At 51.9% G+C, this 107,665-nt stretch overlaps 8 protein-coding genes and 2 non-coding genes across 19 annotated transcripts; 5 read left to right on the forward strand and 5 right to left on the reverse strand.

Moving 5' to 3' along the window:
- Positions 1 to 12,059: 12,059 nt before the first annotated feature.
- On the forward strand, positions 12,060 to 18,424 carry LOC100081208 (C-type lectin domain family 4 member G-like). 4 transcript variants are annotated; one of them, XM_001511987.5, is made up of 8 exons: positions 12,060 to 12,158; positions 12,606 to 12,692; positions 12,955 to 13,017; positions 14,882 to 14,944; positions 15,164 to 15,253; positions 16,550 to 16,698; positions 17,548 to 17,666; positions 18,005 to 18,424. In XM_001511987.5, exons 1-8 carry the CDS (start codon positions 12,092 to 12,094, stop codon positions 18,141 to 18,143), a joined length of 777 nt encoding a protein of 258 aa, XP_001512037.2. In that variant the 5' UTR covers positions 12,060 to 12,091; the 3' UTR covers positions 18,144 to 18,424. The 4 variants fall into 4 exon arrangements, with proteins under 4 accessions (XP_001512037.2, XP_028905697.1, XP_007662371.1 ...); XM_029049864.2 differs by lacking the exon at positions 15,164 to 15,253; XM_007664181.3 differs by lacking the exon at positions 12,955 to 13,017.
- A 2,948-nt stretch (positions 18,425 to 21,372) lies between these two features.
- On the forward strand, positions 21,373 to 27,931 carry LOC100081235 (C-type lectin domain family 4 member G-like). The gene is made up of 8 exons (XM_039910287.1): positions 21,373 to 21,451; positions 22,215 to 22,322; positions 22,979 to 23,041; positions 23,293 to 23,355; positions 24,263 to 24,352; positions 25,067 to 25,218; positions 25,396 to 25,502; positions 27,480 to 27,931. The coding sequence occupies exons 1-8, from the start codon at positions 21,373 to 21,375 to the stop codon at positions 27,619 to 27,621; spliced, it is 804 nt and encodes a 267-aa protein (XP_039766221.1). The 3' UTR covers positions 27,622 to 27,931.
- Positions 27,932 to 42,912: 14,981 nt separating this feature from the next.
- Positions 42,913 to 43,050, forward strand: LOC114807074. The gene has a single exon (XR_003755127.1). It is a non-coding gene; the product is annotated as a small nucleolar RNA SNORA7 (small nucleolar RNA).
- Positions 43,051 to 62,178: 19,128 nt separating this feature from the next.
- Positions 62,179 to 69,717, forward strand: FCER2 (Fc fragment of IgE receptor II). 5 transcript variants are annotated; one of them, XM_029049860.2, is made up of 10 exons: positions 62,180 to 62,325; positions 63,519 to 63,641; positions 64,236 to 64,295; positions 64,768 to 64,830; positions 66,085 to 66,147; positions 66,646 to 66,708; positions 67,164 to 67,253; positions 67,636 to 67,853; positions 68,107 to 68,213; positions 68,829 to 69,717. In XM_029049860.2, the coding sequence occupies exons 1-10, from the start codon at positions 62,256 to 62,258 to the stop codon at positions 68,965 to 68,967; spliced, it is 996 nt and encodes a 331-aa protein (XP_028905693.1). In that variant the 5' UTR covers positions 62,180 to 62,255; the 3' UTR covers positions 68,968 to 69,717. The 5 variants fall into 5 exon arrangements, with proteins under 5 accessions (XP_039766325.1, XP_028905693.1, XP_028905694.1 ...); XM_029049861.2 differs by having other exon boundaries at positions 67,639 to 67,853; XM_029049862.2 differs by having other exon boundaries at positions 62,183 to 62,325; positions 67,702 to 67,853.
- A 5,523-nt stretch (positions 69,718 to 75,240) lies between these two features.
- On the reverse strand, positions 75,241 to 76,829 carry TRAPPC5 (trafficking protein particle complex subunit 5). Of its 2 annotated transcripts, none has more exons than XM_029049705.2 (2): positions 76,777 to 76,829; positions 75,241 to 76,014 (listed from the first exon to the last, which is right to left on the reverse strand). In XM_029049705.2, the coding sequence occupies exon 2, from the start codon at positions 76,000 to 76,002 to the stop codon at positions 75,436 to 75,438; it is 567 nt and encodes a 188-aa protein (XP_028905538.1). In that variant the 5' UTR covers positions 76,003 to 76,014; positions 76,777 to 76,829; the 3' UTR covers positions 75,241 to 75,435. The 2 variants fall into 2 exon arrangements, with proteins under 2 accessions (XP_028905538.1, XP_001516995.2); XM_001516945.5 differs by lacking the exon at positions 76,777 to 76,829 and adding an exon at positions 76,658 to 76,753.
- A 2,003-nt stretch (positions 76,830 to 78,832) lies between these two features.
- Positions 78,833 to 78,960, forward strand: LOC114806799. Its single transcript, XR_003754861.1, has one exon. It is a non-coding gene; the product is annotated as a U6atac minor spliceosomal RNA (small nuclear RNA).
- A 482-nt stretch (positions 78,961 to 79,442) lies between these two features.
- On the reverse strand, positions 79,443 to 89,970 carry MCEMP1 (mast cell expressed membrane protein 1). Of its 2 annotated transcripts, XM_029052242.2 has the most exons (7): positions 89,866 to 89,970; positions 88,850 to 88,954; positions 88,456 to 88,587; positions 87,695 to 87,757; positions 87,387 to 87,458; positions 87,221 to 87,292; positions 79,443 to 80,076 (listed from the first exon to the last, which is right to left on the reverse strand). In XM_029052242.2, exons 1-7 carry the CDS (start codon positions 89,945 to 89,947, stop codon positions 80,054 to 80,056), a joined length of 549 nt encoding a protein of 182 aa, XP_028908075.1. In that variant the 5' UTR covers positions 89,948 to 89,970; the 3' UTR covers positions 79,443 to 80,053. The 2 variants fall into 2 exon arrangements, with proteins under 2 accessions (XP_028908075.1, XP_028908077.1); XM_029052244.2 differs by lacking the exon at positions 88,456 to 88,587.
- A 1,315-nt stretch (positions 89,971 to 91,285) lies between these two features.
- Positions 91,286 to 94,679, reverse strand: LOC100084853 (G-protein coupled receptor 54-like). The gene is made up of 5 exons (XM_029051505.2): positions 94,357 to 94,679; positions 93,952 to 94,076; positions 93,726 to 93,861; positions 92,743 to 92,981; positions 91,286 to 92,488 (listed from the first exon to the last, which is right to left on the reverse strand). The coding sequence occupies exons 1-5, from the start codon at positions 94,601 to 94,603 to the stop codon at positions 92,162 to 92,164; spliced, it is 1,074 nt and encodes a 357-aa protein (XP_028907338.1). The 5' UTR covers positions 94,604 to 94,679; the 3' UTR covers positions 91,286 to 92,161.
- Positions 94,680 to 95,645: 966 nt separating this feature from the next.
- Positions 95,646 to 97,415, reverse strand: LOC103165823 (resistin). The gene is made up of 4 exons (XM_007657896.3): positions 97,299 to 97,415; positions 96,782 to 96,924; positions 96,089 to 96,166; positions 95,646 to 95,836 (listed from the first exon to the last, which is right to left on the reverse strand). The coding sequence occupies exons 2-4, from the start codon at positions 96,903 to 96,905 to the stop codon at positions 95,703 to 95,705; spliced, it is 336 nt and encodes a 111-aa protein (XP_007656086.1). The 5' UTR covers positions 96,906 to 96,924; positions 97,299 to 97,415; the 3' UTR covers positions 95,646 to 95,702.
- Positions 97,416 to 103,671: 6,256 nt separating this feature from the next.
- Positions 103,672 to 104,684, reverse strand: LOC114806546 (resistin-like). The gene is made up of 3 exons (XM_029051576.2): positions 104,509 to 104,684; positions 104,261 to 104,338; positions 103,672 to 103,917 (listed from the first exon to the last, which is right to left on the reverse strand). Exons 1-3 carry the CDS (start codon positions 104,642 to 104,644, stop codon positions 103,787 to 103,789), a joined length of 345 nt encoding a protein of 114 aa, XP_028907409.1. The 5' UTR covers positions 104,645 to 104,684; the 3' UTR covers positions 103,672 to 103,786.
- Between the last annotated feature and the right edge of the window lie 2,981 nt (positions 104,685 to 107,665).

Genomic DNA, 107,665 nt, shown 5'->3' on the forward strand with positions numbered 1-107,665 from the left:
GACAATTCTTCTGCTGCTGGGAGCCCCGGTCGGAAGTCATCTCCTCCTCCTTCTCTAAACAAGAAAACACCTTGCTCAAATCCCTTATTAATTCCCAAGGTGGGAACCCAGAGCCAGAGCCGACAAGGCCCAGGCCAAGGGGACACAACAGACAGCGGGGAGGGAACCCCGCTATCTGGCCCCTAGTCCCCAGCTTTCTTTCCCTCACGGCCCCGGAGCCAGGACTCAGGATTCCCATCCCTGGAGCTGGGGGCAAGAATCCGGGCTCTCCCCACCCCACAACCCCAACCTGCCCCCTCCCTACCCATTTCTGCTTCCAGAACTCTGGATTCTGCTGCCAACTCCTGGCTCTACCTGGAGAGCCCTCGGACCGGAGATCAGAACCCAGGCATCCTCCCTCCAGTTTCCCCCTCCCCATCCTGGATCTCCCACCCTCCCCTGGCTTTTAGGATCCCCGTTCCTACCCCTGACTCCCAGTTCTGTGCTCTCAGGTTCTTCTGGATCACACATTTCTGCTCCTTGAGGCTCAGGGATGGCTGCTGTTTCCCCCACACTGACAACTGAATGGTTTCTCTTCCTCTGCTGGAAAACCAGCCCTCGTTTCCCATAATGGGGGAGGGATTTAGACCAAGAGACAGAGCATGGGGCAATGCCCCCAAGAGGAGCGGAGTTGGGAGGCTGAGAGCGGAACGGGGATGGGCGTGCAGTAGGGACAGTGTGGCTCGGGGAGGGATGCAGTGTGGGGGATGGGGCCAGTGTGGCAGACTGTCAGGGGTGGGTTCACGGGGATTGGGGCAGCGTGGAGGGCTAAGGCTAGTGTGGGGTCCAGGGCATAGGCCAACATGAGGGAAAGTACTCGGACAGTACAAGGTGGACCTGGGGACATCTTGAGGAGGGAGATGGGCAACTGTTTTGTGGGAACAAGGATGGTTGGGAAACCCCATCTTTTAAAAATTGCCTGCCGGAGGCTACTTGAAAACCGAACGCCTCGTCTCCCTTCCCACATCCTCTCCTCCCCTTCGCTTTCCCTTCACTGCAGACAATACCACCACCCTCCCTGTCACTCAAGACCCCCAACTATGATATTATCCTTGACTCCTCTCTCTCTCCCCTCTCTCCCCCCCCCCCCCCGCCCCCACACCCCCGTGCTTATTCAGTCAGTTGCCAAATCCTGCCAATTTAATTCTTCCACAACATCTCCATAATACTCCCCTTCCTCTCTATCCAAATGGCCACCGTGCTAGTGCAAACGTTAACCTCCTCACTGGCCTCCCTGCCTTCAGTTTCTCCCCTCTCCTGCCCATACTTCACTCCTCTGCCCGGATCATTTTTTCTAAAGCGTTATTCTGGGCACATCTTCTCATGTCTCAAAAGCCTCCAGTGGCAACCCATTCCTCTCCATATCAAACAGAAACTTCCGACTGTTGGCCTTAAGGCACTCAACCAATTCCCTCCCTCGCCACTCCCTTCTCCCACTTCACTGCAGCTCACACTTCTTTTCCTCTCAAGGTGACCTCAACTGGGCCTCACTCTCACCTCTCCCTTCCCCAACCTCTCATTCACTATGTGCCAAGCACTGTTCTAAGCTCTGGGGTAGATACAAGGTAATCAGGTTGTCCCACGTGGGGCTCACAGTCTTAATCCCCATTTTACAGATGAGGTAACTGAGGCAGAGAGAAGTTATGTGGCTTGCCCAAGGTCACCCAGCAGACAAGTGGTAGAGCTGGGATTAGAACCCACGTCCTCCGACTCCCAAACCCGTGATCTTTCCGCTGTGCCACGCTGCTTCCCCGAGCGTTAACCCATATACCATGGGGATGAGCGTGGCCTAGTGGAAAGAGCCCGAGTCTGGGAGTCAGAAGACCTGAGTTCTAATTCTGCCTCCACCATTTGTCTGCTATGTGACCTTGGGCAAGTCACTTAACTATTCTGTGCCTTAGTTTCCTCATCTGTAAAATGAGGATTAAATCCTACACCCTCCTACTTAATAATAATAATAATAATGTTGGTATTTGTTAAGCGCTTACTATGTGCAGAAAACTGTTCTAAGCATTGGGGTAGATACAAGGTAATGAGGTTGTCTGACGTGTGGCTCACGGTCTTAATTCCCATTTTACAGATGAGGTAACTAAGGCACAGAGAAGTTAAGTGACTCGCCCACAGTCACACAGCTGACAAGTGGCAGAGCCAGGATTCGAACCCATGACCTCTGACTCCCAAGCCCGGGCCCTTTCCACTGAGCCACGCTGCTTCCCGTAACTTAAACTGCGAGCCCCATGTGGGACGGAGACCATGTCCAACCTGATCATCTCGTATCTACTCCAGCACTTAGTACAGTACTTGGCATGTAGTAAGCGCTTAATAAATACTATAATAATACTTAACATTGTCCCTTATTCGGTCTTCCTCCTATCTGTAATTTCTTCTAGTGTCCAACTCCCCTGCTAGATTGTAAGGGTCGTGTCTTTTCAACGCCACTGCACTCTCCCAAGCGGTTAGCACAGTGGTCTACCCACAGTAGGTGATCAATCAATACCACTGGCTGATGGCTAATTGGTTACTCACTGAGTGAACTGCTTCAAGGCCCAAGGAAAGAGATCTATCCTGTAGAAATGTGCAGATTGGGTGAGGGTGACCGGCCGTGAATCCTAAAACCGGGGGCAGTGACTCAACATTTGTGAGCAGTGGAAGAACAGTTCCTAGCGATGGCATCAGGAGACTAGGCCCCTATTGGGAACAAACACAGACCAGCATAGGGAAGTGAAACTCCTGGGTGGGATGGGGTGGAGGGGAAAGAGAGTCAGAAGCCTGCGTTCTAATCCCGGCTCCGCCCCTAGTCTTTTGTGTGACCTTGAGCAAGTCACTTCACTTCTCTGGGCCTCACTTACCTCATCTGTAAAAGGGGGATTGAGACGGTGAGCCCCATTTGGGAGAGGGACTGTGTCCAACCCCATTTGGTTGCATCCACCCCGGCGCTTGGTACAATGCCTGGTCCATGGTAAGCGCTAAACAAATACCATAATTATTATTATTAATTGTTATTGATTGATCGAGGGAGAGAGGGAGGGAGTTCTAGACCAAGGGAACAGGGAGAGTGAAAGGAGGGAGGCAGGAGGATCAAGAGCAAGGTACAGTCAGGAGGTGAGTGTGGAAGTAACAAAGCAAGCAGTCTGGGGAGTAGTGGGTGAAGAGCGCAGATGTGTAGGACGGAGAGAGTTGGTGCAGAGGCTTGAAGCTAATCTTGTTTTTATGGTATTTGTTAAGCACTTACTATGTGCCAGGGACCGAACTAAACGCCGGGATAGATAAAGCGTGGCTTAGTGGAAGGAGCCCGGGCTCGGGAGTCAGAGGTCGAGGGTTCTAATCCCGGCTCCGCCACTTGTCAGCTGTGTGACTTTGGGCAAGTCGCTTCACTTCTCTGGGCCTCAGTTACCTCATCTGTAAAATGAGGATTTAAACTGTGAGCCCCATGTGGGACAAGCTGATAACTTTGTATCTACCCCAGTGCTTAGAACAGTGCTTGGCACACAGTAGGTGCTTAACAAATACCATTATTATTATCATTATTATTATAAAAGGTAATCAGATTGGACACATCCCTGTCCCACATGGGGCTCACGGTCTTAATCCCCATTTTACAGATGAGGTAAATGAGGCACAGAGAAGTTAAGTGACTTACCCAAAGTCACACAGCTGACAAGTGGCGGAGCCGGGATTAGAACCCATGACCTCTGACTCCCAAGCCCGGGCTCTTTCAGTAGAAGTAATAGTAGTATTCCTGGCCTTGACATTTGTGGTCTTGGTTTGTTGGCTCAGTTGTTTGTTGTCAATAATAATAATAATAATCCTGGTATTTGTCAAATGCTTACTGTGTGCCAGGCACTGTACTAAGCGCTGGTGTGGAGACAGGCAAATTGGTTTGGACATAATCCCTGTCCTACCCAGGGGCTCACAGTCTTAGTTTCCATTTTACAGACAAGGTAACTGAGGCACAGACAAGTGAAGTGTCTTGCCTAAGGTCACACAGCAGACAAGCGACGGAGCCAGGATGAGATTCCAGGGCCTTCTGACTTCCAGGCCCATGCTCTATCCACTAGGCCACTGTCGTTTAGACTGTGAGCCCGTTATCGGGCAGGGATTGTCTCTATCTGTTGCCGAATTGTACACTCTGAGCGCTTAGTACAGTGCTCTGCACAAAGGAAGCGCTCAATAAATACTACTGAATGAATGTTGTTGTAATCCATTGTTAGTGTCATCACTAGGCTTGGTGGAAGGAGCGGGGGCCTGGGAGTCAGGAGACCTGGGTTCTAATCCCAGCTCTGCCACCGGCCTGTTCAGTGACCTTGGACAAGTCACTTTATAATAATAATAATCGTGATGGTATTTGTTAAGTGCCCGCTATGTGCCAAGCACTGTTCTAAGCGCTGGAGTAGATACAAGGTAATCAGGTTGGACACGGTCCCTGTCCCACATAGGGCTCACAGTCTTAATCCCCATTTTATAGATGAAGTAACTGAGGCCAGAGAAGCTAAATGACTTGCCTAAGGTCACAAAGCACACAAGTGGCGGAGCTGGGATTAGAACCCACACCTTCTGACTCCCAAGCCTGTGCCCTTGCCACTAGACCCTGCTACTTCCACATAATAATAATAATGTTGGTATTTGTTAAGCACTTACTATGTGCAGAGTACTGTTCTAAGCCCTGGGGGAGATACAGGGTAATCAGGTGGTCCCACGTGAGGCTCACAGTCTTCAGCCCCATTTTACAGACGAGGTAACTGAGGCACAGAGAAGTTAAGTGACCTGCCCACAGCCACACAGCTGACAAGTGGCGGAGCGGAGATTGGAACCCATGACCTCTGACTCCCAAGCCCGGGCTCTTTCCACCGAGCCACGCTGCTTCTCTACCTCTCTCTGGGCTTCGATTTCCTCCCGATGTTGACCGGATTTGTGCCAGTGCAAAGCACGGTCCTCTCCTCATTGCTCCGCCAAGACTGGCCTGCGGGTACCGCTCAGACAGATTCATTCAATCGTATTTATTGCAGAGCACGTAGTAAGCGGCTGGGAGAGCACAATACAACAATAAACAGACAAATTCCCTGCCCACAGTGAGTTTACAGTCTAGAGATGTGTCCTCCAGGTCCCCTGAGGGCGGTGGTGTTCCCCGAGGTCAGAGTGGAGCGGGCAAAATAGAGAAGCAGCGTGGCTCAGTGGAAAGAGCACGGGCTTGGGAGCCAGAGGTCATGGGTTTGACTCCCGGCTCTGCCACCTGGCAGCTGTGTGACTGTGGGCAAGTCACTTTACTTCTCTGTGCCTCAGTTCCCTCATCTGTAAAATGGGGATGAAGACTGTGAGCCTCACGTGGGACAACCTGATTACCTTGTATCTACCCCAGCACTTTGAACAGTGCTCTGCACAGAGTAAGCGCTTAGCAAATACCAACATTATTATTATTATTATTAAAAGGAGATAATGGATTGTTTTGGCTCCTTCTCTGTACCCTGTCCTCCTCTGCACAGGGCAACTGCTCAGCCCCTGCCGCCCCCCCTTCCCCAACCAACACCCCCCCACACACACACCTTGTCACAGGTCACAGGTTTTGAAACGATCCCAGTGCACGAAGGGAGCACCAGTATCAGCGGGCCACAAACACAACAGGCCGGCAAGGAAAACTTCTGCTTGCCCTTGTCTTCCCCCTTGCCAGTACCATCATCTTCCCTTCTAAAGGACAGACATATTCACTCAGTAGTGGAGAAGCTTTTGAAATGTGGTGTTGGAGAAGACTTTCGCGAATACCAAGGCCTACCCGTAAAACAAACGAATGGGTTTTGGAGCAAATTAAACCAAAGTGGTCTTTGGTTTAAGCCAAATGACTCGACTGAGACTAGCATATTTTGGACACAATCAGGAGGACTAATTCTCTGGAGAAGACACTGATGCTAGGAAAAGTCCAGGGAAAACGTGGAAGAGGCAGACCGGCCGCTAGATGGATAGAGACCACAACAGCGATAACGGAAGAACCATTAGAAAGGATGCGGAAAATGGCAGAGGACAGAACGTTCTGGAGAAAGTATATCCGTGAAGTTGCGATGAATCAGAAACGATTCAATGGCACATAATAATAATAATAATCAGTGGAGAAGCAATGTGGCCTAGTGGATAGAGCACGGGCCTGGGAGTCAGAAGGACGTGGGTTCTTATCCCAGCTCCGCCACTTGTCTGCTGTAAGTGCTGTGAGAACAGTGCTCTGCACATAGTAAGCGCTTAACAAATACCAGCATTATTATTAATACATAGTAAGGACTTAAATACCATTAAAAATAATCAGTATGCAAATGAAACTCTTCATACCGTAAAGGGCCAAAAGAGGAGTGGTATAGGATTCTAGATAAAATAGCCCATTTTACTTGGAAAGAGCATAAGATATTTTACTAATTTTTCAATCAATATTCTAAGTTAGAAATAGATGTCAGCTAACCCCAAGTCATTGATATTGCAACAGTAGCTAATAGCTACAGAAACTGTGCCTTTTAATCTTCAGCATCCTTAGTGTTGCATTCAAAAAATTAACTTTTAAAGCACATGTCCAAAAACAAAAGCAAGATAAGAACCGTTATCAGAAAATGAAAATAAAGAGCAAGAAGAGTCATCCTAAATAGATTTCCATTCGGCTCACGTATTTGCAAAAGAGGGAGAAACAGAACAAATTTGATTTGCTTCTTGGTCGAACACACACACCCTCCCCACGTACACTTCAGTTTGTTAGCCTTTTAAGTGAAAAAAGATAAAACTGGAACAAAGATCAAAAATACAGTAAAATACTGTGAAGTTCGGATCAGATGACCCTCAATTAACATGTGACAATAGCTGATGGAGGAAGCGAGAGCGGGATGGAGGAATCCAGAGTTAATCCCCAAATTTTATTTCAGCCAATAATTTTGACATCCTATCCACCAAACCCTAAACAGAATTAGGTCACTTGCGTTGACCTTGGGCAAGTCACTTCAGGCTTAGCACGGGCTTGGGAGTCAGAGGATGTGGGTTCTAATCCCAGCTCCACCACTTGTCTGCTGTGGGACCTTGGGCAAGCCACTTAACTTCTCTGTGCCTCAGTTACCGGATCTGTAAAATGGGGATTAAGACTGAGCCCCACGTGGGACGACCTGATTACCTTATATCTACCCCAGGGCTTAGAACAGTGCTTGCTCACATAGTAAGTGCTTAAAAAATACCATCATCATCATCATCGTTATTATTATTACCAGCTTTCCCTCCTACTTAGCCTGTGAGCCCATGTAGGACAGGGACTTTGTCCCACCTGATTAACTTGTATCTACCCCCGTTCAGACCAGTGTTGGACATATAGTAAACGTTTAACAGTAACAATAATAATAATAATTCAAAGGGAGGAGCCCTTTAGCACTTCTGCTCCACCAAAGCGCTTAAGGTCTCACCCCCACTGCCCCATAGCCTTTATGCACATATCTCAAACACTAACTTATAAACACTCCCCTTTTCCTTTCTTCTTTCTATCTATAATTTACTTTAATGTCAGCCTCCCCGATAGACTGTAATCGCCTTAGGAATCAAGTCTACTAATTCTATTGGACTCTCCCAAGTGTTGAGTACAGCGCTCTGAACACAGTAGCTTAGGAGTGTGACCTAGTGGAAAGAATGCGAGCCTGGGAGTCAGAAGACCTGGGTTCTAATCCCCCACTCCGCCAGATACCTGCTGTGTGATCATACTTCATCTCCCTCCCACTTAGAGGATGAGCCCTATGTGGGACTTGATTTACTTGTATCTATCCCAGCGCTTAGTAGGTGCTCGGCACATTCATTCATTCGATCATATTTATTGAGTGCTTACTGTACAGCACCTTACTAAACGCTTGGGAGAGTACAATCCGACAATAAGCAGACACATTCCCCGCCCACAGTGAGCTTCCAGTCTTGCTTAACAAATACCACACATTATTATTATCAGTCTCGCCTTGTCTTATGCCGTCGAGTCGTCTCCGACCTATATCGACGCCATGGACACATCTCTCCCAGAACGCCCCATCTCCATCTGCAATCGTTCCGGTAGTGGATCCATAGGGATTTCTTGGTAAAAATACAGAAGTGGTTTACCACTGCCTTCTTCCCTGCAGTCAACTTGAGTCTCCTCCCTCAATTCTCTCCCATGCCGCTGCTGCCCAGCACCGATGAATTTCGACTTGTAGCAGATTGTCTTCCACTCCCCCGTTTCGACTGTGAGTCCGTTATTGGGCAGGGATTGTCTCTATCTGTTGCCGATTTGTACACTCCAATTGCTTAGTACAGTGCTCTGCACAGAGTAAGCGCTCGATAAATACTATTAAATGAATGAATGAATAGCCACTGCCCAAGCTAGGAATGGAATGGATATGCCTCTGCTTGACTCTCTCTTCCGTAGTTGGGACTGGAAACTCTCCAGGTGCGACCCCGAGAGGGGATTATTATCAGTAAATACTGTGGATTGAACGGCTTTAGATGGAGGCTGTGGAAGACAGCCAGGCTGATATTCTGCCTCATATCAGAATATATTTATATATTCTGATGCCATCCCAGATCCCCAAACCCCCATCAAAAAACCCGATCCACTGACTCTCAGAACTCAAGATGCCTTCACTCTGTCCCCAGTCTTCTCAATAATAATAATAATAATGATGATGGCATTTGTGAAGAGCTTACTACGTGTAAAGCACTGTTCTAAGCGCTGGGGGGATACAAGATGATCAGGTTGTCCCACGTAGGGCTCACAGTCTTCATCCCCATTTTACAGCTGAGGTAACTGAGGCACAGAGAAGTTAAGTGACTTGCCCAAAGTCACACAACTGACAAGCGGCGGAGCTGGGATTTGAACCCATGACCTCTGACTCCCCAGCCCGTGCTCTTTTCCACCGTCTTCTGGGAGTACAGTGGACAGTCTTGTTCCCCACTGCTCCATACCCAATCCTGACATGAGGCATAAGCAGATGCTTTTATGTCCCTTTTAAAATAAATTTTGGTGACGAGCCACTTTCCACAGCTCAGATGAGGCAACGGAGTTCACACGAACTAGAAGCAAGCGAATAGTTCAAGAGAAACCTGCTAGGATCGCACAAAATCCTGTGCTTCCCCCAAATGGGGCATGTGACATAATAATGTTGGTATTTGTTAAGCGCTTACTAGATGCCAAACACTGTTCTAAGGGCTGGGGTAGAAACAGGGTAATCAGGTTATCCCACGTGGGGCTCACAGTCTTAATCCCCATTTTACAGATGAGGTCACTGAGGCACAGAGAAGTGAAGTGACTTGCCCACAGTCACACAGCTGACAAGTTGCAGATCCGGGTTTCGAACCAATGACCTCAGATTCCCAAGCCCAGGCTCTTTCCACTGAGCCACGCTGCTTCTCATGATGTTATGCTGCATGCCAGGTGTGCAACGTGTGATGTCGCATGTGTCTCATTTCAAGGGCCATCGGTGGCCACGTTTATGAGACCCTCGAAGTAAGGTGGCTAGAGAAGCAGCGTGGCTCGGTGGAAAGAGCCCGGGCTTGGGAGTCAGAGGTCCGCCGCTTGCCAGCTGTGTGACTTTGGGCAAGTCACTTAACTTCTCTGTGCCTCAGTAACCTCATCTGTAAAATGGGGATTAACACCGTGAGCCCCACGTGGGACAACCTGATCACCTTGTATCCCCCCAGTGCTTAGAACAGTGCTTTGCACATAGTAAGCACTTAACATATACCACCGCCATTATTATTATTATTATCTAGCTGGCTTTAAACCAGGCAATCTCTTTCTCGTCTGTTCCGCCCTCTGACTGTGGAGGTGTGGGGGGTGTCATTTAGTGGATATCCCATATTCTTGAGTGTTGTCAGGGCCATTTCACCCTTAAGACTTCATGGATGGAGGCACAGAGGAAAGGCAGGTAGGAGCAAGCTCAGAGTCCTGAAACTGGTGCCTTTTAACTCTGGGGGTTGGGAAGCCCCAAGGTTGAGGAAAAGCCCATGCATGGCCAAGGACAACAGCCCTTAGATACCCCTTAGTTGGGAAAAATAATAATGATGATAATAATAATAATAATAATGGCCAACAGCTCCCCTAGGCTTCAGGTTGTTTAGTCTCCACTCCAACTCCCAGCAAGCACTAGGACCTCCCAGGTGTTCTTATAATAATAATCGTGGTATTTGTGAAGTGCTTACTCTTTACCAAGCTCTGCATCGTGTGTTGGGCGCAGTGTAAGCAGAGCAAACACGGTCCCTGTCCCACATGAGGCTCACGGTCTAAGGGAGAGGAAGAACAGGTATCGAACCCCCATTTTACAGATGAGGAAAGTGAGGCCCAGAGAAGTGAAGTGACTTGCCCCAGGTCACATAGCAGGCAAGTGGCAGAGCTGGGATCAGAAGTGCTAGCTCTGTGCCATTTTCACCAAGCAGAAATTGGGAGAAGCAGCATGGCCTAGCGATGGAGCACGGGCCTGGGAGTCAGAAGGTCATGGGTTCTAATCCCGGCTCCACCACTTGTCTGCTGTGTGACCTTGGGCAAGTCACTTAACTTCTCTGTGCCTCAGTTCCCTCATCTGTAAAATGGGGATTAAGACTGTGAGCCCCGTGTGGGACAGAGAGTGTGCCCAACCTGGTTATCTTGTATCTACTTCCGTCTTAGAACAGCGCCTAGCACATAGTAAGTGCCTAACAAATACGATAATAATTATTATTGTTACCAAACCACGCTGCTTCTCTCTCCAGCCGAAACCCAGACCGATTCCTTGCGATCCGATCCCTGGTCAGGGCCGAGAACGTGGTTTCCCTTTTCGGTTCAAGTCAGCATCACCCCAAGGGGAAATGGAGCCCAGAGAAATTATGCGTTTGGTCTGATGACACCCAGCTAGGAGTCAGGCCTGGAAGTCAGAGGTCTCGCTGTTGAAGCTCACCTCCTCCTATCTTACCTTGCTGAATTTCTACTACAACCCAGCCCACCCACTCTGCTCCTCTAACACCAACCTACTCACCATACCACAGTCTCAACTGACTCACCACCAACACCCTGCCCACATCCTGCCTCTGGCTTGAAAATCCCTCTTGCTTCATACCCAACAGACCATCACTCTCTCTATCTTCAAAACCCTACCAAAATCCTTTCTCCTCCAATAAGCCTTCTCTGTCTAACCTCTCATTAACCCACCCTACTTTCCTTCCCTTCTACGTTGACTTTGTCCCTGGATCTGTAACCCTTAAGCACTTTGATACTCATCCCATCCAAGCCCCACAGGGCTATGAACATATCTTTATTCCCTGCCATTTCCCCTGTCTGTAATTTATTTTAATGTCTGTCTCCCCCTCTAGTAAGCTCCTTGCGGGCAGGGATTGTACCTATCAACTCTAATGTATCTACCCCAACGCTTAGAACAGTGCTCTGCACATAGTGAGCGCTTAACAAATACCAACATTATTATTATTAATGTATTGTACACTCTCAAGCTCTTAATACAGTGCTCAGGACACAGTAAACCCTCAAAAATAATGACAATAATAATTATGGTATTTGTTAAGCACTTACTATGTGTCAAGCACTGTTCTGGGTGCTGGGGTAGATACAAGTTAGTCATGTTGGACACAGTCCCCATCCCAAACAGGGCTCAAAGTCTAATTAGGAGAGAGAAGTACTGAATGCCCATTTTGCCGATGAGGGAACTGAGGCGCAGAGAAGTGAAGTTACTTGCCCGAGGTCACACCGCAGACAAGTGGCAGAGTGGGGAGGAGAACCCAGGTCCTCTGATTCCCAGGCCCGTACCTTTTCCACAAGGCTATGCTGCTTCTATAAAGAAATACCACTGATTGATTGATTGAATCGAGTATCACCCCAACCAGAAGGCCAATGTCCCTCCTCTCACAGCCCGATCTCTGGGTGATTTTTTGGCCAGCTGATTTGACGCTTTTCAGTATGAGGAATTGCCAAGTGGGCTGAAAAAAAGTGGGCTGTGTGGAGGAAGGGTGGGGCCACAGAATGCATTTCCCCTGCTTAATTCATGCTGCCGCCCCATATATACCCCACAGGGCAGCAGTCATCCTCCGACCTGTGTCTGCCATGGATCAGGGGGTCTACAGCAACTTAAACGAGGTCTCCCTGGCCAAACCCATGCCCTATAGGACTGGTAAGCTGGGCTGCCGGGCCATCCTTCAGGGAAGACAGACTGACACCAGATGGGACTGGGGGTGCTGGGAGGCTGGAGACCTGAGCCCTCTTCCCAGGTTCCCTCCAGCCTGTAGACTGGAAGTTTCCCCTAGACTGTAAGTTCCTTGTGGGCAGGGACTGTGTCTGTTATATCGTTATACCGTGTGCTCTGCACACGGTAAGCGCTCGATAAATACGACTGACTGACTGACTCTTGGCCTCAGCTTCTACCTCCGTGAGGACAGTTCTCTCTGTCTGCCCTCCCCACCACCTCTTCACCTCTCCTCAGGAACCCCTTAGGCTTCCAGCCCCTGGAGGTCCCCCCCGCCCATAATCGGATCCCACTTCTTTTCCAGAAGGGAGTCCGGGGGGATCCCAGCAGCCCCTCCTGTCCCCTTCACCCGCACATTCTACCGTTTCTCCACAGAGGCCCGGGCCAGGCTGTTCCTCTACCTGTTCATGGCTGGGACCCTGGTCCTATGGGCCATCCTTCTCATCGTTGTGCTGGCCAAGGGTAAGTGGAAGCGGGATCCGGGCATCCTTGGAGGGGAAGGGAAGAAGCGGGGTTGTGGGAGAGTCGAGGGGCTGGAAGTGCAAAGGATTATTAGGACTGATGAACGGGGGAGATATTCGTCCAAACTCCTTCCCTTCCCTCTGGCCCCTTTCCCTTGTCTCTCACTGCCCCTGTTTTCATCCACCGTGCTCTTTGTCCCTAACCCCCTCCCTCACCCAAGAGTGGTCGAACTCCGGACTAACCCTTCCCTTCCCTCCCTTAGCCTCTGAGGCCTCGACTGGATTGAAGCGGCTGCAGGAAGCACAGACTAGGCTGAACATGAATGGTGTGTCGGGGGGAACTCGGTCCCCCACCTCTCCAGCCCTCTCGGCACCCACATCCACCTTTTCCCCCCTGCCCTCTGTCCCCACCATCCCCCTTCCCTTCCAGCGCCTTTCTTCCTGTCCAGACTCTGGTCTCAGCCCCGACCTGGGGGTAAAGATACCTGAACTCAGGCCCTTCTCCAAACCAGGGGTGGAGGAGGCTCCCAAAGGGTTTAGGGGAGGGGTCCAATCCCAGCATCTTCTGGGCCACCTCAGTATAGATCGTGGCAGGGGTTGTCTTTCAGCCTCAAAGGTGAGAGAGAACGTAACGGAGCTGAGCACCTCCCTGGAGACCATGAGGATTGACGGAAATGGCGAGGATGGGAGAGCTCTGTGGGGACTGGGGTGTGGGAAGGGGAATGCTAGGAGACAAGCCATTAGAGAAGCAGTGTGGTCTAGTGGAAAGAGCATGGGCCTGGGAGTCAGAGGACCTGGGTTCTAATCCTGGCTCTGCCACGTGTCCACTGAGTGACCTTGGGCAAGTCACTTTTCTCTGTGGTTCACTTCTCTCATCTGTAAAATGGGGATAAAGACTGTGAGCCCCACGTGGGACAGGGCCTGTGTCCAACCTGATCAGCTCATATCATCAGAGCTTAGTACAGTTCCTGGCTCATGTAAGTGTTTAACAAATATCATTTTTTAAAAAGGAGACACAAGAGAATACCTTACATATTCTATTGCTTCCTCCTCTCTGTAATTTCGTTTTGGGTCTGTCTTCCCCACTAAGCCATAAGCTCCTTGGGGGCAGGGCTTGTGTCTACCAATGTTATTGTACTTCTCCATGTGCCTGGTACAGTGCTCTGCACACAGTGGGTGCTCAATTTATTATTATCATTATTGACTGTCCTTCTAGACTGTAAGATCAAGCGCTTAGTACAGTGCTCTGCACACAGTAAGCGCTCAATAAATACGATTGAATGAATGTAAGATCATTGTGGGCGGGGAACACGTTTACCAATTTTGTTGTATTGTACTCTCCCAAGGGCTTAGTGCAGTGCTCTGCACAAAGTAAGCACTCAATAAATGCCACTGATAATTATGACAGTATTTGTTAAGTGCTTATTATGTGTCAAGCACTGATCTAAGCGCTGGGGTAGAGACAAGATAATAATAATAATAATGTTGATATTTGTTAAGCGCTTACTATGTGCAGATCACTGTTCTAAGTGCTGGGGTAGATACAGGGCAATCAGGTTGTCCCACGTGAGGCTCACAGTCTTCATCCCCATTTAACAGATGAGGTAACTGAGGCCCAGAGAAGTGAAGTGACTGGCCCACAGTCACACAGCTGACAAGTGGCAGAGATGGGATTTGAACCCATGACCTCTGACTCCCAAGCCCGGGCTCTTTCCACTGAGCCACGCTGCTTCGTGATCATCAGATCATCAGGTTGGATACAGTCCCTGTCCCACATGGGGCTCACAGTCTAAGTAGGAGGGGGCACCAATAGATACTATCGCGAAGCAGCATGGCGCAGAGGATAGAACCCGGGCCTGGGCGTCAGAAGGTCATGGGTTCTAATGCCGGCTCCGCTACTTGTCTGCTATGTGACCTTGGGCAAGTCAATTCACTTCTCTGGGCCTCAGTGACCTCATCTGTAAAATGGGGATTGAAACTGTGAGCCTCATGTGGGACAGGGACTGTGTCCAACCCAATTTGCTTATATCCACCGCAGCACTTATTACAGTGCTTGTCACATAGTAAGCGCTTAACAAATACCATAATTATTATTATTATTATTATATTATTGGTGGATTGATTGGCATCAGGATTTGGAAGGAGGCATCAACTGCCCTTGCCCCACTGACTTCCCCTTCTCCTCCACAGACTCATTGGCCAAGAACAAACTCCAGACCCTGGAGGATCAGCTCTCGGACCTGAAATCTCAGAGTAAAGAGATCCCCACTCCCCACCCAGCACCCGGCCATCCGACATCCCCGGGCTCTCCCCGCCCCAATCCCTACTCCCCCGTCTCGGAATCCACAATCTGTTTTGAGAAGCCAGGTCTCTTGGTCCTCGGCCCCACCGTCCTCTCCCTGACCCCTCCCCCAACTCGGTCCCCATCCTCCCCGCCTCGAGCCCTGATCCCAGTTCCCTGTGCTCTCCCAGTGACAATGAAATTGGCCCAGGCTGGGAAGGACAGAGAGGATATCCGCAGCGAGATGTTCCGGGCACTGGCGGCTTCCAAGATTGGAAACAGTGAGCTGGGAGGGCGGCTTCCCCTGGGAGACTGGGGGGGATGGAGGGAGAAGGGACTCCAGAACGGACTCTAGAAGTCCTCCTGCCCGTCCTTTCGGCTCTCTCCTCTCCCCTTTCCAACTTCCTCCAGGATGGTCCCTTGTGGATGGGGTGGGCACTGACCTAGCAGAGTTTAGAGTGGGACCCCTGAAAACCCAGGACGCAGCAATCCCTTCCCCGATAATAAACGGCTGCACCCCTTCCGGCTAGAATAATAAGCTCAGTGGGATTGCTGTTTGGACAGAATGGGTATATTTAAGCAAGTTTCTTTGCCTAGCGTATTAGTCTGTCCTTCTGCTTACTGATTTGTCGAAACTGGGCCCGCGACTCTACCCTTCCTTAGGTTAAAAAGGCAATTTACTTTTCGGTTGTCAGTTGGCCATTTCCTTCCTCTGGGTACTGCATCCACAATAGGTTTTCCAGAGAGGGTGCAGAGGCCACAGAAGGCCCTGGTCCAACTGGGAGAGGATCCGGTGGCATCTGCCAATTTCCAACGGGGGAAATGATCCCAGAGTAAACTAAGCAGCTATCCAAGGGCTAGTGTGCACATCTCGGCATCAATCTTGGGAAGCAGTGTGGCCCAGTGGAAAGAGTATGGACCTGGGAGTCGGAGGACCTGGGTTCTAATTCTGACTCAGCCACTTGTCTGCTGTGCGATCTTGGCCTAGTCACTTAACATCTCTGGGGCTCAATTCGCTCATCTGTAAAATGGGGATAGGATGCCTGGTCTCCCTCCCCCTTGGACTAGGAGACCCACGTGGGATAGGGACCGTGTCCAACTTGATTATCCTGTTTCTACCCCAATGCTTAGAACTGTGCCTAGCACATAGTAAGCACTTTGAAAGTACCATTAAAAAACAAGCAAGCAAAAACAAATAAATAGACATAAGCAGAAGGGCCACCTTATCATAGAGATTAAGTTCTGCTGATTGATTTATGGATTAAGCCCTGTGGACTGTAAACTCCTCTAGACTGTAAGCTCATTGTGAGCAGGGAATATGTCTGTTATGTTGTTATACTGTACTCTCCCAAGCACTTAGTACACTGCTCTGCACACAGTAAACGCTCAGGAAATACGACTGATTGATGCCGATTAGCCATTATGATTATCATCACAGTATCTAAGTGCTTACTATGTGCCAAGCACTGTTCTAAGCGGTGGGGTTAATACAAGTTAATCAGTCCCTGTCCCATTTTAAATGGGTCTTCCCCCCCAGATCCCCTTGGGGAGTCTGAACTTCCCTGCTCTCACCCCAGCTTCCTGCACTCCCTGTTCTCCCTCCTGGAAGGCCTTCGAGGGCTCCTGCTACTATATGTCTCGGACCACAGCTCTCTGGCATGATGCCGTGAAGAAATGCGCTGAGAAGGAGGCTCATCTGGTCATCATCAATTCGCGGGAGGAGCAGGTGAGATAAATGCCTGATGAAACGAGGAGGAAGTGGCCTGGGGCCCTCTGATCGATCAATCGATGGTATTTATTGAGCGCTTACAGTGTACAGAACTCAGGACTAAGCGCTTGGGAGAGGACGATACCGCAGAGTTGGTAGACACGTTCCCTGCCCACAGTGAGCTTACAGTCTAGAACGTACAGTCTCTGATCGTGTCCGGTGCTCCTCCCCACCTCCTTTCAATCAAGGGAGCTAGATCCACGGGGGCGGGAGGGACCTCCTCAGCTTTCGGGGACGCCAGAGGTAGTCAGTCCCTCCTTGCCCCTTGAGGTTGGGAGGGGGCCAGAAGTGGAGTCAAGATGTCAGTTTTTTGAGATCTCTGGCTGAAGTTTGGAATCTCTTGGAGAGCTGGCGTGGCCTAGGACAGCCCAGAAATGCAAAAGGGGGTGTCTAGGTTAGTAGCCGTGGGAGTAGTGGAAATAGTATTTATTAAGCCCTTACTGTATGCAGAGCACTGCATAAGTAAGCGCCCAGTAAATATTACCGATTGAGAAGCAGCGTGGCTCAGTGGAAAGAGCATGGGCTTTGGAGTCAGGGCTCATGAGTTCGAATCCCAGCTCTGCCACTTGTCGGCTGTGTGACTGTGGGCAAGTCACTTAACTTCTCTGTGCCTCAGTTCCCTCATCTGTAAAATGGGGATGAAGACTGTGAGCCCCATGTGGGACAACCTGATTCCCCTATGTCTACCCCAGCGCTTAGAACAGTGCTCGGCACATAGTAAGCGCTTAACAAATACCAACATTATTATTATTATCAAACCTCACCTTCTCCTCTCCCCTCTCTCCTCCCCACGCCCCGGCCCCCAAGAACTTCTTGATCTCGAATTCAGATGACAGAACGTACTGGATTGGACTCTCCTCTGTACGGGATGGTTCGGGAAAGGTTAAGCACCACAGATGGATTGATGAGACAGATCTCACCTTCACGTGAGTCCCGCGTATAAAGTCCTCTAAGATCAGTGCAGAGGATGGTTCCGACTCCAGAGCCCAGTTGGACGGAACTGTTCTGAGTCCAGAACCACAGCGATCAGGATGGAGGTGAGGCTAGACCCTCACTCAGCAGCACGACGGACCACCCCCCGCCTCCCAGGCCAGGCGATGCTGAGCCTAGACTTGTCCTGAGTCGCAAACCCACCGGGCCCTGGAACCTTGGTGGAAGACACGTTTCCCCGAGTCCCCGAACCTCCTGGGCTGTCAGGTGGTTGAGTCGGGAACCTCAGTGTTTGGAGCGGTGGGGTTAACGAGGTCTCTCCATCTCTCCGAAGTTACTGGAGTCCGGGGGAGCCCAATGACGCTGGAGATCAGGAGGACTGTGTCGTGATGCTGTCTAATGGCCGATGGAATGATACCCCCTGCCACACAGATTTGGAGAAATGGGTCTGTGAGAAGAGGCAGAGCTGCTGAGCTGGGCCCCTGTAGAAGCCTCGACCTTGAATCTCTATGCCCAAAAGATCTCAGGGAGCCCCTCTGCCTCCTCTGATCGGTTCCGGTCTGGGCTTCGGGTGACCTGGAACCCCACATCTTGGATCCTTATCAGTAACACTGACGGGTCGATTGATCTATTGATTATCTCCCCAACTAACTCCAGCCCCTCTTTGCTGGGGAGGGAAATATTGTCCTGAGTTATATCCCAGAAGCTCAGGGAGGAGGGCAGGGTAGCGAGGCAATAAATTGGTTTTCCTGAAGCCCTTGTGCCTGAGTTTCATTTCTGGGAACTGCACCCCTGCTCTCCACTCTTCCCAACCAACTGTCTGGTTCCCAGTGGCACCTTTTCACCCCTCTTTCCCCAGAACCCGCACTCAGCATGCTCAGAGGTTCCCACCCCGGCTGGCAACTGCAGCTGCTTCGTGGGAAATTTGTCTTCAGGACCCCTATCCCCCAACCCCTGCAGACTCTCTATCCAGCTGCATCTGTCAGTCAAATGTAGTGGCCCTGGTGTAGGCAAAGCCCTTTGCCAAACACTGGGGGAGTTAAAGAAGCTACATGGCCTAAAGGAAAGAGTCTGGGCCTGGGAATCAGAGGACCTGGGCTCTAAGCTCGGCTCCACCACTTGTCCACTGCATGACCTCGGGGGAGTCACTTAACTTGTCTGGGCCTCAGTTTCCTCATCTGTAAAATGGGAATTCAATGCCTATTCTCCCTCCGACTTAGACTGAGAGCCCCATGTGGGACAGGGACTGTGTTCGACCTGCAACAACCATAAAACAAAATGAGACCCCAGACCCACTCCAGAAGCCTTGCAAAGCCATCCGAATTGCAGTCCAAGGGCTTCTCCATTGCACTGGTAGGAAGGGAGAACTCATGACAGGAGGAAGAAGAGTTTCTATTCTGGTGCCCACTGTCAGCAAGGGCTCCGTGATTTGAGTTGCTTGGCCATCTCAGGTTGGATTCTGGAACCCCAAGAGGTGGGGCCTGCACCCATATTTGATGAGGCAGGACACTCTCCATTGTGGGTATGAGTTCTCGTCATCTCTCTGCAACTTCTGGACCTGGGGGAGGAGGATAATAATAATTACAATTATGACACTTCATTCATTCATTCAATCGTATTTATCGAGCACTTACTGTATGCAAAGCACTTTACTAAGCGTTGGGGAGGATACAAGCAAATTGGGTTGGACATAGTCCCTGTCCCACATAGGGTTCACAGTCTTAATCCCCATTTTACAGACGAGGGAACTGAGGCACCGAGAAGGTGACATAGCAGATGAGTGGCAGAGCTAGGGTTAGAACTCAGGTCCTCTGACTCCCAGGCCTGTGTTCTTTCCACTAGGCCACTCTGAGAAGAGAGACTAGCTGCCCTCTAGGGCCCCTAAACTCTCCACCCTACCCATCCCCTAGCACTTAGACCCAAAGCTGGGCCCAGAATAGTGTGCAAGCCAGGGCTCGTTCACTATTTCCAAACACATCCCCACTAGGCTGTAAGCTCCTTAAGGGCAGGGATCGTGTCTACCAACGCTATGGGACTCTCCCAAGTGCTTATTCATTCATTCAATAGTATTTATTGAGCGCTTACTATGTGCAGAGCACTGTACTAAGCGCTTGGAATGTACAAGTCGGCAACAGATAGAGACAGTCCCTGCCCTTTGACGGGCTTACAGTCTAATCAGGGGAGACGGACAGACAAGAACAATGGCAATAAATAGAATCGAGGGGAAGAACATTTCATTAAAACAGTAGCAAATAAATAGAATCAGGGTGATGTACATCTCATTAACAAAATAAATAGGGTAATGAAGATATATACAGTTGAGCGGACGAGTACAGGGCTGAGGGGATGGGACCGGAGAGGGGGAGGAGCAGAGGGAAAGGGGGGGGAAGGGGGTTTAGCTGCGGAGAGGTGGGGGGGCAGAGGGAGCAGAGGGAAAAGGGGAGCTCAGTCTGGGAAGACCTCCTGGAGGAGGTGAGCTTTAGGTAGGGTTTTGAAGAGGGGAAGAGAATCAGTTTGGCGGAGGTGAGGAGGGAGGGCGTTCCGGGACCACGGGAGGACGTGGCCCAGGGGACGACGGCGGGAGAGGCGAGAACAGGGGACGGTGAGGAGGTGGGCGGCAGAGGAGCGGAGCGTGCGGGTTGGGCAGTAGAAAGAGAGAAGGGAGGAGAGGTAGGAAGGGGCAAGGGGATGGAGAGCCTTGAAGCCTAGAGTGAGAAGTTTTTGTTTTGTGCGGAGGTTGATGGGCAACCACTGGAGGTTTTTAAGAAGGGGAGTGACATGCCCAGAGCGTTTCTGGAAGATGAGCCGGGCAGCGGAGTGAAGAATAGACTGGAGCGGGGAGAGAGAGGAGCAAGGGAGATCGGAGAGAAGGCTGACACAGTAATCTAGCCGGGATATTACTAGAGCCTGTAGCAGTAAGGTAGCCGTTTGGGTGGAGAGAAAAGTGCTTAGTACAGTGCTCTGCACACAGTCAGCACTCAATAAGTGCCATTGATTAATCAATTGATTGACATCTCATTCATATCCCCCAGGATGCCCAGCAACTACACCTCTGCCTCAGAGATCCTGGGGCCCGGGTTGACCTCTTCTTGCTCCCCCAGTGCAACCAAGTCTGGGGAGGAACCCGCTGGCCAAAGCCATGTGGGCTGACCCACTGTGAGCGAGGATGGCCCCTCTCCTCAAGAACCCCCAGAGGATGGGGAGGAAAGGAAGGAATCTTGGAAACTGTGAGTCCCATGAGCAGGAATCTGCAGGTGCAGGGAGACAGTTGGGATGCCTAGATCCTGACCCTCTGGGGATGAGGGAAACCAACAGAGAGAGAAAGCAATGCTCACAGCTGTGGGAGGAGTGGGGGTGAATTCTTCTTCCTCACACCTACAGGGTGTGGCACCTGTGCCCGAAGGGAAACTGAAACACAGCCCGGAGCAGAGGAATCCAGGCTGAGGTCACAGGCATAGTGCTCCCAGACTCCTTGTCTGTCCCCTAGGAGCAGTTCCTGATGGGGCGGATAAGAGTTCCGCTGGGGCCAAGGGTGTTGTGCGAAGTCAGGAAAAAGAGCCACGCTGGCGCCAGAGACGGGAGTGCAGATGGAGGGGCTGGGGGATGGGAAGATCAGATCTGGGGCGGGGGCATTTCCTCCCCAAACCCATACATCTTCTCTATAAATCTGGAGTCTCCCGGAGCAGCTTACCGCCTCCCACCATGCAACAGCAGGATGGCTACCTCCACTGGGATAACTCAGTCCGGCTCTCCTTGGCTGAGATCCAACCCCGCAGGGCTGGTGAGCTGGGAGTCGCGGGGGGACACCGGCCATCCAGAACAAGGGGTCTAGGAGGAAGCACGGGCAGCGGGGGAGCCGGGACACCTAGGTTCCATTGTCAGCTTCAGCTCGCTTCTCTCTGAGTCAGTCCTCCCTGCCTGGGGGACTGGGTGTGGGTCCCCCTCCTGGGTCAGGGCAAGGGAGAGAGGTTGGGAGGAAAGGTTGCAGGGGAGAGAGGGGTGAGGAGGGTAGAAGTGAGCAGGGGGAACCTGCCCATACAAAGTACCACCCCCAGGGCTGGCAGGATTCCCTGACGCCACCAGCGAATTCTGACTGCCCTTCCCGGGCTTCTTCTGCCCGGCTTCCCGTGCCCGGACTCCCACTGCACGAGATCCTCCTGCCCAACCTCCCCTTGCCTGCGACCCTCCTGCCTGGACTCCCTCTGCCCGGTCTCCCCTGCCAGCATCTAGTCGGGGAAGCAGCATGGCGTAGCGGATAGAGTATGGGCCTGGGAGTCCGAAGGTCATGGGTTCTAATCCCGGCTTCGCCACTTGTCTGCTGCGTGACCTCGTCTGCTCTGTGACCTCTGGGCCTCAGTTACTTCATCTATAAAATGAGGATTGAGACTGTGAGCTCCATGTGGGACAGGGACCGTGTCCACCCCAGTGTTTAGTACAGTGCCTGGCACATAGTAACTGCTTAACTAATACCATTATTATTATAATTACTATTATTATTAATAATAATAATGTCACTTGAACCACTGTTTGCTTCTTCTCCAAAGGGTCCAGCCTGCAGCTCCCGAGGGGCTGGGCCACACTGCCCCTCTACCTGGTTCTGGCCGGGACCTTGGTCCTGTGGGGAAGCCTCCTCGGCGTCATGCTAGCCAAGGGTAAGTGGGAAAGAGACGGTGGCCCCCCGGCTCCGGACCCTCTGATCTGAGGGAGGTCCGGAGAGGAGTTAGCTGGGAAAGGGGGAGGTGGGGTCGCAGGGAGGCCATAGGATATGTGCTGGTTGATTAGAGGAGGAGACCAGCAAGGAAGTGGAGAGGGGCTGGGCAGACTGGGCAGGCGCTGGGAGGACTGGGGAGGGACTAGGTAGACTGGGCAGGGGCTGGGAGGACTGGGAAGGAGTGGGGTGGACTGGGAAGAGGTCAGGCAGACTGGGCAGGGACTGAGCGGACTGGGCAGGGGCTGGGAATCAGGAGACCCAGGTTCTCATCCCGGCTCTGCCACTTGCCTGCCGGGGGACCTTGGGCAAATCACTTCACGTTTCTGAGCCTTAGTTTCCTCATCTGTAAAATCTAAATAAAATACCTATCCTACCTTCCCCATAGACCATGAGCCCCAAGGTGGGACAGGGGCTGTGTCCGATCAGATTGAGTCCATCCCACTGCTCAGTGTTGGGCACATAGTAAATGCCACACAAATGGCAGAATGCCTCTGACTCCCCTTCTGTCCTCACCCCCTTACTCCCACTGTCCTGAGCTGGGTCAGATGGTGAGTTGGCTCAAGACGGTGAGTTGGCTCTTACCCTTCTCCACTGCAGCCTCCGAGATGTCCACGAGGCTGAAGCAGCTGCAGGAGGTACAGAACGGGCTGAGCATGAATGGTGAGTGTCTCCCTCATCTTTTCTCCCTGTTCCCCACTCCCTCCTGCCAGAACCTCCCAATCGGTCAATCAATGAATCAGGGGTATTTATTGAACGCTTCCTGCGTGCGGAGAACTGGACTAAGCTTTTGGGGAAGGACATCTTAGGCCTATTCCCTTCACCCAGGGAGAATGGATGAGAATCCCAGGGGCTGAAAAGCATGAAGGGGACCCAAACAAGTGAGAATCTGGACTGGGGGCTCTGTCTTACAGCTTCGATGGTGAGGAGGGACGTGGAAGAGCTGGTAGTAGCTGTGGAGGCTGTGAAGAGCAATGGTAATTGGAAAAGGGGTGACTGGGGAGACTGGGGCAAGGGATGCTGCCCTAGGCTCAGTTCCCCATTCCTGCACCTACAATCCCTGCCCACAGATGAGAGATCCAGGCATTCAACCGATAGACTGAGCAATCAAACGATGGTATTTATTGAGTGTTCACAGTGCACAGAGCACTGAGCCAAGTCCCCCTCTAGGCTGGAAGCTTGTTGTGGGCAGGGAACGTGCCTACTAACTCTGTTATTTTGTACTCTCCCAAGAGCTTAGTATGGTGCTCTGCATACAGTAAGCACTCAGTAAATACAATTGATTGATTGCATGGAGGAGGACAACAGAGTTGGCATGGCTCTTCCTCGGCTCTCCCCGCGACTCTGGAGTTGTGGGTGTCCCTGAAGTGGCGTCCCTAGATCTCCCAGCCCCACCCATCCTCCTTCCCAGCTCTGGAACCCTTCTCCCTCTGAGGTCCCCAGTCCACCTCTGAACCCAGACAACTTTCCCAGGCTCTAGGGCATGGACCCAGCTGAGCATCATGCAGGGAGCCCTAAGGGGCCGGGACACAGAACTGTCGGATGTCCGCATCCAGCTGCTGCTCCTTGAGGGCAAACACTCTCAGCTGAGTGCCCAAGGTCAGAACCAGGGGGTGGATCAGAGGACCTGGGAGGAGGATGGGAAGAGGAGGGGTCTTCAAGACAACTACCCCCAGGTTCCTACATTGTGCAGGTGGCTGGGACTCATTGGGTCACTGAGGCGGGGTGGAAACCAAGGCATGAGATGGGCAGGCTGTCAGGGCCCGGTCCTTGTCCTGTCTCCCTCAGACTCCACCCACCCTGTCAGCCGTCCCTTTCCCCACGTCCCCCATCCCGTCCAGCCTGGCCCCCGACCACAGATCCCAGCACCCCATTCTCTCCCAGTGACCCAGGAGCTGGCTCAGGCTGGGAAGGCCCAAGAGGACCTCCGCAGCGAGATGTTCCGGGCCGTGAGTGCCCTCCAGCGTGGCCACAGTGAGTCTCTGGTGTGGGTTGTGGATGTAGAGTTTCTGTTTCCGGGGGAAGCCGAGATGATGGGGCAAGTCACCTCCACCTCAATCGATCAATCAATGATATTTGTTGAGTACTTACTGAGTGCAGAGCACTGGACTAAGTGCTTGGGAGAGGACAATATGATAGAGGTGGTAGTCAAGATCCCTGCCCTCAAGTATCTTACGGTCTAGATAGTAAATAAATTCCAGCTCGGGGAAGTGGCAGAGTGTAAGGATATAAATGCTGTGGGGCTGAGGTGAGCATCAAAGTACTCAAAGGGCACCTAAGTGCATAGGCGACACAGAAGGAAAGGCGGATAGGATGGGGAAAATGAGGGGCTAGCCAGGGAAGACCTCTTGGAGATGTGATTGTAGGAGGGCTCTGAAGGTGGGGAGAGCAGTGGTCTGTCAGATAGAAAGGGGGAAGGACTTCCAGGACAGAGGGAGGATATGGGCAAGGGGTCGGCGGCGAGACAGATGTGATCGAGATCCCAGGGGAAGGGGGGAGGAGAGATGGGACAGCCAGCCAGAGGTGGTCTCTTCCAGGTGCTTCTGTCAGCCGTGTGGCACCTCTCTGCTCCCAGTACACATGTCCCTGAGATGGGGTGAGGGTGGAAGGTAGCTATAGTATCCTCCCCCAACTGCTGGAGAGATTTCCCCACCCCCTCTCAAGATCTTAACCTTCCTTTCTCCCCAGCCTCCTCCTGCCAGCCCTGCCCCATTGACTGGAAGACTTTTGAAGGCTCCTGCTACTTCTTCTCACCAACCAAATCCTCCTGGCACTCAGCCAAAAGCAAGTGCCTCAGTGAGGGCTCTCACCTGGTCATCATCAACGATCAGCAGGAGCAGGTGAGACTCTTGGTTGGATGAGGAGAGAGCAAAACGGAATGTCTTCCTCAACCAGGAGGAGGAAAATTCTGGCTAAGTCCATATCCAAGGGTTTCCAAAGAAACCTGAAGATGCTGAAATGTGGGAGGGAGAGTGCCGAGGGGTGGATTTCCCAGAGATTATCTTCCTCCCATCAAGAACTTCCTGACCCAGAACACGAACAACTTTGGCTACTGGATCGGGCTCTCGGACACAGAAGTCGAAGGGAAGCACAAGTGGATTGACGGCTCGGATATCACTTTTGTGTAAGGTTCTCTCCCCCGGACCTAGGTGTGTGACTTCCCCTTAAATAATAATAATAATGATGATGGTGGTGGTGTTTGTTAAGCACTTACTATGTGCCAAGCACTGCTCTAACCGCTGGTGTAGATACAAAGTAATCAGGTTGTCCCACATGGGGCTCACAGTCTTAATCCCCACTTTACGGATGAGGGAACTGAGGCACAGAGAAGTGAAGTGACTTGCCCAAAGTCACACAGCTGACAATTAGTGGAGCTGGGATTAGAACCCATGACCTCTGACTCCCAAGTCCATGTTCTTTCTACTAGGCCATTATCGGGAGAGCATCCTATCTGCTGGGCTAGAAAGAGGCTTAGGGAGAAGGTAGGCTGGAGAATCTTAAGTACAAAAACATCACTGGCAACATGGACTAGTGGAAAGAGCCCAGGCCTGGGAGTCAGAGGAACTGGGTTCTCATCTTGGCTCTGCCAATTGCTCTCTGTACGACCTTGGGCAAGCCACTTCACTTCTCAGTACCTCAGTTTGCTCAACTGTAAAATGAAGATTTAATACCTGATCTCCCTCCTACTTAAGAAGAAGAATTGTGGCATTTGTTAAGCGCTTACTATATGGCAAGCACTGTATTAAGTGCTGGGGTAGATACAAACTAATCAGGTCCCACAGGGGGCTCAGAGTCTAAGTAAAACAGGTATTGAATCCCCGTTTTGCAGGTGAGGGGACTGAGGCCCAGAGAAGTGAAGTGACTTGCCCAAGATGACACCACAGATAAGTGGCAGGGCCAGGATGAGAATCCAGATCCTCTGACTCCCAGGCCCGAGCTCTTTCCGCCAGCTCATGCCGTTTCTCTAGACCGTGAGCCCCATGTGGGACGGGGTCTGTGTCCAGCTCGACTCACTTGTATCTTCCCCAGCACTTAGAACAGTGCTCGACGTATAGTAAGCACTTAACAAATACCATAATAATAAATACCGTAATAATATTTCTGACCCTAGACCATCTCAAGGCTCTCTGCGCCTAGACAGTTGTCTGTGTTCTTGAAGCTGGTGATGGTTTTTTCCTGAGTCCAAAGCATAATTTATTGGCATGATCCTGAATCTGGGCTGTCACTAGGATCACCCAATGGAATGTTATTGTCTCCCAACTCTATTGCATTGTCCTCTCCCAAGTGCTTAGCGTGGTGCTCTGTACAGAGTAAGCACTCAATAAACACCATTGATTGATTGTTTAGTCTGGAATCAATCCATCGACGCTATCGGCAGAATGCTTTCTGAACGCAGAGCACTGGGCTAAGTGCTTGGGAAAATCCAATCCTATTGAGTGGATAGACACAATCTCTGTCCTCCAGGGGTTTACAGTCTAGAGGGAATGTCGTGTACCTACCTCAGTGTTTAGTACAATGCTGGGTGCCTAGTATGCACTTCACAAAATCCACAATTGTAATTACTATTATTATTATTACTGTTGTTATTATCATTAACATCCCTGCCAGTGGGTTTGCTGAGTTCAGAACCCAGATCAATCAATCAGTCAATCAACGGTACTGCACGGCTTAGTGAAAAGAGCCCGGGCTTGGGAGTCAGAGAACGTGGGTTCTAAACCCGGCTCTGCTACTTGTCAGCCGTGTTACTTTGGGCAAGTCACTTAACTTCTCTGTGTCTCAGTTACCTCATCTGTAAAATGGGGATTAAGACTGTAAGCCCCACATGGGACAACTGATCACCTTGTATCGCCCCCCCCCAGCGCTTAGAACAGTGCTTGGTACATAGTAAGTGCTTAACAAATACCAACCTCATTATTATTATTATTATTACTGTGTGCAGAACCCTGAACTAAGGGCTTGGGAGAGTCCACTACATCAGCATAGGCAGACGTGTTCCCTGCCCCCAAGAAGTTCACAGGATTATTGGATCAGAATGTGGAACTCTCCACCGTTTCTAGAACTCTCTGCTGATATGTTGGTGGGTTTCTCCTTCTCCCTGCAGCTACTGGAACAGAGGTGAACCCAATGACTCCTACGGGAGGGAGGACTGCGTCATGATGCTGTCCCACGGCCACTGGAATGATGCGCCCTGCAGCTCAGAGCTGGACAACTGGATCTGTGAGAAGAGGCAGCAGAGCTGCTGAAGGGCCCCCAGAGGGACAAGATGAGGAAAGGGGGTCTCTCTGCTTCTAAACCCAGGTCCTTTAAGACCTGGGCTCCAGGGCAGGTGGGGAAGATCCCTCGGGGCAGGAAGCCTGACAGAAGGAACCAGAACAAGGAGGAGAGCGCTATGCTGGGAGTCAGAGGCAAGAGACTGGGCTGCAGGGCGCCTGGGTTTTCTCCACCTGGTTGGGGCAACTGCTGGGTTGACATCCACCCCTTTCCTAGGTTTCAGTTAGACTGTAAGCTCATTATGGGCAAGGAACGTGACTGCTAATTCTGTTGTACGCTCTCAAGCACTTTAGTACAGTGCTCTGCACATAATAAGCTCTCAATAAATACGATTGATTGGAGTGGAGGAGTCCTTTCTCGCAGGGATAGGGCCAAGGATACCCAAATCCACCTAAAATGAGTTGCTGAAGAAGCGATAAATTTGTTTTCCCATCCCCAAGTTGCCAAATTTCCATAGAATCGTCAATCTCCTCCTATTTCCTGTGCCTCTGCTGTCGGAAAGTACCAAAGAAGTGAAAGACCTTGTCCCTGTCCTCCAGGGCCTCTCCCCGATGTCTGACAAACCTGACGGGACCTTAGGGGAAAGAGCTGGGGACTGGAAGTCAGGAGAGTCGAGTTCTAATCCCAGCCTTGCTACTGGCCTATGTGACCTTGGAACAATCACTTAACCCCTCTCCGCCTCAGCTTCCTCATCTGTAAAATATGATATCTGCTCTTCCTATCTCTTAGACCGTGAGCCCCCGTGTTGGGTAGGGACTGTGTCTGATCTGATGATGTCGTAGCTCCCTCAACATTGGGTACAAGGCATGACACGTGACAGGTTAGAAGCGTGGCCTAGTGGAAAGAGCCTGGCCCTGGTAGTCGGAGGACCTGGGTCCTCATCCCATCTCTGCCACTTGTCTGGTGCATCACCTTGGGCAAGTCACTTAACATCTCTGTGCCTCAGTTTCCTCATCTGCGAAATGGAAATTCAATACCCGTTCTCCTTCCTACTTACACTGTGAGCCCCATGTGGGACAAGAGACTGGATCTGACCTAACTTGTATCTACCTTAGCGCTTAGAACACTGCTTGCCACGTGGTCGGTGCTTAGCACCATCATTAAGGGCTTAATGAATATCATTCTTCTTACTGTTAGAATTCTTCCTCCTGCTTGCCTAAGGATTCTCTCCTCTTTCCCTCAGCCACAAGACCCATTTGCCCCTGGAGAACCCCATCTTGCCCTCCCTCCAGCGCCCCTCACCTCCCAGTATGAATCTGAGGAGGAACCTAACAGGACTGAAAGCCCTGCAGCTGTGGGCTTCCTTCATCACTTCATCATTGACTGAGACCTGCAGCCAGCCTAGGGGCTTGAGGGACATTCAGAAACAGAAATCCCATCCCTGCCCTTGAGGAGTTTACCTTCTAAGGGGGAAGACAAACCCACATAAATTGGGGAAATAACCCTTAAAAGAACACGAAAGGAGATATAGATAATAAACAATGGCGGTCAACCACTATGGCGGTCAACCACTATGGTGGTCAACCACTATGCATTCAATACACCCATAAATGCCTAAGAATGCCCAGGTGGCTGTAGGGAGGTCATGACTGGGATGGTGAACGAGAGCTTTTAAGGAGGTGACTTTTTCAGGGCATTTGAGGGAAGGAAGAAGCAGCATGGCCTAGTGGAGAGAGCAGGGGCCTGGGAGTCAGAAGGACCTGCGTTCTAATCCCGCCACTTTTCTGCTGTGTGACCTGGGGCGAGTCACTTAACTTTTCTGGGCCTCAGTTATCTCATCTGAAAACGGAGATTAAATGAGTGAGCCCCATGTGGGACAGAGACTGCGTCCAACCTGATCAGTTTGTATCTATGCCAGCACTTAGTACAGTACCCGGCACAGAGTGAGTGCTTAACAAATACCATTAAAAAAAGCAGGGGATGTGATTCCGAAGGTCCGAGGAGGATTCTGCGCACGGAGAAAGGAGAGAACGCTGGGTCCGAGGCAGGACAGCTGAGCAGAGGGGGAGGAGCAGAGGGCACGAGCTGGATGTTGTGAGAGAAGAAAGTAGATAAGTGAGAGGAAACCAGTTTATGAAGAGCAGGGAAGTGGAGGGTGAGGAGTTTCTGTTGTTGCGTGAGAAGAAACGGCAAGCCACTGGAGACTTTTGAGAAGTGGGGTAGGGAGTGACATGCCGGGATGTGAGGCGGGCAGATCCTGCTCCGTCCTGAACTTGGACCTCCTGCTCTTCCTTTGGACTGCGCCCCACGCTCCCGGGAGTCGAGCGGGGACCCTGAGGTTCGTGGCCGGAAGAGAAACTACCTGCCTTCCTTTCCAACTGCCTTATCTGAGAAGCTGACTTCTCTAACGACGTGACCGAACTGGAGGAATCAGAACCGAGCCCTTCGGCGGGAGGGGAAGAATATGGAAATTCCCCTCTGGTTCTGGATTTTTTTTGGATTCTGGAGTCTGGTCCCGGGGCACTGGAACGGATTTTTCTGACTGCATTCAGAACAGTACTTTGGATCCAGAGGGAGGCTGGGATACAGTTAATAGGGAAGCAGCGTGGCTCAGTGGAAAGAGCCCGGGCTTAGGAGTCAGAGGTCATGGGTTCGAATCCCGCCTCCGCCACTTGTCAGCTGTGTGACTGTGGGCAAGTCACTTCACTTCTCTGTGCCTCAGTGACCTCATCTGTGAAACGGGGATGAAGGCTGTGAGCCCCCCGTGGGACAACCTGATTACCTTGTATCTACCCCAGCGCTTAGAACAGTGCTCTGCACATAGTGAGCGCTTAACAAATACCATTATTATTATTATTATTATTATTATTTAGGGAGGCCTGCCCAGCAGATGGCAGCACCAAGCCGAGCTACAGCCTTACCATGGTCAGAATTCCTGGTCTCCAGGCTTCTTTCTGCCTTTTTTTCCTCCGCCTAATTCTCCTCTTCTACCGCACCTCCCTTCTTCACATAATAATAACTGTGGTATCTGTTAAACTCTGACTCTGCGCCAAACACTGTTCCGAGAAACACTGAGAAGCAGTTTGGCTCAGTGGAAAGAACCCGGGCTGGGGAGTCAGAGGTCATGGGTTCTAATCCTGGCTCTGCCGCTTGTCAGCTGTGTGACCTTGGGCAGGTCACTTCACTTCTCTGGGCCTCAGTGACCTCATCTGGAAAATGGGGATGAAGACTGTGAGCCCTACGTGGGACAACCTGATGACCTTGTATCTCCCCCAGCTCTTAGAACAGTGCTTGGCACATAGTAAGCACTTAAATAGAAACATTATTATTATTCTGAGCGCCGGGGTAGATACAAGGTAATCAGGTCGGGCACGGTCCCCATCCTAATCCCCATTCACAGATGAGGTACGTGGTTCAGTGGAAAGAGCACGGGCTTTGGAGTCAGAGGTCATGGGTTCGAATCCCGTCACGGCCACTTGTCAGCTGTGTGATTTTGGACGAGTCACTTAACTTCTCGGTGCCTCAGTTACCTCATTTGTAAAATGAGGATTAAGACTGTGAGCCCCACATGGGACAACCTGATTCCCCTGCTTCTACCCCAGCGCTTAGAACAGTGCTAGGCACATAGTAGGCGCTTAACAAATACCAACATTATTAGGTAGCTGAGGCACAGAGAAGTTAAGTGACTTGCCCGAGGTCACAAGCAGACATGTGGCAGAGCCAGGATTAGAACCCACGACCTCTAACTTCCAGGCCCGTGCTCTTTCCACTAATAATAATTATGGTATTTGTTAAGCACTTACTATGTGCCAAGCACTGTTCTAAGCGCTGGGGTAGATATAGGGTAATCACTTTGTCCCACGTGAGGCTCACACATTTAATTCCCATTTTACAGATTTTGTAACCAAGGCCCAGAGAAGTTAAGTGACTTGTCCAAGGTCACACAGCAGACAAGCAGCGAAGCGGGGATTAGAACCCACGAGCTTTGACTCCCAAGCCTGTGCTCTTGCCACTGAGCCATTAGGTCACACTGTATCCTGGGTTGCCCTGGTCAGTCCCCAAATGGAAATCAGACTCCTCTGGGGTTTACTGGTCCATCACCCCACCTCCAATTTAGCTGCCCAGTGTCTTGAGGAGGAGGCCAGGGGACTAAGGAGGAGAAGGGGACTTAGAGAAGCAGGAAGCCTGGGCTCTGCAAGAAGTGATCTTTATGTGTGTATGTGTGTGTGTGTGTGTGTGTGTGGTGGGCAGGGGGAAGTGGGGTCTGAGGGTCCAGTTCGCCTGGGCCCTGGGAGGGAAATAGAGGCCGGAAGATCTGGGTGCAGGGGATTCTGTGAAGGGAATGACAAGTGATGACCTGAAAAGCAGGCATCTGGGTTCAAGTTCCCTGGATAAAGAATGGGCTTAGTGGAAAGGGTCCTGGCCTGCCAATCAGGAGACCTGGGTTCTAATCCTGGCTCCGCCACTTCCCTGCTGGGTGACATTGGGCTAGTCACTTACCTGCTCTGGGCCTCGGTGTCCTCATCTGTAAAATGGGGGTTAAGATATCTGTTCTCCCTCTTACTTAAACTGTAAACCCCATAGGAGTCTGTATCTGATCCGATTGTCTTATACTTATCGCGACCCTGAGTCCATTTCTTAGCACATAGTAAGTGCTTAACAAATACCCCGATTATTAATGCCAATTTCCCCATCACTGTAGACAATACCACCATCCTCCTTGTCTTCCAAGTCCATAATCTTGGCATGATCCTCAACTCATCTCTCTTGTTCAACCTACATATTTTGTCTGTCACCAAATCTTACTGGCTCTTCCTTCACAATGTCCCTAGAATCCACCCCTTCATCTCCATCCAAACTTCTATCAGGCTGGTCCAAGCACTTATTCCATCCCACTTCGACAACTGCATCTGCCTCCTCACCGAACTCCCTGCCTCCTGTCTCTCCCCTATTCCAGTCCATACTTCGCTCTCCTGCCCAGATCATTTTTCTAAAAAAAAAAATTCAGTCCAGATCTCCCCATTCCTCAAGAACCTCCTGTGCTTGCCTATTCATTTCTGCATCAAGCAGAAACTCTTTACTACCAGCTTTAAGACACTCCATCGGCTCTTCCCTCCCACATTACTTTGCTAATCTCCCACTGCAACCCAGCCCACACACTTCACTCCACCAACACCAATTTGCTCTCTGTGCCTTGATCTCGCCTGTCTCTCTCTAGCCTGGAACTCTTTCCCCCTTCATAGCCAACAAACCACCACTCTCTCCGTCTTCAAAGCCCCACAAAAAGCATATCTCCCCCACTAGAGGCCTTCCCTGACAAACCATCAATCAATCAATGGCATTTATTGAGTGCTTACTGGGTGCAGAGCACTGTCCTAAGCGCTTAGGAGAGTACAATGCAACAGAGTTGGTAAGCATGTTCCCTGACTCCAAGGAGCTTTCCGTCTAGATGGGGAGACAGATATGAAAATAAACTATGAATCTGTACCCAAGTGCTGCGGGATGAATACCAAGTGCTTAAAGGGTACAGATCAAAGAGCACAGGCAGCACAGAAGGGAGAGGAAGTAGAGAAAAGGAATGACCTTGGGAAAGTCCTCCGTTCTCTGTGTCTCAGTTATCTCATCTGTAAAATGGGGATTAAAACTGTTCATTCATTCATTCATTCATTCAATAGTATTTATTGAGCGCTTACTATGTGCAGAGCACTGTACTAAGCGCTTGGGATGAACAAGTCGGCAACAGATAGAGACAGTCCCTGCCGTTTGACGGGCTTACAGTCTAATCGGGGGAGACGGACAGACAAGAACAATGGCACTAAACAGCGTCAAGGGGAAGAACATCTCGTAAAAACAATGGCAACTAAATAGAATCAAGGCGATGTACAATTCATTAACAAAATAAATAGGGTAACGAAAATATATACAGTTGAGCGGACGGGTACAGTGCTGTGGGGATGGGAAGGGAGAGGTGGAGGAGCAGAGGGAAAAGGGGAAAATGAGGCTTTAGCTGCGGAGAGGTAAAGGGGGGATGGCAGAGGGAGTAGAGGGGGAAGAGGAGCTCAGTCTGGGAAGGCCTCTTGGAGGAGGTGATTTTTAAGTAAGGTTTTGAAGAGGGAAAGAGAATCAGTTTGGCGGAGGTGAGGAGGGAGGGCGTTCCAGGACCGCGGGAGGACGTGACCCAGGGGTCGACGGCGGGATAGGCGAGACCGAGGGACAGCGAGGAGGTGGGCGGCGGAGGAGCGGAGCGTGCGGGGTGGGCGGTAGAAAGAGAGAAGGGAGGAGAGGTAGGAAGGGGCAAGGTGATGGAGAGCCTTGAAGCCTAGAGTGAGGAGTTTTTGTTTGGAGCGGAGGTCGATAGGCAACCACTGGAGTTGTTTAAGAAGGGGAGTGACATGCCCAGATCGTTTCTGCAGGAAGATGAGCCGGGCAGCGGAGTGAAGAATAGACCGGAGCGGGGCGAGAGAGGAGGAAGGGAGGTCAGAGAGAAGGCTGACACTGTAGTCTAGCCGGGATATAACGAGAGCCCGTAATAGTAAGGTAGCCGTTTGGGTGGAGAGGAAAGGGCGGATCTTGGCGATATTGTAGAGGTGAAACCGGCAGGTCTTGGTAACGGATAGGATGTGTGGGGTGAACGAGAGGGACGAGTCAAGGATGACACCGAGATTGCGGGCCTGCGGGACGGGAAGGATGGTCGTGCCATCCACGGTGATGGAGAAGTCTGGGAGCGGACCGGGCTTGGGAGGGAAGATGAGGAGCTCAGTCTTGCTCATGTTGAGTTTTAGGTGGCGGGCCGACATCCAGGTGGAGACGTCCCGGAGGCAGGAGGAGATGCGAGCCTGAAGGGAGGGGGAGAGGACAGGGGCAGAGATGTAGATCTGCGTGTCATCTGCGTAGAGATGGTAGTCAAAGCCGTGAGAGCGGATGAGTTCACCGAGGGAGTGAGTGTAAATGGAGAACAGAAGAGGGCCAAGAACTGACCCTTGAGGAACTCCAACAGTTAAAGGATGGGAGGGGGAGGAGGCTCCAGCGTAGGAGACCGAGAATGATCGGCCAGAGAGGTAAAAGGAGAACCAGGAGAGGACAGAGTCCGTGAAGCCAAGGTGAGATAAGGTATGGAGGAGGAGGGGATGGTCGACAGTGTCAAAGGCAGCAGAGAGGTCAAGGAGGATCAGAATGGAGTAGGAGCCATTGGATTTGGCAAGAAGGAGGTCATGGGAGCCCCATGCGTGACGTGGACTGTGTCTAACCTAATAATAATAATAATGTTGGTATTTGTTAAGCGCTTACTATGTGCCAAGCACTGTTCTAAGCGCTGGGGTAGACACAGGGGAATCAGGATGTCCCACGTGGGGCTCACAGTCTTCATCCCCATTTTACAGATGAGGGAACTGAGGCCCAGAGAAGTGAAGTGACTTGCCCACAGTCACACAGCTGACAAGTGGCAGAGCTGGGATTCGAACTCATGAGCCCTGACTCCAAAGCCCGTGCTCTTTCCACTGAGCCACGCTGCTTCTCCTGATGATCTTGTGTCTACCCCAGTGCTTAGTACAGTGTCTGGCACATAGTAAGCGCTTAACAAATACCATTAAAATAAAAAGAATAAAGGGCTTAGTCGGGGAAGACCTCTTGGAGGAGATGTGATTTTCATAGGATTTTGAAGGTGGGGAGAGAGTGATGGTCTATCGTATCCTGAGGGGGAAGGCGTTCCCGGCCAGAGGCAGGACTTGGGTGAGGGTGGGCCGAGAGGTAGATGAGATCAGGTTTCACCGAGTAGGTTGATGTTAGAGGAGTGAACCCCGCGGGCTGGACTGTAGTAGAAAGTCAGTGAGGTAAAGTAAGAGGGGGCAAAGTGATCGAGGGCTTTAAAGCCGATGGTAAAGAGTTTCTGTTTGATGTGGAGGTGGATGGACATCTATTCTGTGTGGCCTATGCACATGAGTCGGTACCCCTTAGGCACTTTGAAACTCACCCCAACTCAGCCCCGAGGCTCTACTCTCCATATCCTTCCACTTTCATTCATTCATTCAATTTTATTTATTGAGCGCTTACTGTGTGCAGAGCACTGTACTAAGCGCTTGGAAAGTACAATTCAGCAATAAAGAGAGACAATCCCTGCCCACACCGGGCTTACAGTCTAGAAGACTGTACTTTCCGGAGAAGCAGCATGGTGTAGTAGATAGAGCATGGGCCTGGGAGTCAGAAGGTCAGGGGTTCTAATCCCGGCTCCACCACTTGTCTTCTGGGTGACCTTGGGTAAGTTGCTTCCCTTCTCTGGGCCTCAGTTACCTCCTCTGTAAAATGTGGATTGAGACTGTGAGCCCCGAGTGGGTTAGGTACTCTGTCCAACCCAATTTGCTTGTATCTACCCCAGTGCTTAATACAGTGCTTTGCACATAGTAAGCACTTAACAGATACCAGAATTCTTATTATTATCATCCGTCAATCTAATTCTCTTCCCCTCTTCAAATCCCTACTTAAAGCTCACCTCCTCCAAGAGGCCTTCCCAGACTGAGCTCTCCCCTTTTTACCTCTGCTCCCTCTACCCCTCCCCCCCTTCACCGCTCCACAGCTAAACCCTCTTCTCCCCCATTTCCCTCTCCCTTCCCAGCACTGTACTCGTCCACTCAACTGTATATATCTTCATCACCCTATTTATTTTGTTTATTTTGTTTAATGAGATGTACATCACCCTGATTCTATTTAGTTGCCATTGTTTTTATGAGATGTTCTTCCCCTTGACTCTATTTATTGCTATTGTTCTTGTCTGCCTGTCTCCCCCGATTAGACTGTAAGCCCGTCAAAGGGCAGGGACTGTCTCTATCTGTTGCCGACTTGTACATTCCAAGCACTTAGTACAGTGCTCTGCACATAGTAAGCGCTCAATAAATACTACTGAATGAATGAATGAATGAATGATTTATTTTAAGGTCCATTCCCCCCCACTATACTGTGGTGTGGGATCTTGTGTAGGACAGGGATCGTGACTACCAACTCTGACGTCCTCTTCCTCTTCCAAGGCCTTAGGACAGTGCACTGCACACAGTTAGCACTCAGTAAGTACCAGTGATTGATTAATTGATTGAGGTCAAAGATTAAACTGCCCACTGGATTGTTGAAGGAGATCTCTGAGTCTGACCTTCTGGGTAATTTCAGCCTGGTTGGACTGGGGATACCCGGCTCTCCAGATTCATTAGGCCTCTGAGTAATATGAGAGACATAATATGAACATCTCATTATCCTCCTCCCCCTCTGGCACTACCACCCCCATTTATCTCACCCAGGGTCAGCTGGTCTAGTTGCATCTGGTTGCGGGGGAGTGGAGTAGGGGGAACCTCGAGAACTGTTTTCCCCTCCATGTTGCCGGGTCTTCTCTAGTCTTTCCAATCCCCTGGAGTTCTGATGGGCTTCCACATGGGAAGCATCGTGGCCTAGTGGATAGAGCACAGGCCCGGGAGTCAGAGGACGTGGGTTCTAATCCTGGTTCTGTCACATATCTGCTGTGTGACCTTGGGCAAGTCACTTAACTTTTCTGGGCCTCAGTTACCTCACCTGTAAAATGGAGATTAAGACTGTGAGCCCCATGAGGGAAAGAGTCTGTGTCCAACACGATTATCTCGTATCTACCTCAGTGCTTAGAACAGTGCCTGGCACATAATAATAATGATAATAATGTTGGTATTTGTTAAGTGCTTACTATGTGCCAAGCACTGTTCTAAGCGCTGGGGTAGCTACAGGGTAATCAGGTTGTCCGACATGAGGCTCACAGTCTTCATCCCCATTTTACAGATGGGGGAACTGAGGCACAGAGAAGTAAAATGATTTGCCCAAAGTCACACAGCTGACAGGTGGCGGAGCCGGGATTAGAACCCATGACCCTTGACTCCTAAACCCGTGCTCTTTCCACTGAACCAAGTTGCTTCTCTTAAGCACATAGTAAGTGCTTAACAAATACCATTATTACTATGTGAGGAGGAGTAGGGGGTGGGAAAACATCTACTTCTATGGACAATAGATCCCTCCTGGGACATGAGGAAGATGGTTGGCTCCTTGAAGACAGAAGTATGACCAAGTGTAAAGAACCCAGGCCTGGAAGTCAGAGGACTTGACTTCTCAATCTGACTGTCACTAGACTGCTGGGTGACCTTGGGCAAGTCACTTCTCTGTGCCTCAGCCTGTAAAATCTGTAAAATGGGGATTCACTACCTATTTTCCCTCCTCCTCAGACTGTGAGTCCCATGCGGGACAGGGACTGTGTCCGACCTGATTATCTTGTATCTACCCCAGTGGTTGGCACATAGTAAGTGCTTAACAAATATCTCTATTATTATAATTAAGATAGAGAGTCCCCATAGAGTTGTGTGGTTTTTTTAGAAAGGCAGTTGATACCACACTGTAGCAGTTTCAGTTGAGCAAGGAAGTAGTGTGGTCTAGTGGAAAGAGTCTGGGCTTGAGGGTCAGAGGATTTGAAGTATGGATTTGGCTCCATCATATTTATTGAGCACTTACTGTGTTTAGTAATCCCAATTTTGCCATTTGTCCGCTGGGTGACCTTGAGCAGTTCACTTAACTTCTCTATGACTCAGTTACCTCATCTGTAAAATGGGGATTAAGACTTTAAAGCCCCATTTGGGATGGCCCAACCTGATTAACTTGTATCTACCCCAGCACTTAGTACAGTGCCTGGCACATAGTAAGCACTTAACAGATAATAATGTTGGTATTTAATAATGTTGGTATTTGTTAAGCGCTTACTATGTGCAGAGCACTGTTCTAAGCGCTAGGGTAGACACAGGGGAATCAGGTTGTCCCACGTGAGGCTCACAGTCTTCATCCCCATTTTATAGATGAGGGAACTGAGGCACAGAGAAGTGAAGTGACTTGCCCACAGTCACACAGCTGACAAGTGGCAGAGCCGGGATTCGAACTCATGACCTCTGACTCCAAAGCCCGTGCTTTTTCCACTGAGCCACGCTGCTTCTCTAAGATGCCATAACAGATGCCATAATAATAATAAAAAAAGACAAACGACCAAGTCTGGACAGTTTTGCAGTCTGTGGTTGTTGCCGAGTGGTGAGTAGTAGACTATAAGCTCATTGTGGGCAGGAAATTGTGTCTGTTTATTGCTATATTGTACTCCCCCAGGCATTTAGTATTCATTCAATAGTATTTTACAGTGCTCTGCACACAGTGACCGTTCAATAAATACAGCTGACTGACTGACTGACTGGTAGGTGTTTTGCTGGGCTCCAGCAGGAAGGGGGAATCAGAAACAGTTGAACCAAAGACAGAGTTTGCCACTCTAAAAAACCCTGGTTGGGCCACATCTGAAACACCTGATGGGGTTCTGGTGACTGCATCTCAGGATCGGACAGTAGACGTGATTGGCGGGACGGAGCGCAGATTGTATATGAGCATAGCCTGGAAGCATTCTTCGAATCTGGAATGACACCAGCTAAAATGGGGAGATGTGAACAGAGGGTACAGAATCATAAAACGGGTCGGGGGAGGTGTCAGGGGGCCAGGGCAAACGCGGAATTATCCCACAGCACCAAGACGAGGGACCACCTCCCGAAGTTGGAGGGTGGCAGGTTGAGGGCAAAAAAGAGGGAACACTTTAAAACAGTCAATCACTTTGTTCCCTCCTACCTTACATCGCTGCTCTCCTACTCCAACTCAGCTTGCACACTCCTCTCCTCTAACGCCAGCCTATTCTCTGTATCTCAATCTCATCAGTCTCACCGCTGACCCCTCGCCCACATCCTCCCTCTGGCCTGGAACTCCCTCCCCTGTCATAGCCGAAAGACCACCACCCTTCCCACCTTCAAAGCCTTACTCCAAATCACATCTCCTCCAGGAGGCCTTCCCTGACCAAGTCCTAAATTCTTATTTTCACTCTTCCTTCTGTGTCCCCTATGACCTTGGGTCAATATCCCGTAAACACTTTGATACTCACCCCACCCACAGCCCTTAGGTCCATTATCCTTACACTCTGCTGCTTCACCAATCTATAATTTATTTTAATGGCGGTCTCCCCTTCTAGGCTGTAAGCTCCTTGCGGGTAGGGATCTTGTCTTCCAATTCTGTCGTATGGTACTCTCCCAAGGGTTTAGTCCAGTGCTCTGCACACAGTAAGTGCTCAGTAAATTCTGCTGATTGATTGATTGATTGCTCCCCCGCCTATCACTGGCCTAGGAATAAAACCCGGACAACTGTCCACCCTAGGCCCCCAGTCCAAGGTCTCTCCAGGAAGGGGCAGTGGAAAGGAGGGGCTGGCGTGTGATGGGGTTGCTTGAGGGAAGCAGGGGGAACAACTCCAGTACACAGTCCAGATAGCCATACTGAGCAATATGCAAATTGATGCATAATATGTAAATGACCAAGTCTCTTAATTTGCAGGGGGTGGGAATCTGGTCACTTTTAATTCCAGCATCAAGCCCCTGCTGAGCATATCCTGCCTTGTCCCCCACTCCCACACCACCCACCCTCCTCTACTGGTCATGGGACCTCACATCCCAAGGGGAGGGGGGCGAAGGGGGATGAACCGACAACAACAAAACTTCCCTGGAAGGGGCTGGGCCGCGGGGGTGGGGGTGGCGTCCATCCGGCTCCCGTTACACTGGTCATGCTGAATCTGGAGGGAGGGAGAGGGGGATGCGTGGGCGCCAGAGTTGGCGACAATCTTCCCGTCTCTCTGGGCTCAGCAGATTGACAGGAAGCGGGGCGAGAGCCTCAAACCGGGGATCGGCCACAGAACTCGGTTCTGTTCTGCTTTTTGAGTTCTCCGTTTGCTTCCCCCGGATCCTGGGCCTTGGGGAGGTAGAAGGAGGGGGCCGCTGGGAGAGACTCAGAGCGGAGGGAGTAGCCTCCCAAAGCTGCAGGGATCAGGATTTCAAGCCCAGAGATCTCCCTGGGCACAAGACAGGCTCAAAGCTCTGGACAGTGCTCAGCTCAGCATCCTGGGTGATGGGAGTTGTAATAATAATAATGATAAAGTGTTGTATTTGTTAAGTGCTTACTATGTGCCAGGCACTGTACTAAGCACTGGGGTAGATATAAGGTAATTGGGTTGGACACAGTCCCTGTCCCACATTGGGCTCACAGCCTTAATCCCCATTTTACAGATGAGGTAACTGAGGCACAGAGAAGTTAAGTGACTTGCCCAGGGTCCCATAGGGGACAAGTGACAGAGCTGGGATTAGAACCCGTGTCCTTCTGACTCCTAGCCCCGTGCTCTATCCACTAGGCCACTCTACAGTAGTAGTAATTCCATGAAGTGTCTACTGTGTGCAAACCCTGTACTATGCACTGGCAAAGAAGTACACAGATGAGATATACACAGTCTCTGGCCCCCAAGAGGCTGAGTGGAAGAATAAGGGGGTGTGGGGAGGGAGCTATCCAGAAGTCCATAACCTTGGCTTCATCTCCAACTCATCTCTCTCTTCAACCCACAGATTCAATCTGTCACCAAATCCTGTCGGTTCCATCGTCACGACATCCCTAAAATCCACTCTTACCTCTCCATCCAAACAGCTGGCATGGTAATCCAAGCACTTATCCTATAACTAACTTGACTACCGCATCAGCCTCCTTGCTGACCTCCCTGCCTCCTGCCTCTCCTCACTCCAGTCCATACTTCACTCTGCTGCCAGGATGGTTTTTCTTAAAAAAGCTTTCAGTCCATGTCTCCCCACTCCTCCAGAACCTCCAGTGGTTGCCCATCCACCTTAGCGTCAAACAGAAACTCTACCATCAGCTTTAAAGCACTCGGTCGGCTCCCTCCCTCCTACCTTACCTCTCTGATTTCCTACCACAACCCGGCCCACACACTCCACTCCTCTAATATCAGTTTACTGTACCTCAGTCTCATCTATCTCACCACAGATGCTTCTTCTGACCTGGAACTCCCTCCCTCTTGATAGACGACAGACCATCCCTATCCAGTCCTTCAGAGCCTTATTGAAATCGCATGGCGTCCAAGAAGGCTTCCTCTACTAAGCTCTCGTTTCTCCTACTCCCTCTCCCTTCCATGTCCCCTGTGCACTTGAATCTGTACACTTAAAGCGCTTGTTATTCACTCCACCCCTCAGCCCCACAGCAGTTGTGTCCTTACCCACAATCTATTTTCATGTCTGTCTCCCCCTCCGGACTGTAGGCTCCTTGTGGACAGGGAACCTGCCTATACCGACTCTGTTACATTGTATTCTCCCAAGTGTTTAGTATAGTGCTCTGCACACAGTAAGTGCTCACTAAATACCACTGATGTATTGAAAAGATGAAACAGAAATTAAAAAGGACGATGAAAATTGGATAGGAACTGAAGGATGTCATTCGATCAATCAACAGTATTTACTGAATATGTGCTGAGTGCTGTACTGAGTGCTTGGATTGTCTCCCCAACTCCACAGCTCTTCCAAAATCCCATCCCTTCAAATGGCCTTCCCTGAGTAATCTCTCATCTCCCCATCTTCTTTCCCCTCCAACTGCCACTTGAAGTGAACTCTTGAAATTGTTGGTTTGTTTTTAAATGGCATTTGTTAAGCGCTTCCTATATACCAAACGCTCTAATAAACTCTGGAATAGAGAGAAGCTAGTCATGTTAGACACAGTCCATGTCCCACAGGGGGCTCCCAGTCCATTCTACAGATGAGGGAAAGGAGGCACAGAGAAGTTAAAACCCAGTCACGGTCACACAGCAGACGAGGGGTGAAGCCGGAATTAGAACTCAGGTCCTTCTTACTCGCAGGCCCACGCTCTATCCATTAGGCCACACTGTTCCTCTGCGATATCTAAGCCTTTGAGTTGGACCCACTATGCATTTAGAGACACACCCTTCCCTCCACAGGGCTTATATACGTATCTTTAAATTGGGTTGCTTTCCCTATCTGTAACTGATTTTAGTGTCCGTTTTCTTCCCTAGATTGTGAGCTATTTGAAAGCAGGATCATATCTACCAACTCTGTGTAATAAATACCATTGATTGATTGAGTAGAATTAGTAGACATGACAATAATAATGATAATGATAATAATGATAATGGTGGTGTTAAGCACTTACACTGTGCCAAGCACTGTATTAAGGGTTGAGGTAGATAAAGGGTAATCAGGTCGGACAGACTCCCTGTCCCACATGGGACTCACAGTCTATGTAGGAGGGAGAACAGGTATTAAATCCCCAGTTTACAGATGGGGAAACTGAGGCTCAGAGAAGTTGGATGACTGAATACCAGACAAGGCCATGAGGTCTGTCGCTGGCATCACGGTGGGCATCCGGAGAAAAAGGATGATGCCACGTACCTCAATTTTGTGCTCTTCTAGGGCATTTTTCCCCTCTCAGGATCACACCTGGAGAGTTTCCAGTACCCTACCAGTTTTGGCAACAGGAGGGAGAGTCAAGCAGAGGCCTACCCATTCCTTTCCTAGCTTGGGCATTGGCTAGCGAGTGGAAGGTCATCTCCTACAAGTCAAAACTCACCCACGCTGGGCAGCAGCGGCATGGGAGAGAGTTGAGGGCGGAGAGTCGAGTTTACTGCACGGAAGAAGGCAATGGTAAACCACTTCCGTATTTTTACCATGAAAGCTCTATGGGTACACTACCGGAACAATTGCAGATGGAGAGCGAGGCTTTATGGGAGTGATGCGTCTGTGGTGTCGCTATGGGTCGGAAATGGCTCGATGGCATAAGGCAAGACAAGGGCGTTTCTCCTGAGGGACCCCCTGAACCTACCCAGCTTGATCCTCGTGGACTCCGGTGCCGCATCCGACCCGTGGACTTCGGCAGCTGGGGCCGTGGCTGAGGGAGGACTCGCACTGAAAACAAAACAAAAAAAGAGAGGGAGAAAAGCAATCAGCTGGTGCCAGCCAGGGGACACACCAGCTGAAGAGTGAACAACCGATCCCCACCTCCCTTCCTGGGGAGATGACTATTCTTAGCCATGTAACTGGGCCCCTACAGGGCCAGTAGGAGTTTAGTGGGCTGTTGGTGGGGTGGGGTGGGGTGGAGAGAGGAAGGAGTAAGAGAACTAGAAAGAGCCGTGGGAAAGCAAGGCTAGGGGTTTGATATTTTGTGGCCATGCCATTTACGTCAAAGAACTCCCATCCATTCATCCACCCATCCATCCATCCACCCATCCATCCATCTATCCATCCAGTTACCCCAGTGAAAATGGCGAGAGAATTGGGAGGCTGGTCCCATTTGAGAGCTGAAGGGGAGGCTGAATCTCAGACCTGGGGTGGGCAGCGGGATGCTAGCCTTGTAAAGGGAGGGGAGAGAGGCTGCGTCTAGATGCCTGGGTTCTTGCTCTTCACGCTCCTCAGAGGCTCCACTTCAGAGCCCGGCCCAAGAAGGATTGTGCAACTAAAGGACCCGAGGGCCTGGATGTTGACTCAACTCCCAGAACTCCACTTCTCCTCAAGTTTCAGGGAACTCACTGACCCTCCTCAGAGACAGCCAGGATCTCATCTGCCTAGATTCTTCCTTGCACAGTCACTTGGATCCGGTTCCTGGCCAACACTATACTTCCCTACCTGCCCCCTGCTTTCCTCCTCAGAGCCCCTTGCCCCAAGTGGAGCTTCAAGCTGAGTTCTAAGACCCAATCAATCAATCACTGGGTGCTTACTGTGAGCCCAGGGTATCTTCTCACTGAGTGAACCCAAAATGCCAGGGGTTCTCTCCTTTTTTGGGCCTCTGGGAGAAGGGAACAGCCAGCCCTTCCCTCTCCCTCCTGGGGGCAAGAAATAAGGACACTGATGAGCGGAAACAGCTGGAGACTGGTGGAACAGAACACAATGTGTGTGTGTGTGTTTGTGTGTGTGTGCATGTGTTGGGGTCAGAGTAACAGAAGACAATTCAAGTGGAAAAGAGGATTCTTTGTATGTTCGAGTGGAGTGGGGTTGGGGGTGCGTGGGGGGACTTTCCAAGTCCCCAAAGGGCTGTTCTCCATCTCTATGGAGGAGCAGAAGAAGAAATGAGTTTGTCTTGCAGCCAAGCTAAGACTTGGAGAGAATGGGCTCGCCCTGCAGCAGGAGGGATTGAGGTCAGACTTTGGGGAAGAACTTCTGAACCCTAAGGAGGCCCAGGATGAGGAGAGTTCTGGAACAACCTCCCTTGGGGATACTTTTGAACAGGCGAGGCCCCTCCCGATCAGGTTGGCTGAGCTTCCCGGAGGCAGGGGGCAGGCCGAGATGATCATAGGAGAGTTTTTTTCCACCCCTTTCACCCCCACCAGCTCCAGCTTCCGAACCCAAGCTATCCTCCAGATGGACAGAAGGCAAAGATAATGTGACTGGGAGCCTCATGACGGATGGGGACTGTGTCCGACCTGATGATCCTTTATCGACCCCAGGACTTAGGACAGTGCTTGGCACAGAGCAAACCCTTTACAAATACCTTTATAGAGGGAGAGGGGAAAAGCTAGAGAGGGAGAGGTGAAGAGGAAAAGAATTCAGAAGTCCAGAAAGAGACTAGGGAATGAACAGACTGGCTTGGAGGTTGAGGATTTGGGGAGAGGGAGCAAAGAGAGATATGTTGAACTCAGTGCCAGAGAAGAGTGTCGATGTCGTCATTCATTCAATCATATTTATTGAGCGCTTATTATGTGCAGAGCACTGTGCTAAGTACTTGGGAGAGTACAATACAACAAGAAACAGACATATTCCCTGCCCAAAATGAGTCATCATCATCCAATGGTATTTGTTAAGCGCTTACTATGTGCCGAGCACTGCACTAAGCATTGGGGTAGATACAAAATAGTCAGGTCCCGCATGGGGCTCACAGTCTGATAATAATAATAATAATGTTGGTATTTGTTAAGCGCTTACTATGTGCAGAGCACTGTTCTAAGCACTGGGGTAGATACAGGGTAATCAGGTTGTCCCATGTGAGGCTCACAGTTAATCCCATTTTACAGATGAGGTAACTGAGGCACAGAGAAGTTGTGAGTTGCCCACAGTCACACAGCTGACAAGTGGCAGAGCCGGGATTCGAACTCATGACCTCTGACTCCCAAGCCCGGGCTCTTTCCACTGAGCCACGCTGGTCTAGGTAGTCTAGGTAGGAGGGAGTATGACATTCCCCAGTTTGCAGACGAAGACAATGAGGCGCTGAGAAGTGAAGTGAGTGACCCAAGGTCACACAGCAGACAAGTGGCAGAGCGGGATTAGAACCCAGCTCCTCTGACTCCTAGGCCTGGGCTCTTCCCACTAGAGCACGCTGCCTCACTACCATACTAAGCACCGGGGTAGATCCAAGATCATCAGGTCGGATTGGGGATTCCTGTGGTTTAGGAATCCCTCTCAGTGAAGCGAGAGATGGCAGCCAGATATCCCTGGGCGAGAGGTTGGGCCTAGGGGAAGAGGTTGAAGTTGGGGCTGGGGTGGGGTCAAGTGCTCAATAAAGACTATTGATTAAGGAGGCCTGGGATCCGGGAAGGAGGAATGGGGACTGGGAGAGGGGCTGGGGCCATTGAGTAGAGCAAACTGTACATAGGAGGCTTCACGGGGTTGACTTTTGGCTACTCCTGGCAGCCAAAGAGGGGTGGTTTGGCCAAGCAGGGGTGGAGACCGGGCTTCAACAGAGAGTAGAAGAGCCGCATGTTAGCCCTTCTCTTGATGTGCACAACTAAACAATTCTAGATTATTATTTTTTTCTACTCACTCTCCAAGGTTGTTCCCAGTCCCTTCCCACTGACCGATAAGCGTCTCCTCTGCCGGAGGCCAAGTCACAGGGACTGATAAGAAAGGAAACAGCTAGCCTTCTTCGTCAAGTTGACCGGATGGATGTCAAGGCTGAGCTGGGGGCAAGAGATGTTAGATTCTGGTGGGCTTTATGCCATGTTATTTTAGATTCAGCCCTCGGACACGGGCCCAGATGTTATCAACCCAGTTCTTATCTACCGTGGGAAGGATCCAAGACTGGGGAGGAGATGGGGGACAGGAGTTTGAGGTGAGGGGAGCAGAAGCTGGGGGAAGATCCTGGGGGAGGGGAGGGGAAGGAGAGAAGGTCAATGAGGGCTACATCCGTGAATCCTGGGCCTTTGGTGGAACAGGTTGAAGCTTTGAAAAGCAGAACCAAAACAGTATCCCTGCCCAACTTCCTGTTTTTCTGCTGATGACAGAGAGATTGTATTTATGTCTCTAGGACTAGGGGAGACCACCCCCGCCTCCCCTGTCTTCTGAGCTCCCCCCTCCCCCCCACCATGGGTGCCAGCAGCTGGAGCCCAGGAAGCCAGAAACAAAACTAACAAGCAGCATGGCCTAGTGGAAAGAACCCAGGCCTGGGAGTCAGAGGACCTGGGTTCTAATTCCGGCTCCATCACTTGTCTGCTGTGTGACCTTAAGCAAGTCACTTCACTTCTCTGTGCCTCAGTTACCTCATCTGTAAAATGGGGATCGAGACTGGGAGCCCCAAGTGGGACAAGGACCGTGTCCAACCCAATTTGCTTGTCTCCACCCCAGCGCTTAGTACAGTTCCTGGCACATAGTAAGCACTTAACAAATACCATAATTATTATTATTATTATTATTATCTCCCAGGATTTTGGTCCTCATTAGGTACATCTCCATAATTTATTTCCCTGTCTGTCTCCCCCTATAGACTGTAAACTTCTTGCAGGCAGGGAACCTGTCCACCAACTCTGTTGTATTTTTTTTTACGGTACTTGTTAAGCCCTCATGATGTGCTAGGCACTGTACTAAGCGCTGGGGTAGATACGAGCTAGTCACTTTGGACACAGTCCATATCTCCCGGGGGGTTCACAATGTCCTCTCCCAAGCTCTGCCCACAGTAGACTCTCAGTCAATATGATTGACTGATTGCTGGTTAGTCAGGGGTCTGGCCCATGTGGATTATCCTCGGATCCCAAGGATCTGCTGGGGAGCCCCCGGCTGGGGTGTCACGGGTGGATTTGCTTGTATCCACCCAGTGCCACGCTGAATGCCTTTCAACTCCAGGTCAGGAAATGGCATATCCTAGCCTCAGCCCCAGCCTGGCCCAGGCCCTGCAGGAGACCCCGGGACCTTGCAGGGAAAGGAGTCTGGGACTGCAGGAGGTGAAGGGAGGCAGGGAGAAGAGGACATTTGGGTTGGCAGGCGGAACGTCTCTTTCCATCAGGCCACGGCTGCTTCAGTATGGACCGCTTGTCCAAGAATTCATCCAAATCCCTCTAGCAGCTATTGATAGTTTCAGCCTGCCTAATTCATGCTCTAACAAACCCCTATGCTTCCCACCAGCTGGCTTGGGTGAAGAAGCTTGTTTTTGAATCTAAGCTCCAACAAGTGCCTCCTCATCCTGGTGGAGGGAGGGGGGGGGGATGGAATGTGGCGAATGACAACTTCAATCCCATCCCCTCCCAGCTGTCATCTTTCCAGATGGAATAGTTCTGATCTCTTCGGGCTGTCCTCTTGTGGAAATTTCTCCATCTCTGCCCACCCCAAATCTCCCTGGTTATCTTCCCCAGCTGGCTATGTCCCCCCTGAGAGGCAACGAGCCGGATGGCGCACGGCCTTCCAGGTGTGGGTGCCCCAGGGCTTAGATGGAGGCAAAGTCGGCCTTCAGTTGGGTTTCCTTTCTCCCTCTCCTCAATGGTGCCCAGCATTTCCCTGGCCTCTCGGGCTGCCAAGGCAATTACCAATTGATGATTTGATCAATTAGCAATGATGCCTGGATTCTTTCCTTTGCTCTGCAGAGTGACAGTCTGGAGTTTGAGCTGCATCTGAGTCTCTAGGCCTCAATTTCTCCCTCCCTCTAGAAGCCAAAAGTTAGTGTCACACCAGGTTTAGAAATGCTAGGGGGAGGAGCAGATGGAGAGATTGGAAAACATAAATTACTCTTGGTTCCTGCATAAATGCGATGGAGAAGGACAGGAGAGAGAAAGACAGAGAGAGAGCAAGAGAGAGAGAAAGAGTAAAATAAAAGCTGACCAATATATTGTCTTTGCAGGGGGTTCAACGGCTGATGAATTTCTAAGCTCCCAGAGCTGGGAATCCAGAGAATTTCCCACCTAGGTGATTGGAATTCCCACAACAGTCCCTGGAGAAGGAGTAGCTCTAGCCAGAAAAGGAAGGATCTTTGGCTTCCTGATTGGACAGTTGGAAGAGAGTCCTTTCCACCCCTTCCCTCCCCAGGGAACTGAAGCCAGGTGTCCTGACCTGTTTTCCAGTCCATCCCTCTTAGAACCAGCCTGGGGCAAGGGAAGCGGTGTGGCCTAATGGAAAGAGCCCAGGCCTAAGAGTCAGAGGACCTGGGTTCTAATAATAATAATACATAATTATGGTATTTGTTAAGTGCTTACTATGTGCCAGGCACTGTACTAAGGATTCGGGTGGATACAAGCAAATGGGGTTGACACAGTCCCTTGTCCCATGTGAGGCTCACAGTCTCAACCCCCTTTTTACAGATGAGGTAACTGAGGCACAGGGAAGTTAAGCGACTTCCCCAAGGTCACACAGCAGGCAAGTGGCGGAGCCGGGATTAGAACCCATGACCTTCTGACTTCCAGGCCTGTGCGCTATACGCTATGCCATGTGTCTAATCCCACTCTGCCACTTGTCTGCTGTGTGACCTTGGGCAAGTCACTTCGCTTCCCTGTGCTCAGTCCCATCATCTGCATAATGGGGATTCAACACCTGTTCTCCCTTCTACTCGCACTGTGAGCCCCACGTGGGGCCTGATAATCTTGTATTCGTACCCCAGAGTTTAATACAGTGTTTGGAACATAGTATGCACTTAACAAATACCACAAGTATTATTATTATGGGGCTTTTCTGGGCCTGAAATTCCTCTAGCATATACTGTCGATGGGCGGTGGGGCACAGCACTGAACTAGGCCCAACTGAGCCCTTAATCCAAGGAAGCCAGGGAGACTCCAAGCCCTCTGGGGGCCTGGGCCCTTGGACCCCTGGGCTTAAAGTGGATTTGGAACCCTCCTCCTCCGCCATCCTTAGCCCAACTGGGTTTAGAGAGGACTGTAAACTTGAGGGGCTTTTCTGAATTTTAATTCATCTCCCCTCCAAGCCTACCTGGACGAGCGTCCTACCTACCCTTCAAGCAATCGATCAGTGGTATTTACTGAGCACTTATTTTGTGCATAGCACTGGACTAGGCGCTTGGAAGAGTACACTATCACAGAGCTGGTAGACCCATTCCCTGCCCACATCGAGTTTACAGGGACTGTGAACTTCAGATCTTCACCTCTTCCACTCCACCCCACTCCCATCACTCCCCTTCCCCGAAACCTAATCATCACAGCATGCACTTCTGAGTCATCTAGAACTGCCCCCTCTCCACCCCAGCCCTGCTCCCAGGCCTGACGCAGCAGAATAATGGCTGCAAATACACAGTCTCTTCCCTGGACTCACCCCTACTCGCCGGGCCCCCTCCTGCCTTTCATTCCTGGCTTTGAGGTAGACAGAGCTGATGGGGTGAGTAGGCTGTTGGGAAAGCGATTTGGGGAAGCTGGATTGAAAGCTTGAGCTCACCTCGTCAGGAGGGCACCTCCTCCCCACAGCCCCTCAAATGTAAACCTTACCCTCGAGTACCACTGCTTCCCTTTACCCAGTTAGACCTCCAGAACTCCCAGGTCAGGTAGTCACATTTGTTGAACGCTTACTGTGTGCAGAGCACTATTCTGAGCACTTGGAAGAATACAGTATAACAAAGCTCAGCCACTTGTCAGCTGTGTGACTGTGGGCAAGTCACTTAACTTCTCTGTGCCTCAGTTTCCTCATCTGTAAAATGAGGATTAACTGTAAGCCTCACGTGGGACAACCTGATTACCCTGTATCTACCCCAGCGCTTAGAACAGTGCTCTGCACATAGTAAGCGCTTAACAAATACCAACATTATTATTACTATTATCTAAAAGACACATTTCCTGCCCACAGTGAACTTCCAGTCTAGAGGGGGAGACAGATATTAATATAAATACATTAAATTACAGACATGTAAAAAAATGTGCCGTGGGGCTGGGAGGCGGGATGAGCTAAGGGAGCAAGTGGAGAAGAGAGTGGGAGAAGAGAAAGTGCAGACGGGAGTGGGAGAAGAGAAAAGGAGGGCTTAGTCAAGCAAGGCCTTTAAGAGGAGATGTGCCTTCAATAAGGCTTTGAAGTTGGGGAGAGTAATTGTCTGTCAGATATGAAGAGGGGAGGCCTATCCAGGCCAGAAGCAGGACGTGGGAGAGGTGGTCGGCGGCAGCGTGGCTCAGTGGAAAGAACCCGGGCTTGGGAGTTGGAGGTCATGGGTTCTAATCCCGGCTCCGCCGCTTGTCAGCTGTGTGACTTTGGGCAAGTCACTAAACTTCTCTGGGCCTCAATGACCTCATCTGTAAAATGGGGATGAAGACTGCGAGCCCCAAGTGGGACAACCTGATCACCTTCTATCCCCCCCAGCAGCTTAGAACAGTGCTTTGCACATAGTAAGCCTTAACAAATACCAACATTATTGAGAAGCAGCATGGCTCAGTGGAAAGAGCCCGGGCTTGGGAGTCAGAGGTCATGGGTTCGAATCCCGGCTCAGACACTTGTCAGCTGCGTGACTGTAGGCAAGTCACTTGACTTCTCTGTGCCTCAATTACCTCATCTGTATAAATGGGGATTAAGAATGTGAGCCTCATGTGGACAACCTGATTACCCTCGATCTACCCCAGCACTTAGAACAGTGCTCTGCACATAGTAAGCACTTAACAAATATGAACATTATTATTATTATTGTTAAGATAAATGAGATCGAGGTACTGTGAGAAAGTTGGCATTAGAGGAGGGAAGCGGGAGGGCTGGGTTGCAGTAGGAGAGTAGTGAGATGAGGTAAGAGCGGGCAAGGTGATTGCTTTAAATTTGAGGTTAAGGAGATTCTGTTTGATGTGAAGGTGGATGGGCAACCACTGGAGGTTCTTGAGGAGGGGGGAAATGGGGACTGAACATTTCTGTAGAAAAATGATCCAGGCATCAGAGTGAAGCATGGACTGGAGTGGGGAGAGACAGGAGGCAGGGAGCTCAGCAAGGAGGCTGTTACAGAAATCAATGGGGGATAGGATAAGCGCTTGGATTAATGTGGTAGCAGGCCTCAAAGACAGGCATCTCGGAAGTCAAAGGTGTTCCGATCTCTTGGGTCTCCCATAGGTGGCTACTGTCGGCACTCGGGAAGAGCAGAAATTGCGATGCACACGGTATCACGTGCGCTAAGCCGGGCACGCAGCATAACGTGATGCTGTCACACACACCTTTTTGCAGATGTCCTCTAAGCCCTCCCGAACCTAGAGAATTTCTTAGCAGAGAGACCAGTAACCTCTTTCTCACCAAACCCAACTGACTCTACTCTCCATCCTAATCCTCCTCGACCTTTCTTCTGTCTTTGACACTGTGGACCACCCGCTTCTCCCAGAAACGCTATCTGACGTTGGCTTCACCGATACTGTCCTCTCCTGCTTCTCCTCCAAGATCTCTGACCACTCCTTCTCAGTCCCTTTCACGGGCTTCTCCTCGGCCTCCTGTCCTCCAGCCTCAGTGCTGTGTCCCTTTCTCTCATTCATTCATTCATTCAATAGAATTTATTGAGCGCTTACTATGTGCAGAGCACTGCATTAAGCGCTTGGAATGTACAATTTGGCAAGAGAGACAATCCCTGACCATTAACGGGCTCACAGTCTAAATGGGGGAGACAGACGGCAAAGCAAAACAGAACAAAACAAAACAAGCAGTCTTAGCGCAGACATCATCAAGATAAATAGAATCATAGAGATATACACGTCATTAACAAAATAAATAGGGTAATAATATATACAAATATGCACAGTGCTGAGGGGAGGGGGAGGGGGAAGAGCAGAAGGCGGGAGGTGGGTAATGGAGAGGGGAAGAGAAGCAGAGGGAAAGGGGGGCCTCCATCTGGGAAGGCCTCCTGAAGGAGGTGAGCTCTCAGTAGGGCTTTGAAGAGGGAAAGAGAGTTAGTTTGGCATATGTGAGGAGGGAGGGCTCCAGGAGAGTGATAGGACGTGGGCCAGGGGTCGACGGTGGGACAGGTGTGAATGGGGGACCGTGAGGAGGTGAGCGGCAGAGGAGCGGAGTGTACGGGGTGGGCAGTAGAAAGAGAGAAGGGAGGTGAGGTAGGAGGGGCAAGGTGATGGAGAGCTTTGAAGCCAAGAGTGAGGAGTTTTTGTTTCGTGCGGAGTTTGATAGGCAACCACTGGAGGATTTTGAGGAGGGGAGTAACATGCCCAGAGCATTTCTGAAGGAAGATGATTGGGGCAGTGGAATGAAGAATAGACTGGAGTGGGGAGAGACAGGAGGAAGGGAGATCCAAGAGGAGGTTGACACAATAATCCATTCGGGATAATATGAGAGCTTGTACCAGCACGATAGCAGTTTGGATGGAGAGGAAAGGGTGGATCTTGGTGATATTGTGCAAGTGAGACCGGCAGGTATTGGTGACGGCTTCTCTCCTCAATCTACATTCATCCGTTCCCATGGCTTTAACTACCACCTCTATGCAGGTGACTCCCAAATCTGTCCCCCTCGGTAGACTGTAAGTTCCATTTTTATGGTATTTGTTAAGCACTATGTGTCTGCATGGTCAGACTCCGTGGGAAACATTTGAGCTACCACAGTCAAGGCTGACCCCCGTCCAATCCTTCCTCGTAATTGCACAACGCCAGCGTAGCGCCAATCCCGGGTGGGAGGAAGACGGACCTGCCGGAGGAAGGAGGCCCCACAGCAGTAACAAGACCGTACAGCGGACGACCACCAAGGACGTACCGCTTCACAAACCATGGGGCCCCAGGGATATCTGGAAGGGAGGATCGAGCCAGGTGGCCGATGCCCTCCCAAACAGGGCCCCCTTTGTTCTTGGCACACCAGAGAGGATATAAGGCAGTGCATGCGAGGGGAGGGTGCGGCGTGATCTCTCCAAGTCTGCCGGCCACCACGGACTGTTTGTGGGTAAGCCCCCCCCGCGCTCCACTCTAAATAAACTGTCAAACTGGACTCGATATGCAGGGGACCGGTAGTCTACGCAGACTCCGGTCCAGCCCGGTACAATTGGCGTAGTCGACAGGATACCGAAGAAATGGGATCTGGGGCGGGGAGGAACCTTACTGGGGGAAATCCCGGAATGGCCGTCCACATCAATGTGGGGCGGAGTAGCTCGTGTCTTAGTTGTGTGCGGGCCCCCACGGGAGTACGGAGAAGCTCCCAAGACTCCCGCGGGCCTGGAAAGGCCACTGGCAGAGGCTGGGGATGCCCGAGTCGGGAAAGAAGGGAAAGGATGGCTGCCGTGGCCATTGTTAGTAACTTTAAGGATAGCCACGGATTTGGCCCTAGCAGTGGAGAAAATGAGAGTATGGGTGCTGGAAAACGAATTGCAAATGGAAAGGGATATGTGGAAAGCCACCTCGGTGATGGCGGCGGGACTCGCCGATCAGAGGGAGGAGAAAGAAGGGCAGATGGAGAAACTGGCATGTCGATCTGTGAAGCTAGGAGGGGGGAAGTTAACCAAGAAGAGCGTCCCGTGTGGCGGTACGCCACTCGGATTGGGACCCCAAGGCATGGAACCCTTGGGAAGAAGAGTCAGATGATTCTGAGGTCAAAGTGATTGAGATTCTGGTGAGGAGGAGAACTGGGCATGATGCCGTAGAGTGCAGGTCTGTCCTCTACTCCAGCGGAAAGCGCTGGTGGAGCAACTGCTCCCAAATGGGGCCCCCGGGGGAGGGCCCATTACAGAGAAGATGACCATTCGGGAGTACATGGCAGCTGAGTTTACTGAGCTCGCCAAGCCATTTAAACAGCATCTGCGCAAAACAATAGCCGCTTGGTCGGTGCGGCTGAGGGACACGGGAGGAGATAGCATTTCCCTATCGAGGATGGAGGCTGAAGAGGTGAGCAGTATTACCGCCCATCCTGCCATATGGCAACGTCTCCACAATGCCCGATCAGTGCCGGGAAATCACTCCCTCAATGATTGGCTTGTTAGGGCCCTGAGAGAGGCATGGCCAAATGAGAGGCTGTCCGGTATGTGGAGGACGTTGGAGGAGGCCCAGGCTGTCTTGAGGGAATTGGGGATGAGGCAGGCAGTATATGCCACCACTTTCCACAGGCCCGACTGCGCTATCTTTACAGTGGAGATGAAGAATAAGCTTTTGTCAAACGCCCCGCAGGAATGGCACGGGCCCCTCATGTCCTTGCTGAGCCCCATGGTGGGACAAGATGTCTATGAAGTGGGAGAGGCGAGAGCCGACCTAGGGGAGACAGAAAAGGGCCGTGACCTAGAGCAGTTTGTGACACGGGATAAGACGGCAGATAGGGCCCAGTCAGGCGGGACCCGGTCAGGTGTCAAGCGCTCCAGGGGACGGGGTCCTGTCCGCGTGACACGTAAGCAAGTATGGTACGATCTGGTGCAAGCAGGGATAGTAGATAACGAACAGATTGACGGACAACCAAATGTGGTTCTCGTAAAGCTATGGAAGGACTTGAGACCAGAACAGCAGTTCCACAGGATCCCGACTGCCCCTCCCTGGGAGGAAACGAGGGTAGCCACGGATCAAAAAGGGAGATCATAGAGGAATTGGATGATGGTTGGGTGGCACCAGCTCCCCTAGACTAGGGATGGGGCCGAGGTCACCCCAGGGTACGGGCCATTGGGGGTGACCGGAGGCCCCACGTTGCCCTGCCCATCCATTGCGGGCCCCATAACCGGGAGCAGACATGGGCCCTGGTGGATACTGGGTCGGAATGTACCCTCATACACGGAAACCCGGAGCGACACTCGGGATCCTGGGTGACTACTGATGGCTATGGGGGTAAAGGGATCCGAGTAAAACGAACCCCATTGTGGATGAGCGTGGGGCGGACCCCTCCTAAGGAATATGTAGTGCATATATCCCCTGAACCAGAAAACATATTGGAGGTGGATATTCTGGCAGGGCGGACTCTACAGACTGCCGCCAGGGAGTTCCGCTTGCGAGTGTAAGTGATTAAGGCGGTACTGAGAGGGAGTGTGGAATGAGAACCCGTACAGCTCCCAGCGCCCTACTCGGTATCGGCTCTCCGGTGAAAAGGGGGATAACACAGTAAGGGCGTTGGAGGAGGCAGGGATCATATGGCCCGCACAGTCTCCTTTTAATAGCCCTGTGTGCCGGTCCGAAAAATGGACGGGTCATGGAGTATGACAGCAGACTACCGGGAATTGAATAAGGTGATACCGGAGATGCACTCGGCAGTGCCGAGCATCGTGAGCGTACCGGAGGATGTGGTGCTATTCCTGGGAACCACTCACGTGGTGCTGGATCTTGCTAACGCATTTTTTAGTGTACCCATTCAGGCAGCTGCTCAGGATCAATTGGCATTCACCTGGGAAGGACGGCAGTGGACCTTCAACGTGTTACCGCAAGGGTATATCCACAGCCCTACCATCTGCCATGGGCTGATAGAGCGCGATCTGAAGAAGGGGTCCCCTCTCCCAGAGGGAATTACCCGGTTTCATTATATTGACAATGTTATGCTAACTGGTATAGATGTCACTGCCTTATAGGCCTGCCTGAAGCTACTGATAGAGCACCTCCAGGAACCAGGATGGGCGATAAACCCGACAAGGTACAGGAACTGGCGTCGGTGGTCCAATTCTTGGGGGTCACCTGGTCAGGTAAGAGCCGTCTATGCCGGAAGCGGCTCAAGGTAAGATACGTGCACAAGGGCTCGCACGTAGTGTTAAGGAACTGCAGGGATTCCTGGGCCTGGTGGGATACTGGAGATCGTATATTCCTCACCTAGCCCAGTGCCTGTGGCCATTGTACCACTTGGTCCGTAAGGGGGCAGGTTGGAATTGGACGGTAGAGGCTCAGGAGACGTTCGAGAATGCCAAACTGTCGGCCGGACAAGCTCAGGCGCTGCAGGCTCCAGAGCCCCTGACCCCCATGACGCTGGACGTCAGCGTTTACACGGATGGGTTTGGGTGGGGCCTGTGGCAGCAGCAGGCGGGAGCCACCGTCCCGATCGGATTCCGGTCCCAACGGTGGAAGGGGGCAGAAAGCAGGTACTCACCCATTGAACAACAATTCATCATGGAAGAGCCCCTTACGAATACGGTCCCCGTCGTGGTGCGGACCGCGTATCCCATCAAGGGGTGGATCGAGGGACCGTTTGACCGACCGAAGTCGGCCGATGCACAGATGCCTACCCTGTGCAAATGGCATGCTTATCTGCAGCAACGGGCGACCTTCTCAGCCAGTCCCATGAAGGCCGAGTTGTACGCCCTATTAGGGCCAGTGACTTACTTGTCGGGCATGGGTCATATTCCGGACCCACCCCCTCCGGCCAGACAATATTTGAGAAGGGCCAATCCCACAGGAGGCCTGGTACACAGACGGGTTGTCCTCCAGAACCGGATGGCGCTGTATATTTTAACTGTAGCTCAAGAAGGGACCTGTGCCCTGATCAGGACAGAGTGCTGTCATTACATCCTGGATAATATCCAAAACGTCACAGCCGCGTTAGCCCAAGCGAATCAGACAGTGGGGGAAATTGTGGAAATTGGAAAGACTGATTCATTCACCACATGGCTAAAGAATTTGTCTGCTCACTGGCGTACTTTGCTCTTCACAATAATCATTTTAATACCATGCTTGCTACTAGTATGCTGCGGGATATATTGCTGCTGCGGCATCATGCTCCAGGCGACCTCTGCAGGAATGAACAGGGCCGCTGATCGCTTATTTTAGTTAGCATTATTATTTACCCCTGGGCGTGCGATTAGGGATCTTTGCGGAAGAAGGGAATGCGTTAGTATTGTACGGGTGGCGTCCTTGAAGGGGTGGAGCGTATGGTCACACTCCGTGAGAAACAGTTGGGCTAGCACAGTCAAGGCTGACCCCCACCCAATCCTGCTTCGTTAATTGCACAATGCCAGCGTAGCGCCAACCCCGGGTGGGAGGAAGACGGAACTGCCGGAGGAAGGAGGCCCCAGGGCAGTAACAAGACCGTACAGTGGACGACCACCAATGACGTACCATCTCGCTAACCTTGGGGCCCCAGGGATATCTGGAAGGGAGCATCGAGCCAGATGGCCGAAGCCCTCCCAAACAGGGCCCCCTTGTTCTTGGCATATCAGAGGGGATATAAAGGTAATGCATGCGAGGGGAGGGTGCAGTGTGATCTCTCCACGTCCGCCAGCCGCCACGGACTGTTCTGCAGGTAAGCGCCCCCGCTCTCCACTCTAAATAAACCGTCAACCTGGACTTATCCACCTCTTTCTTCGGTATTCCGTTACAATCGCTATACGGGGGACGGGCAGTCTACGCAGACTCCGGTCCCGCCCGGTACAGTGTCAAACATTCTTCTAAACGCTGAGGTAGGTACAAGTTAATTAGATCAGACACAATCCCTATCCCGCATGGGGGTCCCACTTTAAGTAGGAGGGAGAGCAGATATCTCCATTTTACAGTTGAGGAAACTGAGGCACAGAGAAGTAAGGCGAGTTGCCCAAGGTCACACAACAAGCAAATCCCAGAGCCAGGATTAGCACCCAGGTCCTTCTGACTCCCAGGCCCGTGCTCTCTTCACTAGGCTACACTGCTTCCCTTGTGGGTAGGGATCATGTCCACCAGCTCAATTATGCTGTACTTTCCCAATGCTTAGTACAGTTCTCGGCACACAGTAAGCACTCAATAAATCCCATTGACTGATCTACTCCGCTAGCTCTGACCTCTCTCCTCTGCAATCTCACATCTCTTCTCGCCTCCAAGATACCCTACCTGGTTGTCCTGCCGGCATCCCAAACGCTTGGCAATATCCTTTCAGCTCCTACATTCAGTGGGTCACCAAATCACGTGTCTTCTTCCCCCATACCATTTCCAGGATCAGCCCTTTTCTTTCCATCCAAACAGTTACCATGCTGGGCCAGGCCCTTGTCATAGCCCGGCTTAACTTCTATATCAATCTCCCTGCCTTCAATCAATCAATCGTGTTTCTTGAACACTTACTGTGTGCAGAGCACTGTACTAAGCGATTGGGAGAGTTCAATATAACAATAAACGGCCACATTCCCTGCCCATAACGATCTTACAGTCCTCTAGACTCTCTCCTCTCCAGGCAGTATTCTGCAGCTAGGGACATCTTTCTAATGGTTGTTCTGCACACCTTAGAAACTCCAGTGATTAACCATTCCTTGCCTTTCTGAAACTTCTGACCATTGGCTTCAAGGTACTCGGTCAGCTCTCTCTTTCCTACTAATCCACCTTCTTCTCCCATTATAGGCCGGCTCACACTCTTTGTTTCTCTCAAGCTAGTTCTCGTCTCTCCTCCCGTTGACCTCTTGTTCACACCCTCCCCACTGCCTGAAATTCCCTCCCGCTTTGCCTGTGTCTGCTGATTCTGCTGCATTGTACTCTCCCAAGAGCTTAGTACAGTATAGGAACAGCTTGGATGGAGCACCGGCCTGGGAATCAAAAGGTCGTGGGTTCCAATCTCCTCTCCACCACGTGTGCTGTGGGACCTTGGGCAAATCACTTCACCTCATGTGTGAAACGGGTATTGAGGCTGTGAGCCCCATGTGGGATGGGGACTTTGTCAACCCGATTTACTCGTATCCACCCCAGCGCTTAGTACAGTGCCTGGCACTCACTGAGTGCTTAACAATTACCGGTATCATTACAGTGCTCTACACATAGCAAGCGCTCAATAAATTCGACTGATTGCTTGGTCCGGCAGACCACTGCTCTCCCCATCTTCAAGACCTTTCTGAAATCACACATCTTCGAGGAGGTCTCCCCTGATTAATCACATCTCCTTACCTTATATCCCCCAACTCCCACATCACTTGTGCATCGCCTAAGCACTTAAGTACCTACCTTATACATTCTATTACTTCCCCCATCTGTCATTTATTTTCATATCTATCTGTTTCCTCCACTAGATTGAGGGCAGCAATCACAACTCCTTTTTCTACTGTACTCTCTCAAGAGTTTAAAACAGTGCTAAATGCAGAGTAGGCTCAGTTAAAGCTACTGATTGATGAAGATCCTAATCACTCCCCTCCTTGCTCCTTGTTTACATAGCCACCGCTCCTGAGCCATGGAACTTGGTAGCAGGAGCTGCAGGAGGAGGAGACTGGGTGGGTGCTGAAAATAAAAATACTGGACATAATGGTGTCCAGTGCCATCACCGGCCCAGACAGGGGACAGACCAGCTGGAAGTCAGACCGTCCCATAACAAACCAGACAACTTGTCGGTCACCTCACCCTCCCTGTGTCCTCCCCTCACGGGCCAGCAGAAAAGAAGTGACCCTGGGTGGGGGGGAAAGGGCAGCCCAGCACTGCCATCTCAGACCTCTGCCCGCCCAGCCTGAGAGCTGAGATTGAAGTGGCGGGGGCTTGGTGTGTGTGACAGCATCACGTCACGCTGTGTGCCTGGCTTAGCACGTGATATCGTACACATTGCAATTTCCGCTCTTCCCCAGTGACGAAAATAGCCACCTATGGAGGGGCCCAAGAGATTGGAACACCTTTGACTTCCCCGATGTCCTTCTGTGAGGCCTGGGAGTGCTGGAGGCCTGACTGGGGAAAGTGAAGCAGTGGTAAGGGTAAGGTTCATATCTGGGGAGCTGTGGGGCAAGAAGAGATGGGCTCAGATTTTCAATCCAACTTCCCCAAAGCACTTTCCCAATAGCTTACTCACCCCATCAGCTCTGACTACCTCAAAGCCAGGAACGAAAGATGGGGTGGGATGGGCGAGTCCAGGGACGAGATTGGGTCATAAGAAATCAAAAAGGAGATGTTCAGGAGGTGCCAGGAATCAATCAATCAGTCAACGGCATTTACCGAGGACTTATTCTGTGTAGACAGTATAACAGAGTTGATAGGCACTTTCCCTGCCCACAAAGAGCTTACAGTCTAGAAGGGAAGACAGACATGAAAATAAATTATGGATGGTATGTAAGTGCTGCGGGACCGAGGGTGAGTTGAATCAACCAATCGTATTTTTTGAGCGCTTTCTTCGTGGAGAGCACTGTACTAAGCACTGGGGAGAGTACAACAAAATTAACAGACATGTGTCCTGCCCATAATGAGCTTACAGCTAGAGGGGGGTGCTTACTATCAAGTGCTAACCGTGTACAGATCCAAGTGCAAAGTCTACGCAGAAGGGAGAGGGAGTAGGGGAAATGATGGCTTAGAGGGGGAAGGCCTCCTGGAGGAGATGTGATTTTAATACAGCTTTTAAGGTGGGGAGAATGATCATCTGTTGGATGTGAAGAGGGAGTTCCAGGCCAGAGGTAGGACATGGGTGGGGGGTAAGTGGCGAGATAGATGAGATTGAAGTTCGGCGTGTAGGTTGGTGTTGGGGGAACAAAGTGAGCGTACTGGATTGTAGTAGGAAATCAGTGAGGTCAGCTAGGAGAGGGTAAGGGGATTGAGTGCTTTAAAACCAGTGGTGAGGAATTTCTCTTTGATGCAGAAGTGGATGGGCAACCACTGGAGGCTCTTGGGGAAAAGAGAAACATGGACTGAACTTTCTTTAGAAAAATGATCCAGGCAGCAGAATGAAGTAAGGATTGGAGTGGGGAGAGACAGGAGGCAGGGAGGTCAGCGAGGAGGCTGACACAGTAATCGAGGAGGATTAGGAAAAGTGTTTAGATCAGGGTAGTAGCGGTTTGGATGGAGAGGAAAGGGTGGATTCTAGCAATGCTGGGTATGTGGAACCCACAGGATTTGGTGACAGACAGAATATGTGTGTTGATTGAGAGAGATGAGTCAAGGAGAATAATAATACTAATAATGGTATTTGTTGAGTGCCTACTATGTGCCAAGTACTGTTCTAAGCACTGGCAAGGTAATTGGGTTGGACAAATTCCCTGTCCCACACAGGACTCACTTAGTCCCCATTTTACAGATGAGAAAACTGAGGCACAGAGAAGTTAGGTGACTTGCCCAAGATCACACAGCAGACAAGTGGCGAAGCCGGGATTTAAAACCCATGACCTTCGACAATGCCAAGGTTTGTGGGGCTTGTGAGGCAGGGAGGATAGTTGTGTTCTCTAGAATGATGGGAAAGACAGTGGGAGCTGGCAGCGTCTGGGTGCTGGAATAATTGGGTGAGGGGGGGTGGGACAGGGCAGGTCATAGGATTTCTCCCAGGGCGCCATGAAGACTGGTCCCAGCGGGAAGGCAAATTCTCCCATTTCAGTCAGAAGTCCATAACTTCCCCAGAGCCTGATTTCATCCTGGCCCTGGTTTATGTGCATAGCTGGGTTGGGTGGGGGTCAATGGGCAGAGGCTAGTGGGAGAGCCAAGGGTGGTTTGTTTCTGGGCTGCGCATAGATTGGGCACGGTATCTCAGGAACACGGCCACACCCATGCACCCTGTGCTCAGCAGAAGAACCTTCCCCACCGCCCTGTCCAAATTCTGGTAACAAACGGATTGCTTGTCAGCTGAGTCACAGAGCAGTCTGAGGGGCAGGAGGGAGGCGGGGAGCAGGGGGATTCCTAGGAAAAACTGAAGCGGACGTTCACAAGGGCCTATGCTTCCAAGAAGTCACATGATCCCAGTCCTGAGATGGCGATTTTGGGGAGAGGAACAAAGCAGGCCCACAGGCCCCTCCTCTCCCAAGAACTGAGATCCCCACTTCTCCTCCCCTTCCCACGCCCGGCTCTTTCCCTTGACATAAAACCAGTCCAGACAGTGCTGGAGAAGTCTTGATGGAGCAGGAGGTGAAGTGGAATGGTTCAGAGCAGGTAGAAATTAATGACATGTCTCCCAGGAGCGAAGGTAGGAGGGAGTGGGATGGGGTGGGGTGGGGTTGGGTAGGGTGAGGTCAAGTGGGTTCCTCCCGCCCCGTCCCTACCTCTGGTGGACCCACTGATGACCGGGACTCCACCCACAGACTTCCTCTACGAGGGGCTCTTGGTATCTCAGGGGATCTTCAGAAACCGACTCTCCCATCCTCCAGGTGCCGGCTGCAGTGATTTCACTCTGCCGGCTCGGACGCTTCCTCGAGTCCTCTCGCGCTGTTCTGGGTTGAGGCCTGATGCTGGGGAGACCTCTCTCTCTCTGTGTCTCTCTTCCTGTCTCTTTGAGCCCCTGCTCAGCTCCCTCTCTCCCTCCATTCTGCATCTATAGTCGTTCATTCATTCAATAGTATCTATTGCGCGCTATGTGCAGAGCACTGTACTAAGCACTTGGAATGTACAATTCGGCCATAGATAGAGACAATCCCTGCCCAGTGACGGGCTCACAGTCTAAACCTCTCCACTGCCACTTCTGCATGACTCTGCTCTTTGGCCGCCTGCCATCCCTGTCCCTGGAGAAAGGGTGGAGTCAGGACAATGGAATGGGGGAATGGGGACAGATGTTTCAGAGCTGGGGGGGACAAAGGGGTCTACTCCAAGGTGGATGGGAGAGGTTAGGGTTGTTGGGGAGTGGGTGCTGATCAGTGATCTCCATTCCTCTCAACCACTGCCCCCCATCTTCAGTTCTCAACCATTTCTGAATTTGGGTCGTTCCCCACCCCCCACATGCAAAATGAAAGAGCCCCTAGTTTACCTCCCTTTCAGCACTGTAGAGCTTTGAAAGCCTGGGAAGGAAGGCGAGCAGGGGGGAGCCCACAAGGTAGAGTAAACGGCTGCTTCCCCACCCCAGACCATTGACAACTTTAGTTCCTGCTGGACACCCAGCGGGCTGGACAGAGGGATCGATGCAATGGCCTCTGGAAATTTCACTGGCTCTTCTGATCTCCCAGCACCAAATAATCTCTGTTCTCCTGCCCACTCCCCAGCTCTTGGAGGGACCATCCGTCCTCCTCCCCCTTTGGTCCAGGGGAAACTGAGGCCTGGGTGGGGCGGGGGTGTTCGGAGGGGAGGAGCCCAAGACGTGGGGATGGGAACCTCAAAATCTCACTTGCTTGGCCTAAGTCACTACCATTGCTCCCACCTTCCTAAATCTGTCCCCTTTGGCTCGTCCAGGATTCTCCAAGCTGCCCAGCATTGGCCAGCAGACCTGTGGGAAGGCCACAGTGCTGCTCTTTGTGGTTCTGTTGATTTCGGTGGTCTTATGGGCGAGTCTCCTCTTCCTGCTCCTGAGTAGAAGTAAGACTCCTGACCCTTTAGGGTGATGGCTGCCCACCACCCCAGGCACCATGGGGAATACGTTGGGAGAAGGGTAGGGGCCGGGGGAAGCTGGTCCGAGCATGGGACTGATGTGGTTGGAGGAAGTCTGGGAGGGAGGAACAGCTGAGACTGATCTAGCCTGTTGCTGCCTCATGGAACCACCCCCTCCCCCATCCTCAGCCCTAAGCTCATTCACCCCGGCCCCATCTCCCCCATGGTTCTCACCTTCCTGGCCCGCAAAATCCCCCTAGATTCTTGCCTTCCCAATCCCCTCATCCTCTCTGCCCCACTATCCCCAGTGTCAACTCCATGCTCAACTGCACAAATGGTCTGTGGACACCCCCATCTCCAGATCCAAACCCTCGTTCCCAATCTCAGGTCCCTGCCCCTCTTCTTGCCTGTCCTTTCCCTGACCCTTCCCTAGGGCCCACCCTTTGCACAGTTCGATTGAATTTTCCCTCCTCTCCCCATCAACCAGAGGGAGGAAGGGAGGGAGGTGTTCGGGGGAGGGGGGAGGAGTCCTCCTACAGTCCCACTGTGGGGGTGACCTTGGGTTCCTATCCCCTCCCTCAGCTGCAGAGATGTCACAGGACCTGCAGCAGCTGCAGGAGAAGGAAAGTCTGAGAAAGAACGGTATGTTAGGACTCCCGCACCCAGGCCACTCTCTGGCAACCCTCACCCCACCCTGATTTAGGGGCCCAAGGGCCTCACCAAAATCCCCCAACTGGACCCCATGTGGAACAGGACTCAAAGGTCCTAGATCCCTCCCAGATCCAACTTGGGCCCCAAAACGTGGTCTACTAGACCAGGGCTCACGATATCCTTGACTCCCCGGGGTGTGGCGTCCCAGAGGCCTCCTGGCCTGGGTCATCCTGCAAAGCCACACCCTCCTCAACCCCCACCGCCTCCACCACCACCTGGAGGCAGGTCTACTGTCAAAAATGTTGCCCAGGCCAGGAGAGGGAAGAGGTTTTAGGGGAAGACAAACAGACCTTCTCCTCCCCCCGTCATTCCTAAGTTCCAGTTTGGGGTTCCGGCCGGATGCTCTTAACCTAGAGGCTTCTCTCTTTCTCTCCCTCCATCCCCTCACCAACCCTACACCCAGACTCGGGTATCCTGAGCGTGTTGAAACAGCTCCAGGACCATCAGACTATGCTGAAGAATACTGGTAAGCCCCGTAGGAACTTGACTGGCATTTCCTAAGAACCTCCCAGAACCCACCTTGGGGCAGTGTGGCCTAGCGGAAAGACCCAGGCCTGAGAATCAGAGGACCTGAGTTCTCATCCCGGCTCTGCCGCTTGCCTGCCGGGTGACCTCGGGCAAGCCACTTCACTGGGCTTCAGCATCCTCATCTGAAAATAGGATTCGATTCCTGTTCTCCCTCCTCCTTAGACTGTGAGCTCCATGTGGGACAGAAACGGCACCCAACCTGATTAGAGTGTATAATGATAATGCTGGTATCTATTAAGCGCTCACTATGTGCCAAGCACTGTTCTAAGCCCTGGGGTAGATACAAGGTAATTAGGTTGTCCCACATGGGGCTCACAGTCTTCATCCCCATTTTACAGATGAGGGAACTGAGGCACAGAGAAGTTAAGTGATTTGCCCAAGGTCTCACAGCTGACAAGTGGCGGAGTCAGGATTAGAGCCCACGACCTCTGACTACCAAGCACACGCTCTTTCTGATAAGAGCATGTTTTCTTGTTTGACTCAAGAGTAAGGGCTTAACAAATACCACAATTATTTTATTATTTATTCCCTGGCTCTGGGGAAAGAACATGAAGGGTATGGAGCTCAGCGTCCAAGGAGGGGGACGTATGTGTGTGTATGTGTGAGTGTGTTGGGGAGGGGCAAGAGTAGAGATCACAGGATGATCAAGCCGCTCCTAGAGGTGGGGACTGAGCCAAATGTTGAGAGAGGGTCGGTTGAGGTCGGGATACTTCATAGAGGGGCTGAGCTGAAGGCTGGTGGTTAGACTCCCAAAAGCAGGGGCAGAACAAAGAGTCTGGGGTCGGAGCCAGAGCGGAAATGAGGAACCTAGCTGGGACAGTGGGGAAGGCATAAAATGCCATAGGAAGGACCTCCGAGAGGCCTGTTGGAAGGGGCTGAGCAATGAGCGTCCCACATGGATAACTTGGTAACAAACCACCCCCCAACTAAAGGTCTGCTCTTTCACTTGAGTGGATTCACTTTCACTTGAGTGGATTCACCAAAAATAAATATAAACCAGCACTGTCCCTTACTGGACAACTGGGGAATGACCAAGGGCCTGGACCTCCAGGAACAAGAAATAGCTAAGGGGATTGACAACCGGCCCAATCCGGCACCCCCAGGGGTGGAGGCAAGGCAGGTGACTGGCCTCTCCAGCGATCCTGCCCTGGCAGAAATACTGACTCCACGAATGGGACTGTGTCTCTTCCAGAGGAAGCCCTGCAGAAGGACTTGGAGATGGTGAAGTCCGAACAAGCGACTGCCAAATTCACTTGTGCGTATCAGAGCTCCAATAGGCCCTTCCCGGCCCTTCCATGGCAGGGCTCCCCGAGGACCACCCAGAGGGCAAGGGGGCATGGAGGACGGAGGGAGGGATTCTAGGAAGACTGGATCCCTCCAGGGGACAAACCCACTCTCACTGCCCAACCTGGAATCCACCAGCTGCAACCAAAAGGGTTCTTCTGTGCTCTGGCTGCCTCTTAGACAGGGAGCCCCGCATGGGACAGGGCCCGAGTCCCATCTCCCTTTCTTATTTCTACTCAGCACTTAGTACATAGTATGTGCTTAATAAATCCCATCATCATTTTTATTATTACTAATAACAGAGGCCCAGGGCCCCATGTGGATCAAGGGGTGGAACACCCTTGTGTTTAAGAAGCTCTCCCAGCCCCCCTTTGGCTTCCTGTCCACCCAGCCCCACTGACCCCATGGTCTCTAATGGGTCAAGATCACAGAAACAAATCCGTTCTCACTCTCCGCAACCCTCCCATAGCAACTCAGCTCTCCCGCTCATTGGAGAAATTCCGGGATGACCAGACCTCCCTAAAATCCCAGGGTAAGAATCGGAATGGATCTGGGGACGGGGGGAAAGAAGGAGGGTGGTTCCAGGGAGAGTCCCTCTTGGAGAGTGGGATCAACGGTGGGGTGGGAAACCATCAGAGACGTTCCCCCCGAAGGGCAATCCCAGAATCCCCTGGCTTGCTCCTGGGGAAGGGTGGGAAAAGAGGCCATCTTCCACTCCCACTTCACTTCCTCAGGGCCCAAGGTGAGGGGGAGAGAGGGGCGAGTGGGGGGGTGGGGAAGGGAGCGCTCCCTCCACCGAAGGCAGAGCACGGCTGGAGGGCCACTCCCTTTGCCCCTTTGTTCTGAACCTCTTCCTCCACTGCCCCCAAAGCAGCCACCCTTCAGTGACACCCACCCACTCTCCCTCTCTCCCTCAACTGGCTGCGGGATGAAGGTTGGGGCTGACGTGAGGGTGAGACATGAGCCGGACCCTCTCTGCCTTCTCAGTGTTGAATGAGAACAGCGCTGCTCAGCAGGAACGAGGCCAGATCCAAGGCCAGGTGGAGAGGCTGTGGATCGAGCTCCAGAGAATGAATGGTCAGATGGACCCCTTCCCCTTCCAAAGCACCCCATTCCTCAAACTCCTTTACTGGCTCCTTCTTGCTTTCCACAGATCACGCACCTTTCAGTCTAGCTCCCTTCCCAGTTCCCCAGCCCCCCACTGGATCCTGCCCCCATTCAGTCACTCCAACCTTGTCCCCTTCCCTAGCCAAGCTTTCTCTTTCTCCGCTCCACTCAGAGCCAGCTCTTACATGGGGACTAGACAGACCAAATCAGGCCCACCTGGCTTGGTGGGCTTCCCTGGGCAGGGTAGGGGATGAACCAGCTTGGCCCCTGCCTCGTTAGTAAAGTCACCGGGACGGCACTCGCCTTGGGTTTCCAAAGGTGTAGAAGAATAATCTGCTTCAACTCTTCCCAGTAGGAGGGTGGCCACTCCCACAGATCTGGACCCCATCTCCCGGGCCTGAACTCTCTCACCCCCCAGGGTCCTCCTGCTTGAAATGCCCAGATAACTGGCAGCTGTTTCAGAAGAACTGCTATTACTTTGGGGAGGAAATCAAGACCTGGATCCAAGCCAAGTCCGCTTGCCTTGCCCAGCTGGGGCACCTGGTCATCATCCACAGCAAGGAAGAACAGGTGCGATGCATGGGGAAAGACTTTGGACTCGGACCCCCTGGCTGAAGGGACCAACCCTGGGGTGACCCGCTCCCTTCTCCTGGAAGTCCTCCAAGAAGAGGGCAGGGGCGGCGCTGGGACAAAACGAGGCCCCAGGCAGAGATGGGCTTGGCTTCCCGGGGAAGACAGGACTGAGACCGGGGAATGCCCTAAGGTCCGACCTAGCACTTGAACCTCCAGGCGATGCTGCCTTTCAATTTTCCCCATCTCTTAGGCATTTTTGACAAAAAAGGCCACCAAAAAGGGCTACTGGATTGGGCTTCGAAACTCAGCCTTGGAGGAACAACTTCTCTGGGTCGACGGCTCTTCGTTAGACTACACGTGAGTCCCTGCATGGGTCCCGAGGAAGTCACTCGAGCTGGGGATGGTTCAGAATGGAGGGAAGAGGAGGCTGGTCCAGGGAGGAAGAGGGGCCAAGTTGGCAGGAAAGGGCAGATCGGACCTCGAGGGGCTTTGGGAGCGTAGGACTGGAGTCGCAAAGTGGGGGAAGCAAGGCTTAAAAGGTATGGTGGAGAGCGAGGAACTGACCAAGGAAGTCCAAGTTAACATTGATTGCGGTATCTGTGAAACGCTTACCCTGTGCCGAGCACTGCACTAAGCACCGGGATAGAGATGAGACCATCAGTCAGACACAGTCCCTGTCCCACATGGGGCTCTTAGTGTAAGGGGGAAGGGAGGACAGGAATTGAACCCCCAGTTTCCGGATGAGGAAACTGAAGCCCAAAGAAGTGAAGAGACTTGCTCAAAGTCAAACAGCAAGCAAGTGGCAGATCCGGGATCAGAATGTGGGTCGCCTGCCTCTTTCTGCTAGGCCAAACTGCTTCTCACTGTGGTTCTTGGGAGAGGGGAAGAGGGCAGGAAGCTGAGGGAAAGGGCCTCCGGGGATGATCCCTAACTGAACGGAGGAACTGGGCCTGGTTTTTCTGCCTCCTCCAGCAACTGGAATTTGGGAGAGCCAAACAACCAGGGCCAGGGAGAGGACTGTGTAATGATGCGGAGCAACGGCAAGTGGAATGACGCCACATGCCGGGGAGGGCAGGAGGGCTGGATCTGCGAGAAGCTGGCCATCTGCTGACCGGCGGGCCTGCCGGAGGCCAGAGGCCTGGCACCACGACCGGAGCCTGACCCCGTTCCGCTCCACCCTCCTCAGACAGTTAGGATGGTCCTGTCAGGAGAAACTTCCTGCACGGGGGCAGCTCCAACCCGGGGTCGAGAGCCCTGCTTCCATTCCAAGAGACTGGAGAGCAATCTCCTCTGGCTCCCCGGGAACTACAGCTCTCTTCCGCAACCTCTTCTCCCTCTTCATCCCCAAACTTCCCTCCCTGCCCAGAGCCGGGAGCTGAGTCTTTCCTCCCAGCTGGAGCTCTCTGCATGAATGGACTTGACAGGAACTCCAAACTCTCTGAGTCCATGCCTGCAGGAGGGCAGCAAGGGGAGCACAGGGTCCACACAGTCCCCTACCCTCCCTGCCCCCACCGCCTTGGGTCACAAGTCTCCTTCTCGCCCAAAGATTGGGTACCAAGGGCGGGCGGGGGACGGGGGACTTCCTGGGTCATGCAGGTCCTGCTCTAGGAGCCAAGTGCCCCAACTCTGAGCTCCATTTGCCTAGGGCCTCCCAGGGGGCTCTTGCAGAACCAGGATCTGAGCGGCTCAGATCTCAGGAGCGAAGGGTTCTCCCATGCTTTCTGGGAAGTTCTCCTCGGGGATGAGACTCTCTGTGGGAAGCTGAGGTGTGGCCTCATCAATGACTGGGTCACCTTTCTGCCTTTTCATTGTACAAGAAGTGGTTATAAGCAAAATAAAGACTAGCTTACCTGCCGCTGGACCGCAGTTTGGGTTTTTGGACCGGCTTGACCCCCCGTCAATCACTGGACTGAGAACTTGGGAAAGTACGATACAATAGTTTGGTAGACATGATCCCTACCTTCGAAAAGCTTAGAGTCTAGCAGGGGAGATGGACATTGGAAAAACTGGAAATGGATAAACACTTGAGAGATCAAAATACAAATCCAGGCACCTTGTCTGCCCTTCATCGTCCTCTGGGGTGGTCAATCAATCAATCGTATTAGTCCAAACGCTGTACTAAGTGCTTGGGAGAGTACAACGCAACAGAGTTGGTAGTCACGTTCTCTGGCCACAACAAGCTCATAATCTAGAGGTCAAAGCTTGACCCACTCTCAATTGGCCCCAGCACAAGCCAGGGAGCTGGAGGAGCTGAGGACTAGGCACACCTCATCTAACAAGTGGGAAAATTGAGGCGCGGAGACCTCAGGTTATTCAGGGCTGACAGGTGAGGCCACCCCAAGCCCCCTTTTTCACCACCCGTCTCCAAACCCAAGGCTACCCCAGTCACCGGCTTCCAAAACAGTGGAATCGAAGAAGAGCCCTGAAGCCTTATCCCTCTCCCCTCACCCCCCCAACTCTGTCTTTTCCCCTGGCTTGGGCCAAACCCAGCCACAAACAAGGTGCTAGATGAATTTCCAGGAATTCTTCTCATTCAGCTGTGAGACCTACCGAGCCACGCGGGAGGCGAGTCGCAGTGGTTCGCTCTCAATAATAACACAATCTCCGGTTTCTCTGAGCTTGTTGAAAGAAAAGAACACAGGCCCATCTCCTTCCCCACTCCCGTGATTAAACTGTAGCAGGGATAGGTTTTGCGGATGAAGAAACTGAGGCCCAGGATAAGCCTGGTAGCTTGCTCAAGGCCTCTCAGCAGCCCGACAAAAGTATGACAAAAGTTCCTGGGGCGTTCTTTTTAGTAATGAGCAGAGACGAGCCTAAGAAACTCCAATTAAAAATAGACCAGGAACCCAGGGGTTTGTCTTATGCCATCAAGTCATTTCTGACCCATAGCGACACCATGGACACGTCTCTCCCAGAGCTCCCCGCTCTCCATCTGCAATTGTTCTGGTAGTGTATCCAGAGTTTTCTTGGTAAAAATACGGGAGTGGTTTACCATTGCCTCCCTCCGCACAGTGAACTCGAGTCTCCGCCCTCGACTCTCTCCCGGGGCCGCTGCTGCCCAGCACCACCTTCCCAATATCGCCAAGATTCGCCCTTTCCTCTCCATCCAAACTGCTACTGTACTGGTACAAGCTCTCATAATATCCCGACTGGATTACTGTGTCAGCCTCCTCTCGGATCTCCCTTCCTCCTGTCTCTCCTCACTCCAGTCTATTCTTCATTCCGCTGCCCGGATCATCTTCCTACAGAAACGCTCTGGGCATGTCACTCCCCGCCTCAAAAACCTCCAGTGGTTGCCTATCAACTTTTGCATGTAACAAAAACTCCTCACTCTTGGCTTCAAAGCTATCACCTTGCCCCCTACCTCACCTCCCTTCTCTTTTCTACTGCCCACCCCATACACTCCTCTCCTCTGCCGCTCACCTCCTCACTGTCCCCCATTTGCGCCTATCCCGCCATCGACCCCTGGCCCATGTCCTGTCGCTGTCCTGGAATGCCCTCCCTCCTCACGTCCACCAAACTCTCTTCCCCTCTTCAAAGCCCTGAGAGCTCACCTCCTCCAGGAGGCCTTCGCAGACTGAGCCTTCCCTTTCCCTCTGTTCCCCCCCTTCCCCTCCCCTCAGCACTGTGCTCATTTGTATATATTACCCTATTTATTTTAAGGTGTATATCTCCTTGATTCTATTTATCTTGATGATGTTGTTTTTGTTTTGTTCTGCTTTGCTTTGCTGTCTGTCTCCCCCGTTTAGACTGTGAGCCCATCATCGGGCAAGGATTGTCTCTATCTGTTGCTGAATTGTAATTTCCAAGCACTTAGTGCAGTGCTCTGCACATAGTAAGCGCTCAATAAATACTATTGAATGAATGAATGAGGTGAGTTTTGACTCTTAGCAGATTGCCTTCCACTCACTAGCCACTGGCCAAGCTAGGAATGGACTGGATCTGCCTCTGTAGCCGAGACTGGTAGAGTACTGGAAACTCTCCAGGTGCGACCCTGAGAGGGGAACCCAGGAGCACCTACGGAAAAATACTATAATAGCCCCCAAGTCCACTCTGGCTCCGGAGTCCTGGTCTTGACCCTCCACTCCCTTCACAACTAAAACCCGCCAACACAAACGAATCTCCGAGCCAGGAGGCAAACTACCCCCTACCCCCTCCAGCCCTCACTTCCCCTATTCCCTCTCCCTCTGCATTGTCCTTGCATTTGGATCTGTACCCTTTATTCGCCCCACTCTCAGCCTCAAGGCACTTTTGTACATATCCATCATGTCTGTCCCCCCATCTAGAGTGTAAGCCCCTTGTAGACAGGGATACCTACCGACTGCTATACTGAACTCTCCAAGTGCTTAGTACAGGTGCTCTATACACAGTAAGTGCTCAATAAATACCACTCATTGTTTGATTCAAGACTAGGAAAATGAAAGTGCAAAGCTACCACAGACACTGATAGAAGAGCTATCACAGAGAAAGAGAAAGAAACACACCCTCCAGGGTACATCTCAAAATCATTCCAGCTTTTTATTTCGGCTCAAGAGCTGCACAGATGGACACAACATTTTGTTCCTTGATGTTCCCCTGAGCATTTTGCTTCTGGGATCTTACGCAGGAAGAAAAGGAACAAAAGGGCTGGGGGGAGGAGGGGAAGAGGAAGAGGGAGAGAGAGAGAGAGAGAGAGAGGGAGGGAGGGAGGAAGGAAGGAGGAGGGGGAGAGGGAGGAGACAGAGAGAGAGTTGGTTCCATTCAGGGGGAGTTGAGTAAAACACCGAAGAGCAGGAGGGGGGTGGGGTGGGGGGGAGAAGAGTTTTCAAGTAATTCTTGGGAACACTCAAGGAGGCAGAATCCAATGAATCCCGCCAAGAGCCAATGTACCTCATCAACATCAGCCGGGGTGTTTGGTCTTTTTTTAACCGAGACGGGAGGAAAGTGAGAAAAAAATCCAGATCTCCAGGAACACTTGGGTTTTCATGACGTACAGCTTGTTCTCTGGCCTCTTTTCAATATCCTTGGAGATTTTATTCTCCACAAGTGAGAAATGATCGAGACTAATTACACCTTCCATTTCTCAAGTACCTTTCATCCCAGTCCCTGAACCCCTAATAGCCAGATCCTGACTCATCCTCACTACTTAGAGAGCTGGACGGGGATTCTTTGACTGTGGGGGAAGACAGACTGGGCCACAGTTCTCCGAGTGAGTCTGGACACGTCAGAGTGGGGAACGGAACCCGGGGGATGGCTGCCCAAGGTCACAAAGGCCACGACCAATCCTTCCCCCCGCCACTCCCACCCCGCACAAAACCGACGCTCCACCCAACTGGCTTCCGGGCTCTCTTCCCCACATCCCCCAGCTTCCGGAGGCAGCGTGGCCTGGTGCAAGGAGCACGTGGCCGGCTTACTTTGCATCTAGTCAACCTTTGGCACACAGTAGGTTTTTAATCAATACCGTAATTATGCTATCTCAGCTCTTCACCCGGCTCACTCTCTTTGCTCCTGTCAGGCTTAATTTTAAAATTGTTAGTCGACTCCCTTCTCCCCAGGTTCCCCTCAGCCCCGCCCACCGTGTTCCGTCATCTACGAAGCCACTTTTCCTCCTGTATATAGATTATTTGGGGGCCCATCTCTTCTCTCCCCCTCACCCCCGCCCCATCCCCTCGCTAGATTGTAAACTCCTTCTAACCTCCTCCATCGAACTTCCCCCAGTTAACTCCCAAACCCCAAGTTATGTCCCATCGGCCACCTCTACCCCTTCCAGATAGCAGTAGTGATAGTAATAGTACTTATTGAGTGTCTACTCGATACCAGGCACTGTACCAAATGGTGGAGAGATCTGACGGCAGCACAAGACACATCCCCTGCCCACAAGGAGCTTCCACCCCAATAGGCTGTGTATATATTCATAGCCTGCTCTATTTCTTGATGTCCTTCCTCAGCACTTACGTATCTATGGATAAGCATGTGCACAGTCCATTACTTATTCCAATTAGCCAATCTCTTCATATTTTAGCTCCGTCTCTCCCCCTGTGCTTAGAGTGGAAGGTCCACGAGGACAGGGAACATGTCCTATGCTTCTGCTGGACTTTCCCAAGGGCTTTATACACTGTATTGCCCCCAGCGGGGGTCCCGTAAATACCCAGTCCAAGTCTAGGGTAAAGAGCCCAGGAGTCCCACCACCCAGTCAGGGGGTGGGTAACACACCCCGAACCCTACTAAAAAGAGGGTGGAAACTCTTAGACGAATGCTGTAATGATGTATCCACATCCTTACCGACCTGTGAGGCTCCCTTGGGATGGACGAAAGAAGGAAGAGGCAGGAGGTGGGAAGGAATGGAAAGCTGTGGAATAGATCAACCATTCTGAGTGGCAAAATAATAATGATGATGGCATTTGTTAAGCGCTTACTATGTGCCAAGCACTGTCCTAAGCACTGGTAGATACAGGGTAATCAGGTTGTCCCACAGGGGGCTCACGCTTTTAATCCCCATTTTACAGCTGAGGTAACTGAGGCACAGAGAAGTTAAGTGACTTGCCCAAGGTCACACAGACAAGTGGCGGATCCAGGATTAGAACCCAGGACCTTCTGACTCCCAGCCCGGGCTCTTTCCGCTAAGCCACGCTGCTTCTCTAAGCTCCCCTTCCCAATGAAAGGGGCACCACTGAACCCCCAGGGACTTGATGGGGTGACCTACAAACAGAAGGGAACATAGACTGTAGGCTTCCCATCTAGACTGCAGGTTCCTTGTGGGCAGGGAACATGTCTACCAACTCTGTTGCACTGTCCTCTCCCGAGGGCTTAGAACAGCGCTCTGCACACAGCAAGCGCTCAATAAATACCACTGATTTGACTGATCGATTTTTCACCTCAACACAACTAGCGTCAAACAGCACTGGAAAACACCAGCCACCTCCTACCCTACACCCTAGTAAAGTGCAGCAGATTTCTTTTCAGCTCGGGCTAACGACCGGTCATCCACCACAGGATGCTCGATTAACTGCTTGGTACAGTGCTCTGCACACAGTAAGCGCTCAATAAATACCACCGATTGATTTCCAAGACCCGGCTCGCTGACATTCTGACATCCCACCGACTCAGGGAGGACGGGTTGAGAGGTACACGGGTCCATGAGATTCCACAGTGTCCCGTCTGGTTCCGAAGGGAATGTCTTGGGAACGGGGTGTAAATCAATGGGTGGAGCAGACGCAGTGGAATTCAAACATGCTGACTAGATAGGGCACCGTCCACAGGGATTAGGGGCGACACAGCCTTCAGAAAACGACGTCCCTACGCAACTGGAAAAACGAGGCCCGCCGACAAGAACCGGTAGCAGTCACCCAGGATCGACCAAAAGGCCATTCGACGAACCACAGAATGTAAGCTCACCACTCACCAGATCTGTGCTGGCCCCAGGGGGCCTCTTTTTCAACTGAGACAGAAAAACAGTATGCAAAACTGAATTAGGGAATCACGCAACATTCATTTTTACCTATATATATATATATATATATATATATACGTGCGCATGTATGCAATATGTTTAAGCTACACCGAAGAAACACGTACACCAGAGGGAACGTTAGACTCCACCTCAACGCCCATCCAGGGCTTTGTCCCGGGCAATGACGGCCTCATCGAATTTGATCATGAGGGTGGTGCCCTTGTGCCAGTGGGCGGTGACCTTGGCGGGAAAGCCGCTGTAGGTCAGGATGGCCTCCACTATGCCCGCGGTGAAGCTGGCGCAGTTGAGGGTGCTGTTCTCCTTGGGCACAGAGATGTAGGTGTTGATCAGGGGTTCCTTCTCGATGATGTAGTAAGTCTTGTCGTCGTCGTTGGCCTGCTCCAGCTTGTCTGCCTCCTTGCCGAAAAGCGACTTCCACACAGTGACCTTGATGAAGAGCAGCACGTTGATGACCTTGGTCTCCCGTTTGCCATTCTTCTCTCGCATCACCAAGACATCCAGGATGCGGGCCCCCACCTGCTGGCCCAGCTCCGACAGCTTGCTCTGCAGCTCGGAAACGGAGTAGACGCGGTTCTGGCAGTACTGGACGATCTCTGAGAAGAGGAGTGTGAAGGCGCCCAAGCTCACTTCTGTCTTGGGCCGGGTCAGCGAGCGCTCCAAGATGGCTGACTTTCCCCGAGTGAACCGTGCATCCATGGTGCCTGGGAACTGAAGGCAGAACCAAGAAGTGTGTAGGGGTGGGGAGGGGGGAAGGTTGAGAGACAGAATCCCTGGCTGGAGGAGGGGGCACAGGCTAGGCTTCCTGCGAAAAGGGATGTACCTTAGGGGTCACCCTATTCACTGAAGGAGGTCGCCCTGGTGTTCACCCAGAAGCAGCATAGCTCAGTGGAAAGAGCCCGGGCTTGGGAGTCAGGGGTCATGGGTTCGAATCCCGGCTCTGCCACTTGGCAACTGTGTGACTGTGGGCAAGTCACTTCACTTCTCGGTGCCTCTGTGACCTCATCTGGAAAATGGGGATGAAGACTGTGAGCCCCACGTGGGACCACCGGATGACCCTGTATCTCCCCCAGCGCTTAGAACAGTGCTCTGCACATAATAAGCGCTTAACAAATACCAACATTATTATTATTCCCCCAACCCTCTCGCCACCCGGCCTTGACCCTCCTCCCGGTAGGGGTTGGAAGGTCGCTGGCAAGCGAATAACTGGTTGAGGGGGGGAGGGTTTGGAGCGGGAGGGGCTTGGCTTCTTGATTCTGGGGTGGGATGAGAATCCAGGCTTCCCGCCCCCCGCCCCGGGGCCCAGATTCCCGTCGGCGGAAAGGGCGGGGGCTCGGGATTTGCGTCTCCTCACCACCCGAAGAGGCAACCGGGTCCGGAGGAGCGGGGCGGGCGAAAAGAAAGGGGAGGCGTCCCCAAAATGGGGTTTCCGGTACCGGGGAGGAGGGACGGAAGGAGGGAGAGGTCGCTCACCGAGCGTTGCTACCACCGCCGCCACCCCCGCCGCTCCCACTCGCTTTACGGCTGCTGCAAAAGGCCGCGAAAACGCGGCCCGCGCCAGTGGGGCGGAGGTGCGCAGGCGCGGGGGCCGCACCCCGCGACGATGGTGGTTCAATAGTATTTATTGAGCGCTTACTATGTGCAGAGCACTGGACTAAGCGCTTGGAATGGACAAATTCGGTAACAGATAGAGACAGTCCCTGCCCGTTGACGGGCTCACAGTCTAATCGGGGGAGACAGACGGACAAAAACAAAACAACTTAATCGCAATAAATAGAATCAAGGGGATGTAGACCTCATTAAGAAAATAATAGGGTAATAAAAATCTATACAAATGAGCACAGTGTTGAGGGGAGGGGAAGGGAGGGGGGCGGAGCAGAGGGAAAGGGGGCTTAGCTGAGGGGAGGGGAAGGGGGGCTCAGTCTGGGCAGGCCTCTTGGAGGAGGTGAGATGATGATGGCATTTGTTAAGCGCTTACTATGTGCCAAACACTGTTCTAAGTGCTGGGGAGGATACAAGGTCATCAGGTGGTCCCACGTGGGGCTCCCAGTCTTCATCCCCATTTTCCAGATGGGGTAACTGAGACCCAGAGAAGTGAAGTGCCTTGCCCAAAGTCACACAGCTGACAGGTGGCTGGGCCGGGGTTGAAACCCATGGCCTCTGACTCCCAAGCCCGGGCTCTTGCCACTGAGCCACGCTGGTGGGAAGCAAGAAGCCTTGCACCAACGGGGTGGCGGGAGATCTCAATGGAGAGGAGGGGGTCAGACACCAGAACTGGGGACGATGATAATTGTCTTTATTAAGCGCTTTCTATGTGCCAAGCGCTGTTCTAAGCGCTGGGGTGGATACAAGCTAATCAGCTTGAACACAGCCCCTGCCCCACTTTGGGCTCACAGCCTTAATCCCGTATTTTACAGATGAGGTCACTGAGGCACAGAGGAAGTGAAATGACTTGCCCAAGGTCACACAGCAGACACGTGGCGGAGGCGGAGTTAGAACTCAGGTCCTCCGACTCCCAGGCTCGGGCTCTATTCGCTAAACCACATTGTTTCTGCGATGAGAAGCAGCGTGGCTCAGTGAAAAGAGCCTGGGCTTGGGAGTCAGAGGTTGTGGGTTCTAATCCCAGCTCTGCCACTTGCCAGCTGTGTGACTTTGGGCAAGTCACTTAACTTCTCTGTGTCTCCGTTACCTAATCTGTTAAATGGGGATTAAAACTGTGAGCCCCACGTGGGACAACCTGATCACCTTGTATCCCCCAGTGCTTAGAAGAGTGCTTTGCATATAGTAAGCACTTAAATGCCACCATTTTTATTATTTTTTTTTTTAGGCTGAGGGACAAGTTATAATAACTGTGGTGTTTGTTAAGCTCTTACTACGTGTCAAGTGCTGTACTAAGCACTGGGATATATACAACACAATCAGATCCCACATGGAGCTCACAGTGTAAGTAGGAGAAAGAAGAGCTAGTGAGTCCCCCACTTTGCCCAGATGAGGGAACTGAGGCACAGAGAAGTGAAGTGACTTGCCCAGGGTCACACAACAGATAAGTGGCAGAGTCAGGATTAGAATCCAGGTCTGTGGTCTTTCCATTAGGTGGCCTAGTGGATAGAGCCTGGGCCTGGGAGTCAGAAGGACCTGAGTTCTAATCCCAACTCTGCCACTCATCTGCTGTGTGACCCTGGGCAAGTCACTTCACTTCTCTGGCCCTCAGTTACCTCATCTGTAAAATGGGGATCAAGACTGAGCCCCATGTGGAACAGGGACTGTATCCAATCCAATTTGCTTGTATCCAGCCCAGCGCTTAGTACAGTGCCTGGCACATAGTAAGCACTTAATAAATACCACAATTATCATTATTAATAATAATAAAATACGGGGGACTGGTGAACTTGTCGACTTCCTCTACTCGGGTACCCCTTGCCGCTTCAACGCCATCTGCATGGACAACAGAATCCCACCTCTCTGGGTCGGATCCCTTTGCCGATGACCCCCGGCACCCCTCAGAGGGAAAAACGAGAGGGGAATAACTGTACTGTGTGAAAGGAGAGAAGATTAGCACTCCCCTTGAGAAGGAAGGAAGAGGTTCCAGTGGCCTTTACAACATACATAGAGTTAAGGCATGGCCACCTATTTCGTGGCATCTAACAAAGTTTTTTCCCCCAATTAGACTGTAAGCCCATCAATGGGCAGGGATTGTCTCTATCTGTTGCCGAATTGTACACTCCAAGCGCTTAGTACAGTGCTCTGCACATAGTAAGCGCTCAATAAATACTATTGAATGAATGGAGGCCCCGGGCGTGACCTGCCAACACAAAGAGACTCCCGTTTGGAGGCCTCGTGAGACCTTAGTGATTCAGGGGCCCCGGGGCCGGAGGAGACTTGAGTGGGGAGAACCTGGGACTGCTTCAAAGACTTGCGTGGTTCGATGCTGACCGAGACACACATTCATACCCGCACACAATCGTGAATTCATCATACTGTCACAGCGCTTCCAGGTATGCTTGTTGAAAGCCAAACCCACCCACACAGCTGACACTCTCCCTGGCAAGCCCACATACATTCCCCCTCAATCCTTCCCTGGTTTCTTGTCCCTTTCCCCTGTTGAATAATAACATCGGTGGTATTTGTGAAGCACTTGCTGTATGCCCCACACTTTACTAAGCACCCCAGTCAGGTGGGATCCAGTCCCCGTCCTTCCCCCTCTTGCTCCCCTCAACCACGTTCCTGGTCTGTTTCCCAACCAGTCAAGTTTCACCATCTGGGGCTGAGCAAGGGCAGGAAACCTGCTCTGTTGATGGGGTAAGAGACTGCGATTGCCCTTCCCTACTCGGGGGAGGGACCCAGAAACTGTGCCCCACAGCCCAGATTCCGTCTCCAGTCGATTCAGTGAAGAATCCCAACACAGGTCTCCTCTTGAAAGTTTCTTTCACAGATTTCAAAGCACTTTGCAGGCGTCTTTATCCTGACGATGGGATGGGCATTGGGCTCGTTTCACAGAGCAGAAAACCGAGGCCAAGAGTGTGAGGCAGAGCTAGGAGTAGAGCCTGGGCATCCAGTTGCCCACTCCTCTAAGGAGCAGAGCGGTCATGAATCCCCCCCCTCCCCCCGGCCCCTCTGGTCGGTTTTGAGGGGTGGCCCAGCCCGTTGAAATTCAAAACTGAAGCGATTTTTCCCCTCAACCCTTCCACCCCCTCGACCCACCCCAGCTCTATCCTTGTCCAGATTTCCTGTTTCATCCCTCGCTGGTTCCTCAGGAAGGTGGTGCAAGACGTTCTGCCAAAAGAGACATAGAAAGAAATCAAAGCTCCCTCTGGTGGAAGAATTTTAAGGGGGGCGGGGGTGGGGGGACACATGTTTTGGGGATCGATTGGAACTCGCCCTTGGGAAAGTGGACCCCCAGATCACAACCCAGCACCATACCAGAAATCCAGACTTTTGGAGTTTTGCCCAGCTGCCTTTCAGGAGTCTCCCTTGATGGCAGTCTTCTCCAAGATTTGGAAAAGTGGGAATGAGTAAGACCAAAGGGAGGAGGTTGCGCTCCCCCACCCTGCATTAATCTTTTGCTTTACACCTGCCCCCAGCGATGGCAGAGCGGAGGGAGGAGGGAGTGGGGGCAGGAGGAAAAAAGAGGGTGGGAGTTGGGAATCCAAGGACTTAGGAATTCGGGAAGGAGGAAAAGAGGAATCAAAAAAACATGGCCAAGGTCGAAAGAAAAGAGGAAAGGGAAAGAGGGGAAAATGGGTGCTGCAAGGCAATTAAATATAAACGTGTTTAACCGGGCACATGAAAAAGAGGTCTTTGTAGGAAATATGGAATCATTTTCCCAAGGGAGGGGAAGAACCAAAAAAATTCATAAAGGGTGCCAGGTCATGGGTAAATTAAGTGGGCCAAAAAAGAGTATGAGAAACACTTTTGCGAGAGAGAGACATCGAAGTTACACTCTTCAATTAGTCTTCAAATGTCATCAAAAGCATAAAGATGGCTAGCGAGAATCCTTCGTTATCAAGATGCAAAAGACGTTTTTAGATGAGAAAGAGATAGATAGACTCAGTTAATTTTGTGGTTTGGTCTTTTCCCAAGAAGCTCTTAGTGTTAGTTTCTAACATTTTTTTCTTTTTTTTTTTTTTTGGTAGTAGACTGGTAGAAGAGCAAATTAAGGTAGCGGCCTAGGATATTTTAGACTAAACTGAGAAATTAAATGTAAACAAATGAATTCCAAAGTAAATTGCAGAAATGTTGGCAACAGGGTTCATGTCTACCAACTCTATTGTACTGTACTTTCCCAGAAGCGCTTAATACAGTTCTCTGCACACATTAAGCGCTCAGTAGATACCACTGATTGAAGAGCGTGTAATCCATCATTATTTGACTGGAGAACTGGAGGATCTGCAATGGAACTCCCATTTCTCAGTCAGGTTGCAAATGTGAAGCTGACAATTATAGACCCAAGAGTTTCACCACTGAACCGTGACAAATTGTCAATTCTAGAATAAAGTTTAGGATCCATGAGCAGATAGATAAACACGGCCTATTGGGGGAAAGACATGCCTGGTGGAAAGAGCACAGGCCTGGGAGTCAGATGACCTAAGTGCTAATCGCAGCTCCACCACTCGTCTGCTGTGTGACCTTGGGCAAGTCACTTCACATCTCTGTGCCTCAGTTCTCTCATCTGAAAAATGATGATGGCATTGGTTAAGCACTTACCATGTGTTAAGCACTGTTCTAAGCGCTGGGGTAGATACAAAGTAATCAGGTTGTCCAACGTGAGGCTCACAGTCTTCATCCCCATTTTACAGATGAGGTCACTGAGGCCCAGAGAAGTTAAGTGACTTGCCCAAAATCACACAGCTGAGAAGTGGCTGAGCTGGGATTAGAACCTATGACCTCTGACTCCCAAGTCCGTGCTCTTTCTACTAAACCACGCTGCTTCTAAAGGGGATTGAATCCCTATTCTCCCTCCTACTTAGTCTGTGAGCACATGTGGGACAGGATTATGTTGTACCTACCCTAGCACTTAGTGCTGTATATGATTAACAAACATCATCATCATTATTATTATTATTATTATTATTGGTGTTGTTCCTGTCAGGGGAAAGCATTCTTCACTCATCAGCTAATGTTCTTTGAAGGAATACATTAGCATGTGGATAGAGGGGAACCAGTCAGCGTTTGTGGTTTTAATTAGATTCCGCCAGTTCTAGGATTCCATTTTAACCAAGTTCCCCACTGAAGATTTTTTTAAAAACAGAGTAATCATGGGGTTTTACTTAACATGGTCACAAACTATTTGAAGAAGAGATTGCACAGAGAAATTTCCAAGTTCAGAGATGACACTAATCTCCTCCAGGTGGTGAAATATTGTGCTGGTGGAGACAACTTGCAGGAAGATTTCACAAAGCTGAATGAATGAGCAGAAAAGTGGCAGATGAACTTCAGTGTGAGCAAGTGGGAAGCACTTGAGAGAATACAATATAACAGAATTAACAGACATGTTCCCTTGCCATAATGAGTTTACAGGCTATAGGGGGAGAGAGACATTAATATGCATAAATAAGTCATTTATAATACATAATTTAAAGATATGTACGTAAGTGCTGTGGGGTTGGGGGTGGGGAGAGGGGACACAGCAAGTCAATCATCAAATTTCCCAAAACTAGAACTAGACATCAATTTTTTTTATGATTCCTGTTAAGTGCTTACTGTGTCCCAGGCACTGTACTAAGCACTGGGGTAGATACAAGCTAATTAGGTTGATATAGTCCCTGTCCCACATGGAACTCACAATCTAAGTCAGAGAGAAGAGGATTTAATCCCCATTTTACAGATGAGGGAACTGAGATCCAGAGAAGTGATTTGCCCAAGGTCACACAGAGACAAGTGGCGGATCTGGGATTAGAATCCAGGTCCTCTGACTCCCAGGCCCCTGCATTTTCCAGTAGGCTATGCTGCTTCTTAATTTTTAATGACAAGCCCTTCAAATCTGCTTCACTTTCTGCTCGTAGGGTAGTCTCATCAGCTTAACGAAGGTAGTTTATATTCTTTCCTCCAATCTTTACTCCCTGTTCGTCTTCATCTAATCTGGCTTCTCTCATTATGTATTCGATATAAAGGAAGAACAGATAAGGCAATAAGGTACATCCTTGTCTTACACCCTCACTAATGGGAAACCAATCTGTTTCTCCATATTCTGTTCTTACTGTAGCCTCCCATTTGGCATAGAGGTTCCATGTTAATGCAATTAAATGGTCCGGCATACCCATTTCCCTTAATGTGATCCAGAGCAGAAAGGGAAGAAGATTTGAAGGGCTTATTATTAAAAGTTAAGGAACAGAGCAAAAGGATGGGCCTATATTTGAATGTCTAGAAAACAAAGATCATGACAATTTTAAGACATTTTAACACATTTGTAGTGGTTGGAGAAAAGATTGAAATAGTTGACAATTTTTCTCTCCTGGGATTGATAATCAATAACAAAGGAACTAATAGTCAAGAAATATGCTGAAGATTAATGTTAGGAAGATTTGCTCTGAAGAGCCTAGAAAAAGTCATGAAATTTGCTTATGTAACAATTGCCACAAAAATACAAACTGTCAATTCTATGGTGTTTCCAAGTGACAACGTATGGATCCGAAAGCTGGACAGTGCAAAAACAGGATAGAAAGAGCATTTATTCTTTTGAAATGTGGTGTTGGAGAAATGGGCTGCCCAAAAAACAAAGAAATGGATTTTGGAGAGAATTAAGTCAAGCTGGTCTTTGGAAAGCCAAATGACTCAACTTGGATTAGCATATTTTGAACACATAATCAAGAGGACTAATTCTCAGGAGAAGACACTATTGCTAAGAAAAGTCCAGGGAAAACATGGAAGAGCCAGCCCAGCAGCTAGATGGATAGAAACTATAACAACGATAACAGAAGAACTGTTAGCAAAGTTACAGATTATGGCAGAAGACAAAGCATTTGGGAGAAAATATATTCATTCATTCATTCAATAGTGTTTATTGAGTGCTTAATATGTGCAGAGCACTGTACTAAGCGCTTGCAATGTACAATTCGGCAACAGATAGAGACAATCCCTGCCCAGTGACGGGCTCACAGTCTAAACGGGGGGAGACAGACAGCAAAGCAAAACAGAACAAAACAAAAACAAGACAACATCATCAAGATAAATAGAATCAAGATAGAATAGAATAGAAAAAATATATCCCTAGAGCCACTATGAATCAAAAATGACTCGACAGCACTTGATAATAATAATAATACATGCTGCTTCCCCCACTGAAGCTTGGTGGTAGGTAGCTTCAAAATGAACAAAACTGGCATTTTTTTGCACCCAAGACCCGGTTAGCCCACCCACTCCAGATTCTAGTAACAGTCATCTACAGTCCCCCATGCCCCACCTTCAACTTTCTGAACCATTCTGATCCCTTTTGCAACATTCCTTGTTTCTTTCTTCATGCCTACATTGATCCTGGGAGATTTTAATATCCACATAGATGTTCCTGATGACCCTTCCACTGCCCGCTTTCTATCACTCCTCAACTCCACTGACCTCCTGCTCCACCCCAGCTCTTCCTCTCACCAACTTGGACACACACTCTGATCTCATCACCCCTAGCCACTGCACAATCTCTACCCTCACCAGCTCTGAAATCCCTCTATCTGACCACAACCTCTTCACCTGCCTTCTCTCCTGCATACCTCCACCCTGCAAATCTTTGCTCTTACCCCACAGAAACCTCTGATCTTTTGACCCCATCCAATTTTCTCAACTCATCATGACTCATTTAGCCTCCATACCCAAACTACCTTACCCTTCCAATTTGTCGCTCTCGAAACCACCCTCTCTACTGAACTCAACTCCCTCGCTCCCCTATCCCTTCGTCAACCCCGTGATCTACAGTCCTGGATTACCTCCATAGTCTGCTTCCTTTGCTCTAGTGCATGAGCCGCAGAGCACTGCTGGCGGAAATCTACCTGTCAGTCTGGTCTCGTCCACTTCAAGTTTATCCTTGAGTGCTTTAACTCTGCCCTTTCCTCTGCCTGCTACAATTATTTCTCCACCCTTATTGACACCCTTGCCTATTGCTCTCGCCAGCTGTTCCAGACATTTAACTCTCTCCTCATCCCCCCATCCCCTCGCCTTCCCAATCTCTTGCTCCCAATGATCTGGCTACCCACTTTATTAAGAAAATTAACACTATCAAGCATGAGCTCCCTAAAATCTACCCTGCCCCTCCCCAGGCCCTTCCCACTCCTGCCGCTTCTTCAATTTTCCCATCTTCCCCAGCAGTATCTCTAGAGGAGTTCTCCCACCTTCCTTCAAAATCCAGCCCCACCCCCTGTGCATCCACTGCCATCCCTTTGCACCTAATCAAAACACTTTCCCCTCCCTTCTTCCCTCCCTAACTGCCATCTTCAACTGGTCCCACTCCAATTGCTTCTTCCCCACTGCTTTCAAACACGCCCATGGCTCCCCTATTCTGAAAAAAAACACTCCCTTGACCCCGCAGCTCCCTCCAGTTATTGCCCCATCTCCCTCCCACCGTTCCTCTCCAAACTCCTTGAGAGCGTTGTCAAACCCACTGACTCAAGTTCCTCTCCTCCAATCATCTCCTTGACCCCCTCCAATCTGACTTCCGTCCCCTTCATTCCACAGAAACCACCCTCTCAAAGATCATCAGTGATCTCCTTCTTGCCAAATCCAACCGCCTCTACTCCATCCTGATCCTCCTCGACCTCTCAGCTACCTTCGACTTAATCGACCACCCCCTTCCCCTGGAAATATTATCCAACCTCAGCTTCACTGATATTGTCCTCTCCTGGTTCTCCTCCTAGCTCTCTGGCCACACATTCTCAGTCTCTTTAGCAGGCTCCTCCTCTGCCTCCCACCCACCAACTGCGGGTGTCCCTCAAGGTTCGATTCTGGTTCCCTTTCTATTCTCCATCTACACCCACTCCCTGGGAGAACTCATTCTCTCCCATGGCTTCAACTACCATCTCTATACAGATGATACCCAAATCTGCATCTCCAGCCCTGCTCTCTCTCCCTCTGTAGTGTCTTACATTTCCTCCTGCCTTCTTCAAGACATCTCTACTTGGATGTCCTCCTGTCACCTGAAGCTAAACATGTCAAAAACATAACTCATCTTCCCACCCGCACCCTGTCCTTCCCCCCATTTTCCCCTCACTGCAAATGGCATCACCATCCTGTGTAACAAGCCCATAACCTGGCATTATCATTGACTCTTCTCTGACATTCAACCCACATATTCAATCTATCACTAAATCCTGTCAGTTTAACCCCCACAACACCCTTTCCTCTTCAGCCAACTGCTACTACAATAATCCAAACACTTATCCTGCCTTGATTACTGTATCAACCTCCTTGGTGACCTCCCTGCCTCCTGTGTCTTCCCACTCCAATCCATAGTTCACTCACTAGCCCAGATCATTTTTCTACAAAAACATTCAGTCCATGTTTCCCCTCTCCTCAAGAACTTCCCATGTTTGCCCATCACCTCCACATCAAACAGAAATTCCTTTAAAGCATTCAATCACCTTGTCCCTTCCTATCTCACCTTGCTACTCTCCTACTACAACCCAACCTGCACACTTCACTCCTCTAATGCCAACCTATACACAGTACCTAGATCTCATCTATCTCTCTGCCGACCTCTCACCCATATCCTGTCTCTGGCCTGAAATGCCCCCCATCTTCATATCTGACAGACACTTATTTTTCCCCCTTTTCAAAGCCTATTAAAGGCACATCTCCTCTAAGAGGCCTTCCCCAACTAAGCCCTCTTTTCCTTTTGTTCCACCCCCTTCTGCTTCGCCCTGACTTTATTCATCCCCCATCCCAGCCCCACAGCACTTATGTACAAATCCTTAATTTATTTATTTATATTAATGTCTGCCTCCCCCTCTAGATTGAAAGCTCATTGTGGGCAGAAAATGTGTCATATTATAGTCTCCCAAGCGCTTTGTACAGTGCTCTGTACACAGTAAGCACTCAATAAATATGACTGATCGATTTAATTTTTTACCACAGAAAAGATGGGCAGATAGACAATATCAATAAATTGAAGAAAGGTTCAGACTAATTCATGGATGATAGATCCATCGTGGGTTAGGAGCGGAACAAGCTAGAGATATCAGAAGGTCCATCCCTAACCGAAAGAAGAGAAAGGATCACATTTTTTCCTTCAAGCAGCCTCTGGTACCTCCAAGACTGAATTCTGGATTGGGTAGTTGGTCTGGAGAAGTGAGAAGTAGGAAGTAGGCAGCAAAGCAGGAAAAGAATCGGAATGACAAAGACTAAGTTTCCTCCATTAGATTACCAAAGACCTTGGGAAATCCCTCTCTCCTTCCCCCCTCCTCTGCCCTTCTCTCCCCTCCCCACTGCTCCTCCTTACCCGTCAGATTTTTCAAGTTCGATTCCAGTTTCTTCAGTTGGTTAGAGAGGGCTAAGTTATTTTGGAATTTCCCTGTGGATAAGCAAGTAGACCCAGAGATGAAGGCTCAAGTCTGCCAGTTCTTCCCAGCCCAGCCCTAGTTATCGGCTTTTGAACGTGCTCTTACCCTTCAGAGTTTTCACTTGTGATTCAAATATGTCCATCCGACTGGAGAAATTCATGGCAGTTTTATTGAGCTCTTCGGGTGGGCAGGTTGGCCAGGAGATGGAAACACAGAGGATGGAGACACAGAGGATGAGAGGAAACTCTAGCAGACTGTCGTGGAATCTAGCTCAGCCTTCCCCACTCCTTCCTTCAATTTCTCTGTTTCCTCCTCCTGGTCTCTTCTTTCATCTCCCTCCACCCTCCCACCCCCAGCCTCTGGGGCTGCCTGCTCTTCTACCCAAGTCTTGGCATCTGCTCCAGGGCTCTCACCATTCTGGATGCTATTGGAGAGAGCCAGCTTCACATCCTCCAGCTCCTGGGACACTTGTGAAACTGCCAAAGAGAAGAAACCCAAGTCCCTGTGTAGAACTACTGTCTTCTGAGTGGTTTGCAGCCCCACCCACTACCCCTCACCCCCGACCACCCTCCTTCCTTCCCTCTCTCTCTCCTTCCCTCTCTTTCTCCCTCCTATCCATCCCAAGGATTGAATTGAACTCATTCCTTGTTTCTGAGTCTCCTCTTGTCTTCCAGCTTTGGAGAGGGAATGGAATGGGGGAGAGAGAGAGAGAGAGAGAGAGAGAGAGAGAGAGAGGACCAGGAAAGGAATGAAATTTAGTTGTGAGGGGAGGGGTTTAGAAGGAAAACCGAGGATGAGAGTTGGGGAAAGAAAGGGCTAAGGCAGTCCAAGAGGCAGGTTACGGGCTGTTGGAATGGAATGAGGTGAAGGGTGAAGCAATCCGGGAGGGTTGGGCCTGGGAAGAGAATGGTGACGGTTGGGGACGAGGCTGAGTTGCTTTTTTGTGGGGGGGTGGGAAGGGACGTTGGAGGAAGAGGTGAGGAACGTGATTGAAGAAAGGAGCGGGATTGGGAGAGGGAATTCTGGGGAAGAGGTTGGGGGCTAGGGGTTTGCAGCTCCAGTCCTCTTAAATTCGGGAACTGGGGGGATCCACCTCACAGTTTTTTCCCCACCCGCCTCAAGACTAGTCTCCACCCTGGCCACACCCCAACTCTGAGTCGTCAGCAGCACTTACTCTTCACCAGGACCAGCAAGAAGAAGATGATGGACAACATGAAACTGAAGACCAGCAGGATGTAGAGGCTCATGATGGACTTGTGCACCCATCTGGGGACTGAGAGCCTGGACAGCCCCGGGGCAATGGGGGCTGGGAAGGGGCCAAGGAGACGCGGCTCAGTGACCACCACCAACACTGTCACCCCTTGATCCTTTGTTGGGACAAGATGGTCTCAGAAGGGTCCTGATCGAGGCCCCCAAGACCCCTGGGGCTTCCTGGGCCCCACCATGTCCCACGCAGGCATTGCTCCTGCCTCGATCTGGGCCATTGTGGAATGGCCCCACCCCCGAACATGCGCCACCCGGGGGGTGCAGGGAGGTGGAGGGAGCTGTGAGCACCACCATCAACTCACCTGGGCCAGCTGGGGGTGAAGACTGGTTGCCGAGATCATGCTGCCTCTTGAAGGTCATGGTGACGTTCTCATAGTCTGGGTCATCTTTCTTCTCCGCGCGGCCTGCTGAGGGTCCAGGGAAACCACCCGGTCCCTTAGGGTCTGAGCCCTCCAGTCCCTTCCCCCAGAGAGCACCCAGGTGCCCTGCCTCCCAGCTTCCCCGTTTTCCTGTCTAGGTCGCTCTCACCTCCCAGAACTTAAAAGACCTGTCCTCCAACCCTTCTTCCCTGCTGCCTCCTTCGGGTTAGTGATAATGTTGGTATTTGTTAAGCGCTTACTACGTGCCGAGCACTGTTCTAAGCGCTGGGGTAGACACAGGGGAATCAGGATGTCCCACGTGGGGCTCACAGTCTTAATCCCCATTTTACAGATGAGGTAACCGAGGCCCAGAGAAGTGAAGTGACTTGCCCACAGTCACACAGCTGACAAGTGGCAGAGCCGGGATTCGAACTCATGACCTCTGACTCCAAAGCCTGGGCTCTTTCCAAGTGGTAGCCGTCAGGCTAGCGGTAGTCCTTCTCCCAGTTCTGGCAAGTAAGAATGAGGGTGAGACATGAGGGGTGGAAGCGAGGAACAAGACAGAGAGACAGAGAGGAGAAGAATGAGCCCAAGGTGCCGGAGGACGGGGGTCAGGATCTTTTCTCCAGTGCTTTTCAGCCAGGCAAAAGTGGTGGAGATGGCGAGGCGAGAGGAGGAAGAAGAAGACGAAGCAGTACTCACCTCCCACCCACATCATCTATCCTGGTTCTCTTCCCCCTCTCCTCAGTCTTCTCAGACCCAAATCCGTCCCCAAAGACCACCCACCCCCGGCCCTACTCCCCACTCCCAGGATCCCTGTGAATCTGCACCGCTCCCCCCCCCGACCCCAACACCTAGTTTTTGACTCTTCACCTGAGGTCCTGCAGGATTCCGCCCCCCTCCCCCAACCCCAATCTGACTGACAGATCCCCCCACCGCCCCACCCCCCGCAGCTGTACCTTCTGGGTCCCTCTTTTTCTTGGATTTCCAAGTTTGTACAGTGTCCAGCTGCTGATTCATGTAGATGTCTGTAGGCTCCATTGTCTCAGGATCATCTAATCTGCTCTCGCTTCCCTCCCAACCCGTGGGTTAGTCTCGCAAGAGAAGTGGAGCAATCGCCCAGGATGTGTGTTATGGGAGGGGAGAGGATACGGGTACCAACCAGAGCCCCTCTGGACTGTAAACTCGTCCTCTAGTCTGAGCTCATTGCGCTCAGGGAATGTGTCTGTTTATTGTTACAGTGTACTCTCCCGAGCACTTAGTACAGTGCTCTGCACACAGTAAGCACTCAATAAATAGGATTAACTAAACTTTGCTCTACAGATCTGAGCAATCAGGTACCTCTGACTCCCCACCTGCAGTACTGCTTCTTCCACATCCACCCCTAATAATAGAAATGGTGGTGTTTGTTTAACGCTTTCTCTGTTCCCTCTAGACTGTTTCCCCCCTCTTGACTGTAAGCTCCTTGTGGGCAGGGAACATGTCTACCAACTCTGTTACAGTGCACTCTCCCAAATGCTTAGCACAGTGCTGTGCACAGAGTAAGCCCTCAATAAATATGACTGATTGATACAATGCAATCAGACCGGACATAGTCCCTGTCCCACGTGGGGCTCACAGTCTAAGGGGGAGAATGGATATCGAATCCTCATTTTACAGAGGAAGAAGCTGAGGCACAGAGAAGCAAAGTGGCTTACCCAAGGTCGCTCAGCAGGCAAGTGGTGGAGCTGGGTTTAGAACCCAGGTCCCCTGACTCCCAGACCTGGGCTCTTTCCACTAGTTCATGTTGTTTCCCACTCCTTGATGTCTCACAGAAGGACCCATCTTGCCCCAAACCTGCTCGATTGAGGAAGGGTCCCAGGAGCTGAGGGCTGGGAGAACAAGGGAATGGCTTTGTGAAGGACTTGCAGAAACTGTGACCTGGGAAGGCTTAGCCCAGGGGCTTGTGGGCTGAGTTGGCATAGCTTATGCAATTGGCCCAGGTCTCAAGCTTGTAAGTGGTATAAGGAGGGAAGATCCCAGAGGTGGATCTATTCCACGATCTTGGAGATACCTGGGAACAAACCAAGAGTTGGGGCCGGGGGGCGGGGGAGGCAGGGATCTGCCAGGGCCTGAATCCCCAGGGAGTGTTACTGATGAGAACAGTCTCCCTCTCCCCCCACCCCAAGAACATCCTGGGTTGCAGGAAGAGGGTCAGCAAGTGACCATCGTTGGCTCATGGGGGGCCCAGCTCCCAGCCCGGCATCCTGGCTCCCAGACCAGTGGTCAACTTTCTAACTGAAACCCTGGGGGAGGGCTAGGGCCAAGAAGAGAACCCAGGTAATCAGGAAAGGGCAGAGCTGGAAGGTCTGGGAGATTAATCAGACACAGAGGCATCCCTGAACTCTTCAAACTTTTATTGGGAATAAGAAGCCAAGAAGTGTGGCCACTGCCATTGCATCCGGAAAACCACATTTCTTCCTACTTGAAAACCACGCAAAGTGTATATATTTAGAGGGGGAGGGAGAGGCGGGGGGGGCCCGGGAGTGGAGGGAGGGGCATGCCAGGCCTCTACATTCCAGGGCATCTGGTCTCCCTGACTAGGAGGAAGAGGTGCCTGGAGGCAGAAATACTGGGTCCTCCAAGCCCCATCCCTCCCTCCACCGTGAGGGAGGCCAGGGTGGGGTCCTCTCATCTTTGAGGTTTCCGGCTGCAGTCCCACAGACAGATAGCCGAGAGGAAACAGATGTGTCATAATGGGACAGACCGCTGGAGTCACGTGCACACATCTGACTGGGGGATTTAGTTGTGAAGGGGGGAGACAGTCAACCCCTTCAAATGCAGTCCTGGTCACACGCGAATACCACCCACGCTCAGGCATACGCACAGTCACACACACACATACACATAGCCATCCTCCTCTCACACACACATACATACAAATATCCATCCTTCTCAGACGCACGCACGCACACACACACACAGACTCAGAACTGCACACTTCTAAATTAGCCACACCCACCCAGACAGCCTCTCCTGGCCCCCTAGCCCCTCCACCCCTACCTCCTCAGCCATCAGTTACACTTGTTCCCTGTTAGAAGGGATTAGAGGTCAGGGGTGAACTGTGGGTGATGAGGGTCAGGTCTCCCCACCCCACACCAGATTTGTCTGATGGCAGTGGGGGCTTCTGTTCGGGGTCTCCAGACTTCTCCCAGACTCTGCCCCTCTGCCCTGTGATTCAGAACCCATCACCCCAGGGCCAGGGGCCCTTCTCTCTCAGGCAAGAGGGACTAGGCCCCTCGTTGGGGGCAGGGCCCCGGGGGCCGGAGGCCGGGAGAGCAAGGGAATGGCTTTGTGGAAGGACTTGCGGAAGTTGTGACCCAGGAAGGCATAGACAAGGGGGTTGAGGGCTGAGTTGGCATAGCTCATGCAGTTGGCCCAGGTCTTGAGCTTGTAAGTGGTGTAGGAGGGGCGGGCAGGGGGGGCCAGGCCCTGGAGTAGCAGGAACAGCTGGATGGGCCCCCAGCAGACGGCAAACACCACCACTACGGCCACCACCATCCGCGACACCCGGGCCCGTGAAGGAGGGGGGCCCGGAGGGGCCTGCGAGGAAGGAAGGGCAGGGAGATTCTGGGTGCTGAAGAGTGGTGGGCTTCTCTCCCGTCCATCCACCTTCTTCCGGCTGGGTGGGGCGGGGTGAGGCGAGAGACAGTTCCCTCTCCCTGCCCCTCCCCCGCCCCAGTTCTAGACCTCCTGTCCTGACCCCAGCCCACCCTTCAGACCCTTAGCCTGCCCAGTTTGCACCTCCTCGCCTTGTCCCCGGCAACTCCCTCCCCCCACCCCTCCTTCCCACTGACCTGATGCCCAGCCTCCAGGGGCCCCACAGCAGGCCGGCGCAAGCGGTGCAGGACACAGGCGGCACACAGGACAATGGTGGCCAAGGGCAGCAGGTAGGCGACCAGGAAGGTGTAGAGTCCCAGGGCCCGGGCCCCAGACTGGCTGGCAAAGGCCTCGGTGCAGTAAATGCGAAGCCCATACCAGTAGCCGAGTTCTAGCCTCGGGGGCAACGCTGCTGGCACTGCCAGGGCCAAGGAGCCTGGGGAGGAGGAGAAGGAGAGGGGAAGAGGGAGGGAGAAGGAGGAGAAGGAGTGGGGGGAGAAGGAAGAGGCGGCGGGAGGAGAGGGGAGGGGTGGGGGGGAAGGAAGAGTGGAAAGAAGGAGGGGGAGGAGGGAGGAGAAGGAGGAGGGGGAGGAGGAGAGAGAAGAAGAGGGGAGGAAGAGGCAGGAGGAGGAGGGGGAAAGGGGGAGGAGGAAGAGGCAGGAGGAGGAGGGGAAAGGGGGAAGGAGGAAGAGACAGGAGGAGGAGGGGAAAGGGGGGAGGAGGAAGAGAGAGGAGAAGGGGAAGAGGAAGAAGGGGGAGGGGAGTAAAGGGGAGGACGAAGAGGGGGAGGAGGAGAAGGGAGGAGGAGAGGGAAAGGAAGAGAGAGGGGGTGAAGGGGAAAGGGGAAGAAGCATTAGCCAGGGCCAGGTAAAGGGACCCGGGAGCCGGAGGTGGCGGAAAAGAGTGAGCCTGGGGGCAGGACCCTTGGGGCTAAAGAGGAAGGACGCGCTAGTGGCGGGGGGGGGGGGGGGAGGCAGAGCCAGATGGGCGGCAGGAGGAGAGAAGAGGGGTGAATAGGGCAGGTATTCCCTTATCTCTGCTTTCTCTCGGCAGCGCCTCTTTGCTGTCTCCCTGCTGCTTCTCTCCCTCATTCGGGGACTGGGAAAGGAGGGGCTCGGGTGCTGGGGGTGGGGGATGGGGGGTGCCGAGCTGGGGTGGGGCTCCCGGGGCGCCGCTTCACCCAGCCATATGGCGGTGCTGATGGCCATGGCACTGTGGGCCGTGCGATGGCGCAGCGAGCGCAGGGGGAACAGCGTGGCATAGCAGCGGTCGACGCTCATAGCTGTCAGTGTCAGGCAGGTGGCCTGGACCGTCACCTGGGGAGCGGGGACACTGCTGTGTTCGGAGTGGCCCGGCCCCCTGCCCCCCAGCCCCTGCTCCCCTCCCAGAACGCGGGCTCCTCCTACCTGCTGCACGTAGTTGACAAACTTGCACATAAACTCCCCGAAAACCCATCCGGGCAGCGGGTAGAGGGTGGCGGTGAAAGGCACGCAGCAGAGCAGGAACACCACGTCCGTGATGGCCAAGTTGGCTAGCGGGGCGGGAGGGAGGGAAGGAGGGAGGGAGGGAAGTCGCTCGGGGGGGCCGAGACCTGGAGACAAGGAGCCTCCGCCTTGCCAGCCCCAGGAGCCCCCCCAACGGGCCGGAACGAGGGTGGGCCCGACCCCCTCCCCCCGACCGAGGGGGGGGGCGGGCAGGCAGTCCGGGCGAGTTCTCGGTCTCGGACTCAGACCGGGGGGTCTGAGGGATGGGGGGATGGGGGGTTTGGACTCGGGGGAGGCCCCGATCGCCCAGCCGTCCGGTCCGCTCACCGAGGTAGCAATGCGTGGCCGTGCGCACGCCCCGCCGCCGGCTCAACACGAAGAGGAGCAGCGCGTTGCCCAGTAGCCCCAGAGCCATGACCAGCGCGTAGAAGAGAGGGACGAGCCAGGCGTCCGTGAGCAGCGGCGGTGGGCCCTCCCCGGTCCCGTTATACAGCCAGCGGCCCGGGACGCTCGGCCCGGAACCGTTCCCGTCCTCGCCGCTGCTCCAGGCCCCGGCCCCGTCCTGCTCCTCCATCGGTCCCACGCCGGCCAGCTAGGGGCTAGTCGGCCTCGTCGTCCCGGGATCGACCGAGTCGCCCCTCCCGACCCCCTCCACCCCCAACAGGCGGTCCCGACCCTCCGTCCGTCCCGTCCCTCTCCCCCGCCCTTCGCGCCGTACCCCGCGCCCCGTCCCGCCTTCTCCCCTTCTGTCCCTCTGTCCCCGCGGGCTCGGTCCCCCCGACTCCGGAGGGCAAACTTTAAGGGGAGGGGGGAGAACTCAGAGGGAATCTGAAAGCTCCCGATTGGTGCTTCTAGGAAAACGTGGGAGGAGCTCTGGAGGGCAGGGAGGGAGATGCTAGGGGGATCGCCGACCGGGACCCCAGGGGTTCGCCTCTCCCTTCTGCTCCTCCCCTCCCGTCTCCGCGTCTCCGGTTCGGTGGAGTCAGAGGCTTCAGCACCGGGGACAGCGCGGGACGAACAGAGGGTGTGTGTGTTGTGTGTTTGTGTGTGTGTGTGTCTGTGTGTGTAAGAGAAACAGAGTGCACGGAAGATTCGACTGTGTCGGTGAAACGGAATTTGTGGCACCGTGTATGTGTGTGAATGAGTCTCTTCCATGTGGGTCTTTGAGTCTGTGTGTGTGTGTGTGTGTGTGTTTGAACGTCAGTCTGTGAGCGTGAGTCTGTGCCCAACGTACGTTGTCTGGGTGTCCATCCGAACGGTGGGTCCCCTCCTTCGTCTCCTCCCCATCTCTCCCCACCCCGGCTATGCAGAAAGCTAGAGCCGCAACTTGGAAGGGGGCTGCTCCCTTCTCTGTCTTCCATCCCCCTTCCCGCTTTGCGCACCCTCACCCTTCCCCCCGCCCCTCGTCGCCTCCCTGGATTTCCTGGAACAGCGTGTTCCTGCCGGGTGCAGTGAGCCACTGCTATGACCCAAGGAAATGCTCCTCCTCCCCCTCGCCCTACCGTTCTCCCCTGGACCCCCTTCCTCCCGCCCCAGAGCGCAGCCCCCTCCCCCAAGTAGGAGCTGACGCTCTCGCTCTCTCGCTCCCTCTCTTGTCCCAAGAAAGCCCCGCAGACTGCCAGAGTATGCCTGTTTATTTCTCCCCTTGCCTCCAGGGACCCAGAGTCTGGGCCTCAGGCGGTCCTTATCTGGCAGCAGCGGGCAGAGGTCCAGTCGATCCCCCTGCACTGACAGTGGCACACGGTGTCTGAGCGGATGTCCCACGAGCCACAAGCCGAGCCACAGGAACAGGCCGTAGCTTTGTAACCTGGTAGACGCGGGGAGGGGAGGGAGGCAAAAGGGAGGAGTGGCCGGGGGGGACCTGGGGGCTCAGAGGAGCCTGAGGGGCAGGGAGTGCAGGGGACTGGGGCAGTGGGAGTCTGGCAGTGGGCAGTGACTAAGATAGGTGGCGGGGAAGGGAGAATGAGGGGCTGGGGGATGGGGCAAAAGGGCAGGAGAGGTCTGGATCCGGGGATTTGGAGCAGGGAGGGGGTTGGAGCATGGGAGGCTCTGGGTTAACCTGAAGGGCAGGCCACCAGGGCTCCTTGGGTAAAGACACTGGTGCAGACAAGGCTGAGGTCCTTAAGAGCAGACGACACTGTCGGGAGAAGGAGAAAAAGAGCTCCAGATCTCACCCACTGGCTAGGGCCAGATCCCCCGCCTCCTTAACCTTCCTTCTCCCCCCTGGCAATTTCCACCCCTACCCCCAACCCCTCCAGCCCTACCCCCTGCTCAGAACCCAGCTGCTCTAGTCCTTCCCTGGATAGGGCAGAGGCCCAGGAAGCCAGCCTCCACTCAGCAATCTCCCCTCCAGCTCCTCCGCAGCTCCCCACCGCCGAGTTTCTGCAGGGCTTCCTGCCTGGCTAGGAAAGAGAGGGGGACAAGAGAGCGAGACAGAGAGACACAGAGAGACACAGGGAGACACGCACCAAAAGACACAGAGAGAGAGAGATGTTGAGAGAGTGAAAGAGTGGGGAAAAAAGAGGGAGAAAAGTGGGGGGGGGAGAGAGGGAATGGGAGGGAAAGAGGGAGAAAGGGGAGAGGGAGAGAGGGAGGGAGAGATGTACTGGTTCAAGGAACAGGTGGGAATTGGAATCGGGGTCAAGACTGGGTTTAGGCTCGGGGGCACAACTAGGGTCTAGGATGGGGAAACAGACTTGACTTCTAACTGCGTCTCTGGTGGCCGGTGTTCTGCGGGGGGATGGATCATTACCGAGGGAGTTGACTCTCTCTTGGATCTTCTCGATCACGTCCGTGTCCAGGATCCACTGAGTGCTCCCCAAGGCCAAGAGCCCAAAGAAGGGGAGAAGGAAGGAAAGGAGGAGAGCAGCCTTCATCCTGCTGGAGGGTGATGACCTGGGGGAAGAAAAAATCGGCAGAGTCCCCTCCCAGCCCAGAGCCCAACTCTTCTGACTCAGAGTGCAAATTCAAGGGGAAGGAGGGAACTGGGTGGTGGGCAGGAGGTGGGTAAATCGTGGCTCGGTGGAAAGAGCCTGGGCTTCGGAGTCAGAGGTCATGGGTTCGATTCCCGGTTCTGCCACTTGTCAGCTGTGTGACTGTGGGCAAGTCATTTAACTTCTCTGTGCCTCAGTTACCTCATCTGTAAAATGGGGATTAACTGTGAGCCTCACGTGGGACAACCTGATTACCCTGTATCTACCCCAGTGTTTAGAACAGTACTCTGCACATAGTAAGCACTTAATACCAACATTAATTAATTAATTAAATACCTGGGTCTCTTCAAAGAAAGCTGGCACTTTGGCGTGGGGGAAGGAGGTGGCTGAAAAAGGCTGTAAAGAAGAAGAGCTAGAGGGTTGTGGTACTCACTTTCTCTTGTTGGACTTGAGGGCAGACAGGGGCTGTTACCATATTTATGTACTCATGTGTCCTTGACGCAGCCTTTCCTGGAACCTTGACAGTTACTCAAGGCTCTTGGATCTTGACACAATCGATGTCTCTGATTTCCCAACTTCCTCCTTGGGGCCGGTGCTGCCAATTCCCTTGCCAAGAGAGGGCAAGGGAAATAGTGAGGTGTCGTGAGGGGAAGGTGAGGGCGGGCCGGGGGCCAGAGAGATGAGCTCGTTGGCTTCTTTCTTCCACTCTTGCAGCGTTCTGGGGTCTGCGGGGGCAGGGGGGGAGGAGGCAGATGTAGGGAAGTTGTGCAGAGTAAACCATCAGGCAGAGATCGCTGAAGGGATGGGGATAGACAGGAAGGATCCTAGTCACCTGTGAGTCTGTTTTTGGTTTATAAGGTGACTGAGGACTCCCACTGGGTCTCTCTCTCACGGAGCCAGGCCCAGTCCCTTCGTCTCTCACCTGGGAAAGGGGGTATAATAATAATGTTGGTATTTGTTAAGCACGTACTATGTGTCAAGCACTGTTCTAAGCGCTGGGGTAGATACAAGCTAGTCAGGTTGGACACAGTCCATGTCCCACGTGGGGCTCACAGACTTAATCCCCATTTCACAGAATGGGGGACTGAGGTACAGAAAAGTTAAATGACTTGCCCAAGGCCACACAGCAGACAAGTGGCAGAGTCGGGATTAGAACCCAGGTCCTTCTGACTCCCAGACCCGTGCTCTAACCACTATGCCATGCAGCTTCCCTTGTATGAGGGGAAGTGAGAGAGGTGGGGGACCTGGGAGGGCAGGAATATGCCCCCTCCACTGGTAACCTGACCAAAATGGTTTAGTTCGGAGGTCTTTCCTCTTATCTAACCTCACTACCTCCTGCAGCAATCAAAGCCCTATGCCACTATGCCATGCCACTTCCCCAATTTCTCCTTTTCCATTTTTCCACTCTCTTTTGTTACATCTGAAATCTACATCTCTGCCCCTGTCCTCTCCCTCTCCCTTCAGACTTGTATCTCCTCCTGCCTCCAGGATGTCTCTACCTGGATGTCTGCCCGCCACCTAGAACTCAACATGGCCAAAACTGAGCTTCTTATTTTCCCTCCCAAACCCTGCCCTCTTCCTGCCTTCTTTATCACCGTGGATGGTACGACCATCCTTCCCGTCTCTCAAGCCCGCAACCTCGGTGTCATCCTTGACTCTGCTCTCTCATTCACCCCACACATCCAATCCGTCACCGAGGCCTGCCGGTCTCACCTTCATAATATCGCCAAGATCCACCCTTTCCTCTCCACCCAAACGGCTATCTTACTGGTCCGGGCTCTCATAATATCCCGGCTGGATTATTGTGTCAGCCTTCTCTCTGATCTCCCTTCCTCCTGTCTCTCCCCACTCCAGTCTATTTCATTCCACTGCCCGGCTCATCTTCCCACAGAAACGCTCTGGGCATGTCACTCCCCTTCTTAAAACCCTCCAGTGGCTGCCTATCAACCTCCGCACAAAAAAAAACTTCTCACTCTCGGCTTCAAGGCTCTCCATCACCTTGCCCCCTCCTAACTCTCCTCCCTTCTCTCTTTCTACTGCCCACCCCGTAGGCTCCGCTCCTCTGCCGCCCACCTCCTCACCATCCCCCGTTCTCGCCTATCCCACCATCGACCCCTGGCCCATATCCTCCCGCTGTCCTGGAATGCCCTCCCTCCTCACCTCAGCCAAACTAATTCTCTTCCCCTCTTCAAAGCTTATTGAGAGTTCACCTCCTCCAAGAGGCCTTCCCAGATTGAGTTTCCCCTTTTCCCTCTGCTCCCTCTACTGCCTCTCTGCCCCCCCTTCACCTCCCTTCAGCTAAGCCCCCCTTTCCCCCCCTTTCCCTCTGCTCCTCCCCCTCTCCCTTCCCCTCCCCTCAGCACTGTGCTCATCCGCTCATTTGTATATATTTTTATTACCCTATTTATTTTGTTAATAAGGTGTACATCCCCTTGATTCTATTTATTGCTATTGTTTTTGTCTGTCTGTCTCCCCCGATTAGACTGTAAGCCCGTCAATGGGCAGGGATTGTCTCTATCTGTTATCGAATTGTAGATTCCAAGCGCTTAGTACAGTGCTCTGCACATAGTAAGTGCTTAATAAATACTATTGAATGAATGAATGAATCCTTCATCCCTCCCTAGTTGTACCTCCCTCTTGACTCTCTCATCTCCCACCAATTGCTTACGCTTTGACCCCTGCATAGCCTTACAGTCCTCTACAGTGTAAGATCGTTGTGGGCAGGGAATGTGTCTGTATATTGTTATATTGTACTCTCTCAAGCGCTTAGTACAGTGCTCTGCACACAGTAAGCACTCAGTAAATATGATTGAATACCCACCTTCCTGGTCGTGTCACCCCTTCAGCCATCCGAGTTCCCTTGGGAACATCTGTCCATTACTGTTTAGTCCTGCTGCTGATCCAATGGAAAGCACACGATTCTGGGAATCGAGAGTTCTGGTTCTGTCTGCTGGGACTGAGATAATAATAATAATAATAATGATATTTGTTTAGTGCTTATTATGTGCCAAGCACTGTACTGAGCACTGTGGTAGATACGAGGCAGTCAGGTTAGACACAGCCCCTGTCCCACATGGGACTCAGTCGTAATCCTCATTTTACAGATGAGGTAACTGAGGCATAGAGAAGTTAAGTGACTTGCCCAAGGTCACACAGCAGGCTAGTGGCAGAGCTGCGATAAGAATCCAGGTCCTCTGACTCCCAGACCTGGACTCTTTCCACTAGACCCCACTGATTCTCTAAGTTTCACTAGTGGGAAAAGTTTCTGGCTCTTCCAATCTCCTATCAGGGAGCCCAGGCTAAGCCTGTAATAATAATATTGGTATTTGTTAAGCGCTTACTATGTGCAGAGCACAGTTCTAAGCGCTGGGGTAGATATAGGGTAATCAGGTTGTCCCACATGAGGCTCACGGTCTTCATCCCCATTTTACAGATGAGGGAACTGAGGCACAGAGAAGTAAAGTGACTTGCCCACAGTCACACAGCTGACAGGTGGCAGAGCCGGGATTCGAACCCATGACCTCTGGCTCCCATGCCCGTGCTCTTTCCACTGAGCCACGCTGCTTCTCTGTACACACGGAGGGTAGGCCAGAGCCCAGATGGCAGAGTTCTCTGGGTGGGGGATTCAGATGGGGGAGTGGCCCAGAGCCTGAGGAGCCACCCAGAAGACAATATAATAATCACAAAAATAAACTGTGGTATTTATTAAGCGCTTACTATGTGCCAGGCACTGGGGCTGGATACAAGCTAGTCAGGTTGGACATAGTCCATGTCCCACTTGGGGCTCACAGCCTTAATCTCCATTTTACAGATTAGAGAACTGAGGCACAAAGAAGTAAAGTGACTTGCCCAAGGTCACACAGCAGATGAGTGGCTGAGCTGGGATTAGAACACAGGTCCTTCTGACTCCCAGGCCCCTGCTCTATCCAGTAGGCCACTTTGCTCATTTGACTAATTCCTTACTTTTGTTTCACCTATTGTTTGGTTGCATGTTTGCAAAATTGACCTGCTTCATATTCCCCATTAGGTTGTAAACTCCTGGAGGGCAAGGATGTACATGTATTGTATGTTCTCCAGCACCTAAGAGGGATGATGATGGAGAAGAGAGGGGAAGGACAAGTTGGTCCACACCAGTGCCCAACAATAATAATTGTGGTATCTGTTAAATGCTTACTATGTGCCAAGCAAGCCCTATACTAAGCTCTGGGGTAGATACAAGATCATCAGGTCCCACATGGGGCTCATAGTCTAAATAGGAGGGAGAACAGGTATCGAATCCCCATTTTATAGTAGAAGGAACTGAGAGGCACAAAAAGGTTAAGGGTCTTGCCCAAGGTCGCACAGCAGACAAGTGGCGGAGCTGGAATTAGAACTCAGGTCATCTGACTCCCAGACTGGCTTTTAGAACCAACTTCTCTTCTGGGTTCACCTGTCCCGCCGCCAGGATTCTTGTCACCTGTTGGTCTTGGTGCTTAAAGATACGTTTTCAGTAACGGTTCCCTCATTTCCTTCCTGTGTTCTTTTCCTCAAATAACCCTTCGCCTTACTGTGCCAGGCTTACTGGTTTATGCTCCTGCCCAGACCAGGAAATACCAAATTCCTGGGGATTAGGAGGGAGGAAGAGGCAGGAACAGGCTAGACATAAAGTGATCCGAACTGGCACTTGGCACAGTTGGAGATTTGTCTAATCCCTTGGCTGCTGGCCACTCTCACTGGATTGCCCTTAACTGGGTAGCCAGAGATGGTCTTGAGGCGGAAGTTGCATGAGCCCCGGGGTGGCCGGGCATTATCGAGGTGCACGGCAGTTCGTAGCCTTCCCCCGCCACCTCCGTTTCACCTCGGACCAGGCAGGACCACAGGAGGGGCCAGTGGTGACCCTTGGTGGGGAGAAGAGGGAGGCAGGAGAAAACTGGATTCCAAAGAAGGAAACTGGGATATCTGGGGCCTAAACTCGGCACTCCTCCCTGCCCGCCCCGCCCCTTACTCCTCTCTTCCTCTCATGAGCAGCGTGGCTCAGTGGAAAGAGCCTGGGCTTCGGAGTCAGAGGTCATGGGTTCGACTCCCGGCTCTGCCACTTGTCAGCTGTGTGACTGTGGGCAAGTCACTTAACTTCTCTGTGCCTCAGTTACCTCATCTGCAAAATGGGGATTAACTGTGAGCCTCATGTGGGACAACCTGATGACCCTGTATCTCCCCCAGCGCTTAGAACAGTGCTCTGCACATAGGAAGCGCTTAACAAATACCAACATTATTATGAGCAGTGGCTTTCGGCAAGAGGATCTGTGACTCGAAGATCTGGGCCTCTGGAAGTTCTTTGTCCATCTCCCCCAGCGCCGTGGCTTTCCATCGGGGGCCCCGGGCTAGGAGGGTATAACCCGGGGCAGAGCAGAGCCCAAGTGGCAGGGTACGAGGAGCCACCCAGAAGGTGGTGGCTTTTACCTTCACAACGTCTCTAGAATCCTCTCCATCCAAACAGATCCAAGCACTTATCCTAACCCGTCTCAGCTATCGAATCAGCCTCCTCGATGACCTCCCTGTCTCCTGCCTCTCCCCACTCCGGTCCTAACTACAACAATGTTGGTATTTGTTAAGCGCTTACTATGTGCAGAGCACTGTTCAAAGCGCTGGGGCAGATACAGGGTCATCAGGTTGTCCCACGTGAGGCTCACAATCTTAATGCCCATTTTACAGAGGAGGTAACTGAGGCACAGAGAAGTTAAGTGACTCGCCCACAGTCACACAGCTAACAAGAGGCAGAGCCACTTCTGTGCTGTCCGGATCGTTCTTCTACAAAACTGTTCAGTCCACATCTCCTCACTCAAGAACCTCCAGTGGTTGCCCATCCACCTCTGCATCAAACAGAAACTCCTCCCTATCAATTTTAAGGCACTCAATCAGCTAGCCCCCTCCTACTTCGCCTCGCTTATCTCCCTCTACAACCTGATCCTTGCACTTTGCTCCTCTAACACCATCCTACTCTGTACCCCTATCTCACTTGTCTCACTCCTGACCCCTAGCTCACTTCCCCCCTCTGACCTGGAGCTCCCTCCCTCCCCCTTCAAAATAATAATAATAATCATGGTATTTGTTAAGCACTTATTATGTGCCAGGTACTCTACTAAGCGCTGGGGTGGATACAAGTAAATTGGGTTGGACACAGTCCCTGTCCCACATCGGGCTCACGTTCTAGTTCCCCATTTTACAGATGAGGTAACGGAGGCCCAGAGAAGTGAAGTGACTTGCCCAGAGTCACACAGCAGACAAGTGGTGAAGCCGGGAATAGAACCTATGACCTTCTGACTCCCAGGCCCGTGCTCTAGCCACTACTCCATGCTGCTTCATACCTGGCAGACCACCACCCTTCCCACTGCCAAAGCCCTACTCAAATTGTATCTCCTCCAAGAAACCATCTCTGACTAATCTCTCATTTCCCCTCTCTTTGACACTCACCCCACCCCCAGTCCCGGAGCACTGATGTCCACCATATCCCTATACTCTGCTGCTTCCCTGCTCTGTAATTAATTTTAAGTTCTCCCTGCCTAGACGGTAAACGCCTTGGGCCAGGGAGCACGTCCACTGACTCTACTGTATTGTCCTCTCCCAAGCGCTTAGTAGAGTGCCCTACACACAATAGCACTCAATAAATACCACTGATGGACTGTGATGACTGTGATGGATGCACAGAGTCAAGGAGAGCAGAGACAGAGGCTGTAGCAGAACTCTCCGTTTATCTAGACCAGGCAGGGCTGGGTGCCAGCAGCCAGCGCGGGAGGGGTGAGGTGGTCGGGGTCAGATCTGGGCTGGGATGCGTGTCCCTGATGGGGTCAGAAGGTCAAGTGGCAGCAGCGGGCCGAGGTCCAGTCCATGTTGGCACACTGACAGTGGCATGTGATCTCTGAGCGGATGTCCCAAGACCCACAGGCAAAGCCACATGAGCAGCCTGTGGCCAGGTAACCTGGGAAGGAGAGAAGGGAGAGAAGGAGGCAGAGGGAGAGAGAGAGAGAGCGAGAAGCAGGGGCCAGTCAGGGGTGGGGCCGAGGGTAGGACCGGGGACCCCTCCAGCTCTGACCCTCAGGAGAGAGCAGGACTGATCTGAGTGTCGGCTGGGAGGGAAGCGGGCAGAGCTGAGGCAGGAGCCACGGGAAAGCTTCTGTAGCTCCAGGTCCCAGGAAGAAAGGAAAAAGGGAGGGAGGGAATGTGGCCGGGATAAGGTTAAGGGGCAAAACAGGGAAGGAGCTGAGATGGTTTGCTCCCTTCTCATCCGCACACCTCAGGTAAGACCCACCCCCTCAGCTCACCGAGGGGGCAAGAGGCCAGGTTTCCTCGGGTGGTGACGCTGGTGCAGAGGAATTGCGACTTGTTCAGGGCTGCAGACACTGAAAGGAGAAGAGGGAGCAGAGGAGATGGGGCAGGAAGGAGGGGAGGGGTCCCCAGTCAGGGATGAACCCCAAAGTCTCTCTCCCCCTGCCACCCCAGGGTTCTCTGTGCTGCTGGGGAGTGGGGGCCGGGTGAGGATTCGGGGGGACTCATGCTTCTGAACTGGTACCATGCTGCTCCAAAGCCATTTGGATCTTCAGGTCCACGATTGAGTCTATGGTGCACTTAGCACACTCTTGTGCCATCAGCCCGAGGACAGGGAGGAGGAGGAGGAGAAGGTGGAGGAGGAACATGGCCTTCGTCATGCTGGAAAGGTATGCCCTGAGCAAGGGGGCAAAACAGGAGCTGGTGGATGATGATAATAATGATAGTAATAATAATACCCAGTGTGCCACCCCAGCCCCCGTTCCCCCTTCCCCCCTCCCTCCTGGGACTGGGACCAGGGTGCAGGGGGACCGAACGCCCTGGCTAAGACCACTCGAGTGGAAAGTAGGGGGCAAGCGGATGATCTCCCTTCCTCCTCTCTCGCCCCGCTGCAGTCTATTCTTCACTCCGCTGCCCGGCTCATCTTCCTCCAGAAACAATCTGGGCATGTCACTCCCCTTCTTAAACACCTCCAGTGGTTGTCTATCAACCTCCGCTCCAAACAAAAACTCCTCACTCTAGGCTTCGAGGCTCTCCATCACCTTGCCCCTTCCTACCTCTCCTCCCTTCTCTCTTTCTACCGCCCACCGCACGCTCCGCTCCTCCGCCGCCCACCTCCTCGCTGTCCCTCGGTCTCGCCCATCCCGCCGTCGACCCCTGGGCCACATCCTCCCGCGGTCCTGGAACGCCCTCCCTCCTCACCTCCGCCAAACTGATTCTCTTCCCCTCTTCAAAACCCTACTTAAAACTCACCTCCTCCAAGAGGCCTTCCCAGACTGAGCTCCCCTTCTCCCTCTACTCCCTCTACCACCCCCCCTTCACCTCTCCGCAGCTTAACCCTCTTTTCCCCCCACTTCCCTCTGCTCCTCCCCCTCTCCCTTCCCATCCCCTCAGCACTGTACTCGTCTGCTCAACTGTATATATTTTCATTACCCTATTTATTTTGTTAATGAATTGTACATCGCCTCGATTCTATTTAGTTGCCATTGTTTTTACGAGATGCTCTTCCCCTTGACTCTATTTATTGCCATTGTTCTCGTCTGTCCGTCTCCCCCGATTAGCCTGTAAGCCCGTCAAACGGCTGGGACTGTCTCTATCTGTTGCCGACTTGTTCATTCCAAGCGCTTAGTACAGTGCTCTGCACATAGTAAGTGCTCAATAAATACTATTGAATGAATGAATGAAAGAAGGCCGCCTCACTCACCTGGCTCCGAAGGGGAATGCTAGAGGGCTTGGTGTCCTGAGGGCTTAAGACCTCTGCGATCAGTGACACTCAAGGCTCCGCCCCAACCCAGACCAATAGCCCCAAGGGGGCTGAGGATTCCCCTGCATCCATGTTTAGGGGGAGGAAGAGTCAGGTTTCAGGAACTGGATGATTTAGTCCCAGAGGCCAGAGTGGGCAGGAGGGAGGGGTCCAGGACCCTTCCAGGCAGAAGCCTGGAGGGAGACTTGGAGCTGCAAACTGGGACCATTGGCCTGTGACCTTGGATCCCTTCGTTCTCTTCTGTCTCTTCTGTTCTCATAATATCCCAACTGTATTATTGTGTCAGCCTCCTCTCTGATCTCCCTTCCTCCTGTCTCTCCCCACTCCAGTCTATTTTTCATTCCGCTGCCCGGATCATCTTCCTACAGAAACGCTCTGGGCATGTCACTCCCCTCCTCAAAAACCTCCAGTGGTTGCCTATCAAACTCCGCACGAAACAAAAACTCCTCACTCTTGGCTTCAAAGCTCTCCATCCCCTTGCCCCCTCCTACCTCACCTCCCTTCTCTCTTTCTATTGCCCACCCCGTACACTCCGCTCCTCTGCCACTCACCTCCTCACCGTTCTCCATTCACGCCTATCCCGCCGTCGACCCCTGGCCCATGTCCTACCGCTGCCCTGGAATGCCCTCCCTCCTCACATCTGCCAAACTAACTCTCTACCCCTCTTCAAAGCCCTACTGAGAGCTTACTTCCTCCAGGAGGCCTTCCCAGACTGAGCCCCCCCTTTCTCTCTGTTCCCCCTCCCCTCCCCGCTCTGCTCTTCCCCCTTCCCCTCAGCACTGTGCTCATTTGTATATATTATTTATTACCCTATTCATTTTGTTAATGAGATGTATATCTCCTTGATTCTATTTATCTTGATGATGATGTCTTATTTTGTTTTGTTCTTTTTTGCTTCACTGTCTCCCCCATTTAGACTGTGAGCCCGTCATTGGGCAGAGATTGTCTCTGTTGCCAAATTGTACATTCTAAGCGCTTAGTACCGTGCTCTGCACACAATAAGCGCTCAATAAATACTATTGAATGAATGAATAAATGAATGAATGAACTGTAGGTGTGCCTCCCTAACCATCCCCTCCTTCTCACACCCTAGCCCTCCACTGCTGGCTCTCCTTCTCACTTCCACTCTTCAGGAGAGAACCGGGCACCAACTGGTTCTGCTGGGCTGGTGGGGGAGAAAGCCATTTTGGGGAGCAGTCAGAGTGTAGGGCTAGGTGGCAGGATGGGGCAAGGATCTTGCCCAGGAAATAATTGTGGCATTTAATTGTGGTATTTGTTAAGCACTTACTATGTGCCAGGCACGGTACCAAGCACTGGGGTGGACACAAGTAAATCGGGTTGGACACAGTCCCTGTCTTTCTACTAGGCCACGCTTCTTCCTCCCAAGCAAACCTCATGTTACTGACTCTTGAGTTTCTTGCCTCCAATCCATCACTTGTGCCTTTCTCTCGGCCATAAATTCCTACCCGGTCCATTTCAGCGTGGTTCAGTGGAAAGAGCACGGCCTTAGGAGTCAGAGGTCGTGGGTTCTAATCCCGGCTCCCCCACTTGTCTGCTGTGTGACTTTGGGCAAGTTACTTAACTTCTCTGTGCCTCAGTGACCTTATCTGTAAAATGGAGATTAAAGACTGTGAGCCCCACGTGGGACAGCCTGATTAGCTTGCGCTTAGAACAGTGCTTGGCATATAGTAGGTGCTTAACAAATACCATCACTATTATTATTATTTGGCCAAACCTGCCACTCCCCACCAAAGCCCACCTAACGAAAGTCATCTCCTCCAGCAGGCCGTTCCTAATTAATCCCCCTCCTCCCAGGCCTGCCTTCCCATTAGCCATTACAGTCCTGGTTTCTGCATAATGACGGGTGCTTGGCTCGTTCGCCTATTCTGCCCACTGTTAACTACCGTTTATTCATCCC

This window comes from Ornithorhynchus anatinus, chromosome X1 (assembly GCF_004115215.2).
Source record: "Ornithorhynchus anatinus isolate Pmale09 chromosome X1, mOrnAna1.pri.v4, whole genome shotgun sequence".
Classification (NCBI taxonomy): domain Eukaryota; kingdom Metazoa; phylum Chordata; class Mammalia; order Monotremata; family Ornithorhynchidae; genus Ornithorhynchus; species Ornithorhynchus anatinus.

What these genes read in the sequence shown, in the direction of transcription:
- LOC100081208 (XM_001511987.5), top strand. Translation starts at nt 12,092, where the DNA reads ATGGATCAGGGGGTCTACAGCAACTTAAACGAGGTCTCCCTGGCCAAA. An exon ending in ACCCATGCCCTATAGGACTG is followed by an intron (nt 12,159 to 12,605) that starts GTAAGCTGGGCT and finishes GTTTCTCCACAG; the next exon opens with AGGCCCGGGCCAGGCTGTTC. An exon ending in TCAATTCGCGGGAGGAGCAG is followed by an intron (nt 16,699 to 17,547) that starts GTGAGATAAATG and finishes CCGGCCCCCAAG; the next exon opens with AACTTCTTGATCTCGAATTC.
- LOC100081235 (XM_039910287.1), top strand. Translation starts at nt 21,373, where the DNA reads ATGCAACAGCAGGATGGCTACCTCCACTGGGATAACTCAGTCCGGCTC. An exon ending in GATCCAACCCCGCAGGGCTG is followed by an intron (nt 21,452 to 22,214) that starts GTGAGCTGGGAG and finishes TCTTCTCCAAAG; the next exon opens with GGTCCAGCCTGCAGCTCCCG. An exon ending in GGAGGCTGTGAAGAGCAATG is followed by an intron (nt 23,356 to 24,262) that starts GTAATTGGAAAA and finishes ATTCTCTCCCAG; the next exon opens with TGACCCAGGAGCTGGCTCAG.
- FCER2 (XM_029049860.2), top strand. Translation starts at nt 62,256, where the DNA reads ATGGAGCAGGAGGTGAAGTGGAATGGTTCAGAGCAGGTAGAAATTAAT. An exon ending in CATGTCTCCCAGGAGCGAAG is followed by an intron (nt 62,326 to 63,518) that starts GTAGGAGGGAGT and finishes TGGCTCGTCCAG; the next exon opens with GATTCTCCAAGCTGCCCAGC. An exon ending in TCCACAGCAAGGAAGAACAG is followed by an intron (nt 67,854 to 68,106) that starts GTGCGATGCATG and finishes CCCATCTCTTAG; the next exon opens with GCATTTTTGACAAAAAAGGC.
- TRAPPC5 (XM_029049705.2), bottom strand. Translation starts at nt 76,002, where the DNA reads ATGGATGCACGGTTCACTCGGGGAAAGTCAGCCATCTTGGAGCGCTCG.
- MCEMP1 (XM_029052242.2), bottom strand. Translation starts at nt 89,947, where the DNA reads ATGGAGCCTACAGACATCTACATGAATCAGCAGCTGGACACTGTACAA. An exon ending in CTTGCTGGTCCTGGTGAAGA is followed by an intron (nt 87,758 to 88,455) that starts GTAAGTGCTGCT and finishes TCTCTTTGGCAG; the next exon opens with TTTCACAAGTGTCCCAGGAG. An exon ending in CTCCAATAGCATCCAGAATG is followed by an intron (nt 87,459 to 87,694) that starts GTGAGAGCCCTG and finishes GCCCACCCGAAG; the next exon opens with AGCTCAATAAAACTGCCATG.
- LOC100084853 (XM_029051505.2), bottom strand. Translation starts at nt 94,603, where the DNA reads ATGGAGGAGCAGGACGGGGCCGGGGCCTGGAGCAGCGGCGAGGACGGG. An exon ending in GGCCACGCATTGCTACCTCG is followed by an intron (nt 94,077 to 94,356) that starts GTGAGCGGACCG and finishes CCGCCCCGCTAG; the next exon opens with CCAACTTGGCCATCACGGAC. An exon ending in CAGCACCGCCATATGGCTGG is followed by an intron (nt 92,982 to 93,725) that starts GTGAAGCGGCGC and finishes CCTCCTCCCCAG; the next exon opens with GCTCCTTGGCCCTGGCAGTG.
- LOC103165823 (XM_007657896.3), bottom strand. Translation starts at nt 96,905, where the DNA reads ATGAAGGCTGCTCTCCTCCTTTCCTTCCTTCTCCCCTTCTTTGGGCTC. An exon ending in AGAGAGAGTCAACTCCCTCG is followed by an intron (nt 96,167 to 96,781) that starts GTAATGATCCAT and finishes TTCTCCCGACAG; the next exon opens with TGTCGTCTGCTCTTAAGGAC. An exon ending in CCTGGTGGCCTGCCCTTCAG is followed by an intron (nt 95,837 to 96,088) that starts GTTAACCCAGAG and finishes CGCGTCTACCAG; the next exon opens with GTTACAAAGCTACGGCCTGT.
- LOC114806546 (XM_029051576.2), bottom strand. Translation starts at nt 104,644, where the DNA reads ATGACGAAGGCCATGTTCCTCCTCCACCTTCTCCTCCTCCTCCTCCCT. An exon ending in AATGGCTTTGGAGCAGCATG is followed by an intron (nt 104,339 to 104,508) that starts GTACCAGTTCAG and finishes TTCTCCTTTCAG; the next exon opens with TGTCTGCAGCCCTGAACAAG. An exon ending in CCTGGCCTCTTGCCCCCTCG is followed by an intron (nt 103,918 to 104,260) that starts GTGAGCTGAGGG and finishes TCTCCTTCCCAG; the next exon opens with GTTACCTGGCCACAGGCTGC.